At 42.0% G+C, this 144,179-nt stretch overlaps 2 protein-coding genes across 3 annotated transcripts; one reads left to right on the top strand and one right to left on the bottom strand.

Moving 5' to 3' along the window:
* Positions 1-16,785: 16,785 nt before the first annotated feature.
* On the top strand, positions 16,786-47,913 carry MCPH1 (microcephalin 1). Its single transcript, XM_068143259.1, is given in 13 exon segments — positions 16,786-16,854; positions 18,653-18,744; positions 21,462-21,580; positions 23,779-23,863; positions 24,426-24,494; positions 24,496-24,547; positions 24,846-24,986; positions 26,686-27,523; positions 27,525-27,580; positions 27,583-27,673; positions 29,938-29,954; positions 47,709-47,768; positions 47,771-47,913. Coding segments are annotated over 13 exon segments (1,782 nt in total). The 5' UTR covers positions 16,786-16,835.
* A 29,985-nt stretch (positions 47,914-77,898) lies between these two features.
* On the bottom strand, positions 77,899-142,454 carry ANGPT2 (angiopoietin 2). Of its 2 annotated transcripts, XM_068142961.1 has the most exons (9): positions 141,832-142,454; positions 123,303-123,458; positions 121,296-121,417; positions 118,982-119,214; positions 115,681-115,808; positions 92,915-93,016; positions 92,261-92,427; positions 81,059-81,189; positions 77,899-79,732 (listed from the first exon to the last, which is right to left on the bottom strand). In XM_068142961.1, exons 1-9 carry the CDS (start codon positions 142,111-142,113, stop codon positions 79,572-79,574), a joined length of 1,482 nt encoding a protein of 493 aa, XP_067999062.1. In that variant the 5' UTR covers positions 142,114-142,454; the 3' UTR covers positions 77,899-79,571. The 2 variants fall into 2 exon arrangements, with proteins under 2 accessions (XP_067999062.1, XP_067999063.1); XM_068142962.1 differs by lacking the exon at positions 123,303-123,458 and having other exon boundaries at positions 77,900-79,732; positions 141,832-142,452.
* Between the last annotated feature and the right edge of the window lie 1,725 nt (positions 142,455-144,179).

The following is a 144,179-nucleotide window of genomic DNA, read 5'->3' as shown; positions in this document are numbered from 1 at the left end:
CTGGAAGAAGAGTGGTTGGCAGAGGAAAGGAAAACCCATTTGGGCAGCCAACCTGTGGCAGGACATTGCTGATCGAATCGAGAGAATTCCAGTGAAAGTGAGACACATCGATGCTCACATTCCTAAGAGCAAAGCTACTGAGGAACAGCAACACAACCATCAGGCAGATCTAGCTGCAAGAGTTCCTCAAGTAGACATGGACTCTAATCTTAGTCTCGACTGGAAACACCGAGGTGAGATATTCTTAGCTCGGTGGGCTCACGATTCGTCAGGACATCAAGGCAGAGATGCAACATACCAATGGGCTCGTGACAGATCCATAGATATTTCCATGGATGCTATCACACAAGTCATCCATGACTGTGACATTTGTGCTGCTATTAAGCAGGCAAAACGACTTAAGCCCTTGTGGTATGGTGACAGATGGTCCAAATACAAGTATGGTGAATCCTGGCAGATTGACTACATCACTCTACCACGTTCTCGTTCTGGTAAGCAATACGTGCTTACTATGGTAGAGGTAAACACTGGATGGTTGGAAACTTGTCCAGTTCCACATGCAACTGCACGCAACACCATTCTCAGTCTGGAGAGACAGATCCTGTGGAGACATGGAACTCCAGAGAGGATTGAGTCAGACAACGGAACTCATTTCAAGAACAACCTTGTAAAGAACTGGGCAAAAGAGCACGGTATTGAGTGGATATTCCATATTCCCTACTATGCACCAGCTTCAGGGAAGATTGAACGCTACAATGGTTTGTTGAAGACCACTCTCAAAGCCATGGGAGGTAGATCTTTGAAAAACTGGGAAAAACATTTAGCGCAAGCAACCTGGCTGGTAAATAGTAGAGGTTCAGTGAACCGAGCTGGACCTGCACATTCAGATTTGCTACGAAAAGTAGAAGGTGATAGAGTTCCTGTTGTTAGAGAAAAGAATCTGTTAGGTAAAACTATTTGGGTATTTTCTCCCTCAGGAGAGGCTAAGCCTGTCCGAGGGGTGGTTTCAGCTGAAGGTCCGGGTCACACTTATTGGGTAATGCAAGAGAATGGTGAAATTCAGCGTATTCCACAAAGAAATTTAACTTTAGCTGAAAGAGGTTAACTTTGAACTGTTGTACAGCTACATCGCGTCCAAAGGAAGAATCAACGAGGAATCTACGGTGCACGAACCCTGAGATCCCTGAGAGCCCTGAGTCAACTAAGAGACCCTGAGAATCCCTGTTTCCCTTTTCTTTGCTTCGCCGGCGAAGAAATGAACTGTTTTCCATTTTTCTCACTTTCTGATTTTCTTGGACTTTTGAATCATCTACATCTGAGCATAGCCGGAATGGACTATGAACTTTACTCACGAACTGTAAATATCGTTTTGGATTGGATGGACAGTGTGAACAGCCAATGAAATTGTTTAGAAGGGGTGGACTGTCACCGTTTCAGGCTGTCCCCTTAAGAAAGGGAATATGATGGACGGAAGTTGGTAAACGGAAGGAATAATCTAAACTAATTTCATTGGAAGAGTGGGAGGAAGCACCTTCTGAACTGGGAGTGAACTGGGCATTTCCAGCACTTCTCTGTCAGTCTTGCTTCTGCCTCTTCTTTGGGTAGCAGCTCTTTCTCTGCTGGGCTTTCTGCCAAGACTTCAGCCTTGAAACCGATAAGATAGAAGGCCTGTATTGACTCCTTTCCAATTAACACAAAACTGCTTTTAACTTCTTTCTTTCTTCTTTCTCCCTTTTTCTGACCTACTCTGGGGAAAGGGGGGAGAAAGAGGGGAGAGCGGAGGTGGGGAACCCCCTCTGCCGGGGGGGGTTACTCTCATTTCTGTGTTACTCCGTTGTATATCTTTGTATATATTGTAAATATTGTAAATTTGTAAATATTCCCCTGCAAATCCTACACTGCTTTGTAAATATAGCTCCACTGCCTTGCTAATTCAGCTTGTGAGTTTTTTTTTCCCTTCCCTTCAATTTTTTTTCCCTTTTACCTTACAAGGGGGAAGGGAGGAGGCTTCTTGGCCTTACCCTTCCACCCCACCACACAGTGCTACAGGCTGGGGTCAGAGTGGCTGGAGAGCAGCCAGGCAGAGAGGGACCTGGGGGTGCTGGTTGATGGTAGGATGAACATGAGCCTGCAGTGTGCCCAGGCAGCCAAGAGGGCCAATGGCATCCTGGCCTGCATCAAGAACAGTGTGGCCAGCAGGAGCAGGGAGGCCATTCTGCCCCTGTACACTGCACTGGTTAGGCCACACCTCGAGTACTGTGTCCAGTTCTGGGCCCCTCAGTTTAGGAAGGATGTTGACTTGCTGGAACGAGTCCAGAGAAGGGCAACGAAGTTAGTGAGGGGCTTGGAACACAAGCCCTATGAGGAGAGACTGAGGGAGCTGGGGCTGCTTAGCCTGGAGAGGAGGAGACTCAGGGGTGACCTTATTGCTCTCTACAACTACCTGAAGGGGGGTTGTAAACAGGCAGAGGTTGGTCTCTTCTCCCAGGCAGCCAGCACCAGAACAAGAGGACACAGTCTCAGGCTGCGCCAGGGGAAGTTCAGGCTGGAGGTCAGGAGGAAGTTTTACACAGAGAGAGTGATTGCCCATTGGAATGGGCTGCCTGGGGAGGTGGTGGAGTCGCCGTCACTGGAGGTGTTCAGGAGGAGACTTGACAGGGTGCTTCGTTACATGGGTTAGTTGATTGGGTGGTGTTGGGTGATAGGTTGGACGTGATGATCTTGAAGGTCTCTTCCAACCTGGTCTATTCTATTCTATTCTATTCTATTATTTCTTCATTTCTGATTGCAATGTCCTTAAGAGATTTGTTATTTAGAGTTTTGCTAAGTTTTCCTGGTAAGCATAATGAATGGTAAGCATTTGGTATTTACAGATACCTTGGACATAGTAATTGTAGTAAGGTGTAAGTACTTAGTAATGAGTTCACATTCTAAGATTTTCTTTTGGTTCGAACCTTCTTAGTTGTGTGCCTTGGCATCTCAAAGGAGCTAAGATGTAGTAAATAGGTATTCATTTTAAAAAGTATTCCTTAGCTAAGGTAATGCCTTTATATTTCCTTCTTAGACATAGACAAGAAAAAATACAAAAAATGAAAAAAAAAAAAAAAGGTAACCAAAAAGGTAACACGTGCAAAGAAAAAATTTAAACATAGAAATATATGACAAAAGCACAAAAACTCTGGATACAAAACATAGAGTGCTAAATAACAGAATAGTAATAAAAAAGAAGAGCAACAATAAAAATAAAATATTAAAAACAAATATGACACACTGAAAAATCAAAAGGATTACTAACAAAGAATAGCTATTAAGAGATAAAACATAAGAATTGTTAACAAAAAATAAAAATAAGGATTATCAAGACTACTAGATTAAAACAAACAACAATTATACAAAGAAAAATCAAGAAATTAAAATGAAAAATGATAATAAAAAAGAATTGATAGAAAAGAAGAAGGTTAAAAAAATAGAATACAAAAGTAAAAATTAAAATTAAAATAGAAAATAAATTAAATAAAACAAACATGCAAAATAAAAAATAATTAAAATAAAGAATATAAGATAAAAAAAAAGATTAAACACTAGATAAAGGGAAAGAATAGAAATTACAAAAATAAAAGAAATTGAAAAAGAAAAAATTGATTAGAATAACAAGTTAAAATACAGATTAAAAAATTACAATAACAAAATAAAAATTATAATAAAGAAGGTAGAAAAGAAATAAATCAAATGAAAAAAAGTAAGTTGAAAATAATAATAAAAATTTAAAGAACAAAGAAAAGTTAAAATACAAAATAACAAAAATTAATTGAATAAAATATATAAAAATTAGATTAAAATTAACTAAACAAAAAAGTTAACAAAAAATAATTAAAAAGTGCAGATAAAAAAAAATAATAACATGCAATGAAGAAAAGACCACATTAAAACAGTATAGAAATAATTTTAAAACAAAATTGAAATGAATTAAAGATTAAACAGAGAACTAGATTAAAAGTAAAAATATTAAACATATCAAAATAATAAATTCACAATAGAAAATAATAACTAAAAATGAAATAAAATAACAAAAAGAAACAAAATTAATAATAAAAGAAATACATTCAACATAAAATGTGAAACAACTCAAGTCAGAATTAAGAAAAAACTATAAAAATAATTCACAAAAAATCAAATTGAAATGAAAATAAATTAAAAAATTAAGTAAAAACAATTGTAAACATGTAAAAATAATGAAAAAATATATATACATATAATGAAATCAAACAAAAATGAAATAGATTTATTGAAAGTAGATTTCAAAATATTAAAGAAATGAAGCAAAAATTTATTACAAAAGATAAAAATAGCTCACATTAAAAACAAAGAAAAAACAATCAAAATTAGTTACAAAATCTGTGGAATCATAGACTCGTGGAATGAGTCAAGGTTGGAAAGGACCACAGGGATCATTTAGTTCCAACCACTGCCATGGGCAGAGACACCTCACACTGGATCAGGCAGGCTAGAGCCTCGTCCAGCCTGGTCTTGAACACTTCCAGGCATGGGGCCTCGGCCACCTCCTTGGGCAACCCATTCCAGGGCTTCACCACTTTCACGGTGAAGAATTTCTTCTCCACATCCAGCCTGAATCTTCCCATCCCCAGCCTTGTTCCATTCTCCCTAGTCCTGTAATTTCCTGACATGCTAGGATGTCCCTCCCCAGCATTCTTGTAGGCTCTCTTCAGATACTGGATGGCCATGATAAGGTCACCTTCAGCCTTCTTTTCCGCTAACTGCAATCATCGCAATAAACAACGGCGGAAGAGTCAAGACCATGAGGACACAGCATTTCCCATGCAGTCGAACATCGATCACAACTGTTATGATAATCTGGGATCAAACAGCATCAATCAGAAGATTGTACCACAGCATCATGCGAATTAGGACTGAATATTGTGGTTGCTTGATAACTTTGTATTCTCTCTTGTTAACTAAGTGTGCCTCTGAATGTAGACATTCTAGAGGATACAGTTTCATCTTTACATTTTGCTTAGTAGAGATTATTAAACAAAACAAAACAAAAAAAAAGGGGAAAAGAGAGAGTACCCCATAGCAAAAAATTAGCTCATGGCAACCCTAGAAATGCTGTAACCCCAGAACCATCAACCCTAGAAAATGTTGTAACCCTAGAAACATCAACTTTGAAAAGTGCTGTAACCCTCTCACCACAAGACAGCACGAACACGGCACAACTGTCATGAAAATGACAGTCAGCAAACCTGCTTAGCACTGACCTCAACGACGGTCACGATAAACCAAGATGTCAACAGAAAGCATCTAACTTATAAACTGAGTGTCGTGACTGCTTAACTGTTGTGTGAACATTAAGAGATCAGCATTACTAGGATGAGCAAAACCACATTATTCTATGTAATTTTATATTGGGCAAGCAATGAAGCTCTTTTTGCTCTTGCTGTTTGCCTGCAAGTTTTCTGTCTGAAGCTAGAGCCTGGCCAGATCTACCTTTACAGATTAAAGAAATCTTGCTACCATTAAGCAATTCACGATTTTTGACCATCCTAGAGAAAATAGAGATGCAATATAATCCTAAAGCAGATTGTAAAAGACAGTGCTAAGGATTGCATTTGTGCCTCAATCTCTGTGCGCAATGCGTTCAGGCATAATCAAGTCTTCTCTGTCAATAAGAGGAGTGAAATGTAAAGATCGGAACTGTTAAGATCTAAGTTCTTCTTTACAATGTTTGTTATCTTTGACCATGTATTATGCCAGCAATGTAGAGCATTGTAACTAGTTCAACTTAAGCTTTGTGCCTTGTATGGGTTACACCAGTCTGTTACACATGCTGCACTACAGAACTCTTGCTTTTGCTATACAGCATAGCTTTACCTTGCTTGCTTCTGTGTTTGCAGTAGCATCTTGTATGGGATGAGAACAACTCCCATGACCAGATTGCTCACAAAAACAAAAAGGGAGATTTGTGGCAATGCCAGCGACGAGCAGTGTGAGCAATCTGGCAGTGCAGGCCTAGAGCCTGACATGGTGGTAGGCCATGCTCAGCTTAAATGCAGAGACAGCTAGCAGTGTCGCAAAACAGTGCTGTGCCTGCAGCACGTAACTAAACCAAGGCACTGGTAGCTACAAACTTGGACAGTTATCTTGGGACAACAGGACATGCACCTGCATCAACAAACCTTGCGTGTCGTTAGTAGTTGGACCAATAATCTGTAATAGTGCAATGTGTGGTCACTCAGAGGGAACCAATGGAGCTATGCCAACAGGGCACTCCGAGTTTATATAAGTTGTAGAAGTTCCCTTGCTACGCACTTCTGCCTTTCCTGTCTCCTGTTCCTCTACACTTTACAGTGCTATACTTGCACTACAGTCCTACTCCATAGGCCTGCACCTCAGGCCTGCACCATCGGCCTGCAACACTGGAACAATAAAGGAACAATACTCGATCATATTGGTCAGTCGTATTGATTCCTATCTCCATCGCCCCGACAGGGGTTTGCCCCAACCCATTACAAGAAATGGTTCTGAATATAAGGGAGCACTAACTGGGTGAAAAGACTCACATTTATTGCAGAGGGGCCAGAGATTCAGAGATTAAATGCTGCCTCTTCAATGCTATCATTTCTATGTGCCCATATACAACAGAGTTCTCACCAAGCAGAAGGTTCTCTCCCAGGTGTTTAGAACTGACTCTCCCTGACAGCATGCATTTATATCTTCTCTACTTCCACTTCTGGAATTACATCAAGTCTAGAATCCCTTTTACTTGAGCCACAGTTGTTGCCTGGGCAGGTTTTAAAGAATAGGATAGGATAGGATAGGATAGGATAGGATAGGATAGGATAGGATAGGATAGGATAGGATAGCATAGCATAGCATAGCATAGCATAGCATAGCATAGACCAGGTTGGAAGAGACCTTCAAGATCATTGCGTCCAACCCATCAACCAATCCAACCCACCTGAACAACTAAACCATGGCACCAAGCACCCCATCAAGTCTCCTCCTCAACACCTCCAATGATGGTGACTCCACCACCTCCCCGGGCAGCCCATTCCAATGGGCAATCACTCTCTCTGTATAGAACTTCTCCCTAACATCCAGCCTAAACCTCCCCTGGTGCAGCCTGAGACTGTGTGCTCTTGTTCTGGTACTGGCTGCCTGGGAGAAGAGACCAACCTCTGCCTGTCCACAACCTCCCTTCAGGTAGTTGTAGAGAACAATAAGGTCTCCCCTGAGCCTCCTCTCCTCCAGGCTGAGCAACCCCAGCTCCCTCAGCCTCTCCTCATAGGGCTTGTGTTCCAAGCCCCTCACCAATTTTGATGCCCTTCTCTGGACTCGTTCCAGCAAGTCAACATCCTTCCTAAACTGAGGGGCCCAGAACTGGACACAGTACTCGAGGTGCGGCCTAACCAGTGCAGTGTACAGGGGCAGAATGACCTCCCTGCTCCTGCTGGCCACACTGTTCTTGATGCAGGCCAGGATGCCATTGGCTCTCTTGGCTGCCTGGGCACACTGCAGGCTCATGTTCAGCTTACCATCGACCAGCACCCCCAGGTCCCTCTCTACCTGGCCACTCTCCAGCCACTCTGACCCCAGCCTGTAGCACTGCATGGGGTTGTTGTGGCAAATGTGTAGAACCCAGCACTTGGATGTGTTAAATCCCATGCCGTTGGACTCTGCCCATCTGTCCAGCCTGTTGAGGTCCCTCTGCAGAGCCTCTCAACCCTCCAGCAGATCAACTCCTGCCCCCAGCTTGGTGTCGTCAGCAAATTTACTGATGATGGACTCAATGCCCTCATGCAGATCATCAATAAAGATGTTAAAGAGCATGGTTCTTGCCCAGTATACATACAAACAGAGATATTAGATTGACTTCTCACTTTATTCACGTAGTGAATACATAGGTTAAAGGAAGTCCATGACACATTCAGAAGACAGAGCACCCTAGAGCTTGTGCTCAACACATCATAGATCTAGGATCATACTAATGCCCTGGAAATTAAACAAATTGTATCAATGCTAAATACTTTATACTGAAGTATCTTAAATAGTATTAGCATAGCCATATGCTTGGTAGACTGCTGGAGTCAAGACTTAAGTTTTGAGCCTGTCAATGGAAGTAGGAATGGGCATAACTGATCACATGAAAGCCTTTTTAGGTCAGCACTGTTGCTCCAGTAGGAGATGGCTGAAGAACAAACAAATAAAAGAAAAACCCGAAGTGTTCATTATACCTCCTCATAGCCCAGCAATCTTCAACTCAAAGCTTTACTGACATAAAGGTGGTTTTGAACATTTTTTATAATTCTAAGATTGATTTCACAATTTTCCTGAATTTGCTTCTAGAAACTATGCAGTTTGCCAGCACTTTGAACATACTTCCACAACATGAAGCACAATGTGGATACACCTCTTCCAAGAACACCCCGTATGCTAGTTTCATTTGGTGCCTACTGATTCTCACTGGGAATGCACTGCACCATGTGCTCTTGATTGTAGAGATATCTAGCACATCCACTTTCCATGATTCCTTTTCCAGGCTGACAAGACTTTGCCTAAATTTGACTTTTCGTATGAATCATGAAGTACCTTTGTTTTGCAACTCTGTGGGTTTTCCATTACTGCCATGTAATTTTTCAAAGAAACAAGGATTGCACAGTGAAGATTTCAGAACAGCACCAACCTATAGAACTATATAGCAATGCCTGGGCTTCTGAGCCGTATCAGTTGCATAATAAAGCTGTACAGCATCATTTTCCTTGGTATTTTTTCTTTCTAATTGTAAATCTCTATACACTCACTAATTCACGGAATCACTAAGGTTGAAAAAGACGTTTAAGACTCATCAAGTCCAATCAGTATCTAACTCTACTACAGCCACTAGTACGCCACATCCTTGAGCACCATATATATACAGCTCTTAAGTACATCCAAGGATAGCAATTCAACCACTTCCTTAGGCAGCCTGTTTCAATTCCATTGTTTTATTATAAATTTGATTTAATTTTTACTGGGGAGACACCAGGTATTCTCTTACTTCACTCTGGTATCACATTTTCTACCTTCCAGGCTTCTAGCACCAAAGCCACTCCACATACGGGTGAGCTTACTACAGTTAACAGCACAGTTGTCCTTAAGTAATTTTGGATGATTTGGTAAATACTGCAGCCATGCTTACTTCCAAATCCACATTTTGTTGGCTTTGTTACTTTTTTCACTAAAGACATTGTAGATTGTGCCACCAGAGTTCAGAGGACACTAACTCTCTGACGTGTCCTCCTACAAAGTAGAATTCTCCGGAGAAGCCTCCTGGTGCAAATAAACACAGAAAAATCACTTATTGTCTTTCCAACACAGAGGTTTCAGCAGCATTCAGTTATTCCCATGTAGCCCGAGTGCTTCGCCAGGCTGGAGGCAGCAGGGCAGGGCACACTTTATTTCATAGTTTCATAGTTTCATTCAGGGTTGGAAGGGACCACAAGGATCATCTAGTTCCAACCCCCCTGCCATGGGCAGGGACACCCCACACTAGATCAGGCTGGACAGAGCCTCATCCAGCCTGCTCTTAAACACCCCCAGGGACAGGGCCTCGACCACCTCCCTGGACAACACATTCCAGGGTTTCACCACTCTCATGGTGAAGAACCTCCTCCTCACATCTAGCCTGAATCTCCCCACCTCCAGCTTCATTCCATTCCCCCTAGTCCTATCACTACCTGAGATCCTGAGAAGTCCTTCCCCAGCCTTCCTGTAGGCCCCTTTCAGATACTGGAAGGCGACAATTAGGTCACCTCGGAGCCTTCTCTTCTGCAGACTGAACAGCCCCAACTCCTTCAGTCTGTCCTCATAGGAGAGGTGCTCCAGCCCTCTGATCATCCTTGTGGCCCTTCTCTGGACACGTTCCAGCACCTCCACATCCCTCTTGTAATAGGGGCTCCAGAACTGGACACAGTACTCCAGGTGGGGTCTCACCAGGGCTGAGTAGAGGGGGAGGATCACCTCCCTCGACCTGCTAGCCACACTTCTCCTGATGCAGCCCAGGATCTGATTGGCTTTGCGGGCTGCAAGTGCACACTGAGAGCTCATGTTGAGCTTTTTGTCCACCAGCACCCCCAAGTCTCTCTCTTCAGGGCTACTTTCCAGCCAGTCACTGCCCAGCCTGGATTTGTGCCTGGGATTGCCTCGACCCAGATGCAGGACCCTGCACTTGCTCTTATTGAACTTCATGAGGTTGGCCTGTGCCCACCTCTCCAGCCTGTCAAGGTCCCTCTGGATGGCCTCCCTTCCCTCCAGCGTGTCTGCTGCACCACACAGCTTGGTGTCATCAGCAAACTTGCTGAGGGTGCACTCAATGCCACTGTCCATGTCCCCCACAAAGATGTTGAATAAGACAGGTCCCAGGACTGATCCCTGAGGGACTCCGCTTGTCACTGGCCTCCACTGGGACATGGAGCCATGGACAGCCACTCTTTGGGTGCGGCCATCAAGCCAGTTCCTTATCCATCTAGTGGTCCACCCATCAAACCCATGTGTCACCAGTTTGGAGACCAGGATGTGGTGTGGGACAGTGTCGAAGGCTTTGCTCAGGTCCAGGTAAACGACATCAGTTGCTCGCCCCTCATCTATTAATTTTGTCACCTGCTCATAGAAGGCCACCAGGTTGGTCAGGCAGGATTCGCCCTTGGCAAAGCCATGCAGACTCTTCCCAATCACCTCTTCACTATTCTTTTGAGCGAGTAGTGACTCCAGGAGGATCTGCTCCATGATCTTTCCAGGCACAGAGGCGAGACTGACTGGCCTGTAGTTCCCTGGTTCCTCCTTCTTACCCTTTTTGAAGATGGGGGCAATGTTTCCCCTTTTCCAGTCTGTGGGGACTTCACCGGATTGCCATGACTTTTGAAATATAATAGAGAGGGGTTTAGCAACCTCATCTGCCAGTTCTCTCAGCACCCGTGGGTGTATCCCGTCGGGTCCCATGGACTTGAACACTTTCAGGTTCTTCAGATGATCACGAACCTGATCTGCACTTACAATGGGCAGTTCTTCCTCCCCGTCCCTGGCTTTGACTTCCATAACATCAGGAGTGTGGCTAGAGGCCCTTGCAGTGAAGACTGAGGTAAAGAAGTTATTAAGTACCTCAGCCTTTTCCTCATCACATGTGACCATGTCACCATTTTCCTTTCTGAGGGGGCCCACACCTTCCCTAGTCTTCTTCTTCCCATTAATATACCTGTCAAAGTTCTTAGTATTCCCTTTAATCTCCCTGGCTAGATTCAACTCAAACTCTGCTTTGGCTTTCCTAACCAGGACTCTTGCTGCTCGGGCAGCTTCCTTATATTCCCCCTGTTCTACCTGTCCTTCCCTCCACTTCCTGTAGAGTTTCCTTTTAAGTAATAGTGTGTCCAGTAGCTCCTTGCCCATCCAGGCAGGCCTCCTAGCATTCTTACCTGCTTTTCTCTTTGTTGGTACACAGAGCTCCTGGACACAGAGGAGGTGGTCCTTGAATAGTGACCAGCTGTCCTGGGTCCCTCTTCCCTCCAGGGCTTTGTCCCACGACACTTTGGCTAGCAGATCCCTGAAGCGATCAAAATCTGCACGCCTAAAGTCTAGGGTCGTGAGCTTGGAATACTTCCTCCTGATTGCCCTGAAGAGATTAAATTCAACTGCTTCATGGTCACTGCAGCCAAGGCTGTCTCTGAGCCTCACATTGCTTACCAGCCCTTCCCTGTTGGTGAGAACAAGGTCCAGCATAGCACCATTTCTTGTTGGTTCCTCCACCATTTGGAGGAGGAAGTTGTCTTCTATGCAGTCCAGGAACATCCTGGATTGCTGGTGCCTTGCTGTGTTGTCCCTCCAGCAGATATCCGGGTGGTTGAAATCACCCATGAGGACCAGGGCTTGTGACCTGGAAGCTGCTTCTATTTGCCTATGGAGGGCCTCATCTGCTTGGATCTGCTGGTCAGGTGGCCTGTAGGAGACCCCCACAGTAATATCTTCTTCCCCTGTCCTGCCTTTAATTTTGACCCATACACTCTCAACTAGCTTGTCATCCCTCCCCAGTTGGAGCTCCACTGATTCCAACTGGCTATTGACATAGAGGGCAACACCTCCTCCTCTCCTTCCCTGCCTATCCTTCCTAAAGAGTTTATACCCATCTATCCCTACATCCCAGTCATGGGATTCATCCCACCAAGTTTCAGTAACAGCCACTATGTCGTGGCATCCCAGCAGCACAGTGGCCCTTAACTCATCCTGTTTATTGCCCAAGCTGCGTGCATTCGCATAGAAGCACTTCAGCTGGGCTGGCCCTGTCCTCCCCTTGTGCCAAATCCCCTCGGTTTCCACGGAATGTCCTGGTGGATCATTCGTGGCTTGCCTCAGGGTAGCAAGTTGAGAGCCCTTACCAGCTCTCCTTCTCTCTACTGCTGGTGAGCTGCCCCTCTGTTTGTCACCAGCCAGCAGGAGACTATTAACCCCTTCCCCCTTCAAATCTAGTTTAAAGCCCTATCAATGAGCCCTGCCAATTCCTGCCCCAGGATTCTTATCCCCCTCTGGGACAAGTGTGTCCCATGAGTTGTTTTCAGCTCAGGTGCCTTGAAAACCAGTCCATGATTGTGGAATCCAAAGCCCTGTCGATGGCACCAGCCCCTGAGCCATGAATTGATCTGTCGGCCCTTCCTCAGTGTGTCCTCATCCATTGCTGATGTTAGAGGGATGGCAGAGAACACGACTTGAGCCCCTGATCCCTTTAGCATTTGCCCTAAGGTTCTGAAGTCTTTTTTAATAGATTGTGAGCCTCTCATTGTTACATCGTCACTGCCCACCTGAAAGACCAGCAGTGGGTAGTAGTCTGAAGGACTCACGAGGTTGGGAATTCTATCTACAACGTCTTTTACTTGGGCACCAGGGAGGCAGCTGACCGCTCTATGAAATTGGTCTGGTCTGCATATTGGGCCCTCTGTTCCCCTCAGTAGGGAGTCTCCTATGACGATGACCCTGCGAGGTTTCTTTTCTGGGTAAGTTTTGATGGCTGGCCTGAGGCAACCTGTCATTGGTGCAGCTTCTGACCTTCTTGAGTCCTCGACCTTACCAATGACCTGTTCCTCCTGCAGAGCCTCATACCTGTTCTGTAACTGCACTGGAGGCAGTGTGCTGCTCACAGGAGCAGACTTCCTTTGTTTGCATTTCTTCCGTCGGGCAGAGACCTGTTCCCATTGGCCCTGCTCATGTGGGTTACTACAGGGAGGTTGAGAATCTTGCTTCTGGGAAGGTATCAAACTCCCTGTTCCCCTAAGTGTTACCCCCTGTTCTGGTTTAGAAGAGATTACATTATGGGGATCGTCAATTTTCTGCTCGCCATCTCTTCTAGCTCTTAGCCTTTCCACCTCTTCTTTTAGTTTGACCACCATGCTCATCAGATCACTGACCTGCTCGCACCTGAAACAGGAGCTGCTCCCTCCAGCCTCCATGTCGAGTGCCAGGCTCCAGCACTCACTGCAGCCACCTACCTGAACATCTGCATGCTTGTGTGTGGTCTCTGTTTGGGTGCCCACTGTCCTTCTGCTAGCCTTTGCTCTAGTGGTCACCATCTTGCAGTAACCACCCTCTCCACACGGCTTTTTTTTTTTTTTTTTTTTTTTTTTTTTTTTTTTTTTCCCTGTCAGTGAGCAGGCGAGCTGCGCTCCTCAAGCTGCCTCCTCTCTCTTCAGCCACGCGCTGGGGTCTGTTTGGTTTGCACGCGGTCTCCGCGGCAACCCCTCCCCCAGCTACGTCACTGCCCTCCGGCAGGTATGCAATCCGAGCCCGCTGCCCCTCCTCCTCTCTTCGGAAAGTCCCAAGCCACCAACCCCTTACCGCCTGAAAAGCAAGGGAATCAAAGCCAAAAGCCAAACTCCCAGAGCTGTGCTCCTCAAGCTGCCTCCTCTCTCTTCAGCCATGCGCTGGGTTCTCAACTTCTGAACTTCTGGGTTCTCAATTTACCAGCAGATCCAAGCAGATGAGGCCCTCCATAGGCAAATAGAAGCAGCTTCCAGGTCACAAGCCCTGGTCCTATTGGGTGATTTCAACCACCCGGACATCTGCTGGAGGGACAACACAGCAAGGCACCAGCAATCCAGGATGTTCCTGGACTGCATAGAAGACAACTTCCTCCTCCAAATGGTGGAGGAACCAACAAGAAATGGTGCTATGCTGGACCTTGTTCTCACCAACAGGGAAGGGCTGGTAAGCAATGTGAGGCTCATAGACGGCCTTGGCTGCAGTGACCATGAAGCAGTTGAATTTAACATCCTCAGGGCAATCAGGAGGAAGTATTCCAAGCTCATGACCCTAGACTTTAGGCATGCAGATTTTGATCGCTTCAGGGATCTGCTAGCCAAAGTGTCATGGGACAAAGCCCTGGAGGGAAGAGGGACCCAGGACAGCTGGTCAGTATTCAAGGACCACCTCCTCTGTGTCCAGGAGCTCTGTGTACCAACAAAGAGAAAAGCAGGTAAGAATGCTAGGAGGCCTGCCTGGATGGGCAAGGAGCTACTGGACACACTATTACTTAAAAGGAAACTCTACAGGAAGTGGAGGGAAGGACAGGTAGAACAGGGGGAATACAAGGAAGCTGCCCGAGCAGCAAGAGTCCTGGTCAGGAAAGCCAAAGCAGAGTTTGAGTTGAATCTAGCCAGGGAGATTAAAGGGAATACTAAGAACTTTTACAGGTATATTAATGGGAAGAAGAAGACTAGGGAAGGTGTGGGCCCTCTCAGAAAAGAAAATGGTGACATGGTCACCTGTGATGAGGAAAAGGCTGAGGTACTTAATAACTTCTTTACCTCAGTCTTCACTGCAAGGGCCTCTAGCCACACTCCTGATGTTATGGAAGTCAAAGCCAGGGACAGGGAGGAAGAACTGCCCATTGTAAGTGCAGATCAGGTTCGTGATCATCTGAAGAACCTGAAAGTGTTCAAGTCCATGGGACCCGACGGGTTACACCCACGGGTGCTGAGAGAACTGGCAGATGAGGTTGCTAAACCCCTCTCTATTATATTTCAAAAGTCCTGGCAGTCTGGTGAAGTCCCCACAGACTGGAAAAGGGGAAACATTGCCCCCATCTTCAAAAAGGGCAAGAAGGAGGAACCAGGGAACTACAGGCCAGTCAGTCTCACCTCTGTGCCTGGAAAGATCATGGAACAGATCCTCCTGGAGTCACTACTCGCTCAAAAGAATAGTGAAGAGGTGATTGGGAACAGTCAGCATGGCTTTGCCAAGGGCAAATCCTGCCTGACCAACCTGGTGGCCTTCTATGAGCAGGTGACAAAATTAATAGATGAGGGGCGAGCAACTGATGTCGTTTACCTGGACCTGAGCAAAGCCTTCGACACTGTCCCGCACCACATCCTGGTCTCCAAACTGGTGACACATGGGTTTGATTGGTGGACCACTAGATGGATAAGGAACTGGCTTGATGGCCGCACCCAAAGAGTGGCTGTCAATGGCTCCATGTCCCAGTGGAGGCCAGTGACAAGTGGAGTCCCTCAGGGATCAGTCCTGGGACCTATCTTATTCAACATCTTTGTGGGGGACATGGACAGTGGCATTGAGTGCACCCTCAGCAAGTTTGCTGATGACACCAAGCTGTGTGGTGCAGCAGACACGCTGGAGGGAAGGGAGGCCATCCAGAGGGACCTTGACAGGCTGGAGAGGTGGGCACAGGCCAACCTCATGAAGTTCAATAAGAGCAAGTGCAGGGTCCTGCATCTGGGTCGAGGCAATCCCAGGCACAAATACAGGCTAGGCAGTGACTGGCTGGAGGATAGCCCTGAGGAGAGAGACTTGGGGGTGCTGGTGGACAAAAAGCTCAACATGAGCTCTCAGTGTGCACTTGCAGCCCGCAAAGCCAATCAGATCCTGGGCTGCATCAGGAGAAGTGTGGCTAGCAGGTCGAGGGAGGTGATCCTCCCCCTCTACTCAGCCCTGGTGAGACCCCACCTGGAGTACTGTGTCCAGTTCTGGAGCCCCTATTACAAGAGGGATGTGGAGGTGCTGGAACGTGTCCAGAGAAGGGCCACAAGGATGATCAGAGGGCTGGAGCACCTCTCCTATGAGGACAGACTGAAGGAGTTGGGGCTGTACAGTCTGCAGAAGAGAAGGCTCCGAGGTGACCTAATTGTCGCCTTCCAGTATCTGAAGGGGGCCTACAGGAAGGCAGGGGAAGGACTTCTCAGGATATCAGGTAGTGATAGGACTAGGGGGAATGGAATGAAGCTGGAGGTGGGGAGATTCAGGCTGGATGTGAGGAGGAGGTTCTTCACCATGAGAGTGGTGAAACCCTGGAATGGGTTGTCCAGGGAGGTGGTCGAGGCCCCGTCCCTGGGGGTGTTTAAGAGCAGGCTGGATGAGGCTCTGTCCAGCCTGATCTAGTGTGGGGTGTCCCTGCCCATGGCAGGGGGGTTGGAACTAGATGATCCTTGTGGTCCCTTCCAACCCTGAATGAAACTATGAAATTTCTGAACAGGACTTCAAACAGGACTTCAAACGCCAGGACTGCTTTGCATCCCTGACTTATACAACCACGTCACCTGCGACGCCCGAACGCCCTGCTTCACCCGCCAAGTAGCCTCTCATCTGCCCAGTATCACCCAACCACCACCAAAATAGGCAGCTCCCGCTGCGGCAAGGCGTCCGCGAAACCTCAGTTGTCGGCGGCCAGGAGCAAGGCGCAAGCGCGGCGGGACGCATGCGCAGCGCGCAGGCCTGGCGCCCGTGCGTAGAGGCGGTTTTAAACAGTGGCGGGTGGCAGAAGGTCTTGGTGCTGCGCAGCCCTTCTAATGGAGCCCATTCTGCAAGGTATCAGTTCGTCCATTGTGTGGGGGCAAGGCCGGCAGCCGGGTCGTACTTATCTCGGCGCAGCAACGAGGAACGGCCGGGTCGGGCCCCGTTTACAGTGCTGCCCCGGTACCCCTCTCCTTGCGGCCCTTTTTCCGGTGTTTCCCAGTCGGTGGAGTGCGATCGGGCCTGTCTGCTGTTGGGCTTCCGGGTGGCGTTTGTCGCTCGTCTCCTTCTCGTGCCTGGTCCTCTCCCTGGTGGCGGCCAGCGCCGAGCCTGGGATGGGGTCCAATCCTTCAGGCCGGTCAGTTTTTAGCTGAACCTTCTGGCGTGGCTCCCCGCGCCATGGGAAGTCCTCTGGAGGGCGCGAGACAGAGAGGGTCTCGCTCTGGGGCTGCTTTTACTAACGGCGAATCCGCCCGAAGCCTGCGGTGGGGCCTAGCGGCAGGACTGGCCCCGGCGGCGCGCTGGCTAGTCTTGGCAGTAAGCCCGGCCCGGGTGTGCGGCCGCTGGGGCGGGCAGGGCTGGAAACCCGTTAAGCAGTGAAGGCCCCGGAGGCAGCGAGTGTCCCTTGGGGTGCATCCAGGTACGGTACCGACCAGCGCAGCCATCGCGCTTCGCTGCCCGCCTGGCTGCCCCTGCCTTGGTCAGTCGCGGCGTAATCCTGTCTGGTTTCTTTTGCATCTCGTTAATCTGTCTCGATAGGCTGTCCGGCGAAGTTCTTCACAGAGTGACTGGCCATGGGAATGTGCTGCCCAGGGAGGTGGTGGAGTCACCATCACTGGAGGTGTTTAGGAAGAGACTGGATGGGGTGTTTGGTGCTGTGGTTTAGCTGATTAGATAGTGTTGGATGATAGGTTGCACTCAATGATCTCAAAGGTTTTTTCCAACGTGGTCCTATTCTATTCTGCCCCACTATTACCACATTCTCTGAGATCTAGTTTAATTTCCATATTGAAAGAACCCAGCTCTACTCAGAGCTCTTCAAATAAAACTGTAAGATAATTAAGCCAAGCAAAAAAAAAAAAATTATACTGTGGTTTTTATTGATGTGTTTGGAGAGTTATCTGGCCTGCAATCTGTGTAAAGTTGTTTTTTCTTGTGAACCATTTTTTTCCAGTTTTCTGGATTCACCATTTAAAATGGGAGTTTGACCAATGGAGATGTAGGTTACTCTAGTGCCTCTCTGAAGTAAAATTAATTACAAGATTGTGATGAATTTCAGTTGCTGATGTCTCCATGATAATACAACTGGATTAATTTGTTTTAAAGACCTTATCAACCAAGGCTGATTTGATTCCTTGAAGAGGTTATTGACCTGATTGATAAAGGAAGCTGCTTAAATGCAATATACCTGAAGTTACATAGAATAACAGACATAAAGTTGTATTAGTCCTTGTGATACATACTTAAATTGGGGTGATTCAGTATAAATAAGGTGGAATTTCAGGTCAATGTGAAATTAAGCAATATTTCTGCAGTTTTCTGGTGTTTTAAGGAAGGAATAGTTCCATTCTGCTAATTCCGTCACATTCTGTACAAACATAACACATTGTTTGTTAAATTGCTACTGTGTTTTAAATAGACCAAGCAGAAAAGTTGTGTAACTAGTGTCAAACTTCCAAGTTTGTTCCATTGTAATTAAAGGGACAGAAAGTAATTAAAAGTAATCTGCTATTAACATCTGATACTCAGTTTATGAAAAGCTATATTTGCTACTGACTGTGACATATATTAAAGCAAAGTTTGTTGAACAGGCTGTTTAACCAATTTTATCATCATGCATACTTCATACCTGCTTGTTTTCTGCCTGATCTAGGTGTTTCTGCGTTTGTAGACGTTTGCTCATCTAACAGAAGAGAAAACTATTCAAAACCTTTTGAACAGCAACTTCTTGATATGGGAGCAAAAGTAAGGAAACTATTTTGCAATAAAAAGGAAGGAAAGCAATTAATTACAAGCTGCCTTGGTTGTTCTGCTTGTCATATGCATTTTCAAAGTACAGGAATGATCATCACAGACTTGAATAGACGAGTGTGCTCTAAAATTCTAGTAACAGATGATAAATACATTTAAAGCCAAATCTAAGTGTTGAAAGCTTGTGGCTTACAAGTTATGTACCTTATGCTCTTCTGTTTTCTTTGACTACTAGGCAGCTGCTCTCTTGTTACTACAATATTTTCTAACCCAATGTGGTGGGTGGAAGGGTAAGGCCGAGAAGCCTCCTCCCTTCCCCCTTGTAAGGTAAAAGGGAAAAAAAATTGAAGGGAAAGGAAAAAAAACTCGCAAGCTGAATTAGCAAAGCAGTGGAGCTATATTTACAAAGCAATGTAGGGAATGCAGGGCAATATTTACAAATTTACAATATCTACAATATATACAAAGATATACAACAGAGTAACACAGAAATGAGAGTGACCCCCTCGGCAGAGAGGGGTTCCCCACCTCCGCTCTCCCCTCTCTTCCCCCCCTTTCCCCAGAATGGGATAGAAAGAGAAAGAAAAGAGAGGAAAAAAAAATGTTAGAAGCAGTTCGTGTTAATTGGAAGTGAGTTAATATACCGGCCTTTATCTATCTTCAAGGCCGAGGCCTTGGCAGAAAGCCCAGCACAGAGACAGAGAGCGGCCGCACCGTGGAAAGGTGGAAGCAAGACTGATAGAAAAGTCCTGAAAATGCTCAGTTCACTCCCAGTTCCGAAGGTGCTTCCTCCCACTCGTCCAATGAAATTAGTTTAGACTATTCCTTCCGTTTACCAACTTCCGTCCACCAATGTCTCTTTCTTAAGGGGGCAACGTCAACCGGCCACACCCAAGTATCATGATGTTTTATTCTTCCATTCACTCCTACAAATATAGTTTAACTCCAAAATGTGCTAGTAAAACTGCATTTAAGAGTCTTTGATATGTCTGACTTTCTTTTCTCCATATCAAGTGTAGTTGGCTTATAAGTGCAGCACATGTTTAATTATGAACTGTAAAATTTCATTCAGAGACCACTCAAACTGGCATCTTCCTTTCTTGTGTGTAATCAGCAGTTAAGTGCAAGATTTTTACAGCCTGTATCACACTGACACATGCATGAACTCTGTGTGGGCATGTGTAGCTCTATATTATTGTAATTTAGGAAGTTTTGCTGCTTTCCCCAAAACTTGTCTGTTCTGTATATGTTTAGCTGAGGTAGTATGACACAACAGTAGAATAGCTGTTTCTATTATGAAAGCAAGTAACAGTCTCAATACATAACTCAAGTAAAGAAATACTGCTTGTTCTTTTGTGCTGTACTGTTGAATCCATGGAATTCTGATAATCATAGATTTTTCTCACAGAAAATTCAGATTTCCTCAAGATCAAGAAGTAGCTGGATATGGTTAAAGGTATAGGCAGATGATACAGGTGAGCCTATTTAGCACATCCTAATACCCTTCCACTGTTCCAGACTTTGTTGCCTTTTATTGGCATGAGCACACGGTAATAACTGACTTGGCACACTATGTCAGGAAGGAAAATTCTAAATTATTTTTTCACTAGATTGACCAGCTAAGATCAGGTAAGCAGCAGAAGATATCCAGGGTGAGGAAGGAGAAGAGAGAGGTGAGAGGCAGGTCTAAGATGGTGCTCCTCCATAATTTGGAGGCAAAGTTCTGTTAAGCATCTGTCTTAGGACATGGGCTGTGAGCATAAGCAGGTGAGTGGTTACACATGGAATTACAACTTACTCTGAAAGAGTCATTGGTCCTGTATGCCTAGATCTTTTGGTTTTTTCTTTTGTCTTGCCATTGGAAACTTTTGGGGAAAATTTTTTTGGACCCAGATACAGATCCAGTGTGTTGGGAGCAAACTATTATAATGCAATTGAGATGGCAACAGACAGCTACACAGCTATTTCCATTTGGCTGTGCTGGGAAGCAGCAGCTGTAAAACATGAATTATACTGATCTCATGTCAACAATCTCATAATGTCAAAAACTGATCAAACAGTGTTATGGGCAGGATGTTTAGTCTCCATGAAAGGAAACTGGTTATGAAGGACAGAGTAGTACTAAAGTTACCACTTAGTTGTCAATAGAGGCTGATAACTGAAGATTTGATTGGTTGTATGACACAAAAATGTCTACATATTAGCTGTACTGATTTAAGTGTTGTGTGTTTATCATCTTTTAAAGTGTTCACATATAAACATTTTATTTGTAGTAGCTTCAGCATTCTGTCAAAGCTAAAAGTGACCCTCATTGATGAGACATAAAGGACAAGGTTATCTGTTCTTTGCTAGATAAAAGATGTAATTTGGCATTTGTTTGTACTTTCTGTACTGGTTGTTGGATAAGAAGTTGCATTGGGCCACATAAATAAAAAGCTGTAAGATTAGCGGTACAGCTAGAGTAGTAAAATGAAAATAGTGGAGAAAAACAATTTGAAAACAAAAGGCGACTCTAGCCCTCGAGTATCCATTGAGTTGGCATGACTAATGACACTGATTGCTTGAAGCTTCTTCCAAAGCTAGGAAAGATCAAAGGAGTCCTTGAAAGTAATATATAAACCATTAGTGTAAAAACTTTAAACATTAAAGCCAGACTACACCAGTGTCTTCTGATTGTTACTTACAGATGAGTTCTCTATGTACTTCTGCAGGTTTCAAAAGGTTTGAACAAGCATGTGACCCATGTAGTCTTCAAAGATGGACATTTGGCTAAATGGAGAAAAGCACAGAAGATGGGTGTAAAAATAGTTTCTGCACTCTGGGTGGAAAAGTGAGTACTCTTGAATATAATGAATGTGACCCATTCCAGATAGAAGGGATCCTAGTATTGTTTTATTTAAAACTGAAGTACAGTACCTGTGTTTTAATGTACTTGAAATAGTGATAAATCTCAGTAAGTTATCACTTTCCTTGATGTTATTTCTATTATAAAGCATGTTACCTGAATAAAAAGGTAAAATCTTAGCTCTTGAAAAATAGATGTGTTGAAGTAGTCCTGTAATATATTTGTAAATCATTCAGTATTCCACTCCTTTGCTCTGAGGTGGCATGCATAGGCAGTGAAGACTGAATATTTATCTCAAATAGAATTCCTCCATTTTTGTAGGAAGAAACATATTTAATCAGGGACAATGTATTGGTTCTCTTCTTAACTCCTATAGAAAGAGAAAATCATATCAAGTGGAAAAAAAAATCCATATTTAGTTGAAGATACTCATCTGGTTCAGGACAGCACTGCTTGAAGATTCTCAACTACCATATGGAAAAAAGTAAAATTTAAAAAAATAAAATCAAATTTCACTTGTGTGGTTAGTCCATGAGGATTTGCTAGTCCATAGCTTTTTCTCTGAGTTTGCAAAGTCTCTGCAGGCTGAACTGTAAGAGACAGTACAGAGCTTTGAGATCCAGGTGTAAAAGCCTCTAGAAACTAACTTGCTGGAAAGCAGCAACAAAGGAAAAGCCATAAGAAAGGATCTGGAGGGAAAACTTAAGCTGTTCAGTAGGAAACAGAGGTATCCCCTTGGTATTTTTTTTTAAGTGTTACTAGTAGCATGCTGTGTATGAAGGAAGGTCTTGTTATATAGCTTAGATGAGGGTTTTCGATGTGGGAAATAATCTGAAACAGAAATAGTGCTGGGGTTTTTTTGGAAGATGGGGTTTACACAGACACACCCACACTGCAAATTATGATTTTATTTCATTATCATATTTTTTTCCTGCCCCTTAGCCAAAAGGTATACCACTTAAATTGATGTGTATACTCCAGAGAAAATTCATAGGAATATCATATCCCTGCTCAAATCCTGGGTCAGGAGTGGTAGAAGCTTTCATGAGAGGTAGTACTGAATAATCTCACTGGTGATAGGGTTAGCCAAATGAGGCACAGGTAATACAAAATTAAAATTACTCTGTGCTAGCATCCCATTTGTGCTGAAACTTCTTGTAATAAGGCAGCCAGAGTACCTGAATTTAAATGATATGCCTAATGTATCATTATCTCAGAAATCTGGTAGGCAGAAGACAGTCTGAACCCTGAGATGGTGTAACAGAAAAGATTATGTAGTCTGTGCTAGTAAAATAGTAGTCCTCTGTGGATGGTAGCTTTTTTTTGAACCTGATAACTGTGTAAGCAAATAATGCAGAGCTCATATGAGTTGAAGTTTGTGTCATTAATAATAGCCACTGCAGTCCAGCATATAGAATATAAACTCTGATGCTCTAGAGAACTCTGAACTTGGTTTGACAAATACATGTAGTGATTTGGCTCTACAGATAAAAATTTTACAGCAGTTAGATCACTAGGTGTCACTAGAATCACAGTTTTGAATGACTTCTAGGGGAGGTCTGTAAGGTTCTATGCTCTTTCCCATAGCCAGTTTTATTATTTGAAAATAAAATTTTATCTCCCTGTTTTGATTCAAATAACTTTTGCTTATTAATACATAATTCTTGTCTTGGCATCATCCTTGGTGTTCACAAATGCAGTACTGTGACCGTTTGAGGTCATTATATTGTAGTGCAAGATAGCATTAGCCCTACTGTTCTCAAGTAAGGCATCAGCTGCGGTTTTGGTTTTGTAATTAGAAAAGTTTGCATCAATATAAATTACTCCTCCAAGATGGGTGTTTTTAGCTATGCATATTCCAAGAGAAAACAGAAAACAGACTGATGGGCAAGATGTAAAAGTCAGGATCAGATGAAGCTTCCTTCCTCACTTCCCTTTCCAGCCCTCTACCTCACCATGATATTCTGTAGGACAAAAAAAACCCAGTCTTGTATTTGCTGTGTAAAATATGGATTTTTATTTAATTTCTTGTTAGTTCTGCTAAAGATGCATATTTAGGAAGGGTTGGTGTTGCATTGTTACAGGGCTCAAACAACTTTTTTGCAATGAATGTTCTCATTCTTAAAAAAAAAAGGGGGTGTTGGGGGTGTAAAATTAAGCCCTTGCTTTAATTTATTCTACAGGTGTCGACAAACTGGACTACATGTTGATGAATCCTTATTTCCTGCAGTAGCTGTTAATGAAGAATTCCCACTACTGATGAAAAAAGTGAGTTTTCTTTAAATGGGCTTGGAGTAGTAAACTTTAAAGTTTACTCAGACATTTTCATAACATTCTGTAAACTTTATCCACCCAGAGTAAGTTTTCAAGGGTAAGCTATGGCTGTAATGACGTAATGTCTTATCTGACAAAAGGACAATAAAAGTAGGGGGTTTATATTGGTGAATAAATATTTGAAGTAAAATGACATAATTATTACTTTAAAAAAAACCTGCAATATGAATTTGTTTCACTGAATTGTGACAAACTCTAAAATCTTGGTATTAAAAAAAAAAAAAAAGTCCTTTAAACCCTTTGTCACAAGCATTAAAAGAAAAACACCAAACCCAGAAGATAAATTGGTTGCTTAGTCCTCTTTTTACTAAAATCTAACCTATAACATTGTTTCCTTTGAAAAACTTCAATTTCTACATTCTGTGCCTCTTAATGAGGTGTTAATAAGTAACATAAACACTGATAATAAATACTATGATGAAGTGGTAGGCAAATAGGAAGTGTAGTTACTTCTGGCACTTTTATGTCATAATTAATAGTTTAGTGTGTCTTCTAGCACAGATGTATGCAACCAAAAGACTTTGTTGAAAAGACTCCAGAAAATAGTAGAAGGATGCAGAGAAGACTTGGACCAGATGGCTAAGGAATTAGCTGAACAAAAGAGAGCAATTAGTGCTGGTAAGAACTACTGTGGTCAAAGATTCCAATACCACTTAATTTCTTTAAAGCACTTGATAGGTTTTTGGTTCTGTTCTGGTATTTTGTGGTGGCTTTTTACATTTATGCATCTCGCCATGAGAAATAAAGTTGGCTTTTATTTTTTACAGAATTCTTTGCAATTTTGTGGTACTAAGGCATCTGTAGTGGTTTTAGGTACAAGGAACCTATTTTTTTCAAGTGTTTTAGATAAATGTAGCTTCATCTGAAGCTGTTATAGCATGCAAATATTAATATACAAATGCATTTTTTTGTGTAGAAACTGATGTGCCAGTTCTACTATTTGAACATGATGGTTCGCTTGTATACTGCCCTGTTAATAGAGTAAAAGATCTGTGCACTGAAATGGAAAGGAGAATAAAGGAGATGAAGGAAAAATGAGAAAATCTTTCTCCTACTGGTAAGATACTAAATTTTACTTGAACATGTACATGAACACGTACAAATGGCTAGCATCTTTTTATTGCTTAATTTTTGGGTCATTTACATCTGCCCTTCATATTTTGTTTTATTTTTTCTAATATGATTGCATGCCCTCCCTTATTCACAAGTTTCAAGTAGGTGTGAATGGTTTAGTTTTCACTTTCTTTGTATTTGTAAGAGCACAAGAAGTCATGGAAGGCAATGGTCATAATCACTACACTGCTCAAGAGGACTAATGTTTAATCTTGATTTTCTAAAGTATTATTACAGCTTGGTTGAACTTTACAGTGAGACTCTAAATCCTACTTCATGGTAAATTTTAATGCAAATGTTTTTACTGGACAAATACTATAATGTTATTACACCCAGGAGTCCAAAAGTGGCTCTGTCCAGGTACTGAGGAACACAATTTAAAAAAATTAACTCTTGTAGATGACCCAATAGACTAAATCTACTTGACTTGAAAATGCAGGTTCTGGTGAATTTGAAGTTTTAACAAGTCTGTCAACTAAACTGTCAGTTTATAATTACAAAAATAATTGTGGAGAAAAGTAAAGTGTCAGTGACACATGGATAAAAGATTAAATCTCATTTATATATTTCTTTTGAATTTTCAGGTAATTGCTTCAAACTTTTGGAAAAGCTTTTATGCAATATCAAGGCTTTGCTAATTACAGAATTTGGCAGATTCTATAGAAAAATGCCTCACCTGGCTTAGAAAATTCTAGTATTTTCTAAATGTTTTGCTATCACTTTTTATTTTGAGAAAACCATGGTGCTGAGTGTGGTGGGTTTGAGAGAGAATGCCCAGCCTCTTCTCCCCCACAAAGAGGAAGAAAAACCACAGCTAGCCAGCCAGAGAAGCAAAGGAAAAATGCTATATCTTACAAGCAATTTTGCAAAAATGCAGGCTATGTACACAATTTACAGTATTTACAACATATATACAGAAATATACAGCAAAGTAAAATAAAATAATACAGGAACGAAATTCCCTCCTCTGGAGGAGGGTTCCCCCCCTGTACCCCCTTCTCTCCCCTTTTTCCTCAAAGAGGGTTAGAAAGAGAGAAAAAGAGCAGTTATTAATTAAAGCAGAGTGTTAGTAGGCCACATGCTTATCTGTCCAAGGTCAGTCTGGCAGGGAGCCCAAAAGCAGATGAGCTGGAAAGGGAGAAGGAAAGGAGCGAACTGAGAGGAAAATCCCAGCTGCACCTAAACCTAAAACTGCATTCTACCAATCCACCAATGAAATTAGTTTAGAATATCTGATTGTTTTCATTAATATTCCAAAACATTCAGCCATAAAAAAAGCTATGTGGTGTTGGTAATGCTGTGGTAGAAAAAAAATTGTTATAGCTAGCTTTATCAGTATAAAATATTGCTATTCTCCACACATGCAAGCATGAAAGAGTTGTGCTGCTGCTTTATTTAAAGGAAGAACAGGACTTATGGACACTTACTACACATGAAGATATGATGGCTAAGGCTATCGTAGCTTCTTGTCAGCATGGATTAGAAACAAAGCACACTATCTTCTGTGTAGTTTTTAATGACTTGCTGTATAATATCCAGAGAAGTTGCTAAATCCTTGTTTTCTGTAGTAAGCTTACATGTATTTTACAAGAATTAGGTACTCTTCTGTTAAATACACATTGTTACTTTTCATATTTTTGCAGGAGAACAAATGGAAGATTGTGTGAACTCAAATTGTGATTATACTTGGGAAACTGATAAGAGACAGGAAACAGAGGCAGTAAAACACACCTCTGATGCTTTGACTGATGTTCAGGTATCTATGAGTGCATCAGTGAGTTCTCCCTCATGCAGCTATGGGCAGAAAAGCTCAACACCAAAACAGCACAGCAGAGGAAGCATAAAGAAATGGATTTTACAGCATACTTTGGATGACAAATTGTCTTTTGAAAAGGAAGATCTAAAAAAGCTTACAAAGAAAAATCGTAAGGATGAAAATAGCATGAGTACATCAGCTGCAAATGACAGTTCTCTTCTACACTGCAAGGGCTTGGGTCAGATTACTCCTTATGAAAAAACAGCCACATTAAATACTGTTCCTGCTTTGATTGGCAGTATTTCTAACTCACCTACCAACAGTGAAGACTTGAATACTTCTTTATTATGTAGAAGCTGCCCTGTTGACAGAAACCATAGTGTTGCCAGTAAGATGAGGAAGAAAGTACAAACACTATCTAGTTGGAAACTGACTACCTCAAAACCAGGTGCATCAGGGTCTGAAGAGTTCTTAAAAGCAATTACTACACATAACAAGTCTTTTTGCACTGAAGATACTTATGAAGACTTCTTTTCATCATCTAATTTGAATGAAAAGTTAGTACAGGTACAAATACCAAAGGAATCACAGAATTCTCATGAAGTATGTTGCAAAATCTCTTCTACAAGCATGGACTTACTTGATGGGAGTTTCTCAAAGTCGTGTACTACCTCCAAGAAAAGTAGGAAAAAGTCTATTCCAGAAAATGATGTTTCACTAAAAAAACAAACCAGCTGAACATCCTGGAAGTGTGCCATTAAATTATATATCAGATGGTGAAAAATTGACACTGCAGAAGCTCTAGTTTCTGATGATGTGAATAGGCTGCCTCAGAAGAATCATGAAAAATCCTATGGATTGTATTGACACTACTGATAAGTCACATCAAGCTGGAAAATGAAAAGGTATCATATACTCATGCAACTAAATTGCAAAATGAACTGCCATCCCCAAGGGAAAAATATTGCAGAATTACACCAAAAGAAGAAAATGCTGCAGTACTGACTTTTGTGTGTGTAAAATGAACAACTTCATAGGATCCGATACAACACCCATTTTTCCCGTACATTGCAGAAAAAAAGTTGCAAGAGATAAAGAAACTTTGCTCACAAAATGCAGTGCAAGCATGTGAGCCACCTTTTCCTGTAGTGTTTGGTATTCTGTAAACTTAATTTAGCCATTCAAAATTAAGAAACCAAGGACTTTCTGTTCTAAATGTTACAGTACTCTTATACATTCACTCCTTATCATAGAGTCCCTTGTTCAAATTATTTTTATTTCACAAGTTAAGATTGCTGCTTCAATTTAAGTTAAAGGGCATAATCTCTACTGGAAAAATACTTGATTTAGCAATTTCCACCTTCTGCTTGAATAAGACATTTGAGGGCATATTTGAGAGTTGCAGTGTAGGCTGCTTTTAACCATGGCTTTTTCATGGAACTGGCTTTAGCTTTTTTAAATTTAAGTGTTCAAGTTGGTTATTTCAATGTAATTATTTACTAGAATATTGAATCCCTGAAAAATGCTGCTAACTTGCATTGGGGTAATTGCTTTCAGATTTTTATCTTTTGAGTTCTGTTTGTCAAGCTTTACATAGGATTAAATTGTACATTTTAGTAATTTGTTTTCTTTAAATTCTGCAGTAGTACATCAATAAATTGTATAAAATTACTAATTTCAAGGGATCAACAGACTTGGAATGAGACTAATGAAATCATCTAGTGGAAATGTTGAACATAAACTATGCCTGTATGTGTGGGTAGTAAGTTGCTGAACCCTGAGCTACTGTTTTGGGTTCACTACATGTAAATTTTAAATAGCTGGGGTGCGTCATTATAACACACTTCCTTTTGCTTAGCCTGTATCTGGGGCTGAAATACTGCACGTTTTTATCACCTGCTGACCCCTCCCCAGCAGTGAAAGAAAATTGGGAAAAGGAGAGAAGGCCATTGGGCTGAAATGGAAACAGATTTAATGACACAGCCAAACTCATACCAATGCCAGTATAAAGTATGCAAAGTTACACTCTGTCCAGTGAATGTATGGTATGGGAAAAGCAATTCTTAGGAGCAAGAGAAGGAAGAGGAAACAGGGTCAGGAGGAGCCCAAGCAAAAGACCCCATCCTCAGCAACCTTCCTCCTTGATAATGAGCATGATGTTTATGGTATGGGCTACACCTCTGAGACAGCTTATATTAGCTGCTGCTCTTGCTGACTCCAAACTTCTTGTGGTCTGCAGACCGTGGCTGGCTTGTAATTCTGTCCCAGCAAAACTGAAACAACAGTGCCCTGGTTTGAGGTCAGGCAAATTCTCTCTTGCCCCTGAAATGGATTGCTGAAGTGAGGGAAAGTTGAAATGGAAAAGCAATCAGTCTTTTACAGAAGTTACAAGCTGTGGTGAAGAGGTTATTAAAGTTATGAATATGAATTATGAAAATGTTATTATCAAACTATTAATAACCAATGAATCACCAACTTATATACATGTTTCACAAGTGGCTTAGTGTTATGATTAGAACTTAATTGAACTAGTTACAGACTATTTCTATATTTATATAACAAAGGGTGCAGTTCCACCGCTTGGCCACTAGACGCGGCGGGACTCGGGCGGCTTCTGCCTATACACAGCAATATTACAATCTTTCATAGTTTCATTCAGGGTTGGAAGGGACCACAAGGATCATCTAGTTCCAACCCCCCTGCCATGGGCAGAGACACCCCACACTAGATCAGGCTGGACAGAGCCTCATCCAGCCTGGGCTTAAACACCCCCAGGGACGGGGCCTCGACCACCTCCCTGGACAACGCATTCCAGGGTTTCACCACTCTCATGGTGAAGAACCTCCTCCTCACATCTAGCCTGAATCTCCCCACCTCCAGCTTCATTCCATTCCCCCTAGTCCTGTCACTACCTGAGATCCTGAGAAGTCCTTCCCCAGCCTTCCTGTAGGCCCCTTTCAGATACTGGAAGGCGACAATTAGGTCACCTCAGAGCCTTCTCTTCTGCAGACTGAACAGCCCCAACTCCTTCAGTCTGTCCTCATAGGAGAGGCGCTCCAGCCCTCTGATCATCCTTGTGGCCCTTCTCTGGACACGTTCCAGCACCTCCACATCCCTCTTGTAATAGGGGCTCCAGAACTGGACACAGTACTCCAGGTGGGGTCTCACCAGGGCTGAGTAGAGGGGGAGGATCACCTCCCTCGACCTGCTAGCCACACTTCTCCTGATGCAGCCCAGGATCTGATTGGCTTTGTGGGCTGCAAGTGCACATTGAAAGCTCATGTTGAGCTTTTTGTTAACCAGCACCCCCAAGTCTCTCTCCTCAGGGCTACTTTCCAGCCAGTCACTGCCCAGCCTGGATTTGTGCCTGGGATTGCCTCGACCCAGATGCAGGACCCTGCACTTGTTCTTATTGAACTTCATGAGGTTGGCCTGTGCCCACCTCTCCAGCCTGTCAAGGTCCCTCTGGATGGCCTCCCTTCCCTCCAGCGTGTCTGCTGCACCACACAGCTTGGTGTCATCAGCAAACTTGCTGAGGGTGCACTCAATGCCACTGTCCATGTCCCCCACAAAGATGTTGAACAAGACAGGTCCCAGGACTGATCCCTGAGGGACTCCGCTTGTCACTGGCCTCCACTGGGACATGGAGCCATGGACAGCCACTCTTTGGGTGCGGCCATCAAGCCAGTTCCTTATCCATCTAGTGGTCCACCCATCAAACCCATGTGTCACCAGTTTGGAGACCAGGATGTGGTGTGGGACAGTGTCGAAGGCTTTGCTCAGGTCCAGGTAAACGACATCAGTTGCTCGCCCCTCATCTATTAATTTTGTCACCTGCTCATAGAAGGCCACCAGGTTGGTCAGGCTGGATTTGCCCTTGGCAAAGCCATGCTGACTGTTCCCAATCACCTCTTCACTAGCGAGTAGTGACTCCAGGAGGATCTGCTCCATGATCTTTCCAGGCACAGAGGTGAGACTGACTGGCCTGTAGTTCCCTGGTTCCTCCTTCTTGCCCTTTTTGAAGATGGGGGCAATGTTTCCCCTTTTCCAGTCTGTGGGGACTTAACCAGATTGCCATGACTTTTGAAATATAATAGAGAGGGGTTTAGCAACCTCATCTGCCAGTTCTCTCAGTACCTGTGGGTGTAACCCGTCGGGTCCCATGGACTTGAACACTTTCAGGTTCTTCAGATGATCACGAACCTGATCTGCACTTACAATGGGCAGTTCTTCCTCCCCGTCCCTGGCTTTGACTTCCATAACATCAGGAGTGTGGCTAGAGGCCCTTGCAGTGAAGACTGAGGTAAAGAAGTTATTAAGTACCTCAGCCTTTTCCTCATCACATGTGACCATGTCACCATTTTCCTTTCTGAGGGGGCCCACACCTTCCCTAGTCTTCTTCTTCCCATTAATATACCTGTCAAAGTTCTTAGTATTCCCTTTAATCTCCCTGGCTAGATTCAACTCAAACTCTGCTTTGGCTTTCCTAACCAGGACTCTTGCTGCTCGGGCAGCTTCCTTATATTCCCCCTGTTCTACCTGTCCTTCCCTCCACTTCCTGTAGAGTTTCCTTTTAAGTAATAGTGTGTCCAGTAGCTCCTTGCCCATCCAGGCAGGCCTCCTAGCATTCTTACCTGCTTTTCTCTTTGTTGGTACACAGAGCTCCTGGACACAGAGGAGGTGGTCCTTGAATACTGACCAGCTGTCCTGGGTCCCTCTTCCCTCCAGGGCTTTGTCCCACGACACTTTGGCTAGCAGATCCCTGAAGCGATCAAAATCTGCACGCCTAAAGTCTAGGGTCGTGAGCTTGGAATACTTCCTCCTGATTGCCCTGAGGAGGTTAAATTCAACTGCTTCATGGTCACTGCAGCCAAGGCCGTCTCTGAGCCTCACATTGCTTACCAGCCCTTCCCTGTTGGTGAGAACAAGGTCCAGCATAGCACCATTTCTTGTTGGTTCCTCCACCATTTGGAGGAGGAAGTTGTCTTCTATGCAGTCCAGGAACATCCTGGATTGCTGGTGCCTTGCTGTGTTGTCCCTCCAGCAGATATCCGGGTGGTTGAAATCACCCATGAGGACCAGGGCTTGTGACCTGGAAGCTGCTTCTATTTGCCTATGGAGGGCCTCATCTGCTTGGATCTGCTGGTCAGGTGGCCTGTAGGAGACCCCCACAGTAATATCTCCTTCCCCTGTCCTGCCTTTAATTTTGACCCATACACTCTCAACTAGCTTATCATCCCTCCCCAGTTGGAGCTCCACTGATTCCAACTGGCTATTGACATAGAGGGCAACACCTCCTCCTCTCCTTCCCTGCCTATCCTTCCTAAAGAGTTTATACCCATCTATGCCTACATCCCAGTCATGGGATTCATCCCACCAAGTTTCAGTAACAGCCACTATGTCGTGGCATCCCAGCAGCACAGTGGCCCTTAACTCATCCTGTTTGTTGCCCAAGCTGCGTGCATTCGCATAGAAGCACTTCAGCTGGGCTGGCCCTGTCCTGCTCTTGTGCCAAATCCCCTCGGTTTCCACAGAATGTCCTGGTGGATCATTCGTGGCTTGCCTCAGGGTAGCAAGTTGAGAGCCCTTACCAGCTCTCCTTCTCTCTACTGCTGGTGAGCTGCCCCTCTGTTTGTCACCAGCCAGCAGGAGACTATTAACCCCTTCCCCCTTCAAATCTAGTTTAAAGCCCTATCAATGAGCCCTGCCTTTCTATGCGTCAGCGCTTACTCCGCTAGACGTGGATACTTTGAGTGCTAGTGGATGGAAAGCACGTGGATGATATTCTGTTGCTGTTGTTTGTAGCAAGGTGGGGATCTTGCAGACGGTTGCCGCTGGACTGGTTCCTAGTCGAGTTGGGACAGCGGCCTTGGGTTACTGTCTCCTCTCTTCACAATGGGGAAGAGGGAATTGTGGAACCTGGGCTTTGCATAGAAGCAGGTTCCCTTCAGGACTCAGTCGATTCCCTCCAGACAACAGGGATCGATCCTGGTCGGGGTCGGCCCTCAGAGTTGGCTCGCATGGCTGAGTGGGACGACGGTTGCTGGTAAGTGGGCTCGGACGATGCGGCAACAGGCAAAGCTACAGGGTTGGCCCAACCACGGCGATTCTCGGGGTTGATGCAAACAGCCTCGGGGAGAGAATGGGGCTGTGTTAGGCGGCGGATTCTCGTTTACTGAGCTTAAAGGAACAGCGGGACTCTTGGAGTGGTCCCAGGTTTGGTGCAGTATAGGCAGGAACAATGCTTTAGTCTCCCCTGAGGTTCACAGGGCTCAGAGCGGCACACGGTGCAGCTTCTCTCCCATTACAGCGGGGCTAGGCATATGTGGACTCGGTATCGATCAAGTCCCTTCTCCCCGGCAACTGGGCAGATCTTACCCTCGGGGGTCAGTCCAGTCCTCCGGTGGCACGGTGGGCTCTCCTGGTCAGTATGACTGGCTGTAGCAACGCTGAACTCCTCAGTGTCGCTAAGGTCCTCCCTCTGCGCTTCTCACGATGCAGAGGCTTTCAGTATGCGTGCATGTATAACAAGCTAACAACAATAAGCTCAAGGGCAAAGGCTGCAGCTCGAGAGTTGCTCTCTTGAGCAAGCACAGAGACAAAGTGAAAGAGGGGGCCACTTGTTTACCAACTGGGGTGATACTTATAGATTCCTCGAGGCTGGGCTTGACCAATGGGCACTCTCATAAACAAGTGGCTTCAGCCTATAGACAGCGTGAAGCGAGAATTATGCCTATACTTGATGTCAGCACGAGCACTGCATGCGCTGGGTGTGTGCAAGCCTGGCTAATGCCTTGGCTTTTGTCTTCCTCCTGGAGGATGGGGAACTTGTCCACATGCTGGGACAAGATTCAGCATCTGGGCATAATGTGCCTTCACCACACAAGCATAGTGACAAAAGTAACCCAAAGCATACAGAATCCCCTATAACACACCCCAAGCCTCCCCACCTGAGAGTATACCCAAAACCCCCAGGGTTCTTTCTTCCCTGCCTCCACTGCTAGGCTAGTCTCAGGCTGGCCAGGTCTGAGACTGCCCTTCCCTTTCTCCTCCTAGCATTAGGCCTAGCCAGGCCTAAGAGGCCTTCAGATGCTCCCTGTCAGGTGCTCAGTTGGTAGCACATGAGACCCTTAATGGGAAGGTCATGAGTCCAAACCTGCAGTGGGCAGTAGTGTCCTCCCTACTCCAGTCATGAGGTCTTGTGGTGGGTGGAAGGGCAAGGCCAAGAAGCCTACTCCCTTCCCCCTTTGTAAAGTAAAAGGGAAAAAAAAATTGAAGGGAAAAGAAAAAAAACTCGCAAGCTGAATTAGCAAAGCAGTGGAGCTATATTTACAAAGCGATGTAGGGTTTGCAGGGGATTATTTACAAATTTACAATATCTACAATATATACAAAGATATACAACAGAGTAACACAGAAATGAGAGTGCCCCCCTCGGCAGAGAGGGGTCCCCCACCTCCGCTCTCCCCTCTCTTCCCCCCCTTTCCCCAGAATGGGATAGAAAGAGAAAGAGAAGAGAGGAAAAAAAAAGTTAGAAGCAGTTTGTGTTAATTGGAAGGGAGTTAGTATACAGGCCTGGTATCTTGTTTTCAAGGCCGGGGCCTTGGCAGAAAGCCCAGGACAGAAAGCTGTTGCCTGAAGAAGAGGCGGAAGCAAGACTGACTGAGAAGTGCTGGAAATGTCCACTTCACTCCCACTTCATAAGGTGCTTCCTCCCACTCGTCCAATGAAATTAGTTTAGACTATTCCTTCCGTTTACCAACTTCCGTCCACCATGTTCCCTTTCTTAAGGGGGCAACGTCAACCGGCCACAGTCCACCCCTTCTAAACAATTTCATTGGCTGTTCATACTGTCCATCCAATCCAAAATGATATTTACAGTTCGTGAGTAAAGTTCATAGTCCATTCCGGCTATGCTCAGATGTAGATGATTCAAAAGTCCAAGAAAATCAGAAAATGAGAAAAATGGAAAACAGTTCATTTCTTCACCGATGAAGCGAAGAAAAGGGAAACAGGGAATCTCAGGGTCTCTTAGTTGACTCAGGGCTCTCAGGGATCTCAGGGTTCGTGCACCGTAGATTCCTCGTTGGTTCTTCCTTTGGGCGCGATGTAGCTGTACAGCAGTTTAAAATTAACCTCTTTCAGCTAAAGTTAAGTTTCTTTGTGGAATACACTGAATTTCACCATTCTCTTGCATTACCCAATAAGTGTGACCCGGACCTTCAGCTGAAACCACCCCTCGGACAGGTTTAGCCTCTCCTGAGGGTGAAAATACCCAAACAGTTTTACCTAACAGATTCTTTTCTCTAACAACAGGAACTCTATCACCTTCTACTTTCTGTAGCAAATCTGAATGTGCAGGTCCAGCTCGGTTCACTGAACCTCTACTATTTACCAGCCAGGTTGCTTGTGCTAAATGTTTTTCCCAGTTTTTCAAAGATCCACCTCCCATGGCTTTGAGAGTGGTCTTCAACAAACCGTTGTAGCGTTCAATCTTCCCTGAAGCTGGTGCATAGTAGGGAATGTGGAATATCCACTCAATACCGTGCTCTTTTGCCCAGCTCTTTACAAGGTTGTTCTTGAAATGAGTTCCGTTGTCTGACTCAATCCTCTCTGGAGTTCCGTGTCTCCACAGGATTTGTCTCTCCAGACCGAGAATGGTGTTGCGTGCAGTTGCATGTGGAACTGGATAAGTTTCCAACCATCCGGTGTTTGCCTCTACCATAGTAAGCACGTACTGCTTACCAGAACGAGAACGTGGTAGAGTGATGTAGTCAATCTGCCAAGCTTCACCATACTTGTACTTGGACCATCTGTCACCATACCACAAGGGCTTAAGTCGTTTTGCCTGCTTAATAGCAGCACAAATGTCACAGTCATGGATGACTTGCGTGATAGCATCCATGGAAATGTCTATGGATCTGTCACGAGCCCATTGGTATGTTGCATCTCTGCCTTGATGTCCTGACGAATCGTGAGCCCACCGAGCTAAGAATATCTCACCTCGGTGTTTCCAGTCGAGATCAAGATTAGAGTCCATGTCTACTTGAGAAACTCTTGCAGCCAGATCGGCCTGATGGTTGTGTTGTTGTTCCTCAGTAGCTTTGCTCTTAGGAATGTGAGCATCGATGTGTCTCACTTTCACTGGAATTCTCTCGATTCGATCAGCAATGTCCTGCCATAGGTTGGCTGCCCAAATGGGTTTTCCTTTCCTCTGCCAACCACTCTTCTTCCAGTTCTTTAGCCAACCCCATAGAGCATTGGCTACCATCCACGAGTCGGTGTAGAGATAAAGCTTTGGCCATCTCTCACGTTCAGCTACGTCGAGAGCTAGCTGGACAGCTTTTACCTCTGCGAACTGACTGGATTCTCCTTCTCCATCTTTCGCTTCTGCAACTCGGCGTGTTGGACTCCACACTGCAGACTTCCACCTTCGCTTGTTCCCAACAAGACGACAGGAACCGTCTGTGAACAAAGCATATTTCTTTTCATCATCAGAAAGGTCATTATAAGGAGGAGCTTCCTCAGCACGAGTTACTTTCTCCTCTGGAGGTTTGGCACAGTTGATGCCTTCAGGCCAACTTGAGATCACCTCCACTAGACCAGGTCTTTCAAGATTTCCCATTCGAGCTCTCTGTGTTATCAGAGCCATCCACTTAGACCATGTTGAGTCTGTGGCATGATGTGGTGTGGAGCCTTTGCCTTTGAACATCCAATTCAAAACTGGTAATCTGGGAGCTAGAAGAAGTTGTGATTCAGTTCCAATCACTTCAGAAGATGCTTTTACTCCTTCATAGGCAGCTAGAATTTCTTTCTCTGTTGGAGTATAGTTAGCCTCTGAACCTCTGTAACCTCGACTCCAGAAACCAAGAGGTCGTCCACGTGTCTCACCTGGAGCTTTTTGCCACAAGCACCAGGTTGGACCATTGTCACTTGCAGCCGTGTACAAAATGTTCTTAATGTCTGGACCATCTCGGACAGGTCCCAGACCCATTGCTTGAACTACCTCTTGCTTTATCTGGTCAAAGGCTGCTTGTTGTTCAGGTCCCCAGTGGAAATGGTTTCTCTTTCGAGTTACATCATACAGAGGTTTCACAATTTGACTGTATCCAGGAATGTGTAGTCTCCAAAATCCCACTATCCCCAAGAAACGTAGGGTCTCTTGCTTGTTTGTGGGACTTGCCATGGTAGAGACTCTATTCACCACATCCACTGGAATGTGTCGGCGTCCATCCTGCCACCGCACTCCCAGAAACTGAATCTCTGTGGTAGGTCCTTTCACCTTGTCTCGTTTGATGGCAAAACCTGCATTCAGAAGAATGTCAATGATTTTGTTACCTTTCTTGGAGACTTCTTCAGCAGTTTTACCCCAGACGATGATATCGTCGATGAACTGGATGTGTTCTGGAGCACCTCCTTTCTCCAGAGCATCGTGGATCACTGCATGACAGATGCTTGAGCTGTGGATCCAGCCCATTGGCAGCCTGTTGAAAGTGTACTGGATTCCTCTCCAGGTGAAAGCAAACTGAGGCCTGCATTCCTCTGCTATGGGAATAGAGAAAAATGCATTAGCAATGTCTATGGTAGCATACCATTTGGCCTCTTTGGATTCCAGCTCATACTGCAGTTCCATCATGTCTGGTACTGCTGCACTCATAGGTGGTGTCACTTCATTCAGGGCTCGGTAGTCTACCGTCAGACGCCAGTCTCCATTCTGCTTCCGCACAGGCCACACTGGACTGTTGAAAGGTGAATGAGTTTTACTGACGACTTTCTGACTCTCCAACTGACGAATCAGATTCTGAATGGGCAACAAAGAGTCACGGTTGGTTCTGTATTGTCTGTGATGCACAGTCTGAGAAGCAACCGGCAATTTAATGTCCTGTATCTTATGTTGTCCTACAACTGCAGATTCATCAGAAAGTTCAGGTCTGGCAGATAGCTTCAATTTTTGTCCATCAATTTCTATTGAAGCTACTCCAAAAGCCCATTTGTAACCTCTAGGGTCTTTGAAACGCCCTTCTCTCAGAAAATCAATTCCCAAAATACAAGGTGCGTCAGGTCCGGTCACAACTGTATGCTTCCTCCATTGTTTACCAGTTAGACTTATATTAACCTCTACCTTACTTAACTCTTGAGATCCACCAGTGACTCCCAGAATAGTTATAGACTCTGATCCCTGATAATTTGATGGTATTATGGTGCACTGAGCTCCTGTGTCAACCAAGGCCCTGTACTTCCGAAATTGTGAAGTGCCAGGCCACTGGATGTACACATCCCAATAGATTCTATTATCTCTGTTATCCCTCTCCTCCCCCTGGCGGGAGGCAGGGCACCCCTAGTTATGGGGAACATGCGCACATGTGCATTGCACATATTGTGCAGGGTTATAACTTTGCATGTTATAACTGGAGCCACTGTTGGAGCCATAAGAGTTGTTCTGGGGAACTGTGGAAGTAACAGCTACCCTTCTGGTATTGCTACCTCGGGTTCTGCCACTTTGCAATTCCCTCAGTCTCCTGAAAAGATTAGCAGTTGGTTGGCCATCCCAGCGGTTCATGTCCTCACCAAACTGATCACGCAGAGTTATCCAAATAGTTCTACGTGATTGCCTTGGTGGTCTGTTTTGAAATGACCGGTTTTGGAATGTCCTGTTTTGGAATGACCTCCTTGGAGGACGTGTATTCCTCACAGATGAAACTTGTACCCACCTGGAGGAAGAATTGAAATTATCCTTCTGTGCCAATTGGTATATGGAATCTTTCAGATCCTTCATGCAATTCTCAATCTTTCCAGACAGAGTTTCAATGGCTGAAACCAAAGAACCACGTGTCATGCTATCCTCCAATTGTCTCATTTGATCACTGAATTGGCCAACCGTAGGAGAAGCTCCACCATAACTTCTTGACACAATTCTGCTTGCCAGAATATTTGCATAATTAGAAGGAGCAAGTTTGATGATCTTTTTAGCAAGACCAATACCCACAGGAATGTCATCAGGATTCAGAGTTTCATGTTCACCATAGAGTAGCTCTCTAACAGCAAATTCTCTCAAGCGCTTAATTCCCTCATCTATGGTAGTCCAGGGTTTAGGATTCCATGGAAGATCATCTCGGGAAGGGTATCTCAGGGCAACCGCTATTAAAAGGCGTATCCACAGATTAACCTTACCGAGAGCTTCGCCTAGATGTCTATCTATTCCATTGTCCCTTGAGAGAGTTCCTAACTGAGCTGCTGACTTGTCTCCAACAGTTAGAGCTGAAGCACCTGTATCATAACACCTACTAAGCCAAGCTAGAACTGGCTCCTTATCTGCCCTGGTGAAATCTTTACGGACATTTCTCAATTCCTCCCGTGGTGACGAACAGTCTGTAATGTCATCTTCCTCCTCGTCTCCCTGAATTCTTTGCCCATAAAATCCTGCTGTCATTCTCCTAAGGATCTCTTTAAGCTGAGAACCACCTTTGCCAGCTGCTTTCCTAGCTTCATCTCTATCCTGCTTTGATCTCACTAGGTTAGCTAGATCTTTAAAACAAACCTTCTCTTCCTCCTGAGCAGGATCTTTTAGAGTAGAGGGCCCCTCACCAGGATCAGTCTCCTCCTCTTCTTCTCCATCTTTGCCCTTTCCAGCTCTAGTCTTTAAAGGAGCCACCTTAACTGGAGCTGTGTTTGAATTTACAGCCACCTTAATGGAAGCTGACAGGTCCTGAGATAAATCAGCTGCTGGGGCAGTGACTTCCGGTCCCACTGAGGGAGTGGGTGGAAGTGACGTTGCTCCATTAATGGCCGACGGAGAAGAAGAAGGAGAAGGAGTGGGAGAAGGAGTAGGCGCCATGTTGATACCAGCCGATGCCCTTGGCTGCTTGCTAGAATCAGCAGAAAAGTCATTTAGAGCTGCTTTACCAATTAACTTTTTAGCCTTCTTTTTGACTGACATGGGTTCTCCACAGTCCTCGTCACTAGATGACTCTGGGACTGATCGAGAGCCACGGCGTTTTCTTTTTGATCTAGTTTTAATAACAAAACAAGCTCTGGACACCTTTTTCTCTCGCCACAAGGAATACAGAGAAAACACATTAGTTATCACCAGCAGCAGAATTATACACATCACATAAATCACCTTTGGATCCCAGGCATCACCTAAAGTTACTGTCTCCTCAGGCGGAATCTTAAAACCCTTTATCTCAATCGGGAGAGTGGTGGAGGTAACATTCCTGTATCTCACTGGCCATAGGAAATTAATACATTTTCCATACCATAATTTAACTCTATACATAACCCACATATAAATTGTCCGCACCAAATATTTACCCAGGTAATCCAAAATCAAACCCAAACAATATCTGTAAATCAGAGCCCCAAAAATTGAAAAGAATAATCGCTCCACAAACCACAATACCTTCATGTTTGCTAATTCAGCTGGAAAACACCAAATCAATCAAACAATAAATTAAACTAATTATCTGCCGCACGTTGGGTACGCCAATAAAAAAAATGTGGTGGGTGGAAGGGCAAGGCCAAGAAGCCTCCTCCCTTCCCCCTTTGTAAAGTAAAAGGGAAAAAAAAATTGAAGGGAAAAGAAAAAAAACTCGCAAGCTGAATTAGCAAAGCAGTGGAGCTATATTTACAAAGCGATGTAGGGTTTGCAGGGGATTATTTACAAATTTACAATATCTACAATATATACAAAGATATACAACAGAGTAACACAGAAATGAGAGTGCCCCCCTCGGCAGAGAGGGGTCCCCCACCTCCGCTCTCCCCTCTCTTCCCCCCCTTTCCCCAGAATGGGATAGAAAGAGAAAGAGAAGAGAGGAAAAAAAAAGTTAGAAGCAGTTTGTGTTAATTGGAAGGGAGTTAGTATACAGGCCTGGTATCTTGTTTTCAAGGCCGGGGCCTTGGCAGAAAGCCCAGGACAGAAAGCTGTTGCCTGAAGAAGAGGCGGAAGCAAGACTGACTGAGAAGTGCTGGAAATGTCCACTTCACTCCCACTTCATAAGGTGCTTCCTCCCACTCGTCCAATGAAATTAGTTTAGACTATTCCTTCCGTTTACCAACTTCCGTCCACCATGTTCCCTTTCTTAAGGGGGCAACGTCAACCGGCCACAGGTCTGTGGTGACAGGTTGGACTTGATGATCTTTGAGGTCTCTTCCAACCTTAGTAATACTGAATACTGGTGGGGGAGTATCTCCCACAGAAGCAGAGAGGGAAGAAAGAGGAAGTGAAAGACTTTGCAGATGGGTTTATAGGGTACAGGACATTATGGGTATGAAATATGTTATTTCCTGTGTCCACCCACTGGGCTGCACACTTGGGACACCGGAGGTGCAACTTGTGTGGCAGCAACAGGAGGCACCCAGTCTAAACTGCCACAAACAGTTGATGCAGGTTGTATGTTACACAACTACAAATGTGCACCCGTAATGCATAAGCCCACCATATATGTTTCTTGCCACATGGCAATGTGCTAGATGATGATCCCTTAATTGTATATTTACTGATGTCCAGCAGTCCTTTTGTCAATAAACAATTATGAAAATAAATGAGGAAAGAGAGAAGATTTTAATGCATGTAATACTAGAGTTAATTCTAACTTTTAAATTCTAATGATTGGATGTTGTAGCGTGTTATGCTTGCTTTTTCACTCACAACACACAAAAGATTTTGGAGTAGAGGAAAAAAGAATAGTATTCAGCCGACAGAAGTTATCTGATGTTTATCCTTTCTATCCTTTTTGTTAGGGACTTCTATAAGTCTCAATTTGCCTTTCTAGCAATTTTGATGCTATTTACAATTTACCAGTGATGGCCATTTTTCCCGAGTATACCATATTCATCTTTGTGCAATTGTTTTGTAGTCAAGTAAAACCTTAACTGTGACAGCTCAAACGAGCTCACTAACAAATGAAAAAAATAATGAAAGGTGAGTAGACAGGATTCTGTCATTCTACTCTGCTCTGGTGAGACCTCATATTGAGTACCACATCCAGCTCTGGAGCCCTCAGCGCAAGAATGATTTTTAAACTGTTGGAGCAGGTTGTGAGGATGGCTACAAAAATGATCCCAGTGCCCAGAGAAGAGAAGGCTGCAGGAAGACCTTACAGCTGCCTTTCAGTACTTAGAGGGAGCTTTAAGATGGTGATCTTTTTAGCAAGGCCTGCTGTAACAGGACAAGAGATAATGATTTTAAACTAGAAGAGAGTAGATTTAGACTAGGTACAATGAAGACTTATTTTTTTCGCAGTGAGGGTGGAATTCTGGCTCAGGTTGTGCAAAGAGGTAATACAAATTCCACCCCTGGAAGCTCTCAAGGTCAGGTTGGATGGGCTTCTAAACAACCTGATCTAGTTGCCTATGTCCCTGCTCACTGTGAGGGGCATGAACTTTTAAAAGTCCCTTCAACCTAAGGCATTCTATGATTCTGTGATTTTTTCCCTAATAATACAAGTTCTATGGAATAAAAAAATCCAATTTTAAACTTGTTACTGTGACTTTTATGATGGAATCATTTAACTTTTTTTATTTTCCTGCCTTTGCTTTAATGTGTGGTGGTTTTTTTTGTTCCTGTTAATAAATAGAAAAGTGCTTTTTTTCTGTATGTTGTATACTATTTGAAACCTGATAAATACAATATATTTTAAAAGCTAAAGAATTCTTCTCACTCATATATATACAGTTAGAAATAATCCATATAAACCTTGTTATGTGTGGTATATATTTTAAATATGAAACACTTATTTTGCCTATTGCTTTTACTGGTCTGTTTAGGTCAGTGACACCATTAGCCAATGTCTTTAATGACAGGAAGTAAGATTTTACAAGCTTGCTTTCTACATACTATATGGAACATGTGATTATCTTTTTTTCCCAAAGTAGAAAAATAATATGCTGACAAATCTGAAACAAACTTTTCAAGTTCTAATGCTTAAATTGTAGCAAACTTGAGGTTCATTTGGAGGGTAAATTCAAGACTGTCCAGTTCTTTTGAGCAGCACAAATATAAATATGGCTACTTATTTTAATTTTACCCTTAAGTCATAAATCAAATTAAGAAATACCACAGATACAGTCATGGAAATTAAGTAGATACTATAGTATTTTTAGAAGATGCTTCCCTATTCACCTTCACTTTGTTTTCTGGAGGTGAAATAAATTCTCTATCCTGATTAAACCAGCCATACCTGATAAATTTCGCTGTTCTGTAATCAATAAGTGCTGTCTAATTGGCTTTTATGTGTCAGAGCCCACATTTTTAGCAGTTAGAAACCACAGGAAAGTGGCTTTTCTCTGTAATTAATATAACTTTATGGAAATTAATTTCTATCTGTCATGATAGTTAATGATTTGTGTCACCAGGGAAGTCCAAGAACTTCTTTATCATTCATGTTCTAAATGGTTTTACTTTGTAACCCAGTCCAATCTTATAACTTGTATCAGGGCTGATGGTAGGGTAAACTTGCGCTTGAACTACACAGCTTAGAATGTTAATACATGCTCAGATTTGATGAATTCTTGTGACTTTTCATTTAAAGCTACAACAATAAATAATATTGGGCAAGGAATGCAAGAGAACACTTTTGAGCTTTTATCATCCTGAAGCTATTTAGAAATTTGAACTGGGACTCAGTGTTATTTCCAGTCTTAAAAATAAACTTAAGGTTTAGCTGAGTGAATTTTAGATATTTATGGTGAATAGGGGAAGCAAACATCATCTTAGTTTGCCAAAAGACATAAATGAAGACCCATCGTAATGTAATACGGTTCAAGGTTAAGATGAGCAGCCTGGAGTGTTATTCAATTATTTGGTGCAAAAATGGTCAAGTTTAATTTAGTTGAAAGAGTTTTACCTGAGGTGCTAGCTGTTTGATGCTGCTAAAGTACTGATTATATCTAAAAATCACACATATGAAAACTTCCTTAGATTTGATACCCTTTATTTACTTCAATTGCAAAAGACAAATTCACTAAAAACATTGTATGATGTCCTCTATTGACATTTTATTCTGTCCCTTTTAAAAGGAAATGATGGACAAAGAAAACTTTCTTGCTCAATTCCTTATTTTATCTTCACAAAAATCTTAATTATTTAAAAGAGGCAAATATTTCTGAACAGGGGAAGAGCTTGAGGATTATTTTCATGTAGTCAAATTTACAGAGAGTCATAAAACTTTTCTTAAAGCACATAAACTTGATAAAATTGTTTTAAACTACTAGCACATTCTGTTTGAGACCCTGGTAGCCACCTGAGCTTTCAGAAGACTTGACAAATTTGAGTTTCAAGTGCCAGAAACTTGATGTTTGCCCATGTTGGAGTAATAACTGCAGTAATAACAACAACAACAAAAGTTATACATTGGTAACCATCGTGGTACAGACTAATGATGACAAATTCAGTTTTTCTTCATATTTGGATTATATAACTGTAGATAAGTACAAAAGAGTAGATATGATATAGCTTAATTTCAGTGGTACTTTATTATTAAACTAGAACACTATAGTTGTGTTTGATTGAACAAAAACTAGCTCATCATGCTTAATCATTACCTTAACTTGAAGAAAATATCAAATGGAATCTTGAAGATAATCTGGTGCAGATCTTTACACTGGTGATAAATGATCATGAATTAAGTTACAAATTAAATTATAAATTAAAGTCAGCCTTTGTGGTGAAGAGGTTATTAAATTTATGAATATGAAATATGGATTATGAAAAATATTATTTTATTAATTATCAAACTATTAATAACCGATGAATCACCAACTTATATACATGTTCTAGTGCACGTTCGTGAAATACATTCCACAACTGGCTTAGTGTTATGATTATAACGTAATTGAACTATCTATAAACCCTTTCTATATTTATATAACGAAGGGTGCAGTTCCGCCGCTTGGCCACTAGATGGAGACTCGGCGGGACGCGGGCGGTTTCTGGCTATATACAGCAGTATTATAATCTTTCTATGCGTCAGCGCTTACTCTGCTAGACGCGGATACTTTGAACTGAGTGCTAGTGGGTGGAAAGCACGTGGACAATATTCAATTCCCTTCAGACAACAGGGATCGGTCCTGGTCGGGGTCGGTCCGTGGGATCGGCCCTCAAAAGTCGGCTCGCACGGCAGGGCGGGACGACGGTGGCCGGTAGGTGGGCTCGAACGACGGAAGCAGGCGAAGCTACGGGGGTCGGCCCAACCACGGCGGTTCTCGGGGCTGATGCAAACAGCCTCAGGGGGAGAATGCGGCTGCGTTAGGCGGCGGATTCTCTTTACCGAGGTTAAAGGAGCAACAGGACTCTCGTAGTGGTCCCGGGTCCGGTGCAATACAAGCACGAACAATGCTCTGGTTTTCCCTGGAATTCACAGGGCTCAGAGCGGCACTCGGCGGCTCTGAGAGAGCGGCACTCGGTATTGATCAAGTCCCTTCTCCCCGGCAACTGGGCAGATCTTACCCGCGGGGGTTGGTCCAGTCCTCCGGTGGCACGATGGGCTCTTCCGATCGGCACGACTGGTTGTAGCAATGCTGAGCTCCTCAGGCTCAGCGAAGGTCCTCCCTCTGGGCTTCTTCAACGATGCAGAGGCTTCCAGTATGCGTGCATGTATAACAGAAGCTAACAACAATAAGCTCAATGGCAAAGGCTGCAGCTCGAGAGTTACTCTCTCGAGCAAGCACAGAGACAAAGTAAATGAGGGGGCAACGTGTTCACCAACTGGGGTAATACTTATAGATTCCTCGAGGCTGAGCTTGACCAATGGGCACTCTCATAAGCAACTGGCTTCAGCCTATAGAAAGCGTGAAGCTAGAATTATGCCCATACTTGGTGTAAGCACAAGCACTGCATGCGCTGCGTGCGTGCAAGCCTGGCTAATGCCTTGGCTTTTGTCTCCCTCCTAGAGGGAGGGGGAACTTGCCCACATGCTGGGACAAGATTCAGTATCGGGGCATAATGTGCCTTCACCACAGCCTTATTTCTTATAATATTTTAGAGGCCTATCACAGTTGATGATTTTTGGTACCTGTCATTGAACAATGTTTTGGAAGAGAGTTTAGGGCTCTGATGGACCACAGTAGCATGAGTTAGCTGTGTATTTGCACTAATTTTAGAGATAACTAATAGTAGATGAAATTGCTTCAAAAAGTTCTGTTGACCTTATCTGAAGTACTCTAGCTAGAGATGAAAACCCTGTATTTGTGACTGCTTTAAATAGAAGCAGTGAGGAAAAGACAGACAATAGTGAAGCTTCAGACCTACAGAATGAAATGGATGGAAAGTGCCTGAGAAGTCCTGATAGTCAGGAGGTAAGCCACAGAAACTGGACTGCAAAGAATATTCCTTATTTATGTCATGCTGAAGAACCCTGAATTGATAATCAGAGGAGGTAACAGACTTTGACTTCTGTCTCATTGTAGATATAAAGAATGAGTGAGTGTGAACCATGACTGGAGAGAGGACTAAACATGCAAGTCTTGAGACTTTAAATCTCAAGTAGGGAAAGAGCTGTGGAGCTTGGGCATTCAGGCCAAGCTGCCTGCCTCAAGCCACCCCTTCAAAAAAAAACCCAAAACACCAGACGGGTCTGCAGGCCTGTGTTTTACCTCCATCTGCTTAGGGTAAAGCAATGGGAAGAATGACCTACTGAAAATTTTTGCAATTAAAACTTTGTTGATCGAAATATAGATCAAAGTTTTTTATCTTATGCAAGCAACCTAATTTTTCAGATGATTCCTAAGTTTACTGCTTATATGTGTTAATCCACAAAATACTGCTTTTCAGCAGCCATGTTAAAGTACATGCTTATGAATAGCACCTTTTAATAAATAATAGGACTGATATGCCTGCTTGCACGCACAATCCCTCTTAATATCTGTCTTGATTTGCTTACAAAGTATTTGAAAATATGTTTAAGCCCTTGAGATTATTTCAGATGAGTACAATGTGTACTGAAAGCATTGAAAAAAATCTAGGCACTATTATTTCAAACTTAAATATTTCTCTGTTCACAGAAATTGAGAATTTTTTAATAAATAGAAAGTAATTTAGCTGATTCTCTGCCTGTATTTAATATATGGGGTTTGAAATATTGGAAACTAGGGGTTCTACAACTAGTTTATTTACAGGTTCAGATACTGAAAGATTAAGTCAGGTGCTTGAGATTTTCTGTAACTCAAATACAATAAAATAAAAAACAATAACGTGGGTATCTTAATTATACATAGCTGTCGAGGGTTGGAAGGGTAAGGCCCAGAAGCCTCCTCCCTCCCCCCTGTAAAGTAAAGGGAAAGAAAAAAAAACTCACAGCTAAATTAGCAAAGCAGTGGAGCTGTATATTTACAAAGCAATGTAGGATATGCAGGCGTGTATATACAAATTTACAATATTTACAATATATACAAAGATATACAATAGAGTAGCACAGAAATGAGAGTTCCCCCCTCTGCTGAGGGGGGGGGTGTTTCCCACCTCCGCTCTCCCCTCTTTCCCCCTTTCCCCAGAGTGGGTTAGAAAGAGAAAGAAAGGAGAGAAAAAAAGTTAGAAGCAGTTTGTGTTAATTGGAAGGGAGTTAATACAGGCCTTTATCAGTTTCAAGGCTGAAGCCTTGGCAGAAAGCCCAGGAGCTGCAAGCTGCTGCCTGAAGGAGAAGCGGAAGCAAGACTGAAGATAAAAGTGCCGGAGTGCCCAGGATACCTTCCTGCACTCCCAGTTCAGAAGGTGCTTCCTCCCACTTTACCAATGAAATTAGTTTAGATTGTTCTTTTCATTTACCAACTTCTGTCCACCATATTCCCTTTCTTAAAGGCACAGCCTCAAACGGTGACAATAGCTATGAGTATGTGCTATGATAAAACACTTGGTGAGAGTTTTATTTCACAAGATTGCATTTTTCATCTCAAGTTTTAAAATTTGGTTTCTAGGTGATGGAAACAAAGTTTCAGAGTGCCATGATACTGATGGCTCTTGCACAGTTTATAATGAACAAACAGGCCCAATGGGAGATTCAGAAAAATAAGACGACTCCAAAAGGTCAGTTTAACTGCACATATTGTTAAGCTCTTTCTTGGAGAATCACTAGCTCCTTTGTATATAACAAGAAAGAAATCTGTTCTCTATGTACTTTAAAACCTTTTCTGAATCTCATTTCTTTCAAATGTTATGTGAATGGTGTTCAAAAACTATACGTGTACTAGAGAGTTGAGTTCCATGGTTACATTTTACTGGCAGAGTCCATGCCAGTTGACATCATAAAGGAGGGTGGTAGGCCAGCTCAAACTGGGTTTAGCTGAAAAGCCACTGAAGTAACCTGAAAAAGATGTCTATCCTTTTTGGAGTAGTTACTAAAAGGGGTAGGTAGAGTTTTTAGTTAGTTTTACAGCAGAAACGTGTATGTTTCTGCAGGATAAATATTCATACAAGTTCAAGTAAAGCTCAGTTCTTACTTTCTGTTAACTTACTATTTGAGGCCAGTTTGGATGGAAAAAGAGGTCTTTTCCAACCAAAACAGTTCTGTTTCTATGAAACCACTAAAAGATGTCTGAGGTAATTGATTATATGAAATAAACTAGACACTTGTTTCATTGGTAGATATTGGTGGAGTTTCAAAGAGACTCATCACAGATTTTGATCCTCTTATGTAAAAGTTCTGAGCAGGTGGAGGAGGAGGCTGTTCAAACTTTAAACACCCTGAAGATGGGATATTAATCGCCATGGACCAGTGATCTTCTCTGAATTTCATTTATCATTGAGTAGTTCTGTGCATATTATTGCTTATTATTTTCCTTAAGATTTTTTCACCTTTTCCTATATATATACATATATATTATTCTATAAATAATAATTGTAAATAAGGTTAACACACCTGGTTGTATTTCCTGATGATGTTGTTTACTTCTGTGGTTATTTCAATTTTCAATTTGTACTTTCTGTAATACAAATCAAGGTGTATATTCTGTATTTCTCTGCTCTGCAAGTGTTAGGCATTTTTTTCTTCAAAACCTCATGTAGACTGAGTTGCTTGTATTTTATTTTAGCTAAAGTTAAAATAAAGAATTACTTTGTTCAGGTATTTTTATATCACAATTTTAGACTGCAAGTACCCATAGAATCGATAAGGTTGGAAAAGACCTCAGAGATCATCCAGTCCAATGGACCACATGACTAACTAAGCCATGGCTTCAAGTGCCACTTCCAATCCACTTTTGAACACCTCCAGGGACGGTGACTCCACCACCTCCCTGGGCACCACATTGCGATATCAAATAACACTTTCTGTGAAGAACTTTCTCCTTGAGCCTAAACTTCCCCTGGTGCAGCTTGAGACTGTGTCCTCTTGTTCTAGTGCTGGTTGCCTGGGAGAAGAGACCAACCCCTCCTGGCTACAACACCCTTCAAGTAGTTGTAGATAGCAATAAGGTCTCCCGTGAGCCTCCTCTTCTCCAGGCTAAACAACCCCAGCTCCCTCAGCCTCTCCTCATAGGGCTTGTGCTTGAGGCCTCTCACCAGCCTCATTGCCCTTTTCTGGACACATTCCAGCAACTCAACATCTTTCCTAAACTGAGGGGCCCAGAACTGGACACAGTACACAAGGTGTAGCCTAACCTGTGCTGAGTACAGGGGCAGAATGACTTCCCTGCTCCTGCTGGACACACTATTTCTGATGCAGGCCAGGATGCCATTGGCCTTCTTGGCCACCTGGGCACACAGCTGGCTCATGTTCAGCCTACCCCCATGTCCCTTTCTACCTGGCTGCTTTCCAGCCACTCCAACCCCAGCCTGTAGAGCTCCATGGGGTGGTTGTGGCCAAAGTGCAGCACCCAGCACTTGGACTTCTTGAATGCCATCATGCTGTACTCTGCCCATCTGTCCAGCCTGTCAAGGTCCCTCTGGAGAGCTCTTCAACCCTCTAACAGCTCAACACCTGCTCGCAACTTGGTGTCATCTGCAAACTTTCTAATGGTGGACTCAATCCCCTCATCCAGATCATCAATAAAGATATTGAATAGGATTGGGCCCAGCACTGATCCCTGGGGGACACCACTACTGACTGGCTGCCAGCTGGATGTGGCACCATTCACCACCACTCTCTGGGCTGGGCCCTCCAGCCAGTTCCTAAAGCAGCACAGAGTGCTGCTGTCCAAGCCACAGGCTGACAGCTTGGCCAGCAGTTTGCTGTGGGGGACGGTGTCAAAGGCCTTGCTGAAGTCCAGATAGACTACATCTACAACCTTCCCCACATCCACCAGGCAGGTCACCTGGTCATAGAAGGAGATCAGGTTGGGGAGGCAGGACCTGCCCTTCCTAAATCCATGTTGTCTACTCCTTTTCTTTCTGGTCTATACTGTTTATGTAGGCATGCTTATGTACTCAACATGGAAGAGTTCTAATCAAAGTTATCTACGATGGCACCATCAGCTAACAAAAGCACTGAAAACAGAGCAGTTTATAATGGCAGCTGCAGGCATGTTGGTGGGTGGAGATAAGTAAGATTTTCAGGAATCTTTAATGGCTGCAGGAGCCAGGTTTTTTTGTTTAAAACACCACCACCATCCTGAAACCCTGGGAGGTTTTGTGTGTTGTACTTATTCAAATGCAGCACATAAAGATTCATTCATAAAACTGGCCTACAGGTTTGAACTTCCTAGTTTTGAGATGCAGCAACCCCTAACTGACGATAATTCCAGGTTCTCATGCAGAGTTGGTAAGGATAAACAATGTGGATTAATGCTTCTGAATGTCAGCAGGTGGCTTCCCTGGTTTAGAAATCTAAGTTGATAATGCTGGATTGCAAGGATTAAATAAACCCTTTTCACATTGTGATGCATTTTTCAGTTCTATGGAGGACAAAATGAAATAACTAAAAAGGATAAAGCAAAAAAATATTAGTTTCAAATTAGTTACAGTGGTGTTAATCTGTTAGTATGAGGACTGAGTGTTCATTCCATGGCTTAATGACAAAAAATGTTTACAGTCATTCTAATGCGTTCTTGGATTTGGTGGTGGAAAGGAAGCTTAGGTGCAAGAAACAAATGCAACTCTTTCTGGCTCAGAGCTTGAGAGTAACAGTACATACACATTATGTAAGAAGTGAGAGCATGCAGTCTGTGCTTGAGATACATACCTCACTGCTGAAGGTATGTATGTGTGCTATAAATGAACTCTAGTTACTGACAAATCACAATTATTTTCTAGTTTGGGCATACACTGTTACATATAACACTGAGGTCAGAAACAAGTGTGTTCTGATCTAGATATGTAACTCTTCAGGATTCAGAGATTAATGATAAATAAAAGGACCAGTTAATTTAATACCACCTTTTCTAGTGTTTTATTAATAATAATCCTCCTACGAATGTATATTACAACTCATAATGATGTTCACCAGATGTCTGTTTGCTGGTCAGGAAAAAAAATGCTAACACAAATTGATTTTATTTTTTTTTCCCAATAAGAGCAAGATGTAACATAAAACAGACACAAAGAGCATAGAAGAAAAATTGCATAGCAAGAGGAGGAATCAATTAACTTGAAAAACTTATAACTGGAAATTAAAACATAATTTTGCTAAGTTATCTGCTTGGTAACTAATCAAAGACTATTGCTTGTCATACTGAAGCAATAAAAACATCGGCAAATGACCTCTAACTTGCAACAATATGCAAATTTGAAGGCAAATGAAATAATACTTTGGAAGAAATTAAATGTTTGTACATTTTTGCATGCATCCTTCTGCCTTCTTGAGTCTTTGAATCACTTCAAAGTGTACTGATAAAACATTTGCCCAAAATAGTCACTGTACCATCTAACTGTGCAGGGTAATGTCAGGACAGGTTGCAAGTTTCCTAATGTGTGTGGATCCAGTGTTTTTAATTCCCTATAGATAAGTATGAAGGAATTGTTAACAAACATTGCTGCTCTGAAGCTGAAGAAGCAAGCTGTTCTGGCTTTGGTTTATAGTAATGCTGGTTTTGACCTATGTTTGGCAAAAGTAGTGGTCTCATTAATAATACTTCCATGACATTTCATTCATAGAAAATTGTGAGGAATGGTATTTTTCTGCATGTTCTGAGCAGGCACATCAGTATCTGACTTTTAAGTCAGTACTGTACAAGGACCCCAGGAACCTAGTACAATTCTTTTGTGTAGATTCATCTTCTGACTTTTGGGCAGAGAGCTTCGTTATGATGTCAGTGAGTCTTAGCTTCTGTGACCGTTTGAGGCTGTCCCTTTAAGAAAGGGAATATTGTAGTCGGATGTTTGTAAACAAAAGACGGATCTAAACTAATTTCATTGGTAGATTGGGGGGAAGCACCTTTTGAACTGGGAGTACAGCAGTTTTCTGGTCAGTCTGTCTTCCCCTCCTTCGGTGGCTTGCAGCTCGCAGTTTTCTGGGCTTTCAGCCAGGCTTGACCTTGAAACTGATAAACTGCAAGGCCTGTATTAACTGCTTTCCAATTAACAACTGCTTTTTCTTTTCCTCTCTTTCTAACCCTCTCTGGGGAAAGGGGGAGAGAAGGGGAAGCAGGGGTGGGGAACCCCCCTCAGCAGAGGAGGGAACCCTCATTTCTGTGTGACTTTGTTGTATATTTCTGTATATATTGTAAATACTGTAAATTCTGTACATAAACCTGCATTTTTCCCTAAACTGCTTTGTAAATATACAGCACCCACTACTTTGCTGATCCAGCTGTGAGTTTTTTTTCCCTTTTCAACTTTCTTTCCCTCTACTCACGGTGGGGGGGGGAAGGGCCTGGCCTTTCCCTCAACCCTACGACAGCTTCAGATACTGAAGAACACCATGACCATGCTGAAACATACATTTTTTACATAGGTGAGATTTACAGCCATGAAAGATTGGACAGAGGAATAAAACCTTGCTTTTATGTCATGTTTTGTGCTTCCCAGGCTGTCACATCCCAGCATCCTTTAATGTACTGGGGTGTAAGTTTATGCTAATTCAATAACATGTATTAAGACACTATGAGATGTCCTCACTGTATAATTTGGCTTTATGTCCAGTTTCAATCATCTGACCTAACCTGTGCTGTAGAGTGCCTCATAATGTCAGTGCTTCTGCCATGAGAACCCTTACATAAAGTCTTACTATGTCTTTCTGAGTGTATATAAATTCAAAACTTGAGTTTACATTATTTAATATTCAGTATGAATTATATTAATTTTATTATATCTTTATTTTGTTGCATTGTTACTATTCTTGCTCAAACTCTGTATAAAGCTCAAATGTGGAACTGAAACTGAAGATCTTGGAACTTCCACAAGCAATTAGATGTGGCTGCTTACTTGGAGTTGAAAGTATTGAGGTAGAACGTCTTTTGGCTGAGGAGGCACCATATTTTAGTTTCAGATAAGTTCATGCTTTCTTCAACTGTCAGGTTAGCAGTAGGCAAAGGTATCATCAGTAAGTACTACTCATAAGAAATTAGAATTTGGAAACTTAAATTTCTAAAAATACTTTGTAGAATTTCCCTCAAATAAATACTTCAATATGAAAGTTTCATCCTTTACTCATTTGAAGTGTTACTCCATTCTATTATTGATTGTTATTACATTTTCACATGTATATGTTTTATTCCCTGAAGTATTGTATAGCTGGCATAATGTCTGAATGTATGTTTATCATGAACTTAGAAAATTATTGAGTTTGCTATGCTGTGTTGCTTCTGAAGACTTAAACAGTATCTGTGGTTTGTTTTTCAAAATTACCCAACCATGGTGTCATAGGGTTGGGGGAAAGGCCGGGGCCTTCTCCCCCCCCTGTAAGTAAAGGGAAGGAAAAAAAAATTGGAAGGGAAAGAAAAACACACAGCTGGATTAGCAAAGGAGTTTGTGCTGTATATTTACAAAGCAATTTAGGGAACGCAGGGAAATATATACAGAATTTACAGTATTTACAATATATACAGAAATATACAACAAAGTCACACAGAAATGAGGGTTCCCTCCTCTGCTGAGGGGGGTTCCCCAACCCTGCTTCCCCTTCTCTCCCCCTTTCCCCAGAGAGGGTTAGAAAGAGAGGAAAAGAGAAACTGTTAATTAAAAAGCATTTATGTGTTAGAATGTTAGAAGAGGCCTCACGCTTTTATCTGCTTCAAGGTCAAGCCTGGCCGAAAGCCCAGAAAGCTGTGAGCTGCAAAGGGGGGAAAGCAAGACTAAGACTAGTCCCACTGGGAACCAAACTTAAGGCAGTGCTTCTGCCTCTCCACCAATGAAATTAGTTTAGATCCATCTTTCGTTTGCAAACATTTGGCCACAGTATCCCTTTGTTAAAGGCACTGCCTCAAACAGTCACACATGGAATGAAATTACCATGTATATGTTGAAAAGACTACTGCTTATGTTATCTTTAGTATCTAGCTTATCCATGGCATCTAAATTGGTTTTTTATTTATGCAAAGATTGCTCAGATAATGAGCAGTTATGGTGCACAGTGTTAGTCTACAGTCTGTTAGTCTGCAGAGGTAATTCCAGTGTGACATACTGTTTGAACACTTAATGAAGAACGATTTTGTACTGATAACAGGATGGATGGAGAGGCTTCAGAGTATGTTCTCTCTTCTGTGGTTCATTACTAGGTTAAATGAGTTGCTCTGAAGTCTGTCTTTGGCCTGTACTCCAGCTGTAATCCAAAATATTTTTATGGTCTCAGCTGAGTACATTGCTCAAAGAAAACTTAATTTTAGTAGAGACTTTGGCAGCTTACCACTTGTGGTTTGGTAATATATTGGCAGGGTAGAAATGGGAATAATTATTTCTAACAGAGCAGCACTTATTTAGAGAAACAATTTGAAATTCATACATTGATTTTGAAAGTTAGGAAGAGTTGATTGAAATCATTGCATAAAAGTCAATCGACCTACTTTCTCCACAAAATTGAAATGCTTGTGTATGTCTACTTGTGCATGTTTATGTAGCTGCAAGTAATTTTTAAATCTTTTCATACATGCATTTTTTTTATAACCATGTTATATTGGACTAGATGACATTTAAAGGTTCCTTCAAACCCAATGCATTCTGTGATTTTGTAATCCTATATTATATTCAGTTATTTATTTCTCTGATGGTGCTAAAATTCATTTTCTGTTCTGTCCTTACCTCTGGATGCTTGAAGTTGTCATGGTAATTGCTGGTGAACAAACAATACATCTTCCTCTCCTGACTTCTATAATACTAGTTCTTAAAAGGCTTATTTAAAGTCTGTATTGGGCGAAAACTCCTAAGCTATGGAAGAATATTATAGGGGAGTGGGGGGTTGCTTTCTAAGGTGTCTCAGAATTGCTGGTTAAAGGGTGCTGTTCCCTTTGAGTATACCTTGTGTATTAAATTACTCAGAGAACTACACAAGATTTAAGTGTGAAAAAATGTTTACTTTAAAACCTGGACTTAAAATATTGAAGTTGTCAAGAAAAAAAAATTAAAAAGCTACATTATCAAAATTATTAGAATCCTACTTTACAGTAAATATACTTTTGTTGCTGCAGCATCTCAGCCAGCTTCTGCATTTCTTTTGAAATAAACTGGAATAATTTTAAATTGCAAGTTGCCTTTTCCTTTCCCCCTGCTCAGAAGGATAAGGAGGGTAAGGCAGAAGATGAATACTTTCTGCTTCTTTTTTTTTTTTTTTTTTTTTTTTTTTTTTTTTTTTCTGTGGCATCCCAGACTGGAAAAGCCTTTGCTTTTTATTTTTAGTAATGAAAACTTACATTCCTGCCTTCTGCTATATTGGATGTTTTGGTGTCAGATATGATGAAGGGTTTTGCTTCCTTCCTTGTCCTCAAAGTTTAATACTTGTAGTATATGTGTTAATTAGTACAACCTCATCTACAGATAATACTGTAATTATGAAGTAGTTTAGTCCTCTTAATGGCACAGTTTCTAATTTAAGATTTTTTTTCAAAGGGGAAAACTTCAGATTTTTGATGTTTTCTTGTCTCTCTTACAACTCACTGACAAGGACGCTAGTTATGACAAATATGTCTTCTGAATAAGTATTAAACATCGTTACTCTTTGTAGTGGGTTGAGAGAGAAGGCCTAGCTTTCTCTCCTCCACAAAGAGGAAAAAAAAACCCACAGCTAACTCAGCCGGAGAAGCAGAAGGAATGCTATATTTTACAAGCAATGTGGAAAGGCAGGTTAGATATACAATATGTACAGTGTTTACAATATATGTACAGAAATATACAGCAAGAAAAAAAAGAATACAGTAACGAAATTCCCTGCTCTGGACAGAGGAGCGTTCCCCCACTGTACCCCCCTCTCTCCCCCTACCTCCCTTTTTTTCCCAAAAAAGGGTTAGAGAGAGAAAAAGGCAGTTATTAAGGAAAAATGAATTTTAGTAGGCCTCATGCAAATTAATTGCACGATTAGTGCTTATCTTTATCCAAGGTCGCTCTGGCTAGGTGCCCAGAAGCAGGAAAGCTGGAAGGGAAAAGGAAAGGAACAAAGTGAGGAAAAATTCCAGCTGCACTAAAACTTAAAGCTGCGTTCTACCAACCTACCAATGAAATTTGTTTAGAATATCTGATTGTTTTCATTATTATTCCAAAACATTCAGCCAGAGTGTCCCAGCACTGTCCCTTTCTTAAAGGCACAGCCTCAAACAGTCACAGTCCACCCCTTCTAAACAATTTCATTGGCTGTTCATACTGTCCATCCAATTCAAAACAATATTTACAGTTCGTAAGTAAAGTCCATAGTCCATTCCGCCTATACTCAGATGTAGATGATGCAAAAGTCCGAGAAAATCAAGAAACAAGAAAATGGAAAACAGTTTGTCTCTTCTCAGACAAAGTGAAGAAAAGGAAACAGGGATTCTCAGGGTCTCTTAGTTGACTCAGGGCTCTCAGGGTTCCCAGTGTTTGTGCACCGTACATTCCTCGTAGATTCTTCCTTTGGACACGATGTAGCTGTACAACAGTTTGAAATTAAACTCTTTCAGCTAAAGTTAAATTTCTTTGTGGAATACACTGAATTTCACCACTCTCTTGCATTACCCAATAAGTGTGACCCGGACCTTTAGCTGAAATCACCCCTCGGACAGGTTTAGCCTCTCCTGAGGGCGATGTCGTAGGGTTGGAAGGGTAAGGCCCAAAAGCCTCCTCCCTCCCCCCTGTAAAGTAAAGGGAAAGAAAATTGAAGGAAAAGGGAAAAAAAAACTCACAGGTGAATTAGCAAAGCAGTGGAGCTGTATATTTACAAAGCAATATAGTATATGCAGGGGAATTTACAGAATTTACAATATTTACAATATATACAAAAATATACAACAAAGTAGCACAGAAATGAGAGTTCCCCCCTCTGCTGAGGGGGTTCCCCACCTCTGCTCCCCCCTCTCTCCCCCTTTCCCCAGAGAGGGTTAGAAAGAGAGAGAAAGATAAAAAAGTTAGAAGCAGTTATGTGTTAATTGGAAAGCAGTTAATACAGGCCTAGCAGTTTATCAGTTTTCAAGGTCAAGACTTGGCCGAAAGCCCAGAACAGAGAGAGCTCCTGCTGCCGAAGGAGCGGAAGAAAGAACTGATAGAAAAGGGCCGGAATGCCCAGGATACCCTCCTGCACTCCCAGTTCAGAAGGTGCTTCCTCCGAATCTACCAATGAAATTAGTTTAGATCCATCTTTTTTGTTTACCAACTTCCAACCACCATATTCCCTTTCTTAAGGGGACAGCCTCAACCGGTCAATTTTACCTAACAGATTCTTTTCTCTAACAACAGGAACTCTATCACCTTCTACTTTCCATAGCAAATCTGAATGTGCAGGTCCAGCTCAATTCACTGAACCCCTACTATTTACCAGCCAGGTTGCTTGTGCTAAATGTTTTTCCCAGTTTTTCAAAGATCCACCTCCCATGGCTTTAAGAGTGGTCTTCAACAAACCATTGTAGCATTCAATATTACCTGCAGCTGGTGCATAGTAGTAAATATGGAAAATCCACTCAATACCGTGCTCTTTGGCCCAGTTCTTTACAAGATTTTTCTTAAATTGTATTCCATTATGTGACTCAATCCTCTCTGGAGTTCCGTGTCTCCAGACCGAGAATGGTGTTGCGTGCAGTTGCATGTGGAACTGGATAAGTTTCCAACCATCCAGTGTTTACCTCTACCATAGTAAGCACGTGTTGCTTACCAGAACGAGAACATGGTAGAGTGATGTAGTCAATCTGCCAAGCTTCACCATACTTGTACTTGGACCATCTGTCACCATACCACAAGGGCTTAAGTCGTTTTGCCTGCTTAATAGCAGCACAAATGTCACAGTCATGGATGACTTGTGTGATAGCATCCATGGAAATGTCTATGGATCTGTCACGAGCCCAATGGTATGTTGCAACTCTGCCTTGATGTCCTGACGAATCATCAGCCCACCGAGCTAAGAATATCTCACCTCGGTGTATCCAGTCGAGATCAAGATCAGAGTCCATGTCTACTTGAGAAACTCTTGCAGCTAGATCTGCCTGATGGTTGTGTTGCTGTTCCTCAGTAGCTTTGCTCTTAGCATCAATGAGCATCAATGAGCATCAATGTGTCTCACCTTCACTGGAATTCTCTCGACTCGATCAGCAATGTCCTGCCACGGTTCAGATGCCCAAAGGGCTTTTCCTTTCCTCTGCCAACCATTCTTTTTCCAGTTCTTTAGCCAACCCCATAGAGCATTGGCTACCATCCATGAGTCAGTGTAGAGATAAAGCTTTGGCCATCTCTCACGTTCAGCTATGTCGAGAGCTAGCTGGACATCTTTTACCTCTGCAAACTGACTGGATTCTCCTTCTCCATCCTTCGCCTCTGCAACTCGGCGTGTTGGACTCCACACTGCAGACTTCCACCTTCGCTTGTTTCCAACAAGACAACAGGAACCATCTGTGAACAAAGCCTATTTCTTTTCATCATCAGAAAGGTCATTGTAAGGAGGAGCTTCCTCAGCACGAGTTACTTTCTCCTCTGGAGGTTTAGTACATTTGGTACCTTCTGGCCAACTTGAGATCACCTCCCCTAGGCCAGGTCTTTCAAGATTTCCCATTCAAGATCTCTGTGTTATTAGAGCCATTCACTTAGACCATGTTGAGTCTGTGGCATGATGTGGTGTGGAGCCTTTGCCTTTAAACATCCAATTCAAAACTGGCAATCTGGGAACTAAGAGAAGTTGTGATTCAGTTCCAATTACTTCAGAAGATGCTTTCTCTCCTTCATAAGCAGCTAGAATCTCTGTTGGAGTATAATTAGCCTCTGAACCTCTGTAACCTCGACTCCAGAAACCAAGAGGTCATCTACGTGTCTCACCTGGAGCTTTTTGCCACAGGCACCAGGTTGGACCATTGTCACTTGCAGCCGTATACAAAATGTTCTTAATGTCTGGACCATCTTGGACAGGTCCCAGACCCACTGCTTGAACTACCTCTTGCTGTATCTGGTCAAAGGCTGCTTGTTGTTCAGGTCCCCAGTGGAAATGGTTTCTCTTTCGAGTCACATCATACAGAGGTTTCACAATCAGACTGTATCCAGGAATGTGCAGTCTCCAAAATCCCACTGTCCCCAAGAAACGTAGGGTTTCTTGCTTGTTTGTGGGATTTGCCATGGTAGAGATTCTATTTACCACATCCACTGGAGTGTATCGGCGTCCTTCCTGCCACCGCGTTCCCAGAAACTGAATCTCTGTGGTAGGTCCTTTCACCTTGTCTCGCTTGATGGCAAAACCTGCATTCAGAAGAACGTCAATGATTTTGTTACCTTTCTCGAAGACTTCCTCAGCAGTTTTACCCCAGATGATGATATCATCGATGAACTGGATGTGTTCTGGAGCACCACCTTTCTCCAGAGCATTGAGGATTACTGCATGACAAATATTTGAGCTGTGGATCCAGCCCATTGGCAGTCTGTTGAAAGTGTACTGGATTCCTCTCCAGGTGAAAGCAAACTGAGGCCTGCATTCCTCTGCTATGGGAAGAGAGAAAAATGCATTAGCAATGTCTATGGTAGCATACCATTTGGCCTCTTTGGATTCCAACTCATATTGGAGTTCCATCATGTGTGGTACTGCTGCACTCATAGGCGGAGTTACTTCATTCAGGGCTCGGTAGTCCACTGTCAGACGCCAGTCTCCATTCTGCTTCTGCACAGGCCACACTGGACTGTTAAATGGTGAATGAGTTTTGTTGATGACTTTATGACTCTCCAACTGACGAATCAGATTCTGAATGGGCAACAAAGAGTCACGGTTAGTTCTGTATTGTCTGTGATGCACAGTCTGAGAAGCAACCGGCAATTGAATGTCCTGTATCTTGTGTTGTCCCACAACTGCAGATTCATCAGAAAACTCAGGTCTAACAGACAGCTTCGGTTTTTGTCCATCAATTTCTACAGAAGCTACTCCATAAGCCCATTTGTAACCCCTAGGGTCTTTGAAACACCCTTCTCTCAGAAAATCAATTCCCAAAATACAAGGTGCATCAGGTCCGGTCACAACTGTATGCTTCCTCCATTGTTTACCAGTTAAACTTATATTAACCTCCACCTTACTTAACTCTTGAGATCCACCAGTGACTCCCAGAATAGTTATAGACTCCGATCCCTGATAATTTGATGGCATTATGGCGCACTGAGTTCCTGTGTCAACCAAGGCCCTGTACTTCTGAAATTGTGAAGTGCCAGGCCACTGGATGTACATATCCCAATAGATTCTGTTATCTCTGTTATCGCTCTCCTCCCCCTGGCGGGAGGCAGGGCACCCCTAGTTATGGGGAATATGCCCACATGTGCATTGAGCACAGTGTTCAGTGTCAGAACTGGAGCCACTGTTGGAGCTATTATAGTTGTTCTGGGGATCTGTGGAAGTAACAGCTGCCCTTCTGTTATTGCTACCTCAGGTTCTGCGACTTTGCAGTTCCCTCAGTCTCCTGAAATGATTAGAAGTTGGTTGACCATCCCACCTGTTCATGTTCTCACCAAACTGATCTCGCAGAGTTATCCAAATAATCCTACGTGACTGCCCTAGTTGTCTGTTTTGGTTTGATCTGTTTTTGTATGGCCTCCTTGGAGGACCTCTATTCTTCCCAGAGGAAACTTGTATCCACCTGGAGGAAGAATTGTAATTATCTTTTTGTGCCAATTGGGATATGGTCTTTTTAAATTCATCCTTCAGGTCTTTCATGCAATTCTCAGTTTTTCCAGACAGAGTTTCAATGGTTGAAACCAAAGAAACACGTGTCATGCTATCCTCCAATTTTCTCATTTGATCACTGAATTGGCCTACCGTAGGAGGAGCTCCACCGTAATTTCTTGACACAATTCTGCTTGCCATAATGTTTGCATAATTAGAAGGAGCAAGCTTGATGAGCTTTTTAGCAAGACCAGTTCCTACAGGAATGTCATCAGGATTCAGAGGTTCATGTTTACCGTAGAGTATCTCTCTAACAGCAAATTCTCTCAGGCATTTAATTTCCTCATCTATGGTGGTCCAGGGTTTAGGATTCCATGGAAGAACATCTCGGGAAGGGTATCTCAGGGCAACTGCAAATAAAAGGCGTATCCCCAGATTAACCTTACCTAGAATCTTGGCTAGATGTCTATCTATTCCATTATCCTTCGAGAGAGTTCCTAGCTGAGCTGCTGACTTGTCTCCAACTATTAGAGCTGGAGCACCTGTATCATAACATCTACTAAGCCAAGTTAGAATTGGCTCCTTATCTGCTCTGGTGTAATCTTTACGCACGTTTCTAACCTCTTCGCGATTAGAAGAACACCCAGAAAGGTCCTCTTCTTCTCCATCTATCTCATCTTCCTGAACATGTTGTCCCCATAATCCTGCTGTCACTCTCCTAAGGATCTCTCTAAGCTGAGAAGCACCCTTAGCTGCTGTCCTAGCTGCATCTCTATCCTGTGTTGATCTTAATAATTCAGCTCGATCTTTAAAACAAACCTTCTCTTCCTGCTCCGCAAGATCTTTTCTAGTAGAGGATCCCTCACCAGGATCAGTCTCCTGCTCTTCTTCCCCATTAGCTCCTGAATCAGCTTTGGTCTTTCCACTTCTAGTCTTTAAAACTGCTACTTGCTTAATTGGAGCTGTGTTTGAATTTACAGCCACCTTGACAGAAGCTGACAGGTTTTGAGACAGATCAGCTGCTGTGGAAGTGGCTTCCGTTCCTGCCGAGAGGGTGGGCGGAAATTACTTTGCCTCGTTAATGGTGGCTACAGCTGGAGCCGGGGGAGCCGTCATGTTGGGAGCTGCCGCTGCCCCTGGCTGCTTGCCAGAATCAGCAACAGAACCGTTCAAAGCAGCCTTTCCAATAGACTTTTTAGCTTTATCTTGAACTGACACAGGTTCTCCACTCTCTTCATCACTGGATGTCTCTGGGGGTGACCCAGAGGTACGCCGCCTCTTGTTTGATCTATGCTTAATAATGAAACAGGCCTTAGTTATTTTTCTCTCCTGGCGCAAGGAATACAACAGATATACATTAATTATCACCAGCAGCAGGATTGCACACACCAAATAAATCACCTTTGGATCCCATCCATCACTTAAAACTACTATTTCACCTACTGGTATCTTAAACTGCCTTATCTCAATTGGGAGAGTGCTAGAGGTCACATTCCTGTATCTGGTAGGCCAAAAGAATCCCAGACAGCGATCATATAAAAGCTGGACTTTGTACATAAACCACAAATAAACCTTCTGCATCAAATATTTACCTAGGTATCCAGAATCAAACCCAAACAATATCTGTGGATCAGAACCCCAAAAATTGAGAAGAACAGACGCTCCAAAATCCAAAACACCTTCATGTTTGCTTCTCCAAGTCAAGCAAGCAATAAATCAAGCTAATTATCCTCAAGCCCTGAGTTGGGCAGCCAAAAAAGAAATGTGGTGGGTTTGAGAGAGAAGGGCCCAGCCTTCTCTCCCCCTCAAAGAGGAAGAAAAAAAAAAACACATCTAGCCAGCCAGAGAAGCAAAGGGAAAATGCTATATTTACAAGCAATTTTGGGGAATGCAGGATATATACACAATTTACAGTATTTACAACATATATACAGAAATGTACAGGAAAGTGAAAATAACCAATAATACAGGAACGACATTCCCTCCGGAGGAGGAGGGTTCCCCCCCTGTACCCCCTTCTCTCCCCTTTTTCCCCAAAGGGGGTTAGAAAGAGAGAAAAAGAGCAGTTATTAATTAAAGCAAAGTGTTAGTAGGCCTTATCTGTTCAGGATCACTGGCAGGGAGCCCAGAAGCAGACGAGATGGAAAGGGAAAAGGAAAGGAGCGAACTGAGGAAAGTTCCGAGCTGCACCTAAGCTTAAAACTGCATTCTACCAATCCACCAATGAAATTAGTTTAGAATATCTGATTGTTTTCATTAATATTCCAAAACATTCAGCCATAGTGTCCCAGCACTGTGTCTTTCTTAAAGGCACAGCCTCAAATGGTCACAGAAGTGAATTTGTTACACTGTTTTCACAATTCATTTATTTGTTTGAGGCTTCCTAATAATTAGATTGCTGCATTCTCTTTGAATAATGCTTGGCAGTTTTGTTAGCATTCCTCTAAGTAGTGTTTGTTTTAGCTGGGATATTTTGGGAGTTTCGAGAAAGTTACTTTCTTTGGAGTGAAATCTAGTGAGAATGAAGTAACTCCAGAGGCTTCTGGAAATGTTCTGAGTGCTTTCTATCAGTGATTAACTTAAATGTTTTACCTGAGGGTATGACCGTTGTGACAGATGTCATTTTGTTTAAGGTTATGCTTAATTGTGTTATCTTGTGTAGCATGACCTGGACATTTCCAAGTGGCAGCAGAGAGGACACTGAAACTGGGCTTTCACTTGCAATCTTTGATCAGTTATAGTAATTATTTATAAGTAACCATGAGTTTTTCTCATGCAACAGCTTTTCTCTAGTGATACCAAGATCTCAGGTTTTATGGTGATACACTGATACACTTCAACCTAGCTATGTATTGGAATTCCAGTTATAGGGGGCTATTCTGGATCTTGTCTTTAAATGTATATATTTATTTGAAATTGTATTTAAGTGAATTTGTAACAGGAAGGTTGGCTCAGATGCATAGGTAGCAACCCAGAACTTTAGGATGTCTTTCTAAATTTAAACACAGAAGTTTATTCAGATGCTGAAAATGTAGTAGTTCATGATGAAACCCTCTTAAGAGTATGGTGTCTAAATGTTTACATTTCCTGGTAATAAGTTTTTTGATAGTACTACAAAAGCAACCAAGACTGAGGCTGTGTTGTACCAGGCATTGTACACAAACTATGTTAGATAATCCTGACTCAAAAGCTTCTATTTAAACAGACAAGATACATCTGGGTGACAGAAGAGCTTTGATGTGCAAGTAGATATGATTGTGTGTGTGGTGAAGGCACATTATGCCCAGATACTGAATCTTGTCCCAGCATGTGGGCAAGTTCCCCCTCCCTCTAGGAGGGAGACAAAAGCCAAGGCATTAGCCAGGCTTGCATGCACCCAGTGCATGCAGTGCTCATGCTGACACCAAGTATGGGCATAATTCTAGCTTCACGCTTTCTATAGGCTGAAGCCAGTTGTTTATGAGAGTGCCCATTGGTCAAGCCCAGCCTCGAGGAATCTATAAGTATTACCCCAGTTAGTAAACACGTTGCCCCCTCATTTACTTTGTCTCTGTGCTTGCTCGAGAGAGTAACTCTCGAGCTGCAGCCTTTGCCATTGAGCTTATTGTTGTTAGCTTCTGTTATACATGCACGCATACTGGAATCCACTGCATCGTTGAAGAAGCCCAGAGGGAGGACCTTCGCTGAGCCTGAGGAGTTCAGCGTTGCTGCAGCCGGCCGTGCCGATCGGGAGAGCCCATCGTGCCACCGGAGGACTGGACCAAACCCCCGCGGGTAAGATCTGCCCAGTTGCCGGGGAGAAGGGACTTGATCCATACCGAGTCCACGTATGCTTAGCCCCGCCGTAGCGGGAGAGATGCCGCCGAGTGCCGCTCTGAGCCCTGTGAATCCCAGGGAAAACCAAAGCATTGTTTGTGCTTATACTGCACCGGACCCGGGACCACTACGAGAGTCCTGTTGTTCCTTTAAGCTCGGTAAAGAGAATCCGCCGCCTAACGCAGCCGCATTCTCTCCCCGAGGCTGTTTGCATCAGCCCCGAGAACCGCCGTGGTTAGGCCGACCCCCGTAGCTTCGCCTGCTTCCGTCGTTCGGGCCCACCTACCGGCCACCGTCGTCCCGCCCTGCCATGCGAGCCGACTTTTGAGGGCCGACCCCACGGACCGACCCCGACCAGGACAGATCCCTGTTGTCTGAAGGGATTGAATATCGTCCACGTGCTTTCCACCCACTAGCACTCAGTTCAAAGTAACCGCGTCTAGCAGAGTAAGCGCTGACGCATAGAAAGATTGTAATATTGCTGTGTATAGCCGGAAGCCGCCCGCGTCCCGCCGAGTCTCCACCTAGTGGCCAAGCGGCGGAACTGCACCCTTCGTTATATAAATACAGAAAGGGTTTATAGATAGTTCAATTACGTTATAATCATAACACTAAGCCAGTTGTGGAATCTATTTCACGAACGTGCACTAGAACATGTATATAAGTTGGTGATTCATTGGTTATTAATAGTTTGATAATTAATAAAATTATATTTTCATAATTCATATTTCATATTCATAAATTTAATAACCTCTTCACCACAGTGTGATGACAGAAAAGGGTCTGTTTGGACTCTCTGGGAAAGCTAATGAATTTAGGGCTGGCAAATGGGTAGAGGCTCAGTAAGAAAAGGATAAGGAATTATTAGTAAGGAAAGAAATGAGGTGAGTTTAAGTCAAGTTGTATTGTGTATATATGCTTTTATAATCTGCATATCCAGACAACATTGTCTGGTTGTTTTTTTTCTTATCCTGTTTTTAGGAATCAAAATATAGTAGTTCAAGCAGTGAATAAACTTGGAAACTTTTTGTTCTCAGAGGATGTATGTGAAACACCAAGTCATGTAGTTGCAGGGAGTCCTCATCATATCTTGAATGTTTTGCTGGGAATTGCTCATGGGTGTTGCATTGTTTCTTTTGAAAGGGTAAGAAGTTTTTTTTTTAAACAAAATATTTTTTTATAGCTGAAATATCAACCATATAACCATGTTTGTGTCCATTCCACATATAATAGTGGAAAGTTCAGATATTCAGGCTTACCTAGAGCTAGTACAATTGGAAGAAATTTTTGTGTGTAAAGCTCTGTTACCATGACTTACAGTCTTTCAGTACTTCATCTAACAAAAGTATTTCTGTATTGCCGGAGTTAGTATGTTAGAAATGGCTGAAGTCTCATCTCAAGGATGAGAAACTCATATGCATTATTTTTCAACAAATGAAAGGCTAAGCAAACCATCTCTGCTCACCATTAGCCAAGTCACATTATTCACTTTGATTTTTTTATTAATTGATTTAATATATTTCTGTTTTGCTCTGAAACATGTTGTTTCCTGCATTGGTGAAAATGAAGGAGAATTGTTAGGTATTTTGATGCACAAACCTTAAAATAGGAAAAATGTTAAGAATAGCTATTTGTAGATTAGTAGTCTGGAGACTTTGTAGTTTACAGATATGTTTTGCAGACATCTAGATCAAATAACCACTGTATATGTTCAAAATTTCTTATAGACTACCACCTACAGTTCCCAGACTGCTACTGTAAAGACAAGATAATCATGACTTTCTGTACTGACTCTGGCTGATATGGAGCCTGTATAGTGTTGTGTTTTACACTGGTGACCAAAACAGTGTTGATAACACACAAAAGTTTTAGCCGTTGCTGAACAGTGTTTACCCAGCATCAAGGTCTTCTCAGCAAGTGGGCTGTGGGTGTCCAAGAAGTTGTGAGGAGACTTTGCCATACCATATGACATTACACTCAGAATGCAAATGCAGTAGGAGTTTTTCCAAAGCAGCCATTCCTTGTGGACCGACTGAGCATTGATTTGTTGGTGGAAATGATTACTTTTACATCACCTGGTGCATTTTTTTTAAACTTTTTTCCCTTTCTCTTACTGTCTTCATCCTAACCTACCAGGTGGGGCAGGTATTCTTACTTTCGTCTGTCCAATTCTCTTCCCCATACTGCTGGGGCAGGGAGTCGAGCAGTGGCTGGGTGGGCCAGCTCAGGGTTATCTGTCAACCCAGAGTTAAACAAAATCAATTTCTCATTGTTATAAAAGAGATTAACCACTCAACCTGACATTCATCTTCCCTCGTGTTTCCAGCACTATAAAACATAGCTTTGCCCTTCTCTGGACATACAGTGCTGAGTACAGGGTGACTTCCCTGATCCTTCTGGCCTCACTGTTCCTGATATGGGTCAGGATGCTGTTGGACTTCTGTCACATTAAGTCAGAACAAGTTGTAGTTCCTTGGGTCCTCCTTCTGTCCCTTGTAGATGGGTGTCACATTTGCCAATCTCCAGTCAGCTGGGACCTCCTGGGTCAGCCAGGACTGCTGGTAAATTATTGATCCCCCTTCTCTGCTGCAGAAGGGTCATTGAGTGACTTAACTGCTATAGTTTAGTCCCAGATAAGGGCTAAACAGAATGAAATACATTGAAATATTTGCCCACATCTAGTTTTGCATGGAGTTTTAAACAGGTAACAACACATTTGCTATATATTGCTTTCTCATAACAGAGTAGTCAAACTTGAAAATGGTGTGTTTCCTTGAGAGAAAAAAAGCTTAAAATTACTACTAAGATAGCTAAAGATGTAGATTACTACAGAAATCCAGTAAAACAATTTCCTGTTCCTGTACCAAAGACAGTATTTGGATAATCAGCATTCTGGCAATTGCTATTTTGGAATTTCTTTGCCCACTTTATGCATTTCACTTCTGTGAAGCAATCCATGGAGAAAACATGAACATGTGCTCTTAATACACCAATACTGGCTAGTAGCAATTCCAGTGCTGCTGTCTTACAGGCTACCTTTTAGACTCATCATCACTCAGCCATGTCCCTTGTGTAATACCAATGTGCTAAATGGAATTGTTCCAAGGATTAGCTTGTTCCTGTAAATATTATTGGATCAAATGCTGAAGCTGTCTCTACTCATTTTATTGAGCTGCTATTTAGATGAAGTTCTGAAGTTCCTAGGAGAACTGCATAAGGAGGAACTAGAGAAAAACTTTGTAATTCAGCTCCCCAGATCATAAATTTGTTTAGTCTTATAGTATCTGCTTATCTCTGAGTATTGCTATTTTTAACTGTTTTTTAGAACTATCCTTAAATTTTCACTGAAGCTGAGTACAACTTTGTCCATAAATATCCCTCAAATAATTAGATAATTTATTTCACTAAAAGAAAATACTGCTTTGAATGTTTTTTTTTTTTTAATGATTTCTCAATCTGATACAAGATTATCAAGAAAGAACATCATTGTGTTATTTGTAACTGTGTCACAGCCATAATTTTGCCCTTTTTTTAACCCAAATTTGTTAATTCAATATGTTAACTAGAAAAGAGAAAGCTGAAGCCTTATATAACTATCACAAGCAGTTCTGTAAAAAATTAGGGGAATTTCATTTAAGAAAAATATTTTCCTTTTTATAATGCTGCAATACTGAATCCTTTAAATCACTTTCAACACTGTAGCAAATGAGTCTGGAGAACTCGGTAGTACTTTTTAATCAAAGTATTCATTGTGAGGAGTAGTGATTGTCTTTTGGAAGATGTTTTTCAACATTTTAAGAAGATGAAATATTCTTTACCTCTATCTATTGACTAGTAGCATTGGGACATAATTTAGACTGCAATAATTTTTTTTCCTTCTGGGAAAACTTAAAATTATGTTATTTTAGAAATGGACCTTAGAAAAATATAAAATTTACTATTAGACATTTAATATTCATAGTATTCCCATTTGCATTTTTCAAGATGAATTATTTAAGTACAAATATCATATGATTGTTCACTGTCTTAGTAGTATGGGTAAGAGGCCTTAAAGAATAGAATAGAATAGAATAGAATAGAATAGAATAGAATAGAATAGAATAGAATAGAATAGAATAGAATAGAATAGAATAGAATAGACCAGGTTGGAAGAGACCTTCAAGATCATCGTGTCCAATCCACCAACCAATCCAACCCACCTAAACAACTAACCCATGGCACCAAGCACCCCATCAAGTCTCCTCCTGAACACCTCCAATGATGGTGACTCCACCACCTCCCCGGGCAGCCCATTCCAATGGGCAATCACTCTCTCTGTATAGAACTTCTTCCTAACATCCAACCTGAACCTCCCCTAGCACAGCCTGAGATTGTGTCCTCTTGTTCTGGTACTGGCTGCCTGGGAGAAGAGACCAACATCCGCCTGTCTACAACCTCCCTTCAGGTAGCTCTAGACAGCAATAAGGTCACCCCTGAGTCTCCTCCTCTCCAGGCTAAGCAACCCCAGCTCCCTCAGTCTTTCCTCATAGGGCTTGTGTTCCAAACCCCTCACCAACTTCGTTGCCCTTCTCTGGACTCATTCCAGCAAGTCAACATCCTTCCTAAACTGAGGGGCCCAGAACTGGACACAGTACTCGAGGTGTGGCCTAACCAGTGCAGTGTACAGGGACAGAATGACCTCCCTGCTCCTGCTGGCCACACTGTTCCTGATGCAGGCCAGGATGCCATTGGCCCTCTTGGCTGCCTGGGCACACTGCAGGTTCATGTTCAGCCTACCATCAACCAGTACCCCCAGGTCCCTCTCTGCCTGGCTGCTCTCCAGCCACTCTGACCCCAGCCTGTAGCACTGCATGGGGTTGTTGTGGCCAATGTGCAGAACCCGGCACTTGGTTGTGTTAAATCTCATGCCATTGGATTCTGCCCATCTGTCCAGCCTGTCGAGGTCTCTCTGCAGAGCCTCTCAACCCTCTAGCAGATCAACTCCTGTCCCCAGCTTGGTGTCTTCAGCAAATTTACTGATGATAGACTCAATGCCCTCATCCAGATCATCAATAAAGATGTAAAAGAGGATGGGGCCCAGCACTGATCCTTGGGGCACACCACTAGTGACTGGCCGCCAGCTGGATGTGGCAGCATTCACCACCACTCTCTGGGTTCGGCCCTCCAGCCAGTTCCTACATAGTTTCATTCAGGGTTGGAAGGGACCACAAGGATCATCTAGTTCCAACCCCCCTGCCATGGGCAGGGACACCCCACACTAGATCAGGCTGGACAGAGCCTCATCCAGCCTGCTCTTAAACACCCCCAGGGACAGGGCCTCGACCATTCCAGGGTCTCACCACTCTCATGGTGAAGAACCTCCTCCTCACATCTAGCCTGAATCTCCCCACCTCCAGCTTCATTCCATTCCCCCTAGTCCTATCACTACCTGAGATCCTGAGAAGTCCTTCCCCAGCCTTCCTGTAGGCCCCTTTCAGATACTGGAAGGCCACAATTAGGTCACCTCGGAGCCTTCTCTTCTGCAGACTGAACAGCCCCAACTCCTTCAGTCTGTCCTCATAGGAGAGGTGCTCCAGCCCTCTGATCATCCTTGTGGCCCTTCTCTGGACACGTTCCAGCACCTCCACATCCCTCTTGTAATAGGGGCTCCAGAACTGGACACAGTACTCCAGGTGGGGTCTCACCAGGGCTGAGTAGAGGGGGAGGATCACCTCCCTCGACCTGCTAGCCACACTTCTCCTGATGCAGCCCAGGATCTGATTGGCTTTGTGGGCTGCAAGTGCACACTGAGAGCTCATGTTGAGCTTTTTGTCCACCAGCACCTCCAAGTCTCTCTCCTCAGGGCTACTTTCCAGCCAGTCACTGCCCAGCCTGGATTTGTGCCTGGGATTGCCTCGACCCAGATGCAGGACCCTGCACTTGGTCTTATTGAACTTCATGAGGTTGGCTTGTGCCCACCTCTCCAGCCTGTCAAGGTCCCTCTGGATGGCCTCCCTTCCCTCCAGCGTGTCTGCTGCACCACACAGCTTGGTGTCATCAGCAAACTTGCTGAGGGTGCACTCAATGCCACTGTCCATGTCACTGACAAAGATGTTGAATAAGACAGGTCCCAGGACTGATCCCTGAGGGGTTTAGCAACCTCATCTGCCAGTTCTCTCAGTACCTGTGGGTGTATCGCGTCGGGTCCCATGGACTTGAACACTTTCAGGTTCTTCAGATGATCACGAACCTGATCTGCACTTACAATGGGCAGTTCTTCCTCCCCGTCCCTGGCTTTGACTTCCATAACATCAGGTTGCTTGCTACTGAATTAGACAGAATAGTACAAATTGAGGACACTAACAGGAGATTGATCAACTTGATTCTAGAGTCCAAAAGCCAAGGGAAAACATTCTTTAATGTTGCAGGAATTCCACAGAAAAGCTATGCTTCTCCGCTTCCCTCCTTACTTCCCTCTTGCATGGATACTCAGCAAGTCTGCATTCTTCTAGAATCTGCTACATTCTTAATATATCTATGTTATCAGCAGTTTTTTCTAACTTCTGATACTCCTACATCCAGCATTTATGTTTGATCCATACTGTACTGCTTTATCATTACGTTCTAAACTAAATCTTTTGTAACGGCACTTTTGAAAACTCATAGATAACTTTTCTCAATATAAACACTTTTGAAGTATTTCAGCTTTTCTTAATTATTTTTTTTTCCACAGGCTGAAGAACTGTTGAATATGAAGATATGACTCAACAAGAAAATATAGTTTACTTAAGAATACTATTGCAAATCATAACTTGGTTTTGCCCTACGTGAATTTGAAGCGTTTTTTTATTTTTAGTATTGCTATGAAAATATGTTGTGCTAATGCCAGAACTGAACTTTCAGTAACTTGGAATGGTGAGCTCTTGCCTCTGTGTTCATGATAACAGAATGCTTTAGTCATTGGTGACCTAATTATTTACTGCAGGATCTGATCATGATCTCTGCATCTAATTTTCTTTTTATCTAGGAAAATGCATACAATGCTTTTGTACTCAATTCCAGAACCATGATAGACAACCATTAATCCATCTTTTGTTAAGATAAACAAAATTGATTATTCTAAACAAAATTCTGTAAATACTGCAAGGATTGATAGAGGGTTTTACTGTAAAATTGGCCTGGAAAGTTGAATGGGATTAGCTAATCATAACTGATTTGGGGGATTTATGTCTTAATCTTTTTTGGGTTATCAGATCTCAGAGGAACCATATGAGCTTTCATTCAGCTTCCCTGCAGCTCCTGTAAGTTTAATGACTCTAAGCTTGTGAACTTTCTTTTGTTTGTCTGGAAAATTATTTGCTATCTAAATTGATTTTGTGAACAGGAAGGCCTACTAGGAAAATAAATCCTTTTTCTTTCTTTTTTTCCCTATGCAAATATTATAAGGAGTTAGTTTCTCCTTCCACTACTTTTTGAAGCATATGCAAAAACTTTGCTGAAATGCAACAAATTGATCCACCAATTAATGTCTGAATAAACTACTTTCTTATTTAAGTGTAAATGTCCTTTATTTTATTTGTGGCATAATTTTTTTCTATCTGTGGCTGTATATAAACTGGAGAGGAATGTTATTACCTAACAGAAAGATTATTCAGGCATGGAATTGCTTAGGTAATGGAAAATTTCTGTGGGCTTTCAAAATTAGTAAGTAGGTAAAATTAAGCATTTTTCTGTGTTCAATGATTATTCTCAATGTACTGAACTGTGAACTAGTGCAGAAATACGTATGTGGGGACCTAGTGTATCTATGCAGTCATGAATGTATCTGCACTCCATGTATTACAGATGATTAAACTCTAGTTTCACTTTGGTTTTAGAACAAGTAGAATTCTAGCAGGTTACTAGCCTATCACTGTAATAGTTTTTCCAAGAAAAGGTTTCACAGTTACTCTTACATTGTGACAGCTGGTTAAGTGTATGTGACCGGTTGAGGCTGTCCCCTTAAGAAAGGTAATATGGTGGTCGGAAGTTGGTAAACGAAAAAGACGGATCTAAACTAATTTCATTGGTAGATTGGGAGGAAGCACCTTCTGAACTGGGAGTGCAGCAGGGTATCTTGGGCTTTCCTGCACTTTTCCAGTTCAGTTCTGTTTTCCCCTCCCTTGGGCAGCAGCTGTTTCTGGGCTTTCGGCCAAGGCTCGACCTTGAAAACTGGTAAACTGCAAGGCCTGTATTAACTGCTTTTCAATTAATACGTAACTGCTTCTAACTTTTTTCTCTTTCTCTCTCTTTCTAACCCGCTCTGGGGAAAGGGGGAGAGAGGGGAGAGCGGAGGTGGGGAACCCCCTCAGCAGAGGGGGGAACTCTAATTTTTGTGCTACTTTGTTGTATATTTTTGTATATATTGTAAATATTGTAAATTCTGTAAATTCCCCTGCATATCCTATATTGCTTTGTAAATATACAGCTCCACTGCTTTGCTAATTCAGCTGTGAGTTTTTTTTTCCTTTCCCTTCAATTTTTCCTTCCCTTTACTTTACAGGGGGGAGGAAGGAGGCTTTTTGGCCTTACCCTTCCAACCCTATGACATTTTTTTCTTGGCGCCCAACGTGGGGCAGATAATTAGCTTAATTTATTACTTGATTGATTTAGTGTTTTCTAGCTGAATTAGCAACCCTACGACAGTATATTATCATCTGCTACTTGTTTCTCAGACTTTCATAGGGGTGTTGAAGAAAGAACATTTAATAGGGGATGAACTTTTTTGCTGTAATTTTACTAACTGTCACAAACTCACGTTCAACATTCTTTCTAAATCTATAATTTATGTAAATTTACTTGTGTAACATGAAGACTATTTAATGATTATAAATTGTCAGTTCTCAAAGTGTATGAAAACTAAGTTACTCTGAAATGAGCCCTTTTCATTTAATTTGTAAAATATGAAGCATGTTTTTCTCCCTCTTTTCTGTATTTGTGTGAAGAAAGGACACAATGCTTCAGATTAAGCTGTTGTGAGTTGTCTTTGTCTTTTCAGACTACCTCGTTTAATAACCAAATATGCTATCAGTAAGAAAGTATATTCTTTGGAAGGGATTTCTCTTAGAGTTGTTTCTTAGATTCTGTTTACAAATTTTATTCCTAAAGCAGAACTAAGGAGGGCTTGAGATATGGTGAGAAGATAAAATTGAGGGAGGTTATGGTTGTGCTTAGAACCTGAATTTCTTGTTTGTAGTAAACATTTCTTTCAGAGTCCAAGGTGATATTTCCACTATCTTTCTAGTCATTCCCTTCTGGAGTAATTCTGGTTTCTTACTGTAACAGATACTTTATTTTAAAAGACATTATTATTATTATCTGAACATTAATTATGCCTATATTCTCTTTCTTTTCTTGTCATTTCTTTCCTACTTCCAAGAAGTATTAAAAAAAATTGGAAGTGTGTTCTAGTTTTATATATTGTTTATTTGATTCTAGGAAGGAATTAAAAGAAGGGGTTATCTTGCTGTTATGTTTTAACTGTTTGTACCAAGTCCAAAGCAGTTGCTGCAGCCTTCTTTCTCCTATTATTGTATTCCTTCCAAAATGTCCTCCTCTCACTTCATTGCAATTTGCAGTTTGTCATGCAATATCATTTAGATAAAATGTCATTTTAAAATATATTCTATAAAATTTTGCATTGGTCTTTATAAATTACTCCTTTATATAAAAAAAATGAAGGTCTCATGAAACAGTGTCTGCATCAGTATCTTCAAACAGTTTCCTAGAAGGCATCCAAAAAGCCTTAAATCTTACAAAGATTTCTTTTCCCCAGAAAACCAAAACTAATCATGCAATATTTAATAATTCTTGTCATGTAGAGTTTTCTTACTAAAATAATGAAGGTTAATTTCAATCACAAGTTAGTGCCATTTTCCTTTGCCAGGTTGAGCATTCCTACTATGCCATATTCCGTCATGGTTTTTAAGAAGGTTTTCTTAAATATATGTCAGATACTGTATTTTTTTTTTTTTAATTATCTGATTAATTCATATGGTTTGTGTTGGAAGGGACATTAAAGACCACCTAGTTCCTACCCTCTGCCATGGGAAGAGCCAGCATTCCCCAAGAAATAGTCATCTAGACCCAGCATTTCTATTAAATGTCATAGAATCACAGAATTGTTAGGGTAAGAAGGGACCTCAAGAATCATCTAGTTTCAGCTCCCCACCATGGGCAGGGACACCTCATTAAGGACCATTTGGTTCTGTAGTAGAATGCTCTGCTCCAAGGGACTTGTCCAGTCTACCCTAATGGTAATAAATTAATAAATTAAAAAGAAAAGCCAATTTCTACAATTCTGACTTGTGTTTGCTGCCTCTTATGCTGTTGTGGTGTACCTCCAAGAAGAGTCTGTCTCTGTCCCCTGTGTCCGCAATCCAATGGTTGTAGACAGCTTAAGACCTCCCTTCCTCTTCTCCAGGCTGAAAAAGCCACCTCTCAATCTCTATGTCATGTGCTTCTTGGTATGTCTAGCTCCATTACTATCTTGGTGTCTGTCAGGTAGACTTGCTCTTTAATGCATTTCTTAGAAGTTCATTAAAGTAATTAGTTGATTTGTTTGTAGTATGTATATCCTTACAAGTTTGTAGGAGAAACAATAGAATAGAATAGAATAGAATAGAATAGAATAGAATAGAATAGAATAGAATAGAATAGAATAGAATAGAATAGAATAGACCAGGTTGGAAGAGACCTTCAAGATCATCACGTCCAACCTATCACCCAACACCGCCTAATCAACTAACTCATGTAACCAAGCACCCTGTCAAGTCTCCTCCTGAACACCTCCAGTGACGGCGACTCCACCACCTCCCCGGGCAGTACATTCCAATGGGCAATCACTCTCTATGTGTAAAACTTCCTCCTGACCTCCAGCCTGAACTTCCCCTGGCGCAGCCTGAGACTGTGTCCTCTTGTTCTGGTGCTGGCTGCCTGGGAGAAGAGACAACCTCTGCCTGTTTACAACCCCCCTTCAGGTAGTTGTAGAGAGCAAGGAGGTCTTCCCTGAGTCTCCTCTTCTCCAGGCTAAGCAGCCCCAGCTCCCTCAGTCTCTCCTCATAGGGCTTGTGTTCCAAGCCCCTCACTAACTTCGTTGCCCTTCTCTGGACTCGTTCCAGCAAGTCAACATCCTTCCTAAACTGAGGGGCCCAGAACTGGACACAGTACTTGAGGTGTGGCCTAACCAGTGCAGTGTACAGGGGCAGAATGACCTCCCTGCTCCTGCTGGCCACACTGTTCTTAATGCAGGCCAGGATGCCATTGGCCCTCCTGGCCACCTGGGCACACTGCAGGCTCATGTTCAGCCTACCATCAACCAGCACCCCCAGGTCCCTCTCTGCCTGGCTGCTCTCCAGCCACTCTGACCCCAGCCTGTAGCACTGCATGGGGTTGTTGTGGCCAATGTGCAGAACCCGGCACTTGGATGTGTTAAATCTCATGCCGTTGGACTCTGCCCATCTGTCCAGCCTGTTGAGGTCTCTCTGCAAAGCCTCTCAACCCTCTAGCAGATCAACTCCTGTCCCCAGCTTGGTGTCATCAGCAAATTTACTGATGATAGACTCAATGCCCTCATCCAGATCATCAATAAAGATGTTAAAGAGGATGGGGCCCAGCACTGATCCCTGGGGGACTCCACTACTGACTGGCCGCCAGCTGGATGTGACACCATTCACCACCACTCTCTGGGTTCGGCCATCCAGCCAGTTCCTAACCCAGCTCAGAGTGCTGCTGTCCAAGCCATGGGCTGACAGCTTGGCCAGGAGTTTGCTATGGGGGACGGTGTCAAAGGCCTTGCTGAGGTCCAGGTAGACTACATCCACAGGCCTCCCCACATCCACCAGGCGGGTCACCTGATCATAGAAGGAGATCAGGTTGGTCAGGCAGGACCTGCCCTTCCTAAATCCATGTTGGCTGAGCCTGATCCCTTGGCCATCCTCTAAGTGCTGTGTTAATGCACTCAGGATGACCTGTTCCATGATCTTGCCTGGCACTGAGGTCAGGCTGACAGGCCTATAATTCCCTGGCTCATCCAACCGGCCCTTCTTATGGATGGGCACCACGTTGGCCAGCTTCCAGTCCTCTGGGACCTCGCCAGTGAGCCAGGACTGCTGAAAAATGATGGAGAGTGGCTTGGCCAGCTCCTCTGCCAGCTCCTTCAGCACCCTAGGATGGATCCCATCTGGTCCCATGGACTTGTGGGGATCCAGGCGGCTGAGCAGATCACCAACTACCCCATTTTGGAACAGTGGAAAACTATGCTGCTCCCTGGCTCCTTCTGCCAGCTCTGCAGGCCAGCTGTCTGGAAGACATTCTGTCCTGCTAGTGAAAATTGAGGCAAAGAAGATGTTAAGTATCTCTGCCTTTTCCTCATCCCTTATCACAACGTTCCCCTCCGTGTCCACCAAGGAGTGGAGATTGTCTCTGCCCTTCCTCTTGCTATTAATGTATTTATAGAAGGACTTTTTGTTGTCCTTCACAGCAGAGGCCAGACTAAGCTCCAAGTGTGCTTTTGCCTCCCTAATTTTCTTCCTGCAAGACCTAGCAACATCCTTAAATTTTTCACGGGTTGCCTCCCCTCTCTTCCAAAGGTGATACACCCTCTTTTTTTCCCTTAGTTCCATTAAAAGTTCTTTAACCATCCAGGCTGGCCGTCTGCCCCGGCGGCTCATCTTCCGGCACATTGGCACAGCCTGTCCCTGAGCCTTCAACAGTTCTTCCTTGAAGTAGGACCAGCTCTCCTGGACCCCTTTGTTTTTAAGGGCTTTATCCCAAGGAACCCTCTGAATTAGTTCCTTGAGTAGCCTGAAGTCCGCCCTCCGGAAATCCAGAGTGGAGGTCTTCTTGCTACCCCTCTTAGCTTGACCAAATAATGAGAATTCAATTATCTCGTGGTCACTGGCCCCAAACACCCTCCGACCACCACATCACCCACCAACCCTTCCCTATTGGTGAAGAGGAGGTCAAGCATAGCCTTGCCCCTGGTAGGCTCTCGCAGCACCTGGGATAAGAAGCTGTCCTCCATGCATTCTAAGAACCTCCTAGATTGCGTCCTCTCTGCTGTGTTAAGATCCCAGCAGATATCAGGCAAGTTGAAGTCACCCATGAGAACAAGGTCAGGCGATCTTGAGATATATTAAGCTGTAATGTTAAATATATTGAAGATTTGTTTTTTTTGCAGCTCTTCAGCTGATAAATGTTGAATTACATTAATTTTATTTAAAATCAGATCATGAAGTGATAATAGAAGTATTTTTTCTCTGCTATCCTTTAGATGACTAATCGGTAGTAATTTTCAGTGATAGAGCTGTGAGTGGTGGGGTAATCTGAGAACGGCTTTAGTGACTGTCAGTAAAGTGAAGAGTTTTCTTTGATCTTTCTCAAAATCATGCAATGTTTTTACGATACATCACCTTTTATTAAGTAAGCCTTCAGAAACAGTGTGTCTGGGGTTTTATTTTGCTTCATGAGATGTTCCTGCCTTGTAACTAATTCGGTCCTAAAATTTTACCAAAATCTTATTGTAAGACAAAGACTAAGCATAAGAATTAAAACCTAAAGTTCATCTGAGGGGGAAAATACACAAAACTTTGTATGATTTGTGAATAAACATCTTCTAAATCTGAACTGCAGTGTACAAAATTTTAAAGCATATAGGAAATTTTTAAAAGGCAAAAATCACCTGCTAGAGTAGTCATATTGTGGCATACATTGAGGGCCTTCTTGAAGAGAATTCCTGGAATGAAGTAATTAAAAAACCCAAGAGTATGACCATTGAAAGCTTTCAGATTATTTTTCCCCTGCTTTTAAAATCTAGTAATTTGTATCCTAAGTCACAGCATAAATTTAATTGTATCAAAGAACATGCACATGTGTTTGACTTCAGGTAGTTTTACAAACCCTGTAGACATACTACAGCAGCAGATGATAACTGATTGTCATAGACAACTGGGCATCTGCTGGGAATGCCGTTGTCTCTCTTTATAAAGTACTGATCAGTTACATTCCAGGTAAGTGACATGGAGACAAGGAAAGCAAAATAAAAAAAAAAAAAAAAAAGGTGCAATCTTCATAAAAATAAAAGGAAATGCATACTATGTTGTAACTTGCAGGGATTTTTGTAAGTTGATGACTGTAATAGGTATGAACTGAACAAAATGATGATTACCTTTTTTTGTGCACAGTATTTCCCAAGAGTAAATGCAAAATACTTAAATGCTGTTTGTCCTTTGTTAAATAACGTAATACAGGCTATTGGAAAAAAAATAAATCCCTGAATAAGTGTAAGAAGTTATTTAGGAGATTATATGAAGAGAAAGTATGTATTCTTTAAGTACAATATTGAGCAAATTACAGGACAGAATTTTATGTACATAAAAGGCAAACATGACACAGAGATAAATAGTTCTAGATCTAGTTAAGTGTTTTATATTGAAGTAATGTTTAAAGTTCAGTGATGAGGCAAAATGCATATTTCTAAAATTATTTTAGGTATTTTTCACAGTTCCAGTTATTTACTAACAAATATATAACATAAATGATCAATAAAACACAGTCCTTAAGTTGTGTGACAGTTCCTTGGATGCTCTTTTCATTCAGTTGTTTGGTCAAATCACTGCTGTATCAGGTTGATGCTTTAGACTTTGTGTGTGGTTGAGTAATATGAGATTTAGCTGATCAAGCTTATTGCAATTCAGGATTGTACTGAATATGATCCCTTCAGAATACTAATGCATATTTTCTGGGCTTGAAAATGAGACAAGTTGCAGATGTGTGTTTATATACTCAGCAAATGAAGTCTTTGAAGATTATACAATGCATAATTCACATCATGCAAAAGCATTTAGAAATCTGCGGGTCGAATCATCATAGTTGTGCCTTTGAGAGAGTATCCTGAGCCTTTCCAATAGTACCACTTGATACCGTTGAACTTGTTGTTGTTCTGTCGTAAAGGATAATACATTCCATTAAGGTTAGAAGGACCACATGCATCAAACCACCATCCTGCAAGACAGAAAACAAAGAGAAACATCAACAGAAGTGTTTTATATAAGGACACTTTGTTCTTGTGAAATAAGAAAGAAATCTAACCCCAGGTTTTCATTCTTATGATTTGGCAGTTTCAGTATAAAATACTTGCCTCAAACACAGAAAATAAATGTATTTATGTATTACATATTCTTGAAGCTTATGTAGTACATTCTAGTTTAAAAGCAAGAAGCTTAATTTATTGTCAGTATTGACCACTATAGTTTAAGTCAAGACTTGAACTGTAATTGTATTGCGTTGTCTTTGTTTTTTATCTGCTCTTCAGTAAATTCCTGTTCAGATTTCAACTCCTCCCTTATTTCTCTTTAGAGAATTAACTCAGCTATCTGTTTCAGTTCTCTGTGCAGATCAGTTCAAAACCTCTGTGCTGCAACTTGGTAAGAAGGAAAAAGAGACCTGTTGGTGGGTCATAAGGAAAATTTATTTGTATTAATAAGAAAATATTTTTATACTTCTGTTATGATGGTGATAATGCATGTGGTCTGTTTTTCAGGGCAGTAATCCAATTATCCATTCGGATAAACCAAAGCTGTCTTTTGTCTTGCAAGTTGTGCTATAGGGAAATGAACCATTTCTTAAGAGATCACAGGAAGAGAAGTCAAATTTACAAAGGACTTGTTTACACATTTCAGAATGTGGAAATCTAGATTGACAAATGAGAATGGCTTCTGTGGTTCAAGATTAAAAATAGCACCTATAACTCCAATAACTAGTGAACAGTCATTTAGAAAGACATAGATCCTGCATATGTCTGGTACATCTTTGCTATTTCATTATTATACTAAAATAAGGGATTAAATACTTGTACCCTTCTATGGCATGTACAGCACATAGCATACTTGGGTTTTTTTCTTCTCTTTTGGATAGTTAAGGAAAGGGTTTGTGCCTAAAGAATCAGGAGCCATTTCACTGATGAACTGAATCTCTAAAACAGGCTTTGGAGAGGGTAGGGGTAATTAAGTGATTTGATCTCTGAATGTTACCTCTTTCCTTGGAAAAAGAATCTGCTGTCTCTCAAATTAGTCCCACAACTACAGACTTTCCTGTACCCCAACTTTGAGACTTCTTTTCCTTCCAGTTTTAACTTTTCTTGTTTTACTTTAGCCTTTGTCAAACGATAAAATATTTCATTTGAAGTCACTATGCCAGTGTTTCCATTTGTGAAATGTTGGACTTCTCCAATAGTCAAAATTTACTAAGTCAAAATATCACTATTTATCTCATAGACAGTTTCAGTGCCAATAAAAATAGGAAGATGGAGAAACAAAAAAACATTCCTACCTCCTGTTAACATTTGTGAACATTTGCAAATACATTTGTCATTGTCTGCATCCTTTGTGCTAAAATCATTTCCTGGTTGGCTTATGCTACTTATTTTGCCCGCTGTCCCAGTAAGTCCTTTAAGGTAGATCCTGTAGGAGTGAGGAATGGAAAAAACAATTATTACGTGGAAATTAATGTTAGTTGGTCTGCAAAGTAATGATGGAATAGTTTGCAATAAATATCCTGTTCAGATAGCGGAGTTCTTTTCTGGACAATGTATTGTTGTAAGCTGTTTTGAAGCATAAAGTTCTCATACTGGCCGAAATGGTCAGCACAATATTGTAAAGAACAGCCTCCACATTTGTAGAGATGCTTGTTTTGCTCATGTCAAATTAGAAGACAATGACAGCAGGTACAAAATAACTCCTGGAATTCTTCATATAGGTCATCATTTCTAATACCTTGTGTACATTATGTGCAATTACTTTTTTAAAAATAAAGTTCAAAAGTTTAAAACAAGTATTTTTGTATCCCTATTTTGTTGTTGGCACAACATGGCAATGTAGCATTACAGCTTTGCATCTATAATAGATAATAGCATTACATGGACTACTAATTACCAACCAGGAACTGATATTTTAGGAGTTTCTAAGTATTTCCCTTTCCACTATCCTAATTACTCTTTCTTTTCATATCCTTCATATATTTATTAGTGTTAAATAAATAATGGGAATTCAAGTTTGCTTCAATTCCCTGCCCAGGTAAGCTTTCAGTGAGGCTGCTGCTGTTTGGATCTGCTTACACAGGTGTAGATGCAGTCTCACTGAGAAGAGACAGAGAGCATCAAACAGGGGAGGCAATTACACAGTTATTACTGTGTTACCTTCAACTAGGACTGGAACCTTATGCTCCCATAGTATCTCTTTTTCATGATTGCATCTCTGTATCAAATAGCTCATTCTTCTCAGAGGAGGAAATTTAGTTCTGTGAGAATTAACTTGTCCCCAGATCAGTCTTCATCTTGCATGTAATTCTCTGTTTATGATAGAAGTTGTCTTTGGTAGTTTGATTATTTTATATTCCTTCTTTTAAAATATTAAGAATGAATTAATTTTTATTCATTTAGGGTTCAAAAGTTCAGCTCATTACAGATTTTCTTTAAAATCTTTTTTTCAAAAAGTTAATACTGTGGGTTTTCTTAAGGTGAGTTCAAAATTCTGTAAGTCAGTCAACTGCTAAGAGAAATGGTATTCAGGGTTCCAAGTATAATGTATGAGCCTAGGCTTGATTTTCAAATACCATTTGAAGTCTAATATAAGCAGAATATCATTCATTTCTTCTTATTACTCTATTTTTAGAAGTGTGGCTTAGTCTAACAGTAGATGAGAGGCAGTGGATGTAAACTGAAAGGAGAGTTTCTGACTGGGTATCAAGAATACCTTTTTCACCATGAGGACAGACAAGCAGTTTTCACTGCATCAAGACCCAGCTAAATAAAGCCCTGAGAAACCTGGTTTTGAGATATGTTTGACTCCAAGTTCATTCTGATCCCAATTTGCTATGAATCTATGACATTTCAGTTTCATGTTCAACTTCACCTTTCCAGCATTCTGAACATATTAGTGTTTCTAATGTAATGGAAGGTGCTTTTAATTGGCTAGTTACTTAGATTTTTTTTCTTTCTTTTTCATAATGTTAAATATATTCTTTAAACCACTGCATTTTATGATGCATTCCATGTTTGGTTGCATATTAAAATAAAATATCTACTTACAGAAAACCATCTTAATTTTCAGCCAGTATTTCCTTTAATATTGTAAATGGACAAGGGTAGTGACCTGCTGTGACCGTTTGAGGCTGTCCCCTTAAGAAAGGGAATATGGTAGTCGGATGTTTGTAAATGAAAAGATGGATCAAAACTAATTTTATTGGAAGATTGGGAGGAAGCACCTTCTGAACTGGGAGTGCAGCAGGGAATCCTGGGCATTCCGGCACTTTTCTAGGAGTCTTTCTTCCGCTCCTCCTTTGGGCAGCATCTCTCTGTTCTGGGCTTTTGGCCAAGGCCTGACCTTGAAAACTGATAAACTGCAAGGCCTGTATTAACTGCTTTCCAATTAACACATAACTGCTTCTAACTTTTTTCTCTTTCTCTCTCTTTCTAACCCACTCTGGGGAAAGGGGGAGAGAGGGGGGAGCAGAGGTGGGGAACCCCCTCAGCAGAGGGGGGAACTCTCATTTCTGTGCTACTTTATTGTATATCGTTGTATATATTGTAAATAGCACTTAGAGGATGGCCAAGGGATCAGGCTCAGCCAACACGGATTTAGGAAGGGCAGGACCTTCCTGACCAACCTGATCTCCTTCTATGATCAGGTGACCCGCCTGGTGGATGTGGGGAGGCCTGTGGATGTAGTCTACCTGGACTTCAGCAAAGCCTTTGATACCGTCCCCCATAGCAAACTCCTGGCCAAGCTGTCAGCCCATGGCTTGGACAGCAGCACTCTGAGCTGGGTTAGGAACTGGCTGGATGGCCGAACCCAGAGAGTGGTGGTGAATGGCGCCACATCCAGCTGGCGGCCAGTCAGTAGTGGAGTCCCACAGGGATCAGTGCTGGGCCCCATCCTCTTTAACATCTTTATTGATGATCTGGATGAGGGCATTGAGTCTATCATCAGTAAATTTGCTGATGACACCAAGCTGGGGACAGGAGTTGATCTGCTAGAGGGTAGAGAGGCTTTGCAGAGAGACCTCGACAGGCTGGACAGATGGGCAGAGTCCAACGGCATGAGATTTAATACATCCAAGTGCTGGGTTCTGCACATTGGCCACAACAACCCCATGCAGTGCTACAGGCTGGGGTCAAAGTGGCTGGAGAGCAGCCAGGCAGAGAGGGACCTGGGGGTGCTGGTTGATGGTAGGATGAACATGAGCCTGCAGTGTGCCCAGGTGGCCAGGAGGACCAATGGCATCCTGGCCTGCATTAAGAACAGTGTGGCCAGCAGGAGCAGGGAGGTCATTCTGCCCCTGTACACTGCACTGGTTAGGCCACACCTCGAGTACTGTGTCCAGTTCTGGGCCCCTCAGTTTAGGAAGGACATTGACTTGCTGGAACGAGTCCAGTGAAGGGCAACGAAGTTGGTGAGGGGCTTGGCACACAAGCCCTATGAGGAGAGACTGAGGGAGCTGGGGCTGCTTAGCCTGGAGAAGAGGAGACTCAGGGAAGACCTCCTTGCTCTCTACAACTACCTGAAGGGGGGTTGTAAACAGGCAGAGGTTGGTCTCTTCTCCCAGGCAGCCAGCACCAGAAAAAGATGACACAGTCTCAGGCTGCGCCAGGGGAAGTTCAGGCTGGAGGTCAGGAGGAAGTTTTACACATAGAGAGTGATTGCCCATTGGAATGGGCTACCTGGGGAGGTGGTGGAGTCGCCGTCACTGGAGGTGTTCAGGAGGAGACTTGACAGGGTGCTTGGTTACATGGGTTAGTTGATTGGGTGGTGTTGGGTGATAGGTTGGACGCGATGATCTTGAAGGTCTCTTCCAACCTGGTTTATTCTATTCTATTCTATATTGTAAATTCTGTAAATTCCCCTGCGTTTCCTTGCTTTGTAAATATACAGCTCCACTGCTTTGCTAATTCAGCTGTGAGTTTTTTTTCCCTTTCCCTACAAATTTTCTTTCCCTTTACTTTACAGGGGGGAGGGATGAGGCTTATTGGCTTTACCCTTCCAATCCTACGACATTTGTTTTTTTCTTGGCGCCCAACGTGGGGCAGACAATTAGCTTAATTTATTACTTGCTTGATTTAGTGTTTTCTAGCTGAATTAGCAAACATGAAGGTGTTGTGGTTTGTAGAGCGATTATTCTATTCAATTTTTGGGGCTCTGGTTTACAGATATTGTTTGGGTTTGATTTTGGATTACCTGGGTAAATATTTGGTGCGGACAATTTATATGTGGGTTATGTATAGAGTTATGTATGGTATGGAAAATGTATTGATTTATTATGGCCAGCAAGATACAGAAATGTTACCTCCACCACTCTCCCAATTGAGATAAAGGGTTTTAAGATTCCGCCGGAGGAGAGAGTAACTTTAGGTGAAGGCTGGGATCCAAAGGTGATTTATTTCATGTGTATAATTCTGCTACTGGTGAAAACTTCTCTGTATTCCTGGCGTCGGGAGATAAAGGTGTCCAGGGCGTGTTTTGTTATTAAAACTAGATCAAAAAGAAAACGCCATGGTTCTGGGTCAGTCCCAGAGACATCTAGTGATGAGGAGTGTGCAGAACCTCTATCAGTTAAAAAGAGGGCTAAAAAGTTAATTGGTAAAGCAGCTCTAAATGACTTTGCTGATTCTGGCAAGCTACCAAGGGTGGCGGCTGGTATCAACATGGCGCCTACTCCTTCTCCTCCTCCTTCTTCTCTGTCGGCCATTAACGGAGCAACGTCATTTCCTCCCACTCCCTCGGTGGGACCGGAAGTCACTGCCCCAGCAGCTGATTTATCTCAGGACCTGTCAGCTTCTATTAAGGTGGCTGTAAATTCAAACACAGCTCCAGTTAAGGTGGCTGGTTTAAAGGCTAGAAGTGGAAAGACCAAATCTGATGGAGAAGAAGAGCTGGAGACTGATCCTGGTGAGGGGCCCTCTACTCTAAGAAATCCTGCTGAGGAGGAAGATAAGGTTTGTTTTAAAAATCTAGGTAACCCAGTGAGAGCAAAGCAGGATAGAGATGAAGGAGCTGGCAAAGGTGGTTCTCAGCTAAAAGAGATCCTTGAGAAAATGACAGGAGGATTGTTAGGACAAAAAGTTCAAGGAGAGGAAGAGGAAGATAATATTTTAGAATGTTCCTCACCGCGTGAGGAATTGCGAAATGTACAAAAAGATTACACCAGGGCAGATAAGGAGCCAGTTCTAGCTTGGCTTAGTAGGTGTTATGATACAGGTGCTCCAGCTCTAACAGTTGGAGACAAGTCAGCAGCTCAGTTAGGAACTATCTCGAGGGATAATGGAATAGATAGACATCTAGGCAGGGCTCTCGGTAAGGTTAATCTGTGGATACGCCTTTTAATGGTGGTTGCCCTGAGATACCCTTCCCAAGATGACCTTCAGTGGAATCCTAAACCCTGGACTACCATAGATGAGGGAATTAAGCGCTTGAGAGAATTTGCTGTTAGAGAGCTACTCTATGGTGAACATGAAACTCTGAATCCTGATGACATTCCTGTGGGTATTGGTCTTGCTAAAAAGATCATCAAACTTGCTCCTTCTAATTATGCAAACATTCTGGCAAGCAGAATTGTGTCAAGAAATTATGGTGGAGCTTCTCCTACGGTTGGCCAATTCAGTGATCAAATGAGACAATTGGAGGATAGCATGACATGTGTTTCTTTGCTTTCAGCCATTGAAACTCTGTCTGGAAAAATTGAGAGGTGCATGAAGGATCTGAAAGATTCCATATACCAATTGGCACAGAAGGATAATTCCAATTCTTCCTCCAGGTGGATGCAAGTTTCATCTGTGAGGAATACACATCCTCCAAGGAGGTCATTCCAAAACAGATCAAATCAAAACAGACCACCAAGGCAATCACGTAGAACTATTTGGATAATTCTGCGTGATCAGTTTGGTGAGAACATGAACCGGTGGGATGGCCAACCAACTTCTAATCTTTTCAGGAGACTGAGGGAATTGCAAAGTGGCAGAACCCGAGGTAGCAATACCAGAAGGGTAGCTGTTACTTCCACAGTTCCCCAGAACAACTCTAGTAGCTCCAACAGTGGCTCCAGTTATAACATGCAAAGCTTTAACACTGCACACTGTGCTGAATACACATGTGGGCATGTTCCCCATAACTAGGGGTGCCCTGCCTCCCACAAGGGGGAGGAGAGGGATAACAGAGATAATAGAATCTATTGGGATGTGTCCATCCAGTGGCCTGGCACTTCACAATTTCGGAAGTACAGGGCCTTGTTTGACACAGGAGCTCAGTACACCATAATGCCATCAAATTATCAGGGATCAGAGTCTATAACTATTCTGGGAGTCACTGGTGGATCTCAAGAGTTAAGTAAGGTAGAGGTTAATATAAGTCTAACTGGTAAACAATGGAGGAAGCATACAGTTGTGACCGGACCTGACGCACCTTGTATTTTGGGAATTGATTTTCTGAGGGAAGGGCATTTCAAAGACCCTAGAGGTTACAAATGGGCTTTTGGAGTAGCTTCAATAGAAATTGATGGACACAAATTGAGGCTGTCTGTTAGACCTGAGCTTTCTGATGAATCTGCAGTTGCGGGACAACATAAGATACAGGACATTAAATTGCCGATTGCTTCTCAGACTGTGCATCACAGTTAATACAGAACCAACCGTGACTCTTTGTTGCCCATTCAGAATCTGATTCGTCAGTTGGAGAGTCAGAAAGTCGTCAGCAAAACTCATTCCCCTTTCAACAGTCCAGTGTGGCCTGTGCGGAAGCAGAATGGAGACTGGCGTCTGACAGTAGACTACCGAGCCCTGAGTGAAGTGACACCACCTATGAGTGCAGCAGTACCAGATATGATGGAGCTACAGTATGAGCTGGAATCCAAAGAGGCCAAATGGTATGCTACCATAGACATTGCTAATGCATTTTTCTCTCTTCCCATAGCAGAGGAATGCAGGCCTCAGTTTGCTTTCACCTGGAGAGGAATCCAGTACACTTTCAACAGATTGCCAATGGGCTGGATCCACAGCTCAAGCATCTGTCATGCAGTGATCCACGATGCTCTGGAGAAAGGCGGTGCTCCAGAACACATCCAGTTCATCGATGATATCATCGTCAGGGGGAAAAATGACTGAGGAAGTCTTCGAGAAAGGTAGCAAAATCATTGACATTCTTCTGAATGCAGGTTTTGCCATCAAACGAGACAAGGTGAAAGGACCTACCACAGAGATTCAATTTCTGGGAGTGCGGTGGCTGGACGGACGCCGACACATTCCAGTGGATGGGGTAAATAGAGTCTCCACCATGGCAAATCCCCCAAACAAGCAAGAGACCCTACGTTTCTTGGGAATAGTGGGATTTTGGAGACTGCACATTCCTGGATACAGTCAGATTGTGAAACCTCTGTATGATGTGACTCGAAAGAGAAACCATTTCCACTGGGGACCTGAACAACAAGCAGCCTTTGACCAGATACAGCAAGAGGTAATTCAAGCAATGGGTCTGGGACCTGTCCGAGATGGTCCAGACATTAAGAACATTTTGTACACAGCTGCAAGTCACAATGGTCCAACCTGCTGCTTGTGGCAAAAAGCTCCAGGTGAGACACGTGGATGACCTCTTGGTTTCTGGAGTCGAGGTTACAGAGGTTCAGAGACCAATTATACTCCAACAGAGAAAGAAATTTTAGCTGCCTATGAAGGAGTAAAAGCATCTTCTGAAGTGATTGGAACTGAATCACAACTTCTCCTAGCTCCCAGATTACTAGTTTTGAATTGGATGTTCAAAGGCAAAGGCTCCACACCACATCATGCCACAGACTCAACATGGTCTAAGTGGATGGCTCTGATAACACAGAGAGCTCGAATGGGAAATCTTGAAAGACCTGGTCTAGTGGAGGTGATCTCAAGTTGGCCTGAAGGCATCAACTGTGCTAAACCTCCAGAGGAGAAAGTAACTCATGCTGAGGAAGCTCCTCCTTACAATGACCTTTCTGATGATGAAAAGAAATATGCTTTGTTCACAGACGGTTCCTGTCGTCTTGTTGGGAACAAGCGAAGGTGGAAGTCTGCAGTGTGGAGTCCAACACGCCAAGTTGCAGAAGCGAAGGATGGAGAAGGAGAATCCAGTCAGTTTGCAGAGGTAAAAGCTGTCCAGCTAGCACTCGATGTAGCTGAACGTGAGAGATGGCCAAAGCTTTATCTCTACACCGACTCATGGATGGTAGCCAATGCTCTGTGGGGTTGGCTAAAGAACTGGAAGAAGAGTGGTTGGCAGAGGAAAGGAAAACCCATTTGGGCAGCCAACCTGTGGCAGGACATTGCTGATCGAATCAAGAGAATTCCAGTGAAGGCGATACACATCGATGCTCACATTCCTAAGAGCAAAGCTACTGAGGAACAGCAACACAACCATCAGGCAGATCTAGCTGCGAGAGTTTCTCAAGTAGACATGGACTCTAATCTTGATCTCGACTGGAAACACCGAGGTGAGGTATTCTTAGCTCGGTGGGCTCATGATTCGTCAGGACATCAAGGCAGAGATGCAACATACCAATGGGCTCGTGGCAGATTCATAGACATTTCCATGGATGCTATCACACAAGTCATCCATGACTGTGACATTTGTGCTGCTATTAAGCAGGCAAAACGACTTAAGCCCTTGTGTTATGGTGACAGGTGGTCCAAGTATGGTGAAGCTTGGCAGATTGACTACATCACTCTACCACGTTCTCGTTCTGGTAAGCAATACGTGCTTACTATGGTAGAAGCGAACACTGGATGGTTGGAAACTTATCCAGTTCCACATGCAACTGCACGCAACACCATTCTCGGTCTGGAGAGACAAATCCTGTGGAGACACGGAACTCCAGAGAGGATTGAGTCAGACAACGGAACTCATTTCAAGAACAACCTTGTAAAGAACTGGGCAAAAGAGCACGGTATTGAGTGGATATTCCATATTGCCTACTATGCACCAGCTTCAGGGAAGATTGAACGCTACAACGGTTTGTTGAAGACCACTCTCAAAGCCATGGGGGGTGGATCTTTGAAAAACTGGGAAAAACATTTAGCACAAGCAACCTGGCTGGTAAATAGTAGAGGTTCAGTGAACCGAGCTGGACCTGCACATTCAGATTTGCTATGGAAAGTAGAAGGTGATAGAGTTCCTGTTGTTAGAGAAAAGAATCTGTTAGGTAAAACTGTTTGGGTATTTTCACCCTCAGGAGAGGCTTAACCTGTCAAAGGGGTGGTTTCAGCTGAATGTCCGGGTCACACTTATTGGGTAATGCAAGAGAATGGTGAAATTCAGTGTATACCACAAAGAAATTTAACTTTATCTGAAAGAGGTTAATTTCAAACTGTTGTACAGCTACATTGCGTCCAAAGAGTCAACGAGGAAATCTATGGTGCACGAACCCTGAGATCCCTGAGAGCCCTGAGTCAACTAAGAGACCCCGAGATTCCCTGTTTCCCTTTTCTTTGCTTCGTCAGCGAAGAAATGAACTGTTTTCCATTTTTTTCTCATTTTCTGATTTTCTTGGACTTTTGAATCATCTACATCTGAGCATAGCCGGAATGGACTATGAACTTTACTTACGAACGGTAAATATCGTCTTGGATTGGATGGACAGTATGAACAGCCAATGAAATTGTTTAGAAGGGGTGGACTGTGACCGTTTGAGGCTGTCCCCTTAAGAAAGGGAATATGGTAGTCGGATGTTTGTAAATGAAAAGATGGATCTAAACTAATTTCATTGGTAGATTGGGAGGAAGCACCTTCTGAACTGGGAGTGCAGGAGGGTATCCTGGGCATTCCGGCACTTTTCTAGGAGTCTTTCTTCCGCTCCTCCTTTGGGCAGCATCTCTCTGTTCTGGGCTTTCAGCCAAGGCTTGACCTTGAAAACTGATAAACTGCAAGGCCTGTATTAACTGCTTTCCAATTAACACATAACTGCTTCTAACTTTTTTCTCTTTCTCTCTCTTTCTAACCCACTCTGGGGAAAGGGGGAGAGAGGGGGGAGCAGAGGTGGGGAACCCCCTCAGCAGAGGGGGGAACTCTCATTTCTGTGCTACTTTGTTGTATATCTTTGTATATATTGTAAATATTGTAAATTCTATAAACTCCCCTGCGTTTCCTTGCTTTGTAAATATACAGCTCCACTGCTTTGCTAATTCAGCTGTGAGTTTTTTTTTCCTTTCCCTTCAAATTTTCTTTCCCTTTACAGGGGGGAGGGAGGAGGCATTTTGGCCTTACCCTTGCAACCCTACGACACCTGTATTGCAAATGCTGCCTTTATAGCTATTTTAAAGCATTACTTGAAAAAAAATAAAATCTCTGGTGTAGATTCTGACTGTTTCCAGATGGAAAAATATTTGCTTTGGAGTTCAGACAACTGTATACTACTAAGGCATTAAGATCTAGCATTTTGGGTCGGGGTGAGATTCTGCTAGTTTAGGATTGCTTTGCATATAGGACTTGAGTTGAAATAACTGCATTGGTTCTCTCAGATGTCAGCAACTGTTTACAATGGCTAGAAAAACTTGGAGAAATTGATCTAAATATAGACAATTTTTCTGTTCTGTCACCTGAAGCTCCCTGAATCTGTAAGACTTACAAAGAAACATTTCATGGGCCATGTAGTAGGATGGCATCTGTAGTGTCTCATTTATTCCATAACCAATCAACCACAATCTACTGCATTTACAGTCAGCTTGGAGAATGAAGTGTGAACTGCCCATATATTTCAGCTGTAGCTGATACTTCAAAAATGTATAATACTATCCTATTTTAAATGTATAATACTGTAATAATTATTTATATATGAAGCATTTATTATAAATGTATATTATTTCATATTTTAACTAAATGCATAAGAAATTGAGAAGCTTGACATTTTACAGATTGATGGGAGCACAAGTAGTAGGTCCATTAAAATCTGGTGTTAAAAATGATAACTTAGGAGCATGACACTGAACATTTGCTATTATCTTCATTTTCATAGGCGGGATAGTTTTCTTTGAGAATCCAAGCCAATGGGTCACAGAAGGGAAAAGTAGCATTACATCAGTGTGCTCTTCATGACAACAGAACAGCTCCTAATAGCCACTGACTTAAGTGAAAAATCTCTTTGCAGTGTTATTCATCTTAGTAATCACCTTCCAAAAATTTATTGTGAATAATCAGGATTTGATAGCAACTGCAGAGTTTTCTGTGGCCCTGAAGACTGTACACTGCTACCTGCTATACTGGCATGTGTATCCTATCTTATACCATACTTTCTGGATCTTGTGTATTGCACTCACCTGGGGTACATTAGTAAAATACACATTCTCTCCATTGCAAAAAAAGAAATTGATTGTTTTAAGCAATAGGTTAAAAAAAAAGGAGCAAACATTTTCTGAGCAAACTGAAAAAAATTATAATTTGTATGAAATAAAGTCATACATCTACAACAGTTTAGCATTTTTATTACCAGATTTTATTTTTTTTATTCTGATTTGATATTTCTACTTACCTGTATTTTAGTTCTTCAGTTGCTAGAGAGAAGTGGTCATACATTGAATATGCCTCATTTCCTTCCCAGTCTTTCAGGTGTATTTTAAGAACATAACGCTTCTGATTAGTCAGTTGAGAAACAAACTCATTTCCCAGCCAATACTCACCAGCAGGGTCACCAAATCCCTGTAATTCAAGTTGTATAATTTAATAGCTTTGTTTTCTTGGGTTTTTTTGAGTTTGAAGTAATCACTTTATGAATTTTTAAGTTTAAGTCTTTCAAGTAAGAAAGTGAAAGTTATAGATCTGTATCAAAAAGTGAATTTTAACAAAGACAAGCTCATGAATATGAAATAGTGAATTAATATTACTTGGTAGATTTGGAGCACTTTCTACTGCTGCCACTAGAAACATAAATACAGATAACACAAAAGATATGGACATATCATGGAACAGCTGGATAAATGAAAGTGAGGTTTTTCTTTAGAAAAAAACATCACACTTGCAAGTCTGCTTAGGCAAACTAATACTACTCTGATATTTTCTAAAGTGATCATTTAAGGACAAACTTCTAAAACCTGCATACGTTTGAAGGGTGCTCTTAATGTAACTTTATTATATTAGATTTCAGATGGTAATAATTAGTATTAAGGCTTCAGAAAAGATTGCTTACCATCTTGTACTCTTTCCATGTCCGATGAAAGTCCACGCTACCGTCTTCACGTTTCTGAATAACTGTCCAACCTCCTCCACCAGTTTCCATGTTGCAGTAGGCCTACCCGAGTAAGCATGTAAGAGTATAAGGGCATGCAGTCATGGGAAAACAAAAATACAAATCAGCTACTGTGACCGTTTGAGGCTGTCCCCTTAAGAAAGGGAATATGGTGGTCGGATGTTTGTAAACGAAAAGACGGATCTAAACTAATTTCATTGGTAGATTGGGAGGAAGCACCTTCTGAACTGGGAGTGCAGCAGAGTATCCAGGGCATTCCTGCACTTTTCTGGTCAGTCTTACATTTCCCCCTTTGCAGCTCACAGTGTTCTGGGCTTTCGGCCAAGGCTTGACCTTGAAACTGATAAACTGCAAGGCCTGTATTAACTGCTTTCCAATTAACACATAACTGCTTCTAACTTTTTTTTCTCTTTTCTCTCTTTCTAACCCTCTCTGGGGAAAGGGGGAGAGAAGGGGGAGCAGAGGTGGGGAACCCCCTCAGCAGAGGGGGGAACTCTCATTTCTGTGCTACTTTGTTGTATATTTCTGTATATATTGTAAATACTGTAAATTCTGTATATTCCCCTGCATATCCTGTATTGCTTTGTAAATATACAGCACCCACTGCTTTGCTAATTCAGCTGTGAGTTTTTTCTTTCCTTTCCCTTTTCCGGGGGGAGGAGGCCTTTCCCTTCCAACCCTCAACATTCTTTTTCCTTGGTGCCCAACGTGGGGCTGATAATTAGTTTAATCTATTACTTGATTGATTTAGTGTTTTCTAGCTGAATTAGCAAACATGAAGGTGTTGTGGTTTGTAGAGCGATTATTCTTTTCAATTTTTGGGGCTCTGGTTTACAGATATTGTTTGGGTTTGATTTTGGATTTCCTGGGTAAATATTTGGTGCAGACAATTTATCTGTGGGCTATGTATAGAGTTAGATTATGGTATGGAAAATGTATTGATTTATTATGGCCAGCGAGATACAGAAATGTTACCTCCACCACTCTCCCAATTGAGATAAAGGGTTTTACGATTCCGGCGGAGGAGAGAGTAACTTTAGGTGATGGCTGGGATGGCTGGGATGGCTGGGTGATTTATGTGATGTGTATAATTCTGCTGCTGGTGATAACTAATGTGTATTCATTCTATTCTTTGTGGCGAGAGAGAAAGATATCCAGATTGTGTCTTGTTATTAAAACTAGATCAAAGAGAAAATGCTGTAGTTCTGGGTCAGTCCCAGAGACATCTAGTGATCAGGAGTGTGGAGAATCTGTGTCAGCTAAAAAGAGGGCTAAGAAGTTAATTGTAAAGGCTGTTCTAAATGACTTCGCTGCAGATTCTGGCAAGCTGCCAAGGGCGGCGGCTGGTATCAACATGGCGCCTACTCCTTCTCCTTCTTCTTCTTCTCCGTCGGCCATTAACGGAGCAATGTCATTTCCGCCCACTCTCTCGGTGGGACCGGAAGTCACTGCCCCAGCAGCTGATTTATCTCAGGACCTGTCAGCTTCTATTAAGGTGGCTGTAAATTCAAACACAGCTCCAGTTAAGGTGGCTGGTTTAAAGACTAGAAGTGGAAAGACCAAAGCTGATGGAGAAGAAGAGCTGGAGACTGATCCTGGTGAGGGGCCCTCCACTCTAAGAAATCCTGCTGAGGAGGAAGAGACAGTTTGTTTTAAAGATCTAGCTGACCTAGTGAGAGCAAAGCAGGATAGAGATGCAGCTAGGATAGGAGCTGGCAAAGGTGGTTCTCAGCTCAAGAGATCCTTGAGAAACTGGCAGGAGGGTTATTAGGGCAACAAGCTGAGGGAGAGGAAAAAGAAGATGACATAACTGAGTGTTCGTCTCCAAGGGAGGAGCTAAGAAATGTCCGTAAAGACTACACCAGGGCAGATAAGGAGCCAGTTCTAGCTTGGCTTAGTAGGTGTTATGATACAGGTGCTCCAGCTCTAACAGTTGGAGACAAGTCAGCAGCTCAGTTAGGAACTCTCTCAAGGGATAATGGAATAGATAGACATCTAGGCAGGGCTCTCGGTAAGGTTAATCTGTGGATACGCCTTTTAATGGCGGTTGCCCTGAGATACCCTTCCTGAGATGATCTTCCATGGAATCCTAAACCCTGGACTACCATAGATGAGGGAATTAAGCGCTTGAGAGAATTTGCTGTTAGAGAGCTACTCTATGGTGAACATGAAACTCTGAATCCTGATGACATTCCTGTGGGTATTGGTCTTGCTAAAAAGATCATCAAACTTGCTCCTTCTAATTATGCAAACATTCTGGCAAGCAGAATTGTGTCAAGAAATTATGGTGGAGCTTCTCCTACGGTTGGCCAATTCAGTGATCAAATGAGACAATTGGAGGATAGCATGACACGTGGTTCTTTGGTTTCGGCCATTAAAACGATGTCTGGTGATATACAGAATTGCATAAGAGAGTTAAAAGATGAATTTAGAAATTCCATATCCCAATTGGCACAAAGGGATAATTTCAATTCTTCCTCCAGGTGGATACAAGTTTCATCTGTGAGGAATACACGTCCTCCAAGGAGGTCATTCCAAAACAGATCAAATCAAACCAGACCACCAAGGCAATCACGTAGAACTATTTGGATAACTCTGCGTGATCAGTTTGGTGAGAACATGAACCGGTGGGATGGCCAACCAACTTCTAATCTTTTCAGGAGACTGAGGGAATTGCAAAGTGGCAGAACCCGAGGTAGCAATACCAGAAGGGTAGCTATTACTTCCACAGTTCCCCAGAACAACTCTAGTAGCTCCAACAGTGGCTCCAGTTATAACATGCAAAGCTTTAACACTGCACACTGTGCTGAATACACATGTGGGCATGTTCCCCATAACTAGGGGTGCCCTGCCTCCCACAAGGGGGAGGAGAGGGATAACAGAGATAATAGAATCTATTGGGATGTGTCCATCCAGTGGCCTGGCACTTCACAATTTCGGAAGTACAGGGCCTTGTTTGACACAGGAGCTCAGTACACCATAATGCCATCAAATTATCAGGGATCAGAGTCTATAACTATTCTGGGAGTCACTGGTGGATCTCAATAGTTAAGTAAGGTAGAGTTTAATATAAGTCTAACTGGTAAACAATGGAGGAAGCATACAGTTGTGACCGGACCTGACGCACCTTGTATTTTGGGAATTGATTTTCTGAGAGAAGGGCGTTTCAAAGACCCTAGAGGTTACAAATGGGCTTTTGGAGTAGCTTCTATAGAAATTTATGGACAAAAATTGAAGCTGCCTGCTAGACCTGAGCTTTCTGATGAACCTGCAGTTGTGGGACAACACAAGATACAGGACATTAAATTGCCGATTGCTTCACATTCTCATTTCTGTGCTGCTTTGTTGTATATTTCTGTATATATTGTAAATACTGTAAATCTGTATATTCCCCTGCATATTCTATATTGCTTTGTAAATATACAGCACCCACTGCTTTGCTTATTCAGCTGTGAGTTTTTCTGTCCTTTCACTTTTCCGGGGGGAGGAGGCCTTTCCCTTCCAACCCTCGACAACTACTTTGCACAGTTCTCTGGAGTGGCGAGTTTTAAAGTGTGCAAATGCAAAATGTGGTTTTCGTAGCTTTCATACAAATCAGTTGTAGTTGTCCATAAATTAGTGTGATTACTTAGTGTACATATCACCTTTAACCGAATGCAAATGGCACCTAAAATATAGGTGGTAGCTGGTGTTAAAAGAAGAGAAAGAAAAAATGAATGTGGCTTCTGATTATGTGCCTCACTCTTGCACTGATTGTTGGGGTTTTTTGTTGTTCTCGATGGTTGGTTGTATCCTGATGAAATATTTCTCATAAAAATGCTTTCACTTCTCCATCTTTTCTGTGAGAGATTCATTCAAATCCATGGCTTTTCAGAGGATACATGCTGTTAAATTCAGGCAGTGAGCAAACTGAAATACATTTTTATTTCCACTTGTGTACCATGTTGGAGTGTGTACAGTAAAGATGTAGCACCTGTGGGGAGCTGCGGACAGGATAGGTGACCCTAAATTGACCAACAAGGTATTCCATTCCATATTCATCATATTCTGTGTAAAGCTGAGAGATCAAAAAGGTTCTGCCTTCAGTCCCAGTCCATGTATTCTTGAATCCAGGTCCTGAATCTGGTTCCTGTCTGCCACTGAGTCCAGTCTGGGACTTCCCTAGTGCCTGCCCATGGCATTGGTGGTGATGGTGATGTAATTGCCATCAGTGAGGTTGGGTTAAATATTGGATTTGTGTCTATTTTGTATATCTTTCCTTTCAGTGTTATTATTTTCATTAAAGCTGTTTAGTTTTCCAATCTGTAAGTCTGTCTTTCTCTTCCCCTTTGGGAAGGGAGAGGGGGCAATAGAGAGTTTCTGTCACTTGTTTAGTGGCTGGCCCAGCCCTAACACTTGACACTTGTGCAAGTATTCCTATTTGGAGAATTCATAGTTAAAGCTCTAGTTTCTCTCACTGGGAAGGCTAATTCTCTTTTTTTAACATTTTATACCAAGACATTGAAACTCTGAATCTTCCTTGGGATTATTTCATATCTTTGAAGAGGTTTTAAATTAGCTTATCTGTATTCTAGGTCTTTCATCAAATAAGTGAAGTTGCATCTTCCCATTTACAACAGCGGAGCCAAAATTTGGCTTCTCAAATTTTGATAGGATCTCTCAACTGTACAGATTAATTAAAAACAAAACGAACACATGCACTCGAGTGTTTAATTTTAATTTGGATGTTTCACAGTATCACAGTATCACAGTATCACTTAGGTTGGAAAGGACCTCGAGGATCATCGAGTCCAACCTGACACCACAGACCCCATGACTAGATCATGGCACCAAGTGCCACGTCCAATCTCCCCTTGAACGCCTCCAGGGTCGATGACTCAACCACCTCCCTGGGCAACCCATTCCAATGCCGAATGACTCGCTCGGTGAAGAACTTCCTCCTCACCTCGAGTCTGAACCTCCCCAGGCGCAGCTTGAGACTGTGTCCCCTTGTTCTGGTGCTGGTTGCCTGGGAGAAGAGGCCAACTCCCTCCTGGCTACAACCACCCTTCAGGTAGTTGTAGAGGGCAATAAGGTCACCCCTGAGCCTCCTCTTCTCCAGGCTAAACAATCCCAGCTCCCTCAGCCTCTCCTCATAGGGCTTGTGTTCAAGGCCTCTCACCAGCCTTGTTGCCCTTCTCTGGACACACTCAAGTGTCTCAATGTCCTTCTTAAACTGAGGAGCCCAGAACTGGACACAGTACTCAAGGTGCGGCCTAACCAGAGCAGAGTACAGGGGCACTATGACCTCCCTGCTCCTGCTGGCCACACTATTCCTAATGCAGGCCAGAATGCTATTGGCCCTCCTGGCCACCTGAGCACACTGCTGGCTCATATTCAGGTGGCTGTCGATCAGCACACCCAGGTCCCTCTCTGTCTGGGAGCTCTCCAGCCACTCCGACCCCAGCCTATAGCTCTGCATGGGATTGCCGTAGCCAAAGTGCAGCACTCGGCACTTGGACTTGTTGAAAGCCATCCCATTGGACTCTGCCCATCTTTCCAGTCGGTCGAGGTCCCTCTGCAGAGCCTTTCTACCCTCTAATTGACTAACATCTGCCCCTAACTTTGTGTCATCTGCAAACTTGCTGATGACTGACTCTACCCCTTCATCCAGATCATCAACGAATATGTTGAAGAGGACAGGGCCCAGCACTGATCCCTGGGGGACACCACTGGTGACTGGCCTCCAGCTGGATGCGGCACCGTTCACGACCACTCTCTGGGCCCGGCCCTCCAGCCAGTTCCTAACCCAGCACAGAGTGTAGTGGTCCAAGCCACGGGCTGACAGCTTAGTCAGCAGTTTGCTGTGGGGGACGGTGTCAAAGGCCTTGCTGAAGTCTAGGTAGACCACATCCACAGGCCTCCCCACATCCACCAGGCGGGTCACCTGATCATAGAAAGAGATCAGGTTGGAGAGGCAGGATCTGCCCTTCCTGAATCCATGTTGGCTGGACCTGAGCCCTTGGCCATCCTTCAGGTGCGCAGTTATTGCTGCCAGGATAATCTGCTCCATCACTTTCCCTGGCACTGAGGTCAGGCTGACTGGCCTGTAGTTTCCAGGTTCCTCCATCCGACCCTTCTTGTGGATGGGGACCACATTGGCCAGTTTCCAGTCATCTGGGACCTCACCAGTGAGCCAGGACTGGAGGAAAATGATGGAGAGTGGCCTAGCTAGCACATCCGCCAGCTCTCTCAGCACCCTAGGATGGATCCCATCTGGTCCCATGGACTTGTGGATGTTTCCTTTATTTAGAAAAGCCTCTCAGTGGCCTTCCTTCTTATCTAACTTATTACTGCTGATTCTCACAGTGTGTTTATAAATGCCACAAATCATGACTGAATGCCACTGAAGCTGTCTTTTTGTATCTAATGCTATGGGAGACTGTCTTGTGAGTCCTCTCAGTTCTCTGAACTGTTAGACATCCTGGAAAATCACTGAGAAAGTATGACTTCAGAAAAGCCAGAGTTTCCTTCTGCACTGTGGCAAGTTTTGTATGTCATCTAAAGAACTACTTCTGCTCCTTACTAAATTTTGGATATAGTTGGCTCTTTTAGGATATAAATGTATTTCCATGTATGTGTATTGTACATGTGTTACATACACACATACATTCCTAAATTAAACCAGGTATTTTCAGGGCAAACAGGGACACATACACTTTTCAAAGGCATCATCCTTCTGAAGACAAAGCAAGCCCTAGAGATGCAAATATTAATCATGTTAGTGTTTCAGCATGCTGTAACATATTGGAAATACGAAGCAGATACTATATTTTAAGGTTGTATCTAAGCTCTTGTGGTGGGTTTGGAAGGGCTAAGGCCAAGAAGCCTCCTCCCTTCCCCCTTGTAAAGTAAAAGGGAAAAAAAAATTGAAGGGAAAAGAAAAAAAACTCGCAACCTGAATTAGCAAAGCAGTGGAGCTATATTTACAAAGCAATGTAGGATTTGCAGGGGGAATATTTACAAATTTACAATATCTACAATATATACAAAGATATACAACAGAGTAACACAGAAATGAGAGTAACCCCCTCGGCAGAGAGGGGGTTCCCCACCTCCTCTTTCCCCTCTTTCCCCCCTTTCCCCAGATTAGGTTAGAAGAGAGAGAGAGCGAAAGAAAGAAGTTAAAAGCAGTTTTGTGTTAATTGGAAAAGAGTTAATATACAGGCCTGGTATCTTGTTTTCAAGGCCGAGGCCTTGGCAGAAAGCCCAGCACAGAGTTAGCTGCAGAGCTGCTGCACCATGGAAAGGCAGAAGCAAGACTGAAGATAAGGTGCTGGAAAAACCCAGTATAGTCCCAGCTCAGAAGGTGCTTCCTCCCACTCGTCCAATGAAATTAGTTTAGACTATTCCTTCCGTTTACCAACTTCCGTCCACCATATTCCCTTTCTTAAGGGGGCAACGTCAACCGGCCACAGTCCACCCCTTCTAAACAATTTCATTGGCTGTTCATACTGTCCATCCAATCCAAAACGATATTTACAGTTCGTGAGTAAAGTTCATAGTCCATTCCGGCTATGCTCAGATGTAGATGATTCAAAAGTCCAAGAAAATCAGAAAGTGAGAAAAATGGAAAACAGTTCATTTCTTCGCCGACGAAGCGAAGAAAAGGGAAACAGGGAATCTCAGGGTCTCTTAGTTGACTCAGGGCTCTCAGGGATCTCAGGGTTCGTGCACCGTAGATTCCTCGTTGATTCTTCCTTTGGACGCGATGTAGCTGTACAACAGTTTGAAATTAACCTCTTTCAGCTAAAGTTAAATTTGTTTGCGGAATACACTGAATTTCACCATTCTCTTGCATTACCCAATAAGTGTGACCCGGACCTTCAGCTGAAACCACCCCTCGGATAGGCTTAGCCTCTCCTGAGGGCGAAAATACCCAAACAGTTTTACCTAACAGATTCTTTTCTCTAACAACAGGAACTCTATCACCTTCTACTTTCCGTAACAAATCTGAATGTGCAGGTCCAGCTCGGTTCACTGAACCTCTACTATTTACCAGCCAGGTTGCTTGTGCTAAATGTTTTTCCCAGTTTTTCAAAGATCCACCTCCCATGGCTTTGAGAGTGGTCTTCAACAAACCGTTGTAGCGTTCAATCTTCCCTGAAGCTGGTGCATAGTAGGGAATGTGGAATATCCACTCAATACCGTGCTCTTTTGCCCAACTCTTTACAAGGTTGTTCTTGAAATGAGTTCCGTTGTCTGACTCAATCCTCTCTGGAGTTCCGTGTCTCCACAGGATCTGTCTCTCCAGACCGGGAATGGTGTTGCGCGCAGTTGCATGTGGAACTGGATAAGTTTCCAACCATCCAGTGTTTGCCTCTACCATAGTAAGCACGTATTGCTTACCAGAACGAGAACGTGGTAGAGTGATGTAGTCAATCTGCAAAGCTTCACCATACTTGTACTTGGACCATCTGTCACCATACCACAAGGGCTTAAGTCGTTTTGCCTGCTTAATAGCAGCACAAATGTCACAGTCATGGATGACTTGCGTATTAGCATCCATGGAAATATCTATGGATCTGTCACGAGCCCATTGGTATGTTGCATCTCTGCCTTGATGTCCTGACGAATCGTGAGCCCACCGAGCTAAGAATATCTCACCTCGGTGTTTCCAGTCGAGATCAAGATTAGAGTCCATGTCTACTTGAGAAACTCTTGCAGCTAGATCTGCCTGATGGTTGTGTTGCTGTTCCTCAGTAGCTTTGCTCTTAGGAATGTGAGCATCGATGTGTCTCACTTTCACTGGAATTCTCTCGATTCGATCAGCAATGTCCTGCCACAGGTTGGCTGCCCAAATGGGTTTTCCTTTTCTCTGCCAACCACTCTTCTTCCAGTTCTTTAGCCAACCCCATAGAGCATTGGCTACCATCCATGAGTCGGTGTAGAGATAAAGCTTTGGCCATCTCTCACGTTCAGCCACGTCGAGAGCTAGCTGGACAGCTTTTACCTCTGCGAACTGACTGGATTCTCCTTCTCCATCTTTCGCCTCTGCAACTCGGCGTGTTGGACTCCACACTGCAGACTTCCACCTTCGCTTGTTTCCAACAAGACGACAGGAACCGTCTGTGAACAAAGCATATTTCTTTTCATCATCAGAAAGGTCATTGTAAGGAGGAGCTTCCTCAGCACGAGTTACTTTCTCCTCTGGAGGTTTGGCACAGTTGATACCTTCAGGCCAACTTGAGATCACCTCCACTAGACCAGGTCTTTCAAGATTTCCCATTCGAGCTCTCTGTGTTATCAGAGCCATCCACTTAGACCAGGTTGAGTCTGTGGCATGATGTGGTGTGGATCCTTTGCCTTTGAACATCCAATTCAAAACTGGTAATCTGGGAGCTAAGAGAAGTTGTGATTCAGTTCCAATCACTTCAGAAGATCCTTTTACTCCTTGATAGGCAGCTGGAATTTCTTTCTCTGTTGGAGTATAGTTAGCCTCTGAACCTCTGTAACCTCGACTCCAGAAACCAAGAGGTCGTCCACGTGTCTCACCTGGAACTTTTTGCCACAAGCACCAGGTTGGACCATTGTCACTTGCAGCCGTGTACAAAATGTTCTTAATGTCTGGACCATCTCGGACAGGTCCCAGACCCATTGCTTGAATTACCTCTTAGTTTATCTGGTCAAAGGCTGCTTGTTGTTCAGGTCCCCAGTGGAAATGGTTTCTCTTTCGAGTCACATCATATAGAGGTTTCACAATCTGACTGTATCCAGGAATGTGCAGTCTCCAAAATCCCACTATCCCCAAGAAACGTAGGCTCTCTTGCTTGTTTGTGGGACTTGCCATGGTAGAGACTCTATTTACCACATCCACTGGAATGTGTCGGCGTCCATCCTGCCACCGCACTCCCAGAAACTGAATCTCTGTGGTAGGTCCTTTCACCTTGTCTCGTTTGATGGCAAAACCTGCATTCAGAAGAATGTAAATGATTTTGTTACCTTTCTCGAAGACTTCCTCAGCAGTTTTACCCCAGACGATGATATCATCGATGAACTGGATGTGTTCTGGAGCACCGCCTTTCTCCAGAGCATCATGGATCACTGCATGACAGATGCTTGAGCTGTGGATCCAGCCCATTGGCAGTCTGTTGAAAGTGTACTGGATTCCTCTCCAAGTGAAAGCAAACTGAGGCCTGCTTTCCTCTGCTATGGGAAGAGAGAAAAATGCATTAGCAATGTCTATGGTAGCATACCATTTGGCCTCTTTGGATTCCAGCTCATACTGTAGTTCCATCATGTCTGGTACTGCTGCACTCATAGGTGGTGTTACTTCATTCAGGGCTCGGTAGTCTACCGTCAGACGCCAGTCTCCATTCTGCTTCCGCACAGGCCACACTGCACTGTTGAAAGGTGAATGAGTTTTGCTGACGACTTTCTGACTCTCCAACTGACGAATCAGATTGTGAATGGGCAACAAAGAGTCACGGTTGGTTCTGTATTGTCTGTGATGCACAGTCTGAGAAGCAACCGGCAATTTAATGTCCTGTATCTTATGTTGTCCCACAACTGCAGATTCATCAGAAAGCTCAGGTCTAGCAGGCAGCTTCAATTTTTGTCCATCAATTTCTATTGAAGCTACTCCAAAAGCCCATTTGTAACCTTTAGGGTCTTTGAAACGCCCTTCTCTCAGAAAGTCAATTCCCAAAATACAAGGTGCATCAGGTCCGGTCACAACTGTATGCTTCCTCTATTGTTTACCAGTTAAACTTATATTAACCTCTACCTTACTTAACTCTTGAGATCCACCAGTGACTCCCAGAATAGTTATAGACTCTGATCCCTGATAATTTGATGGTATTATGGTGCACTGAGCTCCTGTGTCAACCAAGGCCCTGTACTTCCGAAATTGTGAAGTGCCAGGCCACTGGATGTACACATCCCAATAGATTCTATTATCTCTGTTATCCCTCTCCTCCCCCTGGCGGGAGGCAGGGCACCCCTAGTTATGGGGAACATGCGCACATGTGCATTGCACATAGTTTGCAGGGTTATAACTTTGCATGTTATAACTGGAGCCACTGTTGGAGCCATAAGAGTCGTTCTGGGGAACTGTGGAAGTAACAGCTACCCTTCTGGTATTGCTACCTTGGGTTCTGCCACTTTGCAATTCCCTCAGTCTCCTGAAAAGATTAGAAGTTGGTTGGCCATCCCAGCGGTTCATGTTCTCACCAAACTGATCACGCAGAGTTATCCAAATAGTTCTACGTGATTGCCTTGGTGGTCTGTTTTGGAGTGACCTGTTTTGGAACGTCCTGTTTTGGAATGACCTCCTTGGAGGACGTGTATTCCTCACAGATGAGACTTGTACCCACCTGGAGGAAGAATTGAAATTATCCCTTTGTGCCAATTGGGATATGGAATTTCTAAATTCATCTTTTAACTCTCTTATGCAATTCTGAATATCACCAGACATCGTTTTAATGGCCGAAACCAAAGAACCACGTGTCATGCTATCCTCCAATTGTCTCATTTGATCACTGAATTGGCCAACCGTGGGAGAAGCTCCACCATAACTTCTTGACACAATTCTGCTTGCCAGAATGTTTGCATAATTAGAAGGAGCAAGTTTGATGATCTTCTTAGCAAGACCAATACCCACAGGAATGTCATCAGGATTCAGAGTTTCATGTTCACCATAGAGTAGTTCTCTAACAGCAAATTCTCTCAAGCGCTTAATTCCCTCATCTATGGTAGTCCAGGGTTTAGGATTCCATGGAAGATCATCTCGGGAAGGGTATCTCAGGGCAACCGCTATTAAAAGGCGTATCCAAAGATTAACCTTACCGAGAGCTTCGCCTAGATGCCTATCTATTCCATTATCCCTTGAGAGAGTTCCTAACTGAGCTGCTGACTTGTCTCCAACTGTTAGAGCTGAAGCACCTGCATCATAGCACCTACTAAGCCAAGCTAGAACTGGCTCCTTATCTGCCCTGGTGAAATCTTTACGGACATTTCGCAATTCCTCCCGTGGAGAAGAACAGTCCGTAATATCATCTTCCTCCTCGTCTCCCTGAATTCTTTGCCCATATAATCCTGCTGTCATTCTCCTAAGGATCTCTTTAAGCTGAGAACCACCTTTGCCAGCTGCCTTCCTAGCTTCATCTCTATCCTGTTTTGATCTCACTAGGTTAGCTAGATCTTTAAAACAAACCTTCTCTTCCTCCTGAGCAGGATCTTTTAGAGTAGAGGGCCCCTCACCAGGATCAGTCTCCAACTCCTCTTCTTCTCCATCTTTGGCCTTTCCAGCTCTAGTCTTTAAAGGAGCCACCTTAACTGGAGCTGTGTTTGAATTTACAGCCACCTTAATGGAAGCTGACAGGTCCTGAGATAAATCAGCTGCTGGGGCAGTGACTTCTGGTCCCACCGAGGGAGTGGGTGGAAGTGACGTTGCTCCATTAATGGCCGACGGAGAAGAAGAAGAAGGAGAAGGAGTAGGTGCCATGTTGATACCAGCCGATGCCCTTGGCTGCTTGCCAGAATCAGCAAAGTCATTTAGAGCTGCCTTACCAATTAACTTTTCAGCCTTCTTTTTAACTGACACGGGTTCTCCACAGTCCTCATCACTAGATGACTCTGGGACTGATCGAGAGCCACGACGTTTTCTTTTTGATCTAGTTTTAATAACAAAACAAGCTCTGGATATCTTTCTCTCTCGCCGCAGAGAGAACAGTAAATATGCAATTACCATCACCAGCAACAGATTTATACACATCACATAAATCACCTTTGGATCCCAGGCATCACCTAAAGTTACTCTCTCCTCAGGCGGAATCTTAAAACCCTTTATCTCAATTGGGAGAGTGGTGGAGGTAACATTCCTGTATCTCACTGGCCATAATAAATTAATACATTTTCCATACCATAGTTTAACTCTATACATAACCCACATATAAATTGTCCGCACCAAATATTTACCCAGGTAATCCAAAATCAAACCCAAACAATATCTGTAAACCAGAGCCCCAAATATTGAAAAGAACAATCGCTCCACAAACCACAATACCTTCATGTTTGCTAATTCAGCTAGAAAACACTAAATCAATCAAATAATAAATTAAACTAATTATCTGCCCCACGTTGGGCGCCAATAAAAAAATGTGGTGGGTTTGGAAGGGCTAAGGCCAAGAAGCCTCCTCCCTTCCCCCTTGTAAAGTAAAAGGGAAAAAAAAATTGAAGGGAAAAGAAAAAAAACTCGCAACCTGAATTAGCAAAGCAGTGGAGCTATATTTACAAAGCAATGTAGGATTTGCAGGGGGAATATTTACAAATTTACAATATCTACAATATATACAAAGATATACAACAGAGTAACACAGAAATGAGAGTAACCCCCTCGGCAGAGAGGGGGTTCCCCACCTCCTCTTTCCCCTCTTTCCCCCCTTTCCCCAGATTAGGTTAGAAGAGAGAGAGAGCGAAAAAAGAAGTTAAAAGCAGTTTTGTGTTAATTGGAAAAGAGTTAATATACAGGCCTGGTATCTTGTTTTCAAGGCCGAGGCCTTGGCAGAAAGCCCAGCACAGAGTTAGCTGCAGAGCTGCTGCACCATGGAAAGGCGGAAGCAAGACTGAAGATAAGGTGCTGGAAAAACCCAGTATAGTCCCAGCTCAGAAGGTGCTTCCTCCCACTCGTCCAATGAAATTAGTTTAGACTATTCCTTCCGTTTACCAACTTCCGTCCACCATATTCCCTTTCTTAAGGGGGCAACGTCAACCGGCCACAGCTCTTTGTTCAGCATCAGAGAATGGTGAGTCAATTGGAGATTTTTAGTAAAGATTGAAAAAAAAACAAACCCAAACCAAGAAACCACAAACAAGGAAAAATAATTGGATTAGGGATTAGTTCTTAAATTACGTCATGTGACTGGAATTTAATTGAAAGCAGCAACTTTAATTTGCTCTGCTCTATGGAAGCCACAGAAACACAGAAACGTTCAGGTTGGAAAAGACCCTCAGGATCACCAAGTCTGAAGGGTTAAATCTTGGAGAGCCGAGCTCCAAGCACTGCTGGACTGATAAGAAGGAGACAGTGTTGGCCTTGATGGTTTGTGAACTATGGGAACTCAGTGCAGCAGTGCTGTTGGAGGAGGGCAGATTTTTGATTACGAGTGGTTGTTATGACCTGAGTGGGTCAGACTTCAGACATACAGCAGATTGATGTAACAGAGTCCCTGGTTCCTGTTGTAAACGGCTTCTGTGTTGTATTAGTTTTATAAAGAAGAATTCTGCATAATAAAGTGGACACTTGGCCTGCATCAGGCTGTGTCCCATCTCTTAATCACGGCAAAGTCCAGCTGATAACCCTACTCTACAAGGTTCACCCTGAAACCATATCCCCAAGCACCACATCCAAACAACCTTTAAACACATCCAGGGTTGGTGATTCAAACACCTCCCTGGGCAAACCATTCCAATGCCTGACCAAAACCCACTCCAGAATAAATTTCTTCCTTCACATACACAAGCCCTTCTACTAGCTGCAAGGAACCATTTATGATTTATTAATACTAACATAGAAATGGAACTAAACAACAATGAAATAAAGGATAATGAAAAGTTTTTTGGCCTGTAATTAGTCTGCAAGCTTTTAGAGATGCAAAAGTCTGAGGTATTCAGTACAAACTTTGTGGCAATGCCAGCGACGAGCAGTGTGAGCAATCTGGCAGTGCAGGCCTAGAGCCTGACATGCTGGTAGGCCATGTTCAGCATAAATGCAGAGTTAGCTAGCAGTGGAGCAAAACAGTGCTGTGCCTGCAGCATGTAACTAAAACAAGACACTGGTAGCTATAAACATGGACAGTTATCTTGGGACAACAGGACATGCACCTGCATCAACAACCTCGTTGTGTCATTAGTAGTTGGACCAATAATCTGTAATAGTGCAATGTGTGGTCACTCATAGGGAACCAATGGAGCTATGCCAACAGAGCACTCCGAGCTTATATAAGTTGTAGCAGTTGCCTTGCTACGCACTTCTGCCTTTCCTGTCTCCTGTTTCTTCTACATTTTACAGAGCTATACTTGCACTACAGGCCTGCTCCATAGGCCTGCACCTCAGGCCTGCACCATAGGTCTGCAACACTGGAACAATAAAGGAACAATACTCGATCACATTGGTCAGCCGTATTGATTCCTATCTCCATCGCCCCATTAAAACTTAGATTTTGTTGGAGTGGGAATAATGCAAACAGATAATTCAAACTGCAAACAAGTCATACACTAATCATCAAATCTGACTTAGAATCGTAGATTCATGGATTGGTTTGGGTTGGAAGGGACCATCTAGTTTCAATCCCCCCTGTCACAGGCAGGGATAGCTTCCACTAGACCAGGTCATTCAAGGCCCCATCCAACCTGACAGTGAACACCTCCAGGTGTTTTTCTGTTTCTTTTACTAACCTCTGTATTTAATGATCAGTAAAGATTTGGTAATAGCATATAAATTATATTTAATAAAAAGTAAAGTAAAAAGTGCCTTGGAAAGGAAAGGATGAAGATAAGGTATTCTAAAAAATAATCCATCTATCTTATAAAGTGAATTTATGGGATGTGCAATGCATATGTGAAAATTAATTTCTATGGGAGGCTATGAAGGGTGAAGCTAGTGATGGGCTGAAGCAGATGCAGATACTTCATTAAGCCAGGTCCAGAATAAAACTTTTATACTTCTCTGAAATATGTAGTGTTTAACTACTTGCAAAGGAATGCTGCCAAATAGAATAGAATAGAATAGAATAGAATAGAATAGAATAGAATAGAATAGAATAGAATAGACCAGGTTGGAAGAGACCTTCAAGATCATCGCGTCCAACCTATCAACCAATCCAACCCACCTAAACAACTAACCCATGGCATCAAGCACCCCTTCAAGTCTCCTCCTCAACACCTCCAATGATGGTGACTCCACCACCTCCCCGGGCAGCCCATTCCAATGGGCAATCACTCTCTCTGTATAGAACTTCTTCCTAACATCCAGCCTAAAACTCCCCTGGTGCAGCCTGAGACTGTGTCCTCTTGTTCTGGTACTGGCTGCCTAGGAGAAGAGACCAATATCCACCTGTCTACAACCCCCCTTCAGGTAGCTGTAGAGAGCAATAACGTCACCCCTGAGTCTCCTCCTCTCCAGGCTAAGCAGCCCCAGCTCCCTCAGCCTCTCCTCATAGGGCTTGTGTTCCAAACCCCTCACCAACTTCGTTGCCCTTCTCTGGATGCACTCCAGCAAGTCAACATCCTTCCTAAACTGAGGGGCCCAGAACTGGATACAGTACTCGAGGTGTGGCCTAAATAGTGCAGCATACAGGGGCAGAATGACCTCCCTGCTCCTGCTGGCCGCACTGTTCCTGATGCAGGCCAGGATGCCACTGGCCTTCTTGGCTGCCTGGGCACACTGCAGGCTCATGTTCAGCCTACCATCAACCAGCACCCCCAGGTGCCTCTCTGCCTGGCCACTCTCCAGCCACTCTGACCCTAGCCTGTAGCTCTGCATGGGGTTGCTGTGGCCAATGTGCAGAACCCGGCACTTGGATGTGTTAAATCTCATGCCGTTGGATTCTGCCCATCTGTCCAGCCTGTCAAGATCCCTCTGCAAAGCCTCTCTACCCTCCAGCAGATCAACTCCTGACCCCAGCTTGGTGTCGTCCGCGAATTTACTGATGATGGACTCAATGTCCTCATCCAGATCATCTATAAAGATGTTAAAGAGCATGGGGCCCAGCAAATAATAATTTACATGGGCCACTTGAGCAGTCTGATTCGAGCTATCATAGAAGTGAACTGATGTTTTTTAATGTGACACACAATTTCATTGATGCCAATCTAAATTTCAGTTTAGCTGGAATAATTACTTTGAAGATATCAATGCTGTAAAATAGCACTTTATTTAGTTCTAATGAGAAACTCGAACAGTGAATGACACTGAGTATCTTCCACAAAATATTCCTGTTAGAGCCAGTATCTATTTTCTATGTGAATGGTAAGACAACTAGCTTGTATAGACACTATGGACTCTTTGGGATTAATGCTAGGGTACTGCAAATTTGTTCCCCAATGGGGAAGCAATTAAGTAAGAACTTAATAAGCAATCAGAGAAGTCCATACAAATCTCATGTAGATTTTTTATACTAGTAACAATATTGTAAAGTTTATGTAAATTTGGGAGAAAAATTTCTCCACATTAAAAAAGTATAATAATGTAAGTCATATGTAAGTGACAGTTTTATAGCCTTGGAAAAGGAAATTCTTTCTTGGGTGGCAAATGTGGCACAGGCAAAGGGAATTTACTCATTATGTTATCTCCTAGTGTCATCCTAACTGTTTTAAAAGATGAGATTATTTCTGTTTGAGATTTCAGTATATGGTTTCTAACTGCTATACTACATAATGGTACACTTACTCCCTTGAATTAGCTAAAAAGTGAGAATTATTTTTATCATCTATTAAATAATCATCATACAGTGACATATTTAGCTTTCAGGCTTCTCTGGCAGTCCAGAACTCTTGTCTTTCAAGCCCTAATCTGTGAAGCTTTACTGATGAAATCATACTTTGCTTTCCAGGATTTCCCTAGAAACAATTCTCTGACTAAACAAGATGAAAATACTGTAAAACTAGGAAATTGATTTTTATTTGGGGAAAGAAAATCAAGAAAATGAAGAAACATGGCAGTAAAGATAACATAAAGAAAGTTAACCGTTTCAGCGGTAAGCTCCATCGGGAACACACCAAGACCAGGAGCCTCAGAAAAGCACTAACTGCTCCCTTTTCAACTTGCGGGACCCACGCGGAATCTGGACACTCGGCTAGGATCGGCTCTTGCCGTTTCTCCACGTGATCGGGATCGCTTGGGCTCCCTGCGTGCCGCGGCACTTTAAAAAGCCCGCGGCAGCTCGTGGGCGGTTCTGTTTCAGCCCGGGTTCCTGCTCGGACGTGTGTGCCACCACACTTTTTCTAAAACTTTCTCCAGTAGGTCCTGTGGGCAGGGCTAGGCATGGTGGTAACTCGCCGCAATAACTCCTTTAAAAAGTCAGTCTCGACTCAGACCAAGGGGGAATATAAGCAGGTAGGTAGGTGTCATAAGCAAGTGGTAGGCGTCCAGGCATATGGCTGCAGACAGTGCTGGAGCCTGGCACTTGAGATGCAGGGTAGTGGAGACAACTCCTGCATAACATGTGAGCAGATTGAGAATCTGATTAGCCTGGTGTCCGGACTGAAGGACGAGGTTGCTAGACTTAGAGATGTAAGGGATTGTAGAAGGGTGACAAACCTGAGTAACCAGGCTCTGCAGGCCCCCCCAGCAGAGGCTGGTTATCCAAAAAGCAGAGGGGAATGGATGCAGGTTACTCTCAAAAGACGCAAGGTTAAACATCCTTGCCTCCCCTCACCTTCCCCACTCCCCTTGGAGTGCTACAGGCTGGGGTCAGAGTGGCTGGAGAGCAGCCAGGCAGAGAGGGACCTGGGGGTGCTGGTTGATGGCAGGATGAACATGAGCCTGCAGTGTGCCCAGGCAGCCAAGAGGGCCAATGGCATCCTGGCCTGCATCAAGGACAGTGTGGCCAGCAGGAGCAGGGAGGTCATTCTGCCCCTGTACACTGCACCGGTTAGGCCGCACCTCGAGTACTGTGTCCAGTTCTGGGCCCCTCAGTTTAGGAAGGAGGTTGACTTGCTGGAGTGCGTCCAGAGAAGGGCAACGAAGTTGGTGAGGGGTTTGGAACACAAGCCCTATGAGGAGAGGCTGAGGGAGCTGGGGCTGCTTAGCCTGGAGAAGAGGAGACTCAGGGGTGACGTTATTGCTTTCTACAACTACCTGAAGGGGGGTTGTAGACAGGCAGAGGTTGGTCTCTTCTCCCAGGCAGCCACTACCAGAACAAGAGGACACAGTCACAGGCTGTGCCAGGGGAGGTTCAGGCTGGAGGTCAGGAGGAAGTTCTATACAGAGAGAGTGATTGCTCTTTGGAATGGGCTGCCCGGGGAGGTGGTTGGAGTCGCCATCGCTAGAGGTGTTCAGGAGGAGACTTGACAGGGTGCTTGGTTGCATAGTTTAGTTGGTTGGGTGGTGTTGGATGATAGGTTGGACGCGATGATCTTGAAGGTCTCTTCCAACCTGGTTTATTCTATTCTATTTTTTCTATTCTAACCAAAGTGATTAATTTTTATTGCTTTTCACTACAAATGCTTAAGTGAATGATACATATTTATAAGCAGTAAGGATGGGAGTAGGCTATTCAGTAAAATGAAGGTTAAGGAGAGGGGTTTGGGGTTTTTTCAGTTTAAAATAAACACAATTCTTTGCTGTGTTAGTTCTCAGAGGGAACAATTTCTTCATGAAGTATGTGAAAGTTGAGGGGAGAGGAAATATTTATTTGGACTTCAGCTTTAAAAAAAAAATCTTAATTCTCCTGTAAAATGATACGGACATAAGGCTTTCTCTAGCACTCATTTCTAAAACAGAACTCTTTTGACCTTTCAGCCTAAACTAGGTTTTATATTCAAAAGGAAGAAATGTAGCATATCATAAAACTAGTAAAAATAGATACCAAGATTAGGCAGGCAGCAATAGTCTTCAAACATGCCAAAAAGTATAGAGAGATTAGTCTCTCAAATTACAACAAATTGGCAAGGGGAATATTTGATTTGTCTTATGAACTGCTTCAGTACTTACAGTTCTAGCAGCTGTAGCTCTGTGAGAGATAAGGTCAGCTGTTTTTGTTTTTCACCTCCAGCTAATGATCAGTGCTGTATTTTTGAACACTGTAATATACTGTAACATACATGTAACCAGAAGCTGTCCCCTTCCCAAAGATGATCAGCCTGTAAGGTGTGAGCAGTCAATTAGATGTCATCACTGTTTAAGAAGCTGACTTTTAGAGCAAGTAATTTTTCTTTTTTTTTTTCTTTTTTTTTTTTTTTTTTAGGATATTTGGGCTGTGTTTTCAGACCTACTTTCTGAATGGTGAGGCTTTGGCTATCAGGATGAAGATCCACTACAGTTTTTATACCAAATCAAGTGTGGTTGGTGATCTGTGCATCATTTTTGGCTGATGTCTCAACACTATTTTGCTATCTCTAGCTCTTAGAGGTCTGATTAGATAAGAATTGTGGTCTTGGTTTCCTTGTTCTGGGGAAAAATAGCTCTGCATGTCGTTTCTAGACTTCTAAAATTCACCTAAAAAAACCTGACCTCATCTGACCTCTTCAGAGAAGCTACGTACGCACTCTTTTTGAATGCTTGGAGTTGGAAACAATTTGTGTGCATGTATTTTAGGCATAAGATCCATGGCATAGGCTCTTTTTGACATGCCTAGCCACTTGTCTGGATGACCACATTTTAGGAAAGTTATGCACATCCATTTTATTGAGAAATTCACACCTGCCCAAATGACTTTGTGCAATAATATTTTGGTTAAAAAGGCCTTGGCTTGGAATGCATGACGGTTCTTGGAAAAAAAAATTCAACTCATCAGGAGTAGAAATGGGGAAGAGCTTAGCCACTGCTTCAGACACTGCTTTAAGATTTGAGGTAATGCATTGGTAATAGTTGTGGAAATGTATTAGGGCCGTTCAGACTCGGCTATTCTGTCTGGTTAAGAACAGGGGGTTAATCAGTACAGATGACTGCTGTAAACATGAAGCTATTGACTCTCATGGCTTTGCCTCTGCCATTTCTCTTTGTGTCAGCAGTCTTTTGATTTTTCCCCTCAGTGTTTCTAAAAAGACTTAGCTTTTGTGCTGTTGCGGAACAGGAAAGCTTGAAAGCTTGAAAATGTTAATGGAATGAAATAATTGTTTTCCTATCAGCTCTCATATGCAATTCTTTAGTTTTGGATTATGATGGGAGACAAATTAGTGAAGTGGGATCAGTTACAGATTACACAGAAGTTGTTTATAAGCCTGTTAGGAGGTCAGAAGGTGTTACAAGAGGAAAAGATGAAAACATAAACAGCAGCGCAGCACTTTTGGCAAATAAAAAAGGTCATTCTGTTTCCTGGTCCGAGTGGCTATACACATCATCAACAGTTAAAAATGGTGTAGTGTGTTGGTTATCCCTAAACCTTCACTTTCCTTGACATGTATGTGTATTTGTATTGAAAACAAAATCTGCATCAGATTAAAATATTTTAGTCTCTTATTTTTCATGTCATATAGTAAGCAAAACCTTCACTATCTTTTAAAGTTTCTTTATCAGTCTATCTGAAGTGGACAGAATAAGGTTATAAATCTTTCATATTATTAAATTAATTACTGATTTACTTAAATTACTAGATTTTAACTATTTTTTTTTCACCTAGTCGATTACCAAAATGGATAACTTGGATAATTTTGTGAAGTGTTTTATGCCTCAGTGTACAAATGTAAAGCATTTAATATTTTATACTCTAGGAAATCTGCTTTGGGGACAGAATATTCTGGTGGGTTTTAGTTTTACAGAAATGTGCATTACTCTGGCATCTAAATGTCCTAAACATTTATGCCTTTGAAAATGCAGTATTAAGGTTTATGACAGATATTTTCATTCTGTAATATACCATGCATTTGTAACTGCTTTTAGGAAAGCTCTCTGTATTATATTTGATAGCAAAATTAAAACCAAAGGTAAAAGCTTGAGAGAAGTAATATTAAGAGATTCAAGGAATGCAACCCTTCCTGAGATATCTAACAAAGACTACTCAAGCTGCTACTTTAGAGATGCAGTCACCTGCATCTCCCTTAGCACTTAAAATTGTAGTTGTAGATATGTTATTTAAGTACCATACCATTCATGTATAATAAAACACTTTATTATGTCTTATGTAATTAATTTGCTTGTGAAACAGATGTGCTGAATATAGACTAGAATATTCAAAAGGAAAACCAGCCTTTTTTTTCCCTCCAAGAGAAGCAGATTCCAAACATCATCATTCTGTAAATGATATCTGCAAAAATCACAGGTTTTATGTATTGTGTTTTTTAGATCTTACACAAACAAATTGCTTACTTCCTTTATTTGAGAGCTTTGTAAAGATAAAGATCACAAAGTCTGGCTTGGCCTAGATGAAGTTCTGGCATTTCAAAGACTTGTCACTGGTGAACTTAATTTCCAAACCTTTGCTGTCAAACTTGGGAAAAAGTGCTTTCTCAGGGTTTCATCAATTGTTTTTCCACATATGCTGATCTGATTGCTAATCTAATTGTTGCACAAATGCCCTTAAAAATCTGCATAACAAAGAACTGGAACCCATACATGAGTCCAGTACTATTAAATTGTTTATACTGAGTACACTTCCATGCCCCTGATTTTACCTCCTTTTCCCACCAGAAAGGACTTGGCCATATGAAGGGACTAAGAACTTGGAAGAGACAGGGAACAGTCACAGAGCAATTGCATTGGAGTTAAAGATTTTATAAAGAAATCACAGTACTATATTGGTTTAGTGGTGTTAATTATGTGGAAACAATTAAATTCTGGCATGAAGTGAAGAACAAAATGTTCATTCATTTCAACTGAGCCAAGAGTTCACGTTAAGGACCTTCTTCCTGTGAGATATTCAGATCTCTAAGTATGAAATGCTTGTAAAAAACACCATGCGCCATGGAATAAACTTCACTATTAACTAGCCTTTAAAATAGTATCTTTACCAGATCAAATAACTTTAACATATACAGTATGCCTAGGTAGCACTTTATAGCCATCCTACCTTCTTTTCTTGTACAGTGTTCGAAACTGTCAAGGTGTAGATTCCACTTGCAGTCAGTCCAGATTTGAAAGCTTCAGCACAGTCTTTGAAGCTGATTTGCTCCTCTTTAGCTATGAAGTTGTGCTTAGCTGTTAAAAATATAGTGGAAATGGAAGGCATTAAGAGAGGAATAAAAGTTACTAAGAAGTAATTAATGATGTAATCAGCTCAATGCTTTGTAGTTCCAAAAAATATGCCTGTTCCGGAAAAGAAATGAGAAGTAACGGTATTCATTATGTGTGTTGTTGCTTTACTTGATTTAGAGACATTACTCTGATATGAACATGATTATCTCATAGATTGAGAATTGCTGAATTATTTCAGCTGAACAATTTCTGCTTCCATTCATTGCCTTTGCTGGACTCCTGCATAAATTCTAACCTCTATGCATTAACTACTACTACAAATATATCTAACTAGCAACTGATTGTATTAATAGAATAGAATAGAATAGAATAGAATAGAATAGAATAGAATAGAATAGAATAGAATAGAATAAACCAGGTTGGAAGAGACCTTCAAGATCATCACGTCCAACCTATCACCCAACACCACCCAATCAACTAACCCATGTAACCAAGCACCCTGTCAAGTCTCCTCCTGAACACCTCCAGTGACAGTGACTCCACCACCTCCCCAGGCAGCCCATTCCAATGGGCAATCACTCTCTCTGTGTAAAACTTCCTCCTGACCTCCAGCCTGAACTTCCCCTGGCGCAGCCTGAGACTGTGTCCTCTTGTTCTGGTGCTGGTTGCCTGGGAGAAGAGACCAACCTCTGCCTGTTTACAACCCCCCTTCAGGTAGTTGTAGAGAGCAATAAGGTCACCCCTGAGTCTCCTCCTCTCCAGGCTAAGCAGCCCCAGCTCCCTCAGTCTCTCCTCATAGGGCTTGTGTTCCAAGCCCCTCACTAACTTCGTTGCCCTTCTCTGGACTCGTTCCAGCAAGTCAACATCCTTCCTAAACTGAGGGGCCCAGAACTGGACACAGTACTCGAGGTGTGGCCTAACCAGTGCAGTGTACAGGGGCAGAATGACCTCCCTGCTCCTGCTGGCCACACTGTTCTTAATGCAGGCCAGGATGCCATTGGCCCTCCTGGCCGCCTGGGCACACTGCAGGCTCATGTTCATCCTACCATCAACCAGCACCCCCAGGTCCCTCTCTGCCTGGCTGCTCTCCAGCCACTCTGACCCCAGCCTGTAGCACTGCATGACCTAATAATAATAATGACCTAATATGATTCTAATATTGTGAAAACTAACATAAGAGAATAAACCTTTATTTAGAATAAACCAAACCAGGTTGGAAGAGACCTTCAAGATCATCGCGTCCAACCCATCAACCAATCCAACCCACCTAAACAACTAACCCATGGCACCAAGCACCCCATCAAGTCTCCTCCTGAAAACCTCCAATGACGGCGACTCCACCACCTCCTTGGGCAGTCCATTCCAATGGACAATCACTCTTTCTGTATAGAACTTCTTCCTAACATCCTAACATAGAGTTATGGAATCTCTTCTAATACAGCTGACTGGAATAACTACTCTCAAAATTTTAGGCAGTTGGTTTTTTTTTGGCCCCTCCTGAACACGAACATGCTGAAGCTTGGTAGATCAGACCAACCCTCTAAGGAGACATCCCTTCTGGAATTAATTTGAGTAAAAAATACATTTTAATATGCCTAAGCCTTCTCATTTTACAGAACAATCTAAGGCTCATCCTTTTGTTCAGTTCTTTATTAACTGTGGAGGTTGGAATTTCCTGGCATTTTGCCTGCTGACTGATATTTCGTATTTGACCCTTTTGGGGTTGGTTCTGTGTAGTTTCCCTTTTAACTTAATCTAACAAACACAGACAGTACAAAGTTTTATGTGCTATATAAATACATGCTTATATTACAGTTGGTTATTATGTTCCTTTTTGCTTGCTTATTCATTATTTACCTGTTTACATGCTTTGCCTTAAATATAAAAATAACACATTCAGTAATTGCTTTTCCACACTATTGTTTGTATACCGTCTTAGAAGCTTTCCCTGCTAATTTTGTCTTTTTGGCAAGCATTCATTATTTTTTCCACTCTGGCTTTAACAGTGTTTTAGCCAACATGACTTTGACTTGTTTACTTATTTGTGCACTAGCATAGCAGATAACATCAGCAGGAACATGTACAGCCTTGGTAATGGTATTTAAGGGGATAGTGTCAGTTATTAAGACAAAAAACTTAGGACTTACTTTGTTTAGAAAAACCTAAATCATATTATTTAGGACACTTGAAAGTGAGGATTTCCAAACACCTTTTTGCTTTTAGGTGATCCAGTTTACAGTAATGTAGCATAGTCCATCTATGCCATCTTTTAAATTGTAACAACAACATTTTCCTAGTATTTAATCTTACTTTTTTTTTTTTTTTTAGATGTTCTGTATGCTTCTGCATTTTCAGCCCTGAGAGCTTTAAAGGCAAACATGTCAGATTCTTTACTCTTTTATGCAGAACAGCTATACTTTCTTAATTTGTCAAAGTTGTGCATCGGACATAAAATTCAAGGGAAGGAATTTGTCCACCTTTTAAAATCCTGTTTAGCCATAACTTTCAGTTTATGGTTTGTGTGGATTGTTTTATGGAGCATGCAAATCTACATAAATTTGGAAACTGTGGTCAGTGGCTGTGATTTGTGGCAGTACTGTCAGGCATTAAGGAGTAAGATCCTTGCCTATAAAATTTGCTAAACTGAAGGATTTTTAGAATGAACAGGGAAGCGTCAGTGGAAGACTGGAGGACTTTAGGAAGTACCCACTGCACTTTAACAGCCATTATAATTAGTCCTTTCTTTGATGAACATAATATGCATAGACCAAGGAGATGTGGCAGAAGCAACCTGTGCTAGCCAGGAGGAAAAGCTGCAGACCTACATTATGCAGTTTAACCTAGATACATGGTCATGGGAGTGTGTATTGCCAGATGAATGAATGCCATGTGAGACAAATTACATACTTGGCATCTCTGTATTGTTGAACCACTGGAGAAGTGGGCAGCCAAACCAACGTAAGCCACAGGAGCTGAACAAAATGCTGAAAATAAACCACAGTAATGTTATGGTTGTTCCCCCTCACCTCTAAAAAAGTTAGGTTAATTAACTCAGATGCAGAATTTAAGGCAAAAAAAGATATGTGGTGAAACTGGGTTTAACACTTTATAGGTAATAATGTATGGAAATTAGAAAATGTCACTCAAATAATATAAGCAGGTCTGCTTTTACTTACAGTTTGGTGTAGATATCATAGTAAGCAAGTTATGAACAGTCTCCATCAGATCATGTTGCTGTTTTTGCAGAACCGAGTTGTTTACTGTAGCTGTAACTAGCTGTTTTTCTAGTTCTTCTATAATAGAATTCTGTCTGGCTACTAGGACTTGAAGCTGATCTTTTTCATCTTTTATTGACTTCAGCTGAAGTGTGTGCTTATCTTCCATCTCAAGAACTCTTTTTTCTAGAAAGCTAAATAAAGGATTGCAGTTAGGCTCCCCAGAAACAATTCTGAGCTGATATAGAGAACCAAGCCTGTTGTAGGAGTTTCTTTCTTTGTAAGTATTCAACATTATTCGCTGATGCCATGCATGCAGTAGAAAGCTAAATGAAAGTTTAGTTTGATAAATATGCTTGATTATGTTAATAATTAAATTAATAAACAACATTATCTACCGTAGTCTGTATTGCAGGCTTTTAAAACATAACAATTGGGTATCTGCTAATTCAGCATTATAAAAGGAAAGATATAATGAAAGATTTCATGGTTTTACCCTACTAAAAGATGAAACTTATTTATAGATGAACCTGATGTCCTTTAATTATAACTAAACATATACTTAGCATGAAAAGAACTTTATGGTGTTAAGACAGGGAGACATGCAAAGAGTTACTTGAAGATGTGTTACAACATCTCCAGTTTTGGGAGCTGGTGTGTGTAGGTTACTGGCTGGAACAGTATTTATTGGAAATTGTTCTGATGCAGACTCTGAGAAAGCTCATGTTTAAAGACGCATGGCAAGAATGGAGAAGTAAAATCCATTGCCATTATTGAAAAAAGAAATCACAATCTTGAACCTTACAACTAGGTTTCAAGCAGAACAGCTTGATGTCAGATTTTCTTTTGTAAGGTAAGAAACAATGCTCTCATGTTTTACCTCGGTTTTAAAAGGATAGTCTAAAGTCTGCTTCACACACACTAAAAATTTACATTTCAAAATTCAGTATTTGCTTTGCTTTCCCTTTGATAAGGATGCTTGTTTTTATTAAGCTGGTAGATAAATCCTTTAGGGAGCATATATAAATGTAGTAAAGTGGTGAACAAAAATGTCAAAACATGTCTCCTGGGTTTTTTCAGCTAATTCTCTGAAAATAAAAAGCATTTTGCACATATGGTTCTCATTGAAAACCAGGGCTTTGAAGGAGAAAATTTAGTCACTGCTGCTTTTAGATTTCTCTGTAAACTATTTATTGCCAAAAGTAAAATTAGACCCTGGTGATGTGAAAATGAAACTAGCTGAAAAAAAGGTATGAGCCTTTGGACACCAGTTGAGTGCAGGAATGGATAGGAGTGACATTTTGATATTGGTCTGAATTTCAAAAGTTTGACTAGTAAGGAACACTGAATATGAGTAGTTGACTTTTCTCACCAGGTTGGAAAAAACTGTGGCAATTACCTGACTGTATATTAGGGTAGCTGTGTGTCATGGATTGAGTTGAACCTACCGCTGTTATTCACACCATGCTGCAGTCATGACAGCTTCAAAAAAGAAAGTGTTGGCTGGAGCAAAGGATTATGGGGCTTGAAGTTCCAATTGTAACATGAGAGGCTTCCTGTTCTGGTTGCTGGTTCGGGATTTCTTGGGTGTTGGTCTTTTATGCTGAGATAGTGGTGGGACAAGGAGGGGTGAGGGAGTCGTTTTCTGGCTTGGGCTTTTGGCTCACTTGCTTCTGCTTGCTGCTACTTTGTGCCATGCTTTTTATGCAAATAGGCTAAGGTAATGTATTTTGTGCTGTGTTTATCTGATTTCGATCAGTAAACTCTAATCTTATCTCACTTTTTTTTGTCTCAAACATAACTTTTTGAGTGTTACTTTTCCCTCACTTCTTTGTTGGGAAATCAGGCAGGTTCAGTTTGACCCATTTATTCTATTCTATTCATTTTGTTCTGATTCAAACCGTTATACTGTGTACTAGATGGAAATAAAATTTTAGAGATATGGTTGCACTGGATTAGTTTAAGAAAAGTTTCATAATACGTAACTTCATCTGAATAAGTCTAAAGAAGAATATGTATTGGCTACAGTATTTCAGGTTTAGACTGCAGTTGCTCGTGAAAAGAGATTTAGTGAAGAACGATACATAAACAGAACACAAGAAGAATAAACTTACATGTTTTAGGCCTTAAGTAACATATGAACTTTGTAATGACCATAGCTGGGTGATGGGAGCTTCTGTAGAAGGCCTTATTTTCCTACTCAAGTAGGTTTGTTTCTAAAAGTGTTAGGAGGGCACTTCTAATAGCATTATGTTGGGTTGACAGGCAAACTTACCTGTTTTTTTCTTGTAATTTAGTTATCTCGTTGGTCTGATCTGAAATCTGCCTTTCTAGTTTGTTTGTTGAAAGAGAGTGTTCCAAAAGCTGAAGTTCAAGTCTGGTTGTCTGGTTTAATACCTAAATAAAATGTATAAAAGTATTTTAAAATCAAGATATTTCTTTTAAATTAAGCGTCATTTCTTTGTTGTTAAATCATACTAACATCTGCTTAGGCCTGTAATTAAAAAAAAAAAAAAGTATTTTGGAAAACTTAATTTAGGCACAAATGATCATGGAGTTAGAATGAAGAAGAATAGAGAATTGCACTAATTTTGTTGTTACACTACCGTATCTGGAGATATTTCAGTATCATGGTACTTTTCTAATCAATGTCTAAGAATGACTGTGTACCTTACTTTTACAGTCACACCTTCCCCTCTATTCCAATAATCTTATTTTGTTACTGGAACTATTACAGTGGTTGTTCAGGGAGTAATTTGTTTTCTCAGTCTGGTGCAGAAAGGCAGTACTTTGTAGGTATCTCTCTCTGAAATCACATCCAGGTGCTGAAATCACTAAATGGTTCCCTCTTACTTTTTTCCTTAATCTCGGATTATATTTTCATGTGTTTATCAGACTTGTGGTGATCCACTCCTTGCATTTTAATGTAACCTGATTTATACTTACTTTTTACTGTCTAAATTTATTTGCATCTTTAAATGAAGAAATGCAGATACTAGGAAACCTGGAAGATACTTTTAAGTTTGTATTGGATTGCATTAATTTAAGGCATGTTTTCTAGAAATATTTTCTCATTGTTTTAGAAGAGCTTCTTTTAATTTAGCAGAGTTTGGCTTTTCTTGGCAGAAAAATTGATTACTCATGTCCTTCATGTTAAACAGTCATTCAGGACATGATTTCACACTTAACTGTAATTGAAAACTATTGCCAAAAGTAAGTGGCCTTGAGAAAGCAATTGTTTGCTTAATTTCCTTATGTTGTTAATTAAGCCTTTAGCCCAGTCACCAGTAATTTCAAGCAGAGAAGGAATGTTACAGTGATGATTTTCTTCCTCTAAGCAAAAACTAATTGAATAATTTCCATAAAAACATTACCATGAATGGATAAATACATTCTCTCAACATGTGCAAAATATTGGGCTCCCGAAAAATGCTCTCAGAAAGTTGAATTCAGTACCCCTGTGAGCTATGAACTATCACTTTATCAAAGAGTTCATGAAGGCTTGTTTTAGGTTAAAAACATGGTCTAATTAATTGAATGAATTCTACACATACTAAAACATCTACCAAGGATTTGGGGGTTTTCATGCTATCTACTTTATATAAAATGTTATATGCTGCATGCTGTATTTGTTATTCATCTGGGGACATATATGTCTGAGTTTTCCTACTGTGTTAGCAAAACTACAAATACATAACACTCTATATTGATCTGGGTCATTCTTACATTAAAATCAGCGTTCTATTTCACAGAATGTCTTACTGTAGTTAAAATCATAATTACAGATAAAACCTTTTTTGTTTGTTTGAAATAATTTAGAGAATAATATGTACAACAGGCAAGTTTACTTCTTTGTGAATATACTTTTCTGGCAACCTCTTCCTATTAATTTTTTTCTGATTCATCACTAGTTCATTTATTTCTCCCTCTGCTAAATAACAATAATGTAATGCATTGTGATGGAAATTAACTGTTATACCACTTAAAGCATCTGCACAAACATTCATTAAAAAGAGATGTTTTTCTTGATTTTTTTTTAAAGAAAGAAAAGAAAAAATGTAAAAAAGGTATTAGCCTGGTAAATAGAACAAAGCCAGTTTGAAGGAATTGTCTTTTAGCTATGTTCTAGGGGTGAGAGCTGAATAATCAACAGAGCTATACAACAAGGGTTGTATAAAAGCATACCAGTACCCAGCTGATGCTTGGATACTACTACAGAATAGTAGTTTATATCTGGATAGAACTGTTGATTATAATGATTGACTTCTCATTCGTTACTTACTTGTGCTTCAACATCTGTTAATTTGCGGGTCTGTTCAGCTGTTTGATTTAGTAAGTTTGTGCCTAATTCAGTCATTACTGCAGTCTGGTTCTGCACTGCAGTTTGCTGGATCTCTACCATTTCTTTCTTCATACTGTCTTGGATGTAATTCTCAAGCTACATGGGAAAGGAAAGAGAGAAGATAGTTGCATTCTTTAAAATTTGGAAGTGGGGGTAGTACCATAAGCTTGTGGCTGCCTTGTTAAACAAATGTTCCTTGTATGATGCATTTATGTGAAGTTTCCCAGTGTGAAAGTTTCCTGATGTGAAGTTTCTCTGTGAGAGGAAGGGAGATATGGCAAAGAATGTGTGGCCACCAGTTTTATAGAGACAGAAACAAAGTTTTCCAGGAGGAAGGTAGAAGGCACAGTGATGAGAATACTTGAATGCACTTGGGAGTTCTTCTGTATCACAGTACCACAATCAAGTATTGTAACGCCATTATAAATACCAAGATAGGGCCTCACTTGACAGACTCAATGCACATCATCAGTTAGATGGGACATTGTGGGGGGTGGGGGGCAGGGAAAGACATACTGAGAAAACAAAGGAGAAAGATCAGGGAGCTACATTGTGAGAAAGCATTGAAATTATTGTGTCATCTTTAATTTAGAAAAAAGGCTCAAACACAAAAAAAAGGCAATAAGTACGTAATCAAAGATTGATCAAGACCTTTAATTCTTTCATAAAATAACTGTGGATATTAAACCTCATTCTTGAAGATTAGTTCCTTGTTTACTAGAGGGAGATCAGAATGAGAACCTGAGCAAGCCATCTCTGCAAATAGGATTACAGAACCACATTGCTTCTTTGAAAATGTTATCGCTGAGTTTTCCCAAAACACACTACTAGAAAATGAGTTAATTGGGGCTTAAAGGTAAGGTAAACATTTTATGGTAGGCTTAGGCAATTGCCCAGTTACAATACACAACTCTAAGATTGCTCTGATTACAGTACGCAAAACCTGTGATTAAGACATCCCGTGGCCCTGGTTGCCAGATTTTTATACCCCTTTTCACTGTGCTTGCAACCTTAGAAAGCAGTTTTGTTTGGAGACACAAATCTGCCTTTTCATAATTTATCTTACCTGAAAATCTGTAAGTCTACCTCAAAGTATCTAACCTTTTTCAAATGTCATATTCATGTGATATATTCCAAATCACTGAAGTATCTTCTTGACTCCAGTTTAACAGTTTGTCTTCACATGTGTTTTGCAATTTAAAAATATTAGTAACTTAAGGAATATGGTATTTGTGTTTACTTGAAAGCATGAAATATGAACATCAAAAGGGATTTATTTTAAGATTTAAAGACAGTTTCATGGTCTGGTGTATTTACTCTATTAAGAGCAACACAATGTATCAAAATTATATAGATCCATTAAATGGCTTTGGAGCTTCTTGTAGGTTTTTTTCTTTTTTTCCTCTAAAAATGCTACAAAGCATGATTACATAAACCTTTTCTGTTCATTCCTTCATAGCCAGTAATCCTCTCCAACATTTGTGTATTCTCTACACGTACACATTATAAAATCTCTTATCCTGACCTAAACCAAGCTACACACTCATCCCTCTTTGCTTATATTCACCTCTCTTTCATCATACAATGCAAAACTCTAGAAAGTAGGACTTTTTACAACTATATTTCATAATTTCTTGTAGTGACAGGTGCTTACTTTCATTTTTCTTCAAAGACAAATAATTTCTTTCATCCAAAATGACCATCATCTTCCACTGACCTTAGTAAGAACAGAATATATTCCCATTGCGTACTCTGGGAAATTAAGGCCCTTGGGTTTCCCTTAGAGGGACATGGCAGGACTTCTTCCATGCAGGCTCCAAGTAAGGCATCATCAACACTGAGGATTAGCAGCCTTTTTGCAAGACTGCAGGTCTTAGTGGCACACTTACTTGTAGACTACTATTCAGCAGCTACTGCCAAGAAGCCTCATTCCTTTGACCACAGTAGCACACTCAGAATTTCTGAGGTGGGGAGTATATTTTGAGTCATGTGCAAGAGGCAAGGGCACAGAGTTTAAATACTGCATTCCCCATGAATGAGTTTGGAAGCTTGGCAGTTTGGTTTGAACAACATATCTGTCTTCTCCAACACTTTGCTCAAATTTGGAAGGTCCAGTGAGGATTATTTGTTAGATTTCTCCTTTGCCACAGGGATAGTTATAGGAAAAGAATTTTTAATCTCTTTTTAACTCATTTCAGTGCTGGCATATAAGACTTGTGCTGATGTGTGTTAACATTGATTACACAATGGTTACTTTGGACAAACTAATTGTAAAATCTAATAATTGATTATTAGTGATTCATCTTCTTCCAGAAAGTCTGCTTTGAGGGGGTAAGTCAATCAATTAATCCTGTCTTACAGAAATTGCATGCAGAAGAGAGTGAAAGAGGTATTAATACATTCAGATTTTAGTTGGCAGCATTTCAGTGAGGTTTTGTGTGTGTGTGATATTTTCTTGAAACATTCTATTTTTTGTGTAAGACTTTGGCTGGCCTGTATTCTTGAAGAAAGTAAATATAAAAATGAAAGCACAGATGGGAAAAAACATGTCTCTTAAAGTATTTTTAAATTGCAAAAACAGCTGGGAAAACTGGAAAAAAACCCCAAATTGATTATTAGGGTTTGTAATATAGTGATGCATTTTTAGAGTGACAAGATCCTCTAACGTCATCAGTTTGTGGCCGTCATGCTTTATTGCTTAAAATCATATACAATCATAAAATTTGACCAAAATACTTCAGCTGATCTGCCAAAAGAACAAGGACAGATCAATCATATTGGAGCACATTCCAAAACATTACTTTTGTAGCCAAGTCTTTTTTTCACGCAAGTTTTTAAATTGGCAAGAAAGAACATGTAGAGATGTGGTAAAAGAGATTTGTTTTCTAACCATGGCCCAAGATACCATCACTGCTTTATGAAGGGTTATTAATACTCATTTAAATGAAGAGCCTTCCCGATTGTCATTGTATAGTTTGTGCCCACATTTAGAACAATTTTCCAATGTTTAATAACTTATTCGTGCATTTTATAGGCAATACTTACCTTTTTGGTTTTCATTTTAAGTTATAAATGAGGTCTTGCTTTTGCTCTTTGCTGCCAAATGATTAGACTACACTAATTAAGTGATCACATTCCTATCAGCATTTGTAGCTATATGAATACATATATCCCCTCTGTGCTAAATGGTACAAACAGTACTGGCTGCTAGTTTCATTTTACAGACTTTTGTTAGTTGTTGGAGCAGTTCTTCCAAATAAAGTTTGGTGATTTTCTTAATGTTTATATTCTGATTCTGTCACTGTAACATTTATTTTCAAAGAGAGGTAATATTAATCGTGAGTTTCTACATAGTTCTGTGTCCCCTAGAAGTAGGTAGATGGCTGGAGCTGCATGGTCCTTTATATCAAACCCTGAAATCATTGGAATCTATCAAGGTCTCTTTTCCTGGAATCAGATATGGATAAATAGCCTAAGCAATTTACTGCTTCCAGGGAATACATCTGTAAGTTTGAGAAAATTCCAAAAGCATTTTTTTTAAGGTTTTCTCACAACTTGTCTACTGAAAGCTGAAGATAATGTTTATTCTTACAATAAAGCATCGACTCTAAAATTGTACCTGCTAAGAGCAATAGCAACAAGGTCAAAGTTTATCTGCAGTCATATCTTCCTAGCCCTATATTTAGATCAGCAGATTCATTGCATGAAAAATGTCATTAGCCCCGTAAACTCAGCAAGTGCTATGTGTGATATACTGTGTGAAGCTCAGCTGCATGTAGGTCATTCATTCTATTTAACAGCTGATTGATGTCCAAATGGAGAGGTCATATGCCTCCATGCCCCAGCAACGTGTTCCTGTTCCCTTCCTCACACCAGCAATCACATTTTATGTTGAACTTTTGACTAAACCTACAGGCACTAACCTAAAAGAAAACAAAGGACAATTTCCTGTTAAGTTTGTGGATTGTGGATCTCTCCAAGATGTTACTAAGATAACTGTGGCTGTTGATAGTGTAGAAAAGATGTTTTAAGAAGTAACATCATTTAAAATTATATGTTAAGAGTTTTAAATACATACTTTGCCCAAAATTCTCCTAAAGATTATCAGTCCATAAGAAGATCATGACAACTGATTATTCTCCTGCCATTAATCTGAAGCATTAGATCCCTTGCATTATTGGCAGTGGTACTCTGATGAGCATTGAATAATTTAACTAAAACTAGTTTTCTCAATATTTTCAAGGGGGAAACACAAATAATATACAGAATGTTTGCATGTGAAACATCTGTTTCTTGTCAGACCTTGATTGTGCTTAGTGATTAATTTACAAAATAGTTCAAAAGTACTTGCAGAAGAATTGAACACATCGTGTTACAACATGTTACATGCTCAGGCATCCAGTGTAGATACAGAAGAAATTGTAGGGATAATGACATGGCTGTAGTGGGTTTTTTCTCTAATTTTTGTTTTAAATTTCCAAAAATTGAGTAGATCCAGTAGAAAACCTAGCAACAGAAAATACAACATTTACAGCTAGGCATTTCTTAAGTATGCATTGAAGCCATGTTGTTTGACATATATTAAGATGTCAAAAGCTTTTTGAATTACTCTTCTTGCATCCCTACTAAAAATGTCTTGTGCTTTATTCAAAACTTAGCTTTGTGAATTTAATACCAAAGGAACTTAATCAACTCTCCCGATGCCTGTGGTCATCATCCTGACATTTAATTCCCTAAGATGTTTAGTTTACACAGAAGTGAGCATAATGGAAAATTAACTTAAGCATCCATAATCAGTTTTGCATAGCTCTACTGACAGGGCAAAATAATACAACAGCTGATGGCTCTCATCAGTTATTTTGTTTTAATACTTTTTCAGAATACAGATGAGGCCTTGCTACTTAGACTGCAGATATCTTGAGTTATCTTTAATCTAATAATGCTTGGCCTTAGTTGCCTTGCCTTTGTTTCAGAGTGGTAGTGTTCTTCCATCTGAAGTAGGATTTAGCCCATAATTTGAAACATTTTTTTAGAAAACTCTGTGCCAATGCACAACTGTCTTGTTGTAGAAGGTCATCCATACATGCCAAAGAATCCTTAGATTTCTGATTCACAGGTTTTTGTGTATAGAGACAGAAAATACAGTTTTGTCAAATACTGTTTTAACAGACTTCACTTTCAGTTTAAACACTGAACATGTAAATTGTTTATTTGTAGTACATTTAAAGCCTGCACACTAGGAAGGGTTCCTTGGGATGAACCTATCTTTTTGGATCCTATTGAGCATGGAAATTTAATGAAGTTTTTATGAAAAGAAGAAATCGTTTGTCACAATTTAGTCACAGAAGTTCATATAGCCAATATGAAGTATTTTACTTACATATACGTGACACATACTGCTTAATGTGCATGGGTGCAATGAATGGACCACCATACTGCCAGGGGACTTCCATGTGTACTTATATTTGTATTTCCATATCACTGCAATGTATTGGTATTATGAAGACAACATACAGTAAAAATTGTGTTTTGTAGACAGATTTTTTTTCTCTTCAAAATACTGCTTAAAGTTAGAATAAAAATGGAAGAAACACTACCCCTTCCAAGCTCAATTCATGTTGACAGACCTAAGGGAACACATTTTTAAGGGCATTGCATCAATCCCCATCAATCAGACCATAAGCTATTTTAAATCAGCTTTTAATAAAATAATATATTTATCTATGCTTTCTGAAAGTTAGTTATCAATTTTAGTAGCTTGTAGCTTTTGGAAAAAAATAGTACCCTGTGGAAGAAAGAAGCAACTATGTCTGGAAAAGAAACATTTTTAATTGCCTTTTTCTTTTTTGTTGTTGCTCCTTTTTTTTTTTTTTCCCCTCATCCTGGGGCAGGAAGTCCCAGGGGACTATGTGTTGTTTCTCTAGGGAGGGGAAAAAATTTTTTTGGGAATGTATATGGGAATGCTTGAGATGTCTCTATGCTATTAGCTTCTTACATACCCCATTGAGCATGTCTGCCTGTCCAGACCTCCAGCTAAGATTTTTCTCTTATCTCATTTTCCTGTCAGCAAACAACAGAAGAAAGTAGCATCATAAATGAATGCTAGCTGAAAGTGAGCTGTGATTTACTGGAAAATATTTAAGCTAAAATTGTGTCATGAAATACTAAAGGTTTAAATGCTAACTCTTAAAATAGTAAATTCAGACTTGAAAGTCTGTAGGTAGGAGATGATTTGGTTAATGCCACTTGTGCACTCAATGAAAGCTTGCCAACTTATTCTCATGTGTGATTACATATGATTTAAAGGAAGCGGTTTGATACGCTTTTAGAATTTACATCTTTTAGCAGAAGAAAAAATTCCCCCCTTTATTGGCAATAATCTACTTATATGAAAACAAAATATCTCAATGTAACATGAAGCTAAACACATGAAATGCCTTCATTGTTTGCACAAATATTTATAACTCACTTTGTGTTCTTTACTGGAAGTATTTTGTACCTAATGCTAAATGGTATCACAGCATAATTATATTTTCAAAACCATACAGTAGTGTGCTTTAAACTAGAAAAGTTACAATCAAAATGTTGACCTAGAAGAAGCAAAAGAGCGCATAGGAAAAGGGAAGAGACTGAGAGCTGAAACCATCCCAAAGGCTGTCTTAGAATTGAGGTCCCACCACTCCAGACACTGAACTTGTGTTGTACACATCCCACACACTACTGCTTTCCTAACTGCACATATGTTCTCATGTGATTTGTCACCTGGAGAATGATGAAAGTTCTTTATAATATATGCAATGTTTATACTTTTTGCTGTACTTTTGTTAGGAGATGCAAATAAAACTGCAAGTGACGAATATTTTTTAGATTTCAAAAAAGTTCTCAATCGACACTAGGCAACTTGGCAAACCTTTTAGTAGAGTGAATTTCTATATGGGTAAGGATTTAATTTAACATCAAACTTTAACAATCGCTTCAGAACTGGTGATCAACCATTCTCATTAAGAGTTAAGGATCATAGCTAAGTGATATTTCTCTTAGAAATCAGGGAAGGAATTCATAAAGTTCCCATTAGTCTAAAAATAAAGAATAAATAAATATCATGAGTCATGAATGGCATTTTGCCAAAGTCCAGTAGCAGTGAAGCAAGAAAGACAAGAAGCCAATGATGATTCTGCCATTCACTGAAATGAATAAAAATATTTCTCATTATGTGCAACAAGCCACCAACATTCAAAATTAGGATTCCTTATTTATAAACAGTACAAGAAATACTGCCCATCAATATTTGATTTTTTTATTCTAGGTTATAGCATTGGACTTCACAAATTGTGTAGTCAAACTTTTTGTTGACTAACCTTCATCCCGTCCCTGGGGGTGTTTAAGAGCAGGCTGGATGAGGCTCTGTCGAGCCTGATCTAGTGTGGGGTGTCCCTGCCCATGGCAGGGGGGTTGGAACTAGATGATCCTTGTGGTCCCTTCCAACCCTGAATGAAACTATGAAACTATGAAACCTAACATCAGCCGTGGCAGTTTTAAATCCCGCCCGGGCTGTGCGCGCGGCACCATTTTGGTTCACTAGCTAGCCTATCGGCTGGTTGCCAAAAAAAAAAAAAAAAAAACAACCAAACCTTTTTTTCTTTTTCACTCAAATGTTGCACCATTTGGATCTGGTTATCCCTCAGATGAAGGATAGAAAAGCAGCATCTACCCAGACAGACTTGTTTCACCAGCATGCTGGAGTCCAGGCTGCCAGCTGCAGAGAGTGCTTCAGCCTGGCACTTGGAATAGAAGGGGAGGGAGAGGACAGCTGTGTCAGGTGTGACCAGGTGAACTTTCTCCTCAGCCTGGTGGCAGAGCTGAAGGACGAAGTGGCCGAGCTGAAGGAGGAGGTATCTAGGCTAAGGACAATAAGGGAAAGTGAAAGGGAGAAGGCTCTGCAGATCTCCCCTGCTGAGGGAAGGGTCCCTGGAAACACAGAGAGATGGATACAGGTCCCTGCCAGGGGTGGCAAGAGAAATCCACCCCGACCCTCTCCTCCTCCTCCGCTGCCCTTGCATAATAAATATGAGGCCCTGCAGGCTGAGAGCAGTGGGGATGAGAGGGCTGAGGCTGAGGAGCAGGCATCCAGAGGGGAGCCTAAGGCCAAGCGGTCCCCACCAGCTATAACAACCAGCTCCAGGGAGAAGCCTAAGCTCGAGCAGTCCCCACCAGCTATAATGACCAGCTCCACAAAGAAAAGGAGAAGGGTTATAGTTGTTGGGGACTCTCTCCTGGGGGGTACTGAGGGACCCATATGTTGTCCCGACCCATCCCTACGCGGGGCGCGGGTTAGGGACATTGCAAGGAGACTCCCTAAATTAATCCAGCCCACTGACTATTACCCTCTGCTGGTAATACAGGCTGGGAGTGATGAGATTGGCAAGAAGGGCACCAGGGCGATTAAGGAGTTCAGGGCCCTTGGACAATTGATTGATGGGGCAGGAGCTCAAGTGGTGTTCTGATCAGTTCCCTCAGTGTCAGGGGTGTACACTGAGAGGAATGGGAGAACCCACACCAACAATTGGATCAGGGGATGGTGCCAGCGGCAGAACTTTGGTTTCTTTGATCATGGGACCACTTTCACTGCACCCAACCTGCTGGGTCCTGATGGGGTGCATCTATCTAGAAGGGGTAAGAGAGTCCTAGCACTGGAGTTGGCAGGGCTCATTAGGAGGGCTTTAAACTAGGTCTGAAGGGGGTGGGTGAGGATATCGGTCCCTCTGCAGAGGAAAGAGTAGGCTACAAGGTAGGGTCAATTGAGAAGTCAGGAACCCAGCTGCGATGCATGTACATCAAGGGGTCCAGGAGGGTTGGACCTACTTCAAACAGGAGCTCTTGAAGGCACAGGAACTGGCAGTTCCCACGTGCCGAAAGATGAGCCGACGGGGAAGGCGACTGGCCTGGATGAGCAAGCAGCTCCTGAAGGATTTAAGGGGAAAAAAAGAGGCTGTATCACCTTTGGAAGGAGGGGAAGGCTTCTCAAGGTATGTTCAAGGAAGTTGTTAGATTATGTAGGAATAAAATTAGGAAGGCAAAGGCCCAGCTGGAACTGAAGCTGGCCACCTCTGTCAAAGACAATAAAAAGCATTTTTACAAATATATTAACAATAAGAAGAAGGGCAGGAAGAACCTCCACTCCTTATTGGACCTGGAGGGGAATACGGTGACTGAAGACGAGGAAAAGGCTGAGGTCCTGAACACCTTCTTTGCCTCAATTTTTAACAGCAAGGCAGGAGTTCAGGACGAGTGGCCTCCTGAGCTGGGCGATGGGGTCGGGGAGCAGTGTAATGCCCCGGTAATCCATGAGGAATTAGTTCGGGACCTGCTGAGCCACTTGGACACTCACAAGTCCATGGGACCGGATGGGTGCTGAGAGAGCTGGCAGATGAGCTGGCCAAGCCACTCTCCATCATTTTCCTCCAGTCCTGGCTCACTGGAGAGGTCCCAGGTGACTGGAAACTGGCCAATGTGGTCCCCATCCACAAGAAGGGTCGGATGGAGGAACCTGGAAACTACAGGCCAGTCAGCCTGACCTCAGTGCCAGGGAAAGTGATGGAGCAGATTATCCTGGCGGCAATAACTGCGCACCTGAAGGACGGCCAAGGGCTCGGGTCCAGCCAACATGGATTTAGGAAGGGCAGATCCTGCCTCTCCAACATGATCTCCTTCTATGATCAGGTGACCCGTCTGGTGGATGTGGGGAGGCCTGTGGATGTGGTCTAGCTGGACTTCAGCAAGGCCTTTGACACTGTCCCCCACAGCAAACTGCTGGCTAAGCTGTCAGCTCGTGGCTTGGACCACTACACTCTGTGCTGGGTTAGGAACTGGCTGGAGGGCCGAGCCCAGAGAGTGGTGGTGAATGGTGCCACATCCAGCTGGCGGCCAGTCACCAGTGGCGTCCCCCAGGGATCAGTGCTGGGCTTCGTCCTCTTTAACATCTTCATTGATGATCTGGATGAGGGGGTTGAGTCAGTCATCAGCAAGTTTGCAGATGACACCAAGTTAGGAGCAGATGTTAGTCAGTTAGAGGATAGAAAGGCTCTGCAGAGGGACCTCGACCGACTGGACAGATGGGCAGAATCCAATGGAATGGCATTTAACAAGTCCAAGTGCCGGGTGCTGCACTTTGGCCATGGCAATCCCATGCAGAGCTACAGGCTGGAGTCAGAGTGGCTGGAGAGCTCCCAAACAGAGAGGGACCTGGGGGTACTGATCGACAGCCACCTAAACATGAACCAGCAGTGTGCACAGGTGGCCAAGAAGGCCAATAGCATCCTGGCCTGCATTAAGAATAGTGTGGCCAGCAGGAGCAGGGAAGTCATTGTGCCCCTGTACTCTGCATTGGTTAGGCCGCACCTTGAGCACTGTGTCCAGTTCTGGGCCCCTCAGTTTAAGAAGGACATCGAGACACTTGAACGTGTCCAGAGAAGGGCAACGAGGCTGGTGAGAGGCCTTGAACACAAGCCCTATGAGGAGAGGCTGAGGGAGCTGGGATTGTTTAGCCTGGAGAAGAGGAGGCTCAGGGGTAACCTCATTGCCCTCTACAACTACCTGAAAGGCGGTTGTAGCCAGGAAGGGGTTGGTCTCTTCTCCCAGGCAACCAGCACCAGAACAAGAGGACACAGTCTCAAGCTGCACCAGGGGAGGTTTAGACTCAAGGTGAGGAGAAAGTTCTTCACCGAGCGAGTCGTTCGTCATTGGAATGGGTTGCCCAGGGAGGTGGTTGAGTCACCGTCCCTGGAGGTGTTCAAGAGGAGATTGGACGTGGCACTTGGTGCCATGGTCTAGTCATGAGGTCTGTGTTTATAGGTTGGACTCGATGATCCTCGAGGTCTCTTCCGACCTTAGTTATACTGTGATACTGTGATGTAGGGGAGGTGTTGCTGGGGTAAGGGCTATGGCTATTGCCCAGGAAATGTCCTTTCCACTGTGCTGGGTGTCTCCCCATTCCCACACCCTGACAGAATGGAACAAAAGAGGGTTTTTCCTTCCAGGATCATGCACATCAGGTGCAGGCCTGAACCAAAAAAAAAAAAGTGAGCATAGCGATGAAGCTGATATTGTGATTACACGAGGTGAATGACTCCTAGTGCTCACAGCGTGGGAATGAACAGGTCTGCTGAGTTCTGGTTTAGATGGGCCTTAATACTCTGCCCAGTGAAGGTCTTCACTGAAAGGGTTATCAAACATTGGAATGATCTGCCCCTGGCAGTGGTGGAGTCTCTGTCCCTGGAGATACTTAAGCAGCATGTGGACCTGGCGCTTAGGGACCTGGTTTAGTCTTGACCTTGGATTGATGGCTTGAGGGTTGGACTGGATGATCTTCATCTAGAGAGGGAAACATTTCACTTCCTTACAGCTTCTGGGAATAACGTTACTCATTAATAATAATAGATTTCCATCCATACTTCTACTAACAGAGAGGAAAGTTAGTGAAGAATAGGTTGTGTATCAGCCTTGTCTTTTTAGCAGTAAGACCTCATTATGACCTCATGGCTCCTGGAAGATTATAAGATAAACAGATAAAGGTTTGTACAGGCAGTATAAGGACAGTAGAAATGCTTCTGTAGCTTCCCTCTCTCTGTCCAGCCTAGACCATAATATCTGGAGGTTGGAATGAGAACAGACAGGTATCTTCCAATCATACAAACTGCAAGATAAGTTAGCTGGGCTTTGTAAACATCTTAATTTTAGGGTTAACCTGTTTTGCAAACAGATGAAATTATAATAGTATTTTCAGTAGTTATTTGGAATGTAGTAAGCAATGAAAAAAAAGTCATTTAATGAGTGGCAATGTATTTTCCTAGGCAGCTTGAAAACTGACACAGTGTTTGCAGAACCATTTCAGAGTGGGATTTTTTTTATTTATTTATTTTACAAAATATGGATCTGAATTTTGTAACCCAAAGAATACTTTAACATTTACTCTGAGCTTGGTTTACTTGGAGTAGAGTTTATGTTCACCAAACAGTATTTCAGGAGGATTTCTTGTAAGTTTTCCATTCCTCTATTTCTCTCCTTCAGGCTAAAGAGACAGGCTAAACTTACTATAGGGAGCTAATGGACATCATCTGATCAAATTCTGGTTTGCCCTGTGTTGCTAAGCTCAAGAGAAGGATCCAAAAGTGGCACCTCTCTGTTGTAGATGTTAAGAGAGACATGGGGGTACTGGGTGACAGTCAACTGAATGTGAGTCAGCAGCGTACCCAGGTGGCCAAGAAAGCCAGTGGCATCCTGGCTTGTAGTAGAAACACTGTGGCCAGCAGGAACAGGGCGGTGATTGTTCCCCTGAACTCAGCACCGGTGAGGACACGCTTCGAGTATTGTGTTCAGTTCTGGGCCCCTCACTACAAGAGGGACATTGAGGTGGTGGAGAATGTCCAGAGAAGGGCCTGGAACCCACTACCTGCAAGGAGTATCTGGGGGATCTGGGCCTTAATACTCTGCCCAATCACTTTACCAGAGATTTGGTGAAGGTCCTCACTGAAAGGGTTATCAAATGTTGGAATGGTCTGCCCCAGGCAGTGGTGGAGTCTCGGTCCCTGGAGGCGTTCAAGCACTGTGTGGACCTGGCACTTAGAGATATGGTTTAGTGTTGACCTTTCAGTGATGGGTTAAGGGATGGACTGGATGATCTTGGAGGTCTGTTCCAGCCAGATGTATTCTGTGATTCTGTTCTAACTCAGTTGGCAGCATTTTGCATGTCTAGCCTTATAATAATTGTAATGGTGGAGGAAGACAGTCTTACTTTGCCCCTATCTTGTCTTTCAGCCAAAACTACAGGATTTTAATCCCATGAAACAACAGATGTAACAGGAGGTTCTTGCATTAAAGCATGTATAAAGTTGTTTGATAAACAGTGGTTTACTGAGGTGCCTTATTTTACTGTAAGAAGTACTGTAAATCAAATAATGTATACAGTGGTATATTTTCAAAACCACAAAACCACTGTAGTATGAAACTCAGTTACTGAAGATACTAGATGTCATATTTTGAATATTAGAAATGAATATCTGTGTCTTCTAGGCAAAATTCTGTTCTAAGCAATATATATATATATATATATGATAGTTTGTTTCTTTTGATTAGGAATCAAGCAAATTATATCATTTGTGTTCCTTGGTAAATTAAGTGGAAATGCACATTGTGGAAATGCACATTATTGAATTTGTTCATGACTATAGCAAAAAGGAGCAGTAACAAGATAACTGTCTGTAAAAGAAACACCATTCTGAACCTCAGTCTCTGCAAAAGTTTCCAAAATATTCTAAAGGTTATGCTATTAAGGTTTCTGTGTTTATGTGAATTGGAAACTGTCAATTCAGGCTCATTTCCTATAAGTGCACTTGCAGAAAAAGAATAAAGGACCTGATGTCAAAAATTAATGGAGAAAGTCTCCTGTTTGAACCAAAGATGATCATATTAATAACAAAGCACATGAAAATAGATCTTGAATACTAAGAAGACACTGCATTAGTAAAACAAGCCTCTGTTTATCACTTTTTTTTTACTGATAATATCTTGGAGATGGCAAGCTCTCAACTTCATTTTTGTCTTCTAGATCTGTACAAGAAAATCTCTAGTCTTCTTTGTTGATTTTGCACAATTTCATACATGTATCACCAGTTTGGTGTTCATGGAAAGATGCAGAAATATTCTTTACAACATGGTTTTTAAACACATGCAAAAATGTAATTTCAAATTGTTTTAGAGAAATTTACCTACAAGAGATAATCCAATAAACTGCATATTTAAAGTAGTGTGGAAACTTTATCTGGTAACATACCCTAATCTGATAGTTGGGGGGGAAGTCTTTTCTTTTGGGTTCTGCCAGTATTCTTTTGCTTAGCTAATACATAGTTGATAGACAGAAACAAGCACTTTTCACAGTAAGTGAAAACAGATGCATTACTTAAGAAAGGAATCCAGCTCTTGATTCAGTCAGAATCATCTCGTGCGTACTTCAAAATCCAACATTGTACAATATAATTGTACATATTTTAATGATGGCATTTCGGAATACATTTTTGTATTTGAGATATGAAGTTCTGTGCAAGTAAGACAATAATTACAGTCTTTCATTGGTAATTACTCATCAAAAATTAGAAGCATTCATTCCCAACTTAAAACATTTGATTTTGTTGTGCTTATGGAATAAGGAGCTGGGATTGTTTAGCCTGGAGAACAGGAGGCTCAGGGGTGACCTCATTTCCCTCTACAACTACCTGAAAGGTGGTTGTAGCCAGGAAGGGGTTGGCCTCTTCTCCCAGGCAACCAGCACCAGAACAAGGGGACACAGTCTCAAGCTGCGCCAGGGGAGGTTTAGACTCGAGGTGAGGAGGAAATTCTTCACCGAGCGAGTCATTTGTCATTGGAATGGGTTGCCCGGGGAGGTGGTTGAGTCATCATCCCTGGAGGCGTTCAAGGGGAGATTGGACGTGGCACTTGGTGCCATGGTCTAGTCATGGGGGTCTGTGTTGATAGGTTGGACTCGATGATCCTCGAGGTCCTTTCCAACCTAAGTTATACTGTGATACTGTGATACTGTGAAAAACATTTCAAAGTGACAAAGGGGTTTTGAGATCCCAGTTTATCACAACAAAGAGAAACGAATCTCAGTTCAGAGTATCTGAAGACACTGCATCTCTACCAGCAAAGTTTGCCACTCCTAGTCTGCTGGGATTGTTCAGGGTGAAGTTCTGGTTGACTCTGGTTGATGTTGAATCTTAGCACAGACTTCTATTTTCTCGTCTTTTGATCTGCTGAAAAAAACTGAAAATAAATTACCTATATTCCATTTGCTATGATCAATTTGATCATACATTGGTTTTAATTCCTTATAACAGGCAAGTCTAAGAAAATATGACCTGTTTCTTTTATGTTGTTGCTTTGGATAGAGTCATATCTCCCGAGTTGTAGAACCTAGTTTATGTATTAATAAGTAAATTCAAGTCAGCATTCAGTTATTTCAATCTCTTTTTACCTGAAAAAATGCAGTTCTTTGAGTAGAAATGTCACAATTCAAATGGTAAAGCTTCCATTAATTCAGGAACCTAAGGGAATTACTTGATCTCTAGGAATAGATGAAAACTTGATGTTGTTTTTCTATTCAAAAAATTCAAAGTATAATAGCCAACATACATGTTGATGGTTGGACTTAATCTTACATCTTTTCCAACCAAAATGATTCTTTGTCTACATTTAAAATGTCCAGGTTTGTATCTCAGCTGTACACCAATCTGCTATCCTCTCAAATTAATCAGAAATCTTATTATTGAGGGGTTTGTTCTCCTTGCCCACGTGCACATTGGCAAAAATCTTGCACTTCAATATATAAATTGATCCCAAGGTAGGGAAACTCAAAGAGGAGAGTTCTTTTCAGCTATATCGCTGCACAACTGATCTAGTGTTTTGGCCTTTGCTCCACAGCATCACTTACTGGCTTACCACTAAACACTGGATTAGGTGGAATAGCAGTTTGTTCTAGTATGCCATCTGAACACTTCAGCATAATCTGCTTTTGAAAAGACAGTCTCCAGTGTTAGGTATGGTACATACAGCAGTGGCATAAGGCCTTAAAACAGTTCAGACAAAAATTGTGTTTTCATAAACCAGAAATATGGAGCAATTGTAGAACAAAGTAAGTCTTCTGCTGTCTATACAAGAGTAGATCAAAAAAGAACCTGATCCTATGTAACTCATTTTCTTTCCATTGTGTTTGTCCACTAACCAGATGAAGCACACACTTCCCATGCTGGTCCATTCATACAGCCTAGTGTTCATTCAGAAACAGAGCATTTCCTTTAGTTGATGGATTAAAGGCAGGATGGGGGGAGGAGTGTAAAAATCTTTTGGGATGTGCAATAGTTCAGGAACAATGTTTAAAGGTTAATACATACTAGAAGTTTGAAATATATGGTTCTTATACAACTTCAAAACAAAACAGTTATTGCCTCTTAAATGAGCAAAATTTATTTATTTATTTATTTAAGGAAAAAGCAAGACCTAAAGCAATTTTCTGTGCAACTGCTGAGAAGTTAATGTCAGGTTGTTTTTAAAATCAGTCTTATAATACACTTTCAATGCAGTGTACAGACTAAACTACCAATTTTGGCTTGCCTTGCCTTATCTAGCATTATATTTTGCTAAAATGAAATACGAACCTAGGAATGTGTATTAGTGACCTTTAAAAAATCAGCAGGTTAAGTCTGTGAGCAACTCTAAAGGTTATTGTTTGCTTTTCATCTTCACTTGCAGACACAGGTGTCCCTAGCAAAGCAAATCTGAGGAAAAGCTACTTTTGTTGGAGACTCTTTGTGAACAAAACAGATGACATAAAGAGTAGGTGTTAAAATAGTGAAAAAGGCAAACAGCAATTAATTTACAGGATGTTTAGCTGTTGAACAGATAGGGGGGAAAACCCCAGGCTATTCTAAAGCATCATATGTGGAAATCTTTGCTCAAATAAAAGAAATTTCTCTGTCTCATAAAACAGAGTCTGCCTTTTGATCCCCCAAAGGACTGGTTAGATATACTTATCCTATTCCTCTTGTAACTCATTTCCCAGGGACTAACAGGAAAAAGCAGTTTTTACTAAATAAGGATGCTGGAATTTGTTTACTGGTTTCTGTTTACCTGATACCATTTATGATACTGTGTTTGCCTACTTAAGTAGCATTTAGCATTGATGTCTTGTGTGTGATTTTACTATTTATGTTAGGAAATTGCTTAGCAGCTGGGGAGATTAGAATGTCTTACTTTGTGTGTTTCTCATCCTGCATTGCACATCTGTTAATGTTGGTCTTAACATGACAATAGTGAACATTGTAAATTAATAAGTAAAAGATAAGTAAATATGTGGAGGGAAGTATGTTTGCCTGTGAGATTACCAAAACAAATTTAAAAGGCTACTGAAGTGACATTATTTGGGTGTCTAAATTAAGCATCCTAAACCCATAAAGACAGATTGAGAGGCCCACTCTTCGGCCTTTGAGTGTATGCATTTTGGATTTAAGCTTCAAGGTTCATTCTCAGGTAGCTGAAGACACTGTACTTTCTGCTTTTAAGTGTGACTTCTGTTTCTCACACACACACATTGACCAGCAGGTTTCTTTGGTTTTATCATGCTAGTTCTGCACGTTTGTAACTGATAAGAGAAGTTAATCCCAATGCAAAACTGATTTATTGCCATGCAAGAAGTGACTACTTATTGTAAAGAATTATTGAATTCTCTCAATTTGCAGCAAAAATGTCTTCCATTATGAATAGCCCCTTTATCACAGTATCACAGTATCACAGTATCGCTTAGGTTGGAAAGGACCTCGAGGATCATCGAGTCCAACCTATCAACGCAGACCCCATGACTAGACCATGGCACCAAGTGCCACATGACATCACTGGAACACTTATTTGGAGACAGTATGTCAACTACTCAGTTAAGTCCTCAAAATATGTGCTGCTTAGAAGACAGGCTTCTTGTTATGAAACACATAGACTCATAAATTTACTGTGCAATTAAACTATACTATCACATTTTTTTTCAGGTACTGAGTTTATTAAAACAAAATCTATTGAACCATAGAGCATTTAGAATCTGATTAGTTTCTATAAAAATGTGGAATCTTAATTAGGCTTATTCTCCAGTCCAGTAATATTAAGAATATACACAGTGCACACTTTTTTCCTGCTGTTTCAGGTATTATTTTACAAATGTTGCTACTTTGTCAATAAACATACCATTTCCCCTTGGCTGCAGTGGAGTTGCATTAAAGGAAGCTATGTGGCATCTGCAACACCTTTTCCAGAATATTTTCCCCTTGAATATGGTGTATTTGAGTGGAAATGTTACAGGATGCAAAGGATATCCGCTAATGAACTTTCTTGAAATTCTATCACTTCACTAGGCTAATGGCACTACAAGCCAGACCCACAGTCTTTGCTTAGAATTTCAGTTCTTCATCAGTGGAGCTTAATACATTAATTTCTATGTGCAAGTTTTAAAATCACTTTTCAAATAACATTTTTCAAACATACCTGGGATAAAGGTACGTGCTGTATTCTTTAAACAGAAGGAAAATAGCCCTTGTCAGTCAGTTATAAATTAGTAGCTGGTTCATGTCAGAGGTTTCAGACACACCGTCTGTCTGCATGTGTAACGTTGTCCAAGCAACGCACAGTGACAAACTTTAAATCACAAGCTTTGCAGGACAGTGCAGTTCTCTGTTCCTTTCTAACTGTAAAAATATGTTCTCAGACTCGAAAACAACTTTTTGACTGGAAAATAATTCGGAAATTTAGTTTAGATAATGCATTTGGTGCATTTGGAAAGTGATGAAAGACTAAAAAAAAAAAAAAAAAAAAAAGACATATTGAAATAGATAACAGGATGTTGCAAACAAGATTTTTAGACTAGAATTTCTATTCTTACCTTCATTAGCCACTGAGTGTTGTTTTCCATGATGTTTTCAAGTAGCTGCAGTCTTTGAACTGAATCATCATAGTCTAAAGGTGCGTCCCTTTGCACCGCGTTGGACACGTAAGAAGTTGAAGACCGGCAGTTGTCCGTCTCGGGCAAAAGAAACGTATAGCTGCATGACCCATGCTGAACCTGGTACTGCTTCTTGCCTATCGTCTCCATGCTCCTACTGAAGGAGTTGTATCCTGAAGCTATGAAAATCCCGCAGCCCCAGAAGAAGTAGGCAAACTGCATTTTATCTCTGGCGGTCGGTACCGGCGAGCCGAGAGAGCTGCGGGCTAACCTGCGCTGAGCGGCCGCGCTGGTGCCATGTGCCGCCCGCGGCAGGGCGGGCTGGGCTTTTTCACTGTCCCGCTCACAGCTGGAAGCGCGCCGGCTTCTGCCCCACCGCCCTGCCCCGAGCTGTCAGATGCGGGGAGCACCAACAGCCCCCGGGAAGCTTTCTCCCCCTGCCCGTGCCAAGGCGTCAGCCCTCCGGTACCCGAATCAATCACTTCGCTTCCCTTATATGATGTTGATAACAGCAGGCAGACATGTGGAGCGGAGCTGCTCCTCCCTCCCAGCCTCGCCAGTGCCTTCCTGCAGCCTGGGGGAGGGGGCGGGGGGAGGCATGTGCAAAACGGGCGGGGGGGGAGAGCGCGGCCCGGGTGCGGAGGTGCGCGGAGATGCGCGAAGAGAGGGAACCCCAGGGAGGAACCGGCAGCAACAGGACCTCTGCAAATTCCTGCAGCACGGCTCTAATTAAGGGTTTCCTAGACAGAGCAATCAGTTCCGATAGCCTCCAACTATGCTTGTGAAATGCTGTAAAAAAAAAATTAAAATCTATCTAAATAAATAAATAATAAACCAACCCAAACCCAACAGCTCCAGGCTTGCTTGGCCTTCTTAAAGAATTTTCTTCTTTTTTTTTTTTTTTTTAACATGTGCTGAACCAAGATGTGGTTTCATTTGTGCTTAATGCTTTGTGTCATTCCAGAGAAAGCCACTGTCCTCAACATACAAAAGCAAGCCTCGGCACATCCTTGCAAAAAGAACCAGAGACAGGGTTTAATTAAAAGTTTTCAGTTGAACGCAGACCTTGTATTTTACTGCATCTCAGAATGATGTTAATTTTTAGTCAGGGCTTTCAAGAGCTAAGTGTTTTCAAACCTTTTTAAAAGTTATTTTCATATACATGTGTGTGTGTATATATATATATGTGTGTGTGTGTATGGCTTTTTTGGTCTGTATTAAATGGCTACCTTTGGAAGTGCTAACATTAACATTAAGTTCCAAATCACAAGTCAGCAGGGGCTGGAAGATGAATAACTGTCCAGACACAGGGAGAGCAAAGCATGCCTCAGGAAGTGGCATGGCTGAAGAGAAGTTACCATGCAAGCTTGCCCTAGCCCAGTTCTGTACCCTTGGATATACCCATAAAAGGTGAGGGAATCTCAAAGTACTTGAAATGTATATGTAAGAATAAAAAGAAGCTTCCCCCTACTTCCCACTTCCATGTGCTCTGCAATGATCAGTGATCATGAAAAAGCAGAAAATTACTAACCAACTCACCAGATCCAGGGAAAGAGATGATTCCACTTAAATTTTGTTAAAGTTTACTTCTCTGTTTTAAAAATTGTCTTCTTTAAGACTAACATGATAGGATACTGCCTCCTGAAAAACTGCCTGAGAGTTTTGCTCGGTCTGGATCTGGAAGCTATAGATTTTTTCTTAATTAAAATAAACAAAGGGAATGTCAAACTAGCATGAATTGCAGACCAAAGTTTCTCTTACATGAGGAAAATCCCAGCATGCCTCAGGATTTCTTAGGACAGACTTTCTTGCACAACTTGCTGTATTTCATATAGTGTATTAATGTGGCCTTTTCTTTTTAAATCTTGGAAGTTGTATTCAGGCATTGTCAAAAATAGTTGTAACTGCTTAAATGCATGCCTTGCATTGTTGGAAGCTGTTGGGATTTCTTTATGTACTACATAGTTACCTCTAAAAAGGAAAATCTCTAGAATTCAATTCTGGAGAGTTGCAGAAAAGGTTCCAATTATACTTGGATTGTGACCTTTACCCTGTGGAGTGTTCATCTGCCGTTTTTCATCATTCCAACCAGAGGAAACAGAGGAATATGTTTGGAACTTGGCATGCAATCAAGATTATTTATTAGAAAGTGTACATATTTGGAGGGTTTGATATATAAATTATTCATTCTCCATCACTTCAACTTTGTATTGCTATAGCAAAGCAAATTAATGTGACAGCTGCCTGCATTGTTGATGAACTTTGAAAAACTTTTTGTATACTGCATT

The sequence above is a fragment of the Melanerpes formicivorus genome, unplaced genomic scaffold (assembly GCF_026170545.1).
Source record: "Melanerpes formicivorus ecotype bairdi unplaced genomic scaffold, bMelFor1.0.p_v2 SCAF_9, whole genome shotgun sequence".
Taxonomy (NCBI): Eukaryota; Metazoa; Chordata; class Aves; order Piciformes; family Picidae; genus Melanerpes; species Melanerpes formicivorus.
This window is presented reverse-complemented; position numbering and strand designations above follow the sequence as displayed.

What these genes read in the sequence shown, in the direction of transcription:
- ANGPT2 (XM_068142961.1), bottom strand. Translation starts at nt 142,113, where the DNA reads ATGCAGTTTGCCTACTTCTTCTGGGGCTGCGGGATTTTCATAGCTTCA. An exon ending in ACACTGTACAAGAAAAGAAG is followed by an intron (nt 93,017 to 115,680) that starts GTAGGATGGCTA and finishes TTACTCGGGTAG; the next exon opens with GCCTACTGCAACATGGAAAC. An exon ending in CATGGAAAGAGTACAAGATG is followed by an intron (nt 92,428 to 92,914) that starts GTAAGCAATCTT and finishes CTTGAATTACAG; the next exon opens with GGATTTGGTGACCCTGCTGG.